This window comes from Pungitius pungitius, chromosome 14, assembly GCF_949316345.1.
Source record: "Pungitius pungitius chromosome 14, fPunPun2.1, whole genome shotgun sequence".
Classification (NCBI taxonomy): domain Eukaryota; kingdom Metazoa; phylum Chordata; class Actinopteri; order Perciformes; family Gasterosteidae; genus Pungitius; species Pungitius pungitius.
This window is the reverse complement of record NC_084913.1, coordinates 5,749,218-5,888,526: the sequence shown is the minus strand read 5'-3', so window position 1 is coordinate 5,888,526 and position 139,309 is coordinate 5,749,218. Positions and strand designations below refer to the sequence as shown.

General features: G+C 47.8%; 11 protein-coding genes across 18 annotated transcripts in view; 6 read left to right on the top strand and 5 right to left on the bottom strand.

The window, feature by feature from the left end:
* esrrb (estrogen-related receptor beta) overlaps positions 1-8,804 on the top strand; it is an 18,977-nt gene extending 10,173 nt beyond the window's left edge. For both annotated transcript variants that reach the window (XM_062557485.1, XM_062557484.1), the window contains exons 4-5: positions 4,624-4,893; positions 7,622-8,804. In XM_062557485.1, coding sequence (XP_062413469.1) covers positions 4,624-4,893; positions 7,622-7,866 — 515 coding nt within the window. In that variant the 3' untranslated portion in view covers positions 7,867-8,804. The remainder of the gene's footprint in view (positions 1-4,623; positions 4,894-7,621) is intronic.
* Positions 8,805-41,915: 33,111 nt separating this feature from the next.
* prox2 (prospero homeobox 2) lies at positions 41,916-48,496 on the bottom strand (the record flags this gene model as incomplete). The annotated part of the gene is made up of 4 exons (XM_037485750.2): positions 41,916-42,216; positions 43,616-43,810; positions 45,168-45,275; positions 46,991-48,496. Coding segments are annotated over 4 exons (1,977 nt in total), but the record flags the coding sequence as incomplete, so codon positions are not given.
* Positions 48,497-50,722: 2,226 nt separating this feature from the next.
* dlst (dihydrolipoamide S-succinyltransferase) lies at positions 50,723-58,271 on the top strand. The gene is made up of 15 exons (XM_037486481.2): positions 50,723-50,872; positions 51,844-51,877; positions 51,967-52,006; positions 53,288-53,349; positions 53,461-53,535; positions 53,614-53,669; positions 53,985-54,093; positions 54,198-54,356; positions 54,524-54,609; positions 54,737-54,834; positions 56,527-56,657; positions 56,994-57,067; positions 57,172-57,255; positions 57,341-57,508; positions 57,649-58,271. Exons 1-15 carry the CDS (start codon positions 50,810-50,812, stop codon positions 57,781-57,783), a joined length of 1,374 nt encoding a protein of 457 aa, XP_037342378.1. The 5' UTR covers positions 50,723-50,809; the 3' UTR covers positions 57,784-58,271.
* Positions 58,272-58,788: 517 nt separating this feature from the next.
* Positions 58,789-63,801, bottom strand: rps6kl1 (ribosomal protein S6 kinase-like 1). 4 transcript variants are annotated; one of them, XM_037486478.2, is made up of 13 exons: positions 63,690-63,779; positions 63,510-63,613; positions 63,060-63,198; positions 62,745-62,907; positions 62,352-62,476; positions 61,979-62,071; positions 61,839-61,886; positions 61,227-61,359; positions 59,738-61,138; positions 59,563-59,652; positions 59,329-59,411; positions 59,119-59,214; positions 58,789-58,998 (listed from the first exon to the last, which is right to left on the bottom strand). In XM_037486478.2, exons 3-13 carry the CDS (start codon positions 63,093-63,095, stop codon positions 58,888-58,890), a joined length of 2,379 nt encoding a protein of 792 aa, XP_037342375.2. In that variant the 5' UTR covers positions 63,096-63,198; positions 63,510-63,613; positions 63,690-63,779; the 3' UTR covers positions 58,789-58,887. The 4 variants fall into 4 exon arrangements, with proteins under 4 accessions (XP_037342375.2, XP_037342377.2, XP_037342373.2 ...); XM_037486480.2 differs by having other exon boundaries at positions 63,060-63,171; XM_037486476.2 differs by lacking the exon at positions 63,510-63,613 and having other exon boundaries at positions 63,060-63,171; positions 63,690-63,801.
* Positions 63,802-64,660: 859 nt separating this feature from the next.
* On the bottom strand, positions 64,661-68,364 carry LOC119227880 (leucine-rich repeat-containing protein 74A). The gene is made up of 13 exons (XM_037487067.2): positions 68,292-68,364; positions 67,916-68,091; positions 67,725-67,832; positions 67,527-67,620; positions 67,322-67,371; positions 67,097-67,178; positions 66,920-67,005; positions 66,652-66,846; positions 66,466-66,561; positions 65,945-66,088; positions 65,750-65,854; positions 65,422-65,507; positions 64,661-65,335 (listed from the first exon to the last, which is right to left on the bottom strand). Exons 1-13 carry the CDS (start codon positions 68,362-68,364, stop codon positions 64,771-64,773), a joined length of 1,860 nt encoding a protein of 619 aa, XP_037342964.2. The 3' UTR covers positions 64,661-64,770.
* A 424-nt stretch (positions 68,365-68,788) lies between these two features.
* angel1 (angel homolog 1 (Drosophila)) lies at positions 68,789-72,858 on the top strand. The gene is made up of 10 exons (XM_037487367.2): positions 68,789-68,940; positions 69,400-70,293; positions 70,421-70,644; positions 70,729-70,798; positions 70,893-71,335; positions 71,515-71,650; positions 71,774-71,884; positions 71,971-72,004; positions 72,105-72,268; positions 72,358-72,858. The coding sequence occupies exons 1-10, from the start codon at positions 68,874-68,876 to the stop codon at positions 72,513-72,515; spliced, it is 2,301 nt and encodes a 766-aa protein (XP_037343264.2). The 5' UTR covers positions 68,789-68,873; the 3' UTR covers positions 72,516-72,858.
* Positions 72,859-74,096: 1,238 nt separating this feature from the next.
* On the bottom strand, positions 74,097-78,541 carry vash1 (vasohibin 1). Its single transcript, XM_037487285.2, has 7 exons — positions 77,667-78,541; positions 77,364-77,452; positions 76,992-77,048; positions 76,734-76,808; positions 76,070-76,451; positions 75,461-75,570; positions 74,097-75,307 (listed from the first exon to the last, which is right to left on the bottom strand). The coding sequence occupies exons 1-7, from the start codon at positions 77,886-77,888 to the stop codon at positions 75,235-75,237; spliced, it is 1,008 nt and encodes a 335-aa protein (XP_037343182.1). The 5' UTR covers positions 77,889-78,541; the 3' UTR covers positions 74,097-75,234.
* A 3,408-nt stretch (positions 78,542-81,949) lies between these two features.
* LOC119228054 (S100P-binding protein-like) lies at positions 81,950-87,660 on the top strand. Of its 2 annotated transcripts, none has more exons than XR_005121416.2 (6): positions 81,950-82,927; positions 84,006-84,808; positions 84,948-85,122; positions 85,342-85,442; positions 85,566-85,662; positions 85,787-87,660. XR_005121416.2 is itself a non-coding variant. In XM_037487336.2 (6 exons), the coding sequence occupies exons 2-6, from the start codon at positions 84,008-84,010 to the stop codon at positions 85,914-85,916; spliced, it is 1,287 nt and encodes a 428-aa protein (XP_037343233.1). In that variant the 5' UTR covers positions 81,965-82,927; positions 84,006-84,007; the 3' UTR covers positions 85,917-87,660. The 2 variants fall into 2 exon arrangements, 1 of the variants encoding a protein (XP_037343233.1); XM_037487336.2 differs by having other exon boundaries at positions 81,965-82,927; positions 84,965-85,122.
* A 1,865-nt stretch (positions 87,661-89,525) lies between these two features.
* On the bottom strand, positions 89,526-102,565 carry fndc5a (fibronectin type III domain containing 5a). Of its 3 annotated transcripts, none has more exons than XM_037487410.2 (6): positions 102,142-102,242; positions 93,266-93,381; positions 92,812-93,010; positions 90,216-90,305; positions 89,976-90,109; positions 89,526-89,774 (listed from the first exon to the last, which is right to left on the bottom strand). In XM_037487410.2, exons 1-6 carry the CDS (start codon positions 102,194-102,196, stop codon positions 89,712-89,714), a joined length of 657 nt encoding a protein of 218 aa, XP_037343307.2. In that variant the 5' UTR covers positions 102,197-102,242; the 3' UTR covers positions 89,526-89,711. The 3 variants fall into 3 exon arrangements, with proteins under 3 accessions (XP_037343307.2, XP_037343305.2, XP_037343308.2); XM_037487408.2 differs by lacking the exon at positions 102,142-102,242 and adding an exon at positions 101,454-101,854 and having other exon boundaries at positions 89,527-89,774; XM_037487411.2 differs by lacking the exon at positions 102,142-102,242 and adding an exon at positions 102,547-102,565 and having other exon boundaries at positions 89,528-89,774.
* Positions 102,566-134,456: 31,891 nt separating this feature from the next.
* On the top strand, positions 134,457-135,739 carry olig4 (oligodendrocyte transcription factor 4). Its single transcript, XM_037487133.2, has one exon. The coding sequence runs from the start codon at positions 134,611-134,613 to the stop codon at positions 135,397-135,399; it is 789 nt and encodes a 262-aa protein (XP_037343030.1). The 5' UTR covers positions 134,457-134,610; the 3' UTR covers positions 135,400-135,739.
* A 2,755-nt stretch (positions 135,740-138,494) lies between these two features.
* Positions 138,495-139,309, top strand: part of bsdc1 (BSD domain containing 1) — a 6,062-nt gene continuing 5,247 nt past the window's right edge. The window contains exons 1-2 of the mRNA XM_037486848.2: positions 138,495-138,722; positions 139,272-139,309. The exon at positions 139,272-139,309 is cut by the window's right edge and continues 17 nt beyond it. Coding sequence (XP_037342745.2) covers positions 138,712-138,722; positions 139,272-139,309 — 49 coding nt within the window. The 5' untranslated portion in view covers positions 138,495-138,711. The remainder of the gene's footprint in view (positions 138,723-139,271) is intronic.

The window sequence follows — 139,309 nt, the reverse complement described above, 5'->3', positions numbered from 1 at the left end:
ATAGATTGAGCAATCAGGTGGATGCCGAGGCCTGGACACCCGGGCTTGGGAGCGGGAGGAAGGCGGGAGAAGTTGCGGGGGGGGGGAGTGAGATGGGGGCGTATCGGAGGCAGACAGGCCGTCAGGAGTATGCCGGGGCCGGGAAAGGGACATCTGCCAAGCAGGGTGGGGGGGGGGGGCTTTGTTTAGCTACTGTGACACATGAGCAGGTACGTCCAGCATACCGATTCGTGCGTGTGTGTTCATTTTTGTCACCGAGTTGAATCAAACCCGAAATTGTGTCATATATTATACATGTTTTGCAGGAGGTCTTATACGCCGATGTGCCTTTAAGCGATCGCCAGCAGAGCGCCATCCCTCATTAGGCAATGTTGCTCGATGGCAGCAGAGATAAATGATGTGTAATTATAGCGATGATTAAAGAGAGATTTGTGCCGGTCTTAACAGAGATATGTAACCTCAGTATTGGGCAGTGGGACCCTTGGGAGGGCTTAAGACTTCTTCTTTAGGGTCAGGGGGGGTCACAGGGTGCAGATTAAAACAAGAGGATTACTGTATTTAACGCTGCTCAACCTCACAACCGTTCACAGGCTACCGGTCAAATCACCCATTCCCCCAGCTACTTACAATGGGATAATGGGCTGGTTATCACGTTGACAGGAGGCAGATAGCGCTCTTCTGAAAAGTCGGCGCAGGCACTAAAAAAAAAAAAAAAAAAAAAAAAAAGAGAGGTGAAGGAGGGGGGAGGGATTCACCCTCTTTTTTGTTTTTTTTTACAGACTCAATTTAGTTTGTATTGACGTGATTTTGTCCAATAGAAAAAATAAAAAAGCAGCCTTGGTGTCATCGAGTCGAAAGCTCGCGGCAGACTGAGCTGTTTGTGTTGTACATGTGGCTTGGACGGCAGGTCAAATTATTTATGTCAAGCGCAGCAATTTATTACCAGGCTGCTATTGATTGGGTCCCCCCCCCCCCGACACCGGCATGTAAATTGAAGGAGAATCATGGTCGCTATGGCTGCAGACGCACACACATCCGCACAAACACACCACGTCTAACATGTAGTGTGTGTCAGAGGTGTCAGAGGTGCATTCATTTTTCACCCCCTTTGTCCTCTTTTTTTTGTTTTTCACATTAAATCATATCCAGTGACGTCTCTGATTCGGAGTAAGCTTACGGCAGCGTGAACATTCGGTTAAAAGAAAAGAAAAAAAGAGAAGAATATCTGCGTTGAACCTCTGGGGTCCAGTTAGGGGCCGCTTTACTCCCGACTGGAGCCCGGAGAGCACTTGACTTGGCTGAGGTGAGATTGCCGCTGGGCAGGAGTCTTCGGGGCCTGCTTGTCCTTCTGATAGCTAGCCGTGATAGATCAGCTGCTGTCTGGCCAGAATGACTCTCCTTCCTCTTTCTATCACTCTCCTCCTCTTCCCCTTGGCCCCCGGTCCCCCCTTTTTTTTTCTCGCATCCTGCTGCTGCTCCCTTTTCCCTTCTTTTTCTTATCTGCCTCCTTTCTGGCTCATATCTTCTCCTTTCTTTTATCCTTCATTCCTCTCTCTCTCCTATTTTTTCTTCTTTTCCCTCTGTCTGCTATGTTGTCTGATTGAGGGTGAGTTACGAGGGGGCTGCAGCTGGAGGGGGCCACCGTGCCTCGTAATTACATCTCTTTTTATTACCAGCGCTAATGGCCCTCGGGGAGAGGGAAACAATAATAAATTAATAGAATATGAACTCCAGCTCAACAGAAATCTACAGCATTTCATTTTGGGCCGTCCTGTGCTCTGGCAGATGAAACGGTGCTCTGATTAATCTCCGCGAGGGGGTTCGAAGCGGCCGTCTGTGGGTTTTGGGGCTGCCCCCCCCCCCCCCCCCCCCCCTCCTCCCCTGCCCACGGCCCAGTGCTTTTTGGGGAGATAAAGGGACAGGCTTCAGTAGCCTTGTTTTCACCCTCTGAGCTATGACGGACGGTGCTCTGATGCAGTTAGCTGTCCGTTCTGCTGCTCTTTTCTTTTCTTTTTTTATTCCTTTTTGTTTATTTAACTAAATTTCAGTCATGTCCCATGCAGGATCAATTGCCCCCCCCCCCCCCTCTGATCAGTTTGAAAGTGAGAATCACCTTTCGTGCCGTGTGATCGCCATGTGAGCGGCGTGCCTAAGTCGAAGGGAACAAAGGAGAGTGCTGCATTGTCATCACCTCCGCACACACACACACACACACACACACACACACAGAGACGGGGGGGGTCTGCTGGTGCACTCAGCACTGGAGTGGAAAAGGGCCCTTTCAAGCACGCAGACAGGCCTCTCCGATTTGGTCAATATTGTGTCATGTTTGGTCAAACCCCGCCAGGGCAGTGGGCTGGAAATGAAGATGTAAATATTGATATTTCATTAGAGGAAATCACCCACTCTGACGGCACTTAACCGGGCCACCTTCGGAGTGCGGGGCAAGGCCGGAGCGCCGCGTGACCCGCGGAGTCGGGAAGTCACTTCATTACCCGATTAAATTGAGTGGAAAAAAAAAAAAAAGCCGAGGCAACGACACGGGATCCCATTTGGAGCGATAATTTGGGCCCCCGAAGAGAGGGGATGGACGCAGGGGGGGGGGGAAAACACCACCTCTCCATCTCACAACACTGGATTAAATTCAAGGACTTTTAGCGTCAAAGGTAATTGTAGGCTGCCCGGGCGGCTCGCCTGTGCATGGTGGTTGAGAGCTGTCCGCTGCATCCGAAACGGCTCCAAAGCCTCTCCCGTAACGAGGCCTTCAAGTGCGGGGCTGTCACATTGTGGAGCAGCGCTTTAGTTCCGCTCCAGGCTCCCCCTTGGCATTAAAAGGCTAGACAAAGCCCCCGCCGGATGATTGTGATGCCAGCCAGCCTGATGCGGCAATCAAGACCCACGCGTCTTGCGCTCGCATGACAATTTCCCTCCGGCCAGTCCACCGCCTGTACGAGTTAATGGCCACGTATGCAGACAAGGAAATAGCACCGGGGAAGACTTCAAGATGCCGGGCTGGGATACGTGTAATGGCGCAGGCCTTTAGAAAATATTGCTTATTGCCTCGGCTGATAATGGCAAAGTGCTTTGAGTGCTTTCGGCAGTTTGCTTTGTTGGGTCTAATTTGGGCTCCTCAGACCTCTGACCAGTCCAGTCGAACACCGGGCACCTTTCTGTTAGCGCTCTATTCTTACTGACTATTGATTCCCCCTTCAAAATGTGAAGGCCCCTCACATTTTGATCACAATCTGTTAATTAATGTATCCTCCAGCTCTACCCCTGCAGCGGCCATCACCTCGATAAGGGAAATTGAACACATCAGGTGTTCACCCTGCTTTTCTCTCTGCCCGTCTCACTCTTTCCGTTCTTTTCTTTGCTTTCTCTCACGCGTCCTCGTCCTGTCTCTTGTTCTTGCACACGTGTGTGTGTGAGTGTGTGTGTGTGTGTGTGTCCTGGCAGGTGGAGATAACCATCAGACTGGTGGCCGCACCCCCAGAGAGATCATTTGTATTGAAGAGAAAATGTGGGGAAATGGGCGCGGCGAGCGGCCCCGGTCAATACTGTAATCTATCGCTTCTTAATCACGCAGCTAGCAGCGAAACTTGTAAAAAGCAATCGCATTAATCGGGGGGGCGGGGCCCGAAGAGCCTAATAGGGCGCCCGCAGGCACGCTCTGCAAACGGAGGGGACGGTGTGTGTGTGTGTGTGTGTGCGTGGGGGGACGAGGGGGGGGGCGGCAGGGTGTTGGTGCGGTTTATCGGCGGTAGAAAGGCTGTACGAAGGGAAAAGGAATGAGATGTCTAGCTGTTCCTCTCTCTCTCTCTCCTCCTTCCTCTATTGCTTTTAACCCTTTTTAATATGTTTGAGCTTCTCACAACTCATCCCCCCCCCCCCCCCCCCAGAGGAACTAGGAGTTTGTTTTATTTGACGTTCTATTCTGAGCGTCCGTAGAGGTGTTGAAAGAGAACCGACTCTTTCGGCTGCTGTCGGAGAAGGAGGCCCTGGCTTTAAGCAGGTCTTCGGGGCTGAGCTTGAACCATGTGACCCCCCCCCCCCCCCTCTCTTTCACTGTCTCTCTGTACCTTTTTCGTGCACGGATTCACGTGCACACGTCGGGCCTGCGGGTGTCACGGTCAGCATGTGCAGGCGCGTTCCCTGGCGGACACGTGCGGGTGTGGGCGCGTCACCTTCTCGGTGCATGTCATGTCCCCAAACCCCCCCCCCCCTCCAACGAAAATGTGTCTCAGTGCTAATCCCCCACACACCAAGCAGAGGTGTGACAGGATACAAGGGGTAACCACATGGCTTTGTGTGTCCCGGACCTTTGCACCGATTTACTGTCCTCGCTGGCGGCAAAGCCCCCTCGAGCGCTCTCTTGGCTTCAAAGGAGGACCTTCCGCCGCGCATTTTAAAATGAAACGCCGCTCGCTACACCGGCGCGCGCCTCTCTCGGGAATGCGTTCCGGGCCCCCCCCGCCGGAGAGCTCGCCCCCCCCCCGAGCCGGGTCGGGTTCACAGATCTGTTCTTGTAAGAGGAACAAATGAACAGATAAAGAAACAAGAACAAAGAGCGATGAACAAAAAGCATGTCCTCCTGTCCTCACCCAGTTGTCTCTGTCCCCTCAGGTTTTTCCTCCCTGTCTCTGGGAGATCAGATGAGCTTACTGCAGAGCGCCTGGATGGAGATCCTCATCCTCAGCATCGTGTTCCGCTCGCTGCCCTACGAGGACGAGCTGGTGTACGCCGAGGACTACATAATGGACGAGGAGCACTCGCGGCTGACGGGCCTCCTCGACCTCTACGTCTCCATCCTGCAGCTGGTCCGCAAGTACAAGAAGCTCAAAGTGGAGAAGGAAGAGTTCGTCACCCTGAAGGCCATCGCCCTCGCTAACTCAGGTGGGTTCGTCTGACACCGTGAACATCTACAACTACAAGAGCGAATTTAGCATCTGGTCATTTCAATAACCTCGACACAAAAAGGGTGATTATTTAATATACATATATGCAAATACTTCCACATAATTGTATTTTTTTTTACAACTTACAGTTACTTCAGGGGATCAAAGTTTTTCTTCCAAAATCCCATTGTTTAATTTCACAATGTAATTTATTTCTGTTTTAAAGTGTGGCCTTGATTTTTATTGTTCAATCAATGTTGTAAAACAATATTTCAGTAAGTGAAATATAAAAACAATTTTGTAGATTGGAGAAAAAAAATCAAAGCCTAAAATAAACGTATCTTTTGAACAATGTTCACCCGAAATAAGTATTGAAAATGCACAAAATATACAAGAAAACAACATTGAAGTTGTTCCATTATTGAAAGAAAAAAAAAAATCAAGACCCAATCAGAACATTCTTATTAGGCTTATCTCCCGTGGACCTCTGGGTAATAGATGCAGACACTGTGAATCTAGAACAGCGAGTTTTTGTCTGACACAATTTCAGAAAGGAGTTTTTTCAGCGTAACCTTTTGGTTTGGAGCGAGCGACGGAGAGAGAGAGAGAGAGAGAGAGATAAGGGCAGCGTGTGGGTGGAGGCGTGAGCTTTTTTAATTGTTGTGGTATTTTCTCGAGCACTCCCTCCGCTCCTCCATCTCCATAACAGAACGGAAGCCGCAGGGCACAGCAAGCCACGGGGGGGTGAGGGGGGGGGGGCTGTCAATGAAATGTGTTAAGTCGAACAGAACGAGTATCGGTGAAGTGATGGCCGTCTTTTGTCTCACCGCGATCGGCAGGGGAGCAGGACCCCCGTCCCGCTCTGATCGATGCCCGCCCGGGTCACTTGGCCGCATTCCCTTGTTTTCCATCCGGGGGGAGGAGGAGGGGAGGCGGAGGGGGGGGCGGAAAAATGAAAATGCTGATGGTGGGCCTTTGCTTCGGCAGGCGAGGCGGGGGCCGCGCAGGAGAAGAGAGGAGAGGAGAAGAGAGGAGAGATGGGGGTCGAGGAAGGGAAGAGGGGGGGGGGGGCGGGGGGGGGAGGAGGGTCTCCGGAATGTTAGAACAAGGTCTCTGGGAGATCGCTCTCCAGGGAGCCCCCCCCCACACCCCCCTCCCCTGCTCCGACAGCCGTGAAAATTCATAGCGATTGATTTTGTAATTAGCAGTTTATCAATCGGATCGACGGGGGCTCACTGGTGCATTGCGAGGAAATTGTTTCTTTAAAGTTGTTTTTTCAAGGCTACCCCCCCTCCTCCGTGGACTTTACTCGCCCTCTTTTCTGTTGGGATCTCTCAGACTTTTTGTTTCCAATTAAATTACAACAGCTTCAAACCGGGTTTGTTGCATGAAAACGAGGACAAATGAAAACTGCAGCTTTGTTGAATCCAACCTCTGTGAAAAGAACAAGAGATAATTATGTCACATCCTCATCTGACATTTTCTTATTTTATTTTTTGCCTTTTGTTCTTCCGTGCCCCCCCCCCCCCTCCCTCTCTCCCCTCTCTCCCCTCCCGCCCTCCCATCCCACATTCACTTCACTAAAAACGACCTACTTCATTTCACCTCTGTGGATTTGAAAGCCGTCAGGGTGAGACAAGTCTCAAGGTCTTGGGAATACAAGTTGTTCCAGTCAATGAATTTGGGGCGATGGCCTGAAATCTGTTTTGCCTTTTTATTGCCCCCGCGCGGTAAAAATATGCACCGCCAAGGTGAGACGAGTCGTGGCGCCCGATGACAAGGGGCCGGGCATCCGTTGGCGACCAGTGAGCGACCCCGGGCCGTCCCTGAGAACGAGAGAGAGAGAGAAAGAGGCGGGAAAATAAGCCTGGAATGAGGAGGAGGAGGAGGAGGAGGAGGAGGAGAGTGACGTGATGTACAACAGGACCAGTATATGAGCGGTGGCGGTGGGGTGGCGGAGAACACACCGCAGACTGAAACCAGCCGGAAGCCGTACGCTGCGCTCTGAAAAAACCGGCCTGTGGAAAGGGGCGAGATTTCAACGTAGAAGGATAAAAAAAACGTTCATTCATCGAGACACGTGACACAGAACATTTACAGCCCCGTCTTAACCGCTGTATTCCGATGATCGGCGAGCTGTAAAATAAACCCATTAGTATTTGTTTTTTCCTCCACTCTGATGGACAGAAACTCCTTGGAGGGAGAAAGAGGAGAATTAATTGAAAGGAAGTGTTGTATTCATCTCAAGCTTCCAATTCTCTAATGGAGGCCCTTTCTTTTCCTTGTTTTTTTTGTTGTTTTTTTTGTCCGTTAGCAATCTGTCCTTTGGAACAGTCAGGTGTTTAATGTGTACTCGCTCACGCGGGATTGGGTGCTATTCATGCTATTGTTACTGGAGGATAACATTGATTTTCAGTCTCGCTGGTCAAGGGGCCGTGTGAATATCCCACCAAAGGCTAAATAAATAATGAAATGAAAAAAAGCAGGGGTTTTTTTATGATCTATTCTTTATCCTGTCGGGGTGTGAGTTATACTGATAATGCGTTTGCTGCTTTACTGCTACTGACAGAGCGGTAGAGATCCATCATGAGATTTAATTTAATTTCTGTTATATTACCACTGTCTACACAAAGTTAATCTTTTCATTCTTGACCAAAATATATATATTTTTTAAAAAGCCCATCATCGATCTTTAAACCCCCTTGTCCCTGCTCCTGTCTTATCAGACTCCATGCACATAGAGGACATGGAGGCGGTCCAGAAGCTCCAGGACGCTCTCCACGAGGCCCTGCAGGACTACGAGGGCAGCCAGCACCAGGAGGACCCGCGGCGGGCGGGCAAGCTGCTCATGACCCTGCCTCTGCTGCGGCAGACGGCCACCAAGGCAGTGCAGCACTTTTACAGCATCAAGGTGCAGGGAAAGGTGCCCATGCACAAACTCTTCCTGGAGATGCTGGAGGCCAAGGTCTGATCGGAGGGTGGCTGATTGGCCGCGGCGACGGGGCCGAGGGCTGCGTTAGCGGGAAAAAAAAAAACAGGAAGTGACTTTAACCCGAGGCGGAGGGTACTCAGGAGGAGACCCCCCCCCCCCCTCTCCTTCCCACCACCACTGACTGTGCTAGGCAGGAGAGAGAATGACCTCTCCCGCTCTTCTCCTGGAGCCCTGGGAAACTAAATTAAAAAAGAACAAATTCAAACACTTGGTTATTAGTATAAATATAAAAATGCAGATTAATTTAAAATATATAAGAAATATTATGTACAGTAATCATTTTTTTTTTGTTTTGTTGTTTTGGTTAATTCTAAGTGGTCATGCTGTATATTTAAGAAGGACCCTTCTGCCCCTCAGCATCTTCAGAACAAGTAGTTGCCAGTTCTCGATGGCAAGATGAAGAGGTTTCTTATTTTCGGCGAACTCAAAAGTTCCGTAAATTTTGTTCTGAAGACAGCAGAGGCGTCGACGGCCACCAACAGACTCACGGGTCTCACGGTGCTTGTTTTTTTTTTCTTCTCCCTGAACTTGACCAGGACATGTATATATTTATTAATGGAAGACTGAGTGTACAGTTCAAAAAGTCTGGTGAACTTGGTGGCCATTTTCTCTTGTTCTCCTCCTGGAAAAAAAACAAAAAGAAAAGAAAAGAAAAAAGAACTAAAACTGTTACCTAAATCAGCTTAAATGTCCTTGGATATACCTCTCCAGAGCAGGAAGCCCGGCGGGAGACCCGCTGGTCCCATGTTAAAACCAAACTAGCATCGGGGCGGGTACGATTAGTCAGTCGTCTTATTCCGTAGTAACTCAGCAATAAAGGGAGCTGTGGGGAAGCCGGGCTTAAGCTCCAAATCTTTCATACGCTTTTTTTTCTCCGATGCTGCTGTTGCTAGAGGACCACGCCTGCGTATTTCGGGGGGGGGGGGGGAGGGGGGGGGGCGCTGCACCGCTGTCGCACACCAGTGTCCCTCCTCTCCTCTCCTCGTAGTGGTTTTTTTCTTTGTGGTCATGCAACCCATTGAACCCCCAAGTTTGGTCATTGTTTCTTAAGCCCGTGTAAATTACCACTTGGCATGCAAATAGATGACCCCCCCCCGATCCAGGCTAGGTGAAAGATGATCAGCGTGTTTGCCGTGGCGGTATCAAAGGATTTATGCCGAGTGGCAGAAGTCCAGGCCATTCCTCGTTTCAAACAATCAGAAGGCCCATATGTCAGCCGCTCTATTTCGGGCTCCCCCCCCCCCCCTTTTAAACCCGCGGCAGAGTCATCCCGCAAGGTGCCCAGCATCTGCTCTCACCATTTTAGACACCTCGGCGTCTTTAAATAGCGGCGCCGGCATTTATAGAGCTTCAACCAAACAGAGGTCAAAGGCAGGTGCAGAGAGGGATTGGTGTGCGGCCACTTCACACCGGGCTCTTATTTTTAACCCCGGGAGCAGGTTCGCCCGCTTGGGCCCCCCTCCAGGAGCAGGAGCAGGGCCGGACACGTGGAAACACTTCTTCTTCTCGCCCTCATGTTGACAGCGGCAGGCGTCTGCAAGGAGATCTCCGGGATGATGCCCCGAGCATTTAAACATGTGAATAGCTATGCAAGAAACAACGTGTCAGCACGCTCCTGAGGGGGGGGTAACGGCGACCCAGGCGGGGGGGGGGGGGGGGGGGTTAGCGGTACAAGGTGTGATCTGTGGTGGGAGAGAGAGAAAGAGAGAGAGAGAGAGAGAGAGAGAGAGATCCCTTGTTCCCATCTCCCGTGCGTTTTAGCTACATGTCCGTTTTTTGCCGGGTGTGAGTAACACTGTAGTCCAGTCCTCCTGTTGGAGGGAGAATGTGTTGGGAGGCTTACGCCACTGGAGGACTTCGTGTGACGTGACAAAATGTGGCGCCGTCACAATAATATGACACCGGGATCAAAGGAATCCCTGACATGGCAGTCGGGTAGAGTTGCCGCCGCGCTTTGCGACGTCGACGGCCAGCAACCGATCCAGTGGGGCCCGAGGCCTGGCCTTTTAATGCCGCCTCCTGATTGGTCACGGAAGGTAACAGGAGGATGGACTGCACCCACTCCAGCACCCACCCACTCGCCCACGACTTGAAAACCTGCCGCTGCCCAGTTAACAGGCTCCACTGTGGTGGAGTGTGGCAAACGTAAACTGGAGTTATTTGGCTGCTGTGCAATGGAACGGGGACCAATTCTGACTGGAAACATGCTAAAAGCATGCTTTTACTTAGACTTGGGAGAATTTGTATGCTGTTAGGTGACAAGTCCCTCGGATAGATGATGACTTTTTTTTTTTTTGCTTGTCTCTATAAAAGTGCAGTAAAAAAAAAAAAAAAAAAGAAACCTTTTGCAGGAAATCGTTGCAACTTTGGTGGCCCTAAGATGATCAGCCGTAAGAATCTCAATGATAAGGAGCGCTCTCATCTACCTTGCAATACGGAACTCTGCTAAGTGAAAGAGAACATGTCTTACAGTGCGAGTCCAAGTGTGTAAATATATCAGCGTCAACACAATAGGTTGCCGAAATACCATTGAAAATAAAGTACGCAGCGCCATGCTGACTACTACCTCATTATCATATTGTCAATATTCCACTGATCCAACACGCTCCGCTCTTCATCATCCTCACATGTCTGTGACCCAACTGAGCCGTCCATGTTTCTATCTAAACCCCCCCCCCCCCCCTCAGTGCTCCTGCCAAAATATTTGTAATTGTAGTTACTGATCTTCTCTTCCCACTCATTCTTCACGGACCTGTTTGTGAAGGTAAAGCATGCTTCATGTTGACCACATGACTTGGCCATCGGTGGGCGTGACCCCACATTTTGGTTACTAAGCGGGTATGTGTTTTTATCAACATCAATGTGTCAGAATTGGTCCCTTGATGATAAATTGCTGACGGGGGCAGGTAGCTGATTTCCTGCTTCTGTGCTATGAGTATTTATGGTGTGAAATATATCATTTGGCAATGGTGTACATTGATATCTCTGATCGTTGAATCACCAATATCTGTGTAACTTTTACGTTTTGATTTTCAAAAAGGTAAAAGATCAATGAATTAAATACTACCTGAACTCTGTGATTCTTTTGTGTTCGAATTAAAGCCGATGATGATGTTTAAAAGCTTGTACATGAAAATGAAACCTGATGAGAAAAGATATCGTATGACATTTTTGGAAGTATTGGCCCGTCTCGGACGGAGTAACCATCTGATCCTGGGGGGGAGACATGCCATGAGTAAAAATAATAATTACTGCAGTCGTAGTAAAGGTTAATAGAGGGAAAGAAAAGGCTATTTAACACACATTTACTCCTTCATAGTGTTTTATACTTTCACATTCGCCCTAGTGGAGCAACCCTTCCTTCTGCTCGGTGTATTTACCCCTTCTGCCCATGGCCAGCTACAAGCTCACACACACACACACACACACACACGGTGACTGGGCGTTCGGCACTGGGACAGAGAGCAGGTCAGACCTCCCAGCAGACCACAGATGGGGGGGGGGGAGGATTCACGCAGGCCACCCAACCATCCGGCCATCAACCGCAGCCTCCGCAGGGCCCGGGAGCCGCTGAAAATGGATCCGTCACGAGGAAACACGCAGACAGACACGCTAGGGCTGATGGAGGCGGGGTGGAGGGGGTGGAGGAGGGGGGGGGGGCGGGGGCTGCAGCTCCATTATTTCAGGAAGCTGATATTCCGGGGAGTGAAAGTATTCCCTTCTCTGTGTAATTATAAGAGCCAATTTCCCCTTTTTGAAATAATGTCTCGCTAACCAATTAAATTGTAATAATCCTCTTTGTGGAAACAAACGGCGTCACAAGAGCGGATGACAAAAAGGGGATCCGTCGCCCCCCCCCCCCGCAAGTTTATCATCCGGTTGGACCCAGATACGGACACAGTACAGCGAGGCCATGATTTGCCTCCAATGGCGGCTCGGAGCGTCACGAGGCCCTTCGCGCGCTGCCTTAAAGCGCGTTTCATTATATTCCCAGAGCAACGCTGACGACGGCGAAGGGGAAGGGTTCCGCGTCGGGGTGAGTGATTGGGTTTGAACAGAGCTGCTGCGTACACTTTGTATCACGCCAGGGCTCCCATTACACTTAGGTTGAAAACGGAGCACGCAAATGCCCAGGAGAGCTTGTGGCACAGAAATGAAGAGTGCGCCACCGTCTCTCTCTCTCTCTCTCTCTCTCCCTCTGTAATTCCCTCACACACACTTTTCATCTCTTCTCTTTGTCAAAATTTTCTTTTCGAGCCCCCCCCCCCCTCTCCCCTCGTCGCTCTGGCCTTCCTGTTTTTGAGGCACAACCATCCTTTTACGGGGCGTTCTTATTGTTCCGCCGGTTCCCTTATGTGCATTTATTGCTCCATTTGTGAAATTGGAGCCACCGGCCGACAAGCCCGTTACTATTCAATAACAGGAGCTGGGCATTTTCACAACCGGGGGGGGGGGGGGCATCGATGCCCCAGACAGAAGCGCTACGTCACATCAGACCTCAAACAACGGGGACGCAGTGCTATGTTGTCGTTGTGTATAATATTGGAGGCAAAATCCAGTGCCAGCAGTCAACAGATCTTCAACAAAGGGGGAAAACGGGTGTGTTTATTACCTGTCCGAGCCACGCCCCCCCTCACACCTGTGATTCTCTATTGGCTGATCAATAGGCTGTCAAAGTGCCTTGGCGGGCAAAAGGGGGGCAGGACTGGGTGGGGTGGGGGGGGGGGCATCTGAGATTTCACGCTCTCATTGTCCGTCTTTACCGCTTTAAGTGCATTCATCGGGTTACACGCCTGCTCTGCTCACCAGGGCCGTGAGCTGAGCTGCTATCCTCAGAAAGGACCTCGCGGGCCCCGTCAGCAACATTTGTGAAATCACTCCGGTTACATTTTTCATCAGCCGTTATGCAATAAGGCAACGAAAAAGCCAAAAAACGTTCCACATGAAGGCAGTTTAAAACATCCGTTTTCCCCTCAAATACCAATTCCCCCTGCAGACGTCAAACAAATAATTGCATAAAAGAATGAGTTGCGTTTCTCGGGGGCCAAAATTAAGCAAACGTCCCACCCGAGGGGGCAGAGAGAGACACTCCGCCTGCCCCGTTAGCACGAGACCACACTCCAGCTTTTTGCTTCGCTGGGACACAAGTGCAGGTCATACAACTGCACACACACACACACACACACATCGCATATTAAGGGTCTCCTCCCTTCATTTCAGATTTATTTGCCCAACTACATCTTTATCTGTACTGCTCACTGATATGAAGCTGTGGGGGGGAGCAGAAATATTTCCAACTATCTACTGAATGTATCTCCCTCCACCCAAGGAAAACACTGTTGAGATGTGTGTGTGTGTGTGTGTGTGTGTGTGGGGGGGGGGGGGGGGGGGGGGCTCTTCCACTGTTTTATTGCCTCTGCCATGTCTTCACGCGTTCTTATGGGCTTTTCCAATTTAACCACTGGTTTGGAAATAATGAAGGGAGATAAGGAACATTGATAAGCATGGATACGTCTATCAAAAGGAGAAAAACCCACCCAGGCTGCTGTGTGTGCTCACTTCACAGGCGTTTAACACAATTACCGTTATTACAGGAGGGTCGGGCCTGCGTCTTGAATCGTATTAAGACATTTGCTGTGTGACTGTTCATAATGTTCAGCACCCCTGGAATGCTTGAAAAGCAGGTATTGGAATTGATTCATTATTTGTATTTTTTTAGAGAACTATTTTACGGTTATAGTGTCCTAATAAACCATACCTTCATCCTGACACCTGACTGTAGCTTGTTGGTACCGTGAATCCCAGGATTTCCTGGAGTCCAAAAAAAAAGGAGTAGCGAGGAAATGGTCAGAATCAACTCCACGGGGAGGACACGGATGGACCTGACCTTTTCGGCATGTCAAGCAAAGGTTAGAAATCTCCACTGGCCTTAAAGCAAATGCACTTGTTTGCCCTAATGGAGGAGGCCCCTGCCTTCTTTCATCCAGAGACCAGGTCTGCTCCCGAGAGAGTTCCCTCTGATGGGATTCTCTGCACACACACACACACACACACACACACACACACACACACGCTCACACACACACACACACACACACACACACTCACACACACACACACACAGCATACTGTCTTTATTGCTACCTTCTTTGCCGTATTAAGTTTAAGAATCTGTCAGGCTTTCTTGTATCAGACAAACCAAAACTCTGACATGTTTTATTGCAATAAACCACATGAAGTATTTGAGGACATAAAATGCTCTGCATTATTTATTGTGATCAATCTTGTTTCCATTTTCGTGCTATTTGCATTTTGGAAAGAGATGAAAACGGAGTCAAACAGTCAACAGCATGAAGAGAGACTGCACGCCAGGTGAGAAATAGATTCGTGATCAACCACCTAAGACCCCAGCAAGGAACCCCCCCCCCCCTCCCTCCCCCCCATCCCGTATCCGCTTACGAGATAAACTGTAGAACTCTCATAAATATCGACAAGACACTCTTGTCTGGGGCCTATAGACATATTGTACATCATATAAAACATATGACCGCTCGTAATTCACACATTTATATTCATATACGTGATTTTGTATTTAAAATATGACTCATAAACCATGATATATGGAAATTGACAGATCATATGTGATTCCTGAATTAAATTTCATATAGATCACATGTTTTATGTCCTTTTCTCTCGTCCCCAAAGAAAGGAGCCTTGACCATGCAGGTAATTTACAGTGTTGTGTGATGAGTGCAAAACATGCTGTAAATAAATAAGAGTCGACCCATTTCATTTAAGGACAGAGGAAGGAGGGTGTGTGTGTGTGGGGGGGGGGTTGCCCCACCTCGCTGCCCCCCTTGAAACAGTGACGTCCCATCGATGGGTGCATCTGTATATCACCCGGAGAAGAGGGGACCGCAAATGGGGCAGCAAGCGACACTATGCAGTCCATTTGCTAATTTCAATATGGTGTCCGTCTGTGTGGGTATGGCCTTGGGCACAGTAGCAACCCCCCCCCCCGCCCCTTTTAGTTCAACCCTCCCTCACGCCCGCCCCCCCTCCTCTTCTTCCCCCCCGTCTCTCCACTGTGTCCCTTTGACCTTGCACTCAATCACAAACACACATACACACATATTGACTTCATACGGAGCCATACACAAATCACATCTGCTTTCCGGGCCCCTTGATATGCCTCAGTTTTTTACACCTCCCCCCTCAACCCCCCCCCCCCCCCCCCCCTCCCCCACACGCACACAGGAGAAGTCTCCAGGTCAATTTTATTTTACAACATCGCATAAATTCATTCATTTTAGTGTCTGGTCATCTCCCATTGAGGTGTCGCCTGTGGAAAATGCAGCCGCCCGAAAAATGCGTCTCTCAGGGTGAGTCCTCAGCGGACACAAAGGTCCCGTCGATGCCGGGCGAGAGCGTCGATACCTGGAGTGTGTGGAGCTGCAGGACTCCTCCTGTTTGTGCAGTGGAAGCTCAGGTATCGGCAGGCATTTTGGGACAGTTTCCGTTGGAATTAACACTGTCAATGAGCGCACTCAGAGCATGGATTATTTTGGAAATCCCAATAACGACGCCTTACGTGTGCCTGTGTGTGTGTGTGTGTGTGTGTGTGTGTGTGTGTGTGTTTCTGTATAGCCCCCCAGCAGCACTGAGAAACACCACATTTGAATTGATGCGATTTGCTCAATAACTCTCCACAGTGATACGGCAATGATTACTGCCCAGCTGTACACGGTAATGTCAAATGAGCTAATGAGGTGCTCTTTTGTTCTCATACTCACCTCCTGCACCCCCCTCCCCCCCTCCCTCCCCCCAACCAGCTTGACAGACCCCTCCCACAAACTATGAGGAACTATAAAAAATAAAAATAAAAATAATAATTTGAAAAAGCAAAGAAGAAGCAACTTTATTCTGTCTCCTGGCTGCAGTCTGGTCCCATAACGCTGTCATTGTTCCGTCCTCACTGCCCAGCAGCTCTGAGCGACTGCTGTTCAAATGTTTACTGCCCCGCGAATCGTGATTAAAACACATCCTGTGAAAATGATTTACGGTTTTGTTGCAGTTTGTGCCCATCCCCAACCCTCCCGTCTGCAAGTCCCCTCTCTCACTCCCTAATCATTCCATCTTTGTGTGTGTGGGTCTATGTGTGTGTGTGTGTGTGTGTGTGTGTGTGTGAGGGATAGGTGTTGGAGCAGGAGCATAGGGAATATTACACAATCCTCAGTGCATTATTGTAATTAGATTTCCCAGGACAGCTCAATTAAGTCACACTGCCCCCGGGAGCCGGTGGTTTGTGGTTTGACACTAGCTCACAGGGGCGGGGGGGGTCGGTGTGTTAAGTAAGACAGAGGAACACAAATAATACATTGGTCACTGTCCTCTTAAGACAAAGTTATAGATACACCTCTGCACCATGAGGCAGCGTGTCTGTGTTTTCCTCTGCTTACACTGAGGGCAGGTGGAGGTAGAGCCCGTACTGCAGCTGAGTTGACGAATGAAGGACAGCTCACCCGAGGACAACCTTGTAATGTAATGTAATGTAATGTACTGTATATTCTAATGAGAAGAGCTCCATCTATGGACCCACCTGTTGAACTGCATTCATTATAAAAATGGAAAGGAAAAAAAAAAAGAAAGAACTTTAATCCGGTTTGGAAAAAAAACTCGTTACCCCCAGCGTGTTAAAGGAAATTATTTTCGGGCTGGTAAATAACGCCATTTTTAGAAGCCATAATCTGAAACCGATGGACACTGAGTATCACTGCAGATATCAGCTTTTAAAGGCCCGCTCTGGTTGCCAGTGATTATTTATTTGTATGATTGGCAACAAAATGTGAATACGTGTGGAGGAATTGCGTGTCATGTCTGGTGACAAAGGAGATTCAGCACTTTTGATGATATGTGGTTACATTACTGCATTCAAGGCTGGCTCAGAGTTTGAATGCTTCAGTAACATTTCCTTTTATTTATACCCGCAGACCTTGGCTGAAATAAATGAGTTGAGACAAGTGCGAGGGTGCCGATGTTACGACAATTTCTTCCTGACGTCGGGGGGGGAGTGGGGGGGGGGAGGGGAACGACTGAGCGCGAGACATTCAACTCTTTCACTGCCAGTGGGCTGACAGGCCGCCCCCCCCCCGGGCGCGGCGGGCGGGACGGCCTCTTTAGAGAGATTCAATGTCGGCATCAACGTGAAAGTCGTCGCGTCGTTATCTTAAATCTTAACTATCCGGCGGGATGAAAATGTGAAAGACAACCCGCATCTGTCAGGGTTCGGACGGGAGGTGTTTTATCCTCTGTGTACAGTGAGGGGCCCCTCGCCACACGCCGAGGAAGTCACTCTGCGGCCGCCTTCAATTTACTGCCGCTTTTAATATTCCGTCACGGTTAAACATTTTATCGCCCGTCCTTTTTATGACCGCGTCGTATGTCACCTCCGCTTATGAACTTTTCTATGCAAATCATTCACTCGATATCAAAATGGAGTCCTGCGCTCTTTGTTTGAACACTTTTCCTTTGCTGCTGCATTGTTGCTACCGCAAACCCCCCCCCCCCCCCCCCGTTTCTCAGCGTGTGTGTGTGTGTGTGTGTGTGTGTGTGGGGGGTCCGCTGGATGGAAGGGCACAGCTGTCCAGACAAAGTCTCAGACACTTGGCATCCGAAATGACGTCAACTGAGCGGTGGAGGTTTCTCCGTGTGCGTAGGAGAGCGGGGTGAGAACAAACAGCTCAGCTGCGTGCAATGATCTCGTCTCGTGTGGGTTTTTTTTTTTCTTCTCTTTTCTCGCAGCGCTGCACATGGACCCATGGGGGACCAGTTTCTGTGAGCTCAACCCAGTTTCTGTGAGCTCAACATTTGTACTCGCTTCACCCCGCTGTATCTTCACACGGTCGTTCCTCCCCCCCCACCCCCCCCTGACGACCGCCCCCTTCTTGTTTTCTCGTCCCTCTGAGGCTCGACTGGGCCAGCGGGCGTCGGGCCGAGATACGAAAAAAAGAGAAGGAAGAAAGACAGAGGATAGGAGGACGGGGCCCCAGTCTGTATGGACCTGTGAATACGCCCTGCTGTACTGTGCGTTATAGGTCACAGAGCTCCATGCAAAGACACGGAGGGCCACGCCGCTGCAGATCATCCAGCTGGCTTGTGCGGAGTGAGGAGGGGGGGTGGTAAAGTGAGGCTGCTGGGAGACTGCTCAGTGGCCAGCAGGACTGGGCTATCGTCATGGTGACTGGGACCAATCAATATTACATTAGTATGATCGCCCCTGTATGGATACAGATATCTTGGCGACTGCGGCCCGTGAGCCTCACGCGACGCGCGGGCTTCAAACGATGGTTATTTGACCGATTAAAGGTGCGTCTCGGAAAGGGCAGAACAGACCGGGGTGATGTGTGGATGTGCGGGAGGGGGGGGGGGGGGGGGGGGGGGGGGGGGGGGCTCTAAGTACTCATGAATGGCCCTAATGAGGGTAGAAAATGGAGACATAAAGAGGGAATGGGTACACTTTTCACTTTGGTGTGGACACACCGTTGCTGCCCCTCGAAGCCCTTGAGGGGGCATTCGGAGAAGGTGCGACCATGCTTCAAATCCTCCTCCTCCTCTTTGGACTAATTGTTCAGGATATTGACCTTGGAAAGGAGGAGAGAACCAGGGGAGGGAGGGGAAATTGGGCAAAGGGGGTGAGGTGGCTCACAGTTCATGTCGGTTGTTTGACCTACAGAGAATTTATTCCTTCCTCTACGACCCCCCCCCCCACCCCCCCACCCCCCCCCCCCCCACACACACACACACACAGTTTACAGTCTAGATGTTGTTTGTGGCCATTGTTTGGAAGTGAGACAGATCGAAGAAGGGTAACGCAAATCAAAAGGCATCAATGGACGTGACATCATAACTTCCCCCCCTCCCCCCCCCCCATGTCATTGATCAGCAGCACACGCAGCACTGTTGGATCCATGCGGGAGAAAGCGGCGGTCTCACGCAGAAACGCACACAAACAAACACCCCCGTGGCGTGTTCCCTTTGCCCTGACCCCGATCCGCGCGTTGGACGAGTCCAGCGTCCCGTTGCTACTCAAGTCCCGGTCAATGGGCGTCGATACGCCGGACGACAGGCGCCGCGAGTGCAGTCGATGAGGGGCTGATAAGCAGCGAGAGGCTGCTTTGTTTTAGTAATGACGGCTTAAACGAACGCCCCCCCCCCCCACCCTCCCCTCCCCCTCCCCTCCCCCCTCCGGCCCTTCCGTTAACCCACAGCATCACGCCACACAACAAGCTTCCATCAATAAGCACAAACTACGGACACTGCACATCACAACCTCTTTGAAATTGTACGTTATCGTTAATGTTCGTCGCCTCAGATAAAAAAAAAAATCCAAGCACGCACCATGCTGTGGTGTCAACAACTTCCTTTGGTTTCCTCTCTGCAGCAAAGAGCGTTTTAAACCTTTAATTTTTAACCCATAATTTGACAGTATGTGGACCGGGTTTGCACACACACCGACACACCAGCACAATGTACATCACTACAGTATAAAAGGGAATAACTGTGATATATTTACAACATTAATGCGTGAGGTGGTTAGAAGTAAAAATGATGTTTTCAATGGCTCATTGCCCCTGTTAACATTCAGCATAAAGGCCGTTCCACCATTGCTCCGAGCGCTTGCTGTGTATGACTGCAAACAATTGCATTTTACTAGAAGGCCCTCCTCCTCTCCTATGACAGGCTTTTTATGGCGTGACAGTTGCACTGTACCTCCACAATTACTTTTCAATTAGCGCGATGAACATTTCCAACACTGCGGCGCAATTATTTTATAGCCCAGTGTCTTAGGCCCATTAATGGTGCTACCAACAGCACGGGGGAAGTGATAAACCATCTGGCCGGGCTCCCGAAGAGATAGCGCCCACTTAATGGAGTGAAAAAGTAAAAGCAATTAATGTCACATTAATATAATGATAATAATGCCTTCCCTTATGGCCTTGGCAGGCCCGAGCCGGGGACTGGGGACGGAGCTTCCACCAGCGCCGCCGAGCCCCGAGGGAAATGGAGCTCTGCTGGGACTCTGCGCGGCTCCCAAAAAACAAAAAGCTCACTGCTCCCGCAGTTGTGATGTGGATGTGGATGCAAATATTACTCCTGCCACTGAAGAAAAGGTCTGGACGGAGCATGGATGCGATACGGGCGCAAGTAGTCCATGGTGTCGGACGATAAGTGTGCATCGGGATCGGGATTTTAACGCCGATCATCAACCGATTTAAGTCCTACGAACAGGGATCATCACACAAAATTGACTTTTAAGATCCGCCATTGCCTTCAAGTGTAATTCTGACACAGATTAGCCCGCGGTGTGTGTTAGCGTGTGCGCCTGAACATCAATGTTTGCATCGTTGAAGTGTACAAATGAGTAATAGACAGTGCATGAGAAATGTCTGTATGGGCAAAATCTCAGAAAACACTGTCGTGGGCTTTGTTTCATCTGAGCCTGTGTGTGTGTGTGTGCGTGTGTGTGTGTTCGCGTGTGTGTGTGGCAGCGCCTGTCTCAGGAGTAGCTCCCCTGTCCTATCTCCTGACCCCTCTGTGTTCCCGCCGCCCTGCTCTGTTTGTGTTAATTCCTCTACATCTCCAGGGTGGCTTACATTAGAATATCTTAACCACTAGGCTGCATTAGCATAGCGTGATGGATGCCGCTGCATCTCCATGCCAGATAATGTCCACATTTTGCATTTTAAACTAAGCTACGCTATGGACGTGCTATCCATTTTCATAGGGGGAAATTAGGTCCTGGTGGGAGAGCGCCTGGCACTCTGTCATCCCAAGCAAAGCTCCCTGCCCGGGTTTTATGACACCTCTGGGGCACCATACAGAGACAGGTTGAGGGTCATTGTCTAGCACTGGTCAGCTGTGATGTCACATAAACACTTAGTAAACTTGGGTGTCAGTTTACTTTTTACTTACTTTTTTTTTTTAAAGCTCGCCAAAGTTGGGGACGCCTCCTGCGATATGCACGCAGCACACTGTGTACTGTCCACCTGTCCAGCCGCGTCAGATCGTGCATAATATCCATTTTAATCCACGCAGTCAGGCAGACTACTCGTATGCATATGTCTCGGTGCAGCCAGACTGCCTGTGCTGTGGGGGAGTGTTGATTTCCGTTACGAGGCTGTCGCGGGCCCCCGGCAGTTGATCAATAGGAATAAATCAGCGGGGCTCTTTTATGGGACATGAGATAGTTGTACATTTATAAGCCTCTTTATGAGATAAGATCTCAACACGCGAGCTCGTCGTCATACACACTGACACACACGCACACGCAGAGAGACAGGCCCTGGGTTCTTATTAAGCAGCAGAATAACATCATGGTCTTATACTTGGCCCGAGGTGGGATGTTCCTCAATAAATATCCACATCCAGATTATTATTTTATTTTTTTATCCTTATTGGCAGTAATAACAGTACTCGAATTACCGAGCGCAAACTCTTAAAATATGACAGTGTAGGAAAGAAACAGATATAAATTGCAATGCTGTTGTATATGTAAGCACTTTACTGTGTCACACTAAATCACCTGGAAGGTTTGCGGCATGTAAACTATCAATATATGTCAAATCCGAAGCTCATTGATTTGTCGTCTCCTTGCTTTCTCGTCATACAAGCATGAAAGGCATCGCTGTGGAGCACCAGTGATTCCGTAATGTTCTGCTAATTACGTTTGACTAATTATGATTCTTTTATGTGGCTATATAAGAAGGGAGTCCCCCCCCCCTTATTACGATATAGGCCCACTCGCTCGGCTCCATTGATCAGGATTTGAGAGCGAGTACTCCGTTTTCTGTTTATTTTCTAATTAAATATTAGCTTTAACCACTTTGGGTGCGAGATTAATTAAACTATCACACCACCCCTCCCCCCCAACCCATTGACCGCTCCCGAATGTGATCAAGTGAGACTCGAGCTTTAATTAGATGCTTGGACATTACTGGGCTTTTTTTTTTTTTTTCAGGTTAGGAAAACCAGGCAGGATGCTTTCAACACCAAGCGCATTGACTGAGCTCAAATTACATCCGCCTTTAAGTAGCGGATTGATTGGGTAAGAGGAGGCTGTCTTTACCAGCTAAGTGTTTCTGAATGGAGCGGTCGGGCGCATACCTCCTCTTCTGTCCTTCCACGGGCTCCATAAAGAGAGCTGCCCTGGAATGGAGTGTGCAGTATGTGAAAAACAGGAGGGGTAATTTAACAGCACACGTGTAGATGAAAAAAGGAGGGGGTGGGGGAGAGAGGGGGGGCAAAGACAGGATGTCTCAACAGAGAGGGAAAAAAAGAAAAGGAGTGTGCAGGGAAAGGTGAGTGCGTGTGTGTGTGTGTGTGGGTGTGGGTGTGGGGGGGTGAAAGCAAAAGCAAAGTGCCACTGCGCTCTTTTTCTCTTTCTCCACACATGATGGATAGCAACAGTGGGGAGAACAAAACCAAGCATTCCTCATGCTGTCACCACAATGAAACAGGGACATAACAGGATTTGGTCACAATGCGAGCGGAGCACTTCAGAGAGATGCCAGGCCATCATGCCACTTCGACTGGAAGTCAAAGACTCCATCCATCACCTGTAACGTCCCCTTAGCATTTGACTGGGGCCCGGCGCTGCTGTCTTCCCTGATGCAGCATACAACATGAATTCAGAAATAAGGCGAATCGGCAATGGTTTGATTGGTAAATACATAGTTTGACTTTACATACACATTTACAATAAACTTATTTTATTTATGGCTAAGAATTAGATGAAAAGATCAGTATCACTGCAATATTTTTCTGCTGAATATGTAAGTAAAGCAACGTGCTGGTTAGGTCAACATAAAGAGTGGAACCAGGGACGAAGCGTAATCTATTAGAACCTCGAAAGTTGCCTAATTATCATGTGGTATTTGTTTGTTTAATATAAAGAAAATAATAAAATATGTAAAAATCATAAACGTGTGGTTTAACATGTGTGTGTGTTTGGCTGTTTCTAAGCTAAGCTAACCAAAGCTAACAGGCTGAAGGTGATAACTAGTGCTATTGATCTTCTCATATGAATCTCCCACAGAAAGAACATTTATTTAAATCTGATCTGTCATTTGATTTCAGTGTAAAAAAGTATAAATAATCAGTAATTATTCTTAATACTCTCTTATCAAATTTGAATGAATATTGATTTGAGGCAGCACAGGTGAGGAACTTTCAAATAAAAAATGTTGTTTTGTCTTGTTTTGTTATTTCCCTCCGTGTCCGGAGCTGAAAGATCGCAGATCTATCGATAGTAGTGGGCCGGGCTCTTTAATGGGAAGCCCCCCCCCCAAGTCACACAACACAAAACGGCGACTAAGGGGGGAGGACAGCACGCACAATCAGGCTCCTGAATGGCTGGCACCAGGTGATTAACATGATTGTGTAATACTCCGCCAGGTGATAATATTGCGCTGTGAGCAGAGGGGGTGGGGTGGCTGTTTTTTAAGGTGTGTGTGTGTGTGGGGGGGGGGGGGGGGGAAGTTTGACTGGAAAATGAGGGATTGGAGGAGGAGAGTGTTGAAGGGGGAGTTGCATTCTCAAAATTAAAAGTTGTAGCCTATTAGTCTGTGTTTGGTAGCTGAGCACGCGCCCATGCCTAACACGGCTGCTAATAGGAAAAGATGTGTGGAAGTGTATGATTTATGGTTGCACGCAGGCAGGGGTGGAATAATTTGGTGCAGAACGGGTACTTACTGAACGGCAACAACTCGGCTACTTATCCGTACTTTCTGGTGATAAATTAGCTCTTGTTTAAAGTAGCCGGAGACCCATTTTTCATTTTGATTACTACACTTGATATCTCTTTCTTTCTTACTCTCTCTTTGTCAGCAGTGGTTCTTAGCATTTCTTGTGTATGGTTTGGATGCGTTTGTGTGTTTTCGGTCCCAGGCTTAACCCCTCAGTGGCTGGACACTGCGTCACCCTCCCATGTAAAAACAAGGTACCGCTGTTAATTGCGAGCGAGACCCGATACGGCCAGAGTGACATGGCTTTTCTCATTGACCGTGAGCTGTCCTGCTGCCAGCTGGATGTGGGGCTCCTGTCAATCAGCGGGCGACCCCTGCCGGGACCTTCCCCTGCTCAGACAAGGTTCCCATTGATCCCCCTCCCCCCCCCTCCTCACCCCTCTGACAGGAAGCAGCCTCAGTGGGGGAAATAAGCAGGTGAAATATTAAGTTATAAGTCAGCTTCCAATCAATAAACAGAGCCCGGAGCGGGAAGGGGCAGGGCCAAATCCCCACAGCGGGAGCCTCACCAGCCGGGGGCGGGGGGGGATTTTGGGCTCGGGGGGGGGGTGGTAATGCGATTGAGGTCTGTGGATCGCCCCGAGGACCCGCAGGCAGAGCCGAACCCATCTTTCCGGATCCCTGACTGGGATCATCGCGCGCAGCTCGCTGCCAAGTCCTGCAGCACACTCGCTGGCTCCGGCTCTCATTGTCCTCTTCTTGGCACTGCGTCCCGTGCCACTGGGCCGGGGCAGAGCTGGACACTCTACAGACGGCATAAATAAAACATATGAAAGCCGTAATGAGCAAAGAGCTGCGGGGGCCAACGGAGCCAGAGAGCACCGCTCGTTGGTATACGTACACAGGTAGACAGTTGAAAATAAATAAATAAAATAAAACAGCCCCACCCGAGCTGCAGCGTGACATTGATCACACGTCCGCATGCGTCTCGACTCCATTGTCCGGAGTAGTTTGCTTGAATTGAGTCTCTGGCCCCGGGGTGGGAGAGCTTGGCAGGTGTCAGCGCTTATCTTGGCCTGTCTTCCGTGGGACGGGACGACTGAGGTGGTGGTGCCGAGCCCCCTGTCAGTCCCCCCTCCCTGTTAGTCCTGGAAGGGCCAGGGGCGTGGGGGCAGAGGGGGAGGAGGGGAGGGGAGGGGGGGGGGGGCGGTGCAGCAGGGCAACTTGGAGAAGCCCTTTTTTTTTTTCCTTCGGGGCTGCATCTCCGGGGCCTGATTCTCCAGCCAACCCCCCCCCCCCCCCCCCCCACCACCACCACCCTCTCCCCTCCACACTCATGCTGCTGACTGACAGCTATCTTCCAGCTGCGGGACACGCGCCCCACCAACCCACCGCTGATAAAATGTTAATGTAATTAACAGATAATGGCTGTTGTTTTTAGCTGTCAATACTCGGACTGGGAAGGGATAAAGGATTGGAGCCGCACAAAGTCACATTCAGATATCTGCCAGCCATTGTAGAATTCAATTATTTCAGCAACGCTACCCCCCCCCCCCCCCACCTGTCTTCAGCTACTAACCTCCACGCCACCATCAAAGCCCCCCCCGTTCACTTCCCTTTATTGCATGGAAGCACACGTCTGATTGTCTTCATGGGATATTGACAGCACTTGACTGGCGTACTGTTTTGTGGGCCAGGTGTGGAGTGAAGACACACTCGCCCTCAGGCCAGTTTTGGTGAACTTTTTTTTTTTTGCATTCAACCACGTCTTTTCCCCGCTCGCCGCTTTAAAGATCATAAATCATGTGACCGAGGCGAGGCAGCCCGGGCGCTCCTCTCAACCTCGGACAGCGCGTCGGACAAAGAAGCAGCCCCCGGCCGGCCGGGCCCACCTGCCCGCCACAAGACAAATGTATTTATGTGTGTAACCAAAAAAAAAAAAACTGACGCCTATCAGGGCATGGCCAGTGCTGCTATGGACATCGGCTGCCTGACTATTCTGGTATTTTAATAAGTATCAAAGCCCAAACAAGATTAGACGCCTCCAGTTTACAAAATGTCAGTGAAGGCAGCGCTATCACTCATAATAAATGGGTTTATGCAAACACTGGGGTTTTTTTTGCCATGCATAAGAGCTTGTTTGGTGCGCACCGCGGCGATGCTGTATGCTGATATGCAATTATTCTAAAGAGTATCAAAGTTCACTTGTGGACTACCATCTTGTTGTAGCGGCGGGGGGATGCTGTGAGCAACTCCAGATTACCACAGGCATATTCCATGAATAAAGAGGGGAGAAAAAAAAAAAAAACTTGGACGATAAGGGGAGAGCCTGAGAAAATGATAAAATACATCCCATAATGGATGGTTCTCTGGGTATTCGCGTTTTGTTTTTGGTCCAGCTCTAAAGCTGATGTGACTGATTATTCTGTAGCCCCATCCTCAGCTGGATTTGGGCTTAACGACGTCAGACTGGAACTTTGATCAGTCCGTCTCAAGTGTTTGTGCTCCTGCTCCCTAATTAACCCAGTTTGTATGTGCTAATGACATCTAATTATCATTTGTGTAACAAGATTGCTCTCGTTGCCGTAATGAGAAAAACTCCTTCGAATGTTGCGCCGCTTACAAAGCGCGTTTCTGCAGTTATTAGCAGAGTGTTTATGCAATCACATCTAATTGTAGTGTTAATTAAATTAGGAATACCATTTTGCTAAACAAAGACGCTAAGTGGTGGGAGTTTTGCTAAAAAACCCAACACCCCCTTCCATAGCAGCCATCACTGTAGGTACCCTTCAATTCCCCCCCCCCCCCCCTCAAGCAGCAGCCACACCAGAGGAAGAAGAGCCAATCAGAGCTGATTGGGTCTTTGACTGGTTAGTCAAATCAGGCCCCTCCCTCCCACTGCTTCAATGCTAATTGCTATGCACAAGAAGGTGGGAGGGCCGCTGGCTCTTGACCTTGTCCACCCGTCAATATTCACACAGCTCTGGACGGGGGGCAATCTCTGGTGACCAGATACGCACAGGACAAAGGGCATCATCAGCAGTCGGCAGGCGGAGAGGACACACTGCAAGACGTTCCGTTTTCAGTGTAGTCGATTGACAGGTGGGGATAATGTTCATTGTGCACATTGTGACCTCCTCGCTCCGCAAATAGGCTTTTGCCTTCATTTTTTTTGCCTTGTAGCTTGACTTTTGCGCTTTTATCAACTGTAACCACTGTACGATCAGTGCAGGGCAAAGCGGTGGCCATGAGCTACTGGCGTGCACTAGAAGGCAGGCGATGTAAATAAAACACGGTGAAGCTCAGATCAAAACAACACACAGATGGAGAGTGACTTCAGGTAGTATGTTGCTCCACTACTTCCTGACGTAGCAAAGCGTTGTTTGCCGCTATGTTCTCATTGTTTCACTGTCATGCCAGCGTACACTCCAGCTAAATTGCCAGTTGGACTGGTGTGTTCGGTGGGCGACTCTTGAGAGGCACTCGACAAACAGAGCTGGTGGCCATGGGGGAAAAAAGGGGTTGGAAAGGTCCACAGTGAAAAGGCACTTATACAATGTATTTCAATGTTTTTCCGTAGTCTACTCGCTACTTTATTTAGTACAACGCAGAACCTGAACCTCAAAAGAATATATAAGAAATGGGCAATGATATTTCATCTCTTTCAATGAGGGTGTGCAAAACGAAATGATCAATTCACATAATTAAATCTTGATCTATTTGTCAAAAGATAAGTCTGAATGCCACGGAAATCAACCCAAATAAATCTACAGATGTTGTGGGTGTCTCGCACTGAGCTTGTGAATTATCTTTATTTTTTTCCAATTCATTCGTAAATTTCAACGTTTAGTGAACTTTTCAATCAGGTATTGACTTAATCTCTTGCAACCACTAATTCTGATGCTCCAGGGAAATCAAATGAAGAGGCAATGCTTTGTCTCCAACACCCCGTATGTCCGCACAATATATTTAAAAAAACCCCAGAGTAATTCAGTAAGTGTTGAAGCTACATCCGTAGCTCCGTCTGCATACGGCGCTCTCGCCTTTCTCTGCCACAGTAGGATGATCAATTTCTCTCCTCTGTCTTTACGTTCCTTTCCTCCTCCTCCTCCTCCTCTCAATCTCATTTCATACCCCAGTCATTATGTCTTCTCCCCCCCCCCTTCTCCTATTCTGCTGCTGAACAGGACCCATTGGCCCTGATTAATCTGCTGCATTTGACTTAATGAGAGGTCATTCACATATCTGATCACAATGGCTACAGGAATCAATGATAGATGGCCACTTGGCAGAAATACTGAGGTGCTTTACAAAAAAAAAACGGAATCTCTGTAGACTTTATTAGATATTCTTCCTCTGCACTGTACCCGAGTGTGTTGTATTACCGCGTGTAAAATTTATATTTCAAAACCTTTTAAAAGGGCTCTGGGATTGCTTCTTTTCATTTTCGGCATTCCTTCAACTCAGCTGTGCTATTTGGGATTTTCCCGTCCGCCTCCCTGTTGTGACTGGAAAGTGTGGCGAGGCTCGATACGCAATAGGTCGTCCAATAACGTGGCATCATGATACACACATGTAGGAGAGGACGGGGGTATGGCGAGTACGCACGCACACAGAAAAACCTTCAGTTAGGAGATTATGAATTGATTTTTCCGCCCTATAAAGCCCATGTCTTCCTCGCTGAATGCAGTAATGTGTCCACTTGACCTTTTCTCGGCGGGCTCGTTTCTGGTGAATTGACTTCTAAGTGTTTGGTCCTGGCCTTTTCAGCGCCGCGGGGTATCCTTTGTCCGACCGGCGTGGTCCGGCTGGCAGGACATCGTGAGCGCATCACGCTCGCCGTACAAATGCGTATAAATGCACTTTCTCTCTCTCTCTCTCTCTCTCTCTCGCTCCACTGCAGAGACATGACAGCGAACGCCTCAATGCAGGACAGAGTAGCCATTGCAGGCTGCACGGCATTGCATGCAGGCGATGGAAAAAGACGAGGTTGCAAGAGGAGCGCCTCGTGACGTTCTACTCGGTTGACCCACGCCTTGTATGCAGCCGACTCAACGGCACTCCGGGGGTAGTTCTACAACAGCACACTAGCCCGTCGCTGATCCATTCCGCCTCATTATGCAGAGGGAGACACGTGTATGGGGTGTGTGCTGCCGGTGAATTTCCTGGTCTTTGTCCAAGTGCCATCTCCGGTCCGTGGAGTGCCGGAGGGGGGGGGGGGGATAAATGAGACTGGTCAGTGACACCGAGGTCTCGGGCATCTGAACTAGCATCTGTTGCAGACGGGAGCGGCACAGCGGCCGCCCTGTCCTCGCCGTTGGCCCCCGACACCGTCCTGCACCATCCACTGTCTGTCACACCCGGCGCCCCGCGGAAGCTAATTGTGAACTAGAGTGGCGCGTTGGGGGCCCCTCTCGCTTAAGCAGCCCCCTAATGACAGGCGGGGAGAGACAGCTACACATGTTCGCCGGCTCTCCCTCTGGAGGAGGCTACAGATAGCGCTCCGGCGAAAGACACCGGCCTGTCACAGAGCTGTCAGCGGCCAGCCTGTCAGCCGTGCAGCCCAGCACGCCGCCCGGGCCTTTCCCAGGTGCTCGGCTGACAATCTCCACGCCCCGTTCTGTCGGCTGCTCTGCCGAGCCTGCTGCCTCTCGGATCCATCAGGGCTTTGTTCAAAAAGCGGCCCTCGGGCCACCTCGTCATGAACACGCCGTGCGAGCGCTCGGGACAGAAAGTCACAACGGCACTTTTTTTTTTTTTTTTTTTTCTTGCTGTCCGGAGTCCTGCGGGGTGGATGTTGTTCAGTCATCTTGTGCTCTGGTGTTTCATTTCCAGGAAGGCTCTCGCTGGCCTGTTCCACTCGGTCACCCCGGGGTTAGGAGACTCCTGAGGTGTGCGTTTTGTGTTTATGGAGGATTCTCCCTGGTAGTTTAATGGAGCTCAGCGCAGACGTATGGAACACATGTGCTAATATCTCCTCATAGGAGGCCAAATGAGCCATTACAGGAGCTAATCTGACAGGCATACTGCATTCAGTCCCCCATCTGCCAGCCTTGGTGCTGAGAGCCCCATCGTGTTCCTCCTGAATGCCGAGCCGGGATGGATGGGCCAGATGGAAAACACCCTACTTTAGAGGCAAACCACTGACCATGGACGCAGAGAGATGCCGGGGAGGAAGAGGACAACTGCGAGCGTGGTTACACCACGGATAATTCACCCGGTGAAAGCGAGAACAACATCCAATTTCGGCAATTTAGTCTTTTGTGAAAACCTTTTTTTTTCTAAGCACCGGGCCGTATCTACAGCGGCATGCTGGCCCCCGTGCCGCTTCCCGCTTCCACGCCGTTCCCTCCGCCCCTCTCAACCACGCGGAGAGCAAGAGGGACAATCGCGCACGGGCGGAGGGGGGGGGGAACAAAAGGCCAATATACTGCAGGCCGCCACCTACCTCTTGGGGAAGAAGACATATAACATTAATGGTATCCGTTAACATCTCCTTAACCCCAATCCCCCTCGCTCGCCGAGCACCTCTCATCCCCTTCTCTTTTCCCCCTGCAGCCAACCGCAACCCACTCACAACCCCAACCCCCCCCCCCCCCCCCACCCCCCACTACCTCCACCCCCCTCCGGCTCTGCTCCCTGGGGGCCTGTTTGTTTCCCTGCCAGGGGCACAGGCGGCGGAACACTGATGAGGTGCTCAGGCCACCGTGAAATGCGCCATAACCTGCCAGCGCGGGGGCCTGGTGAGATTGCCGTATTTACTTTTTAATCTGGCCGCCTTAATACATGTGATAAAAACTTTGTCACATTAGATGGTGACAGATGGGCCCGGAGATGTTATTACTGGGCGGGGGGGGGCAGAGGAGGAGAGAGGCTGCTGGGAGGAACGGGTGTTGGGGGGGGGGGGGGGGGGGGGCGGGGAGCACGGGGCGAGCGAGGCAATGCCCCCAATCACGATAATTTTTCATCACCCCAATTACATTGTTGAGTGCGTCTCGGCGGAGGCATGTGCGCACAGCGGTCCTGCTGCTGGGCAAAGAGCAAGGCAGAGAGACATAAATAAAGATAAAATGAGGTGCCCTGGGTCTTCTGTCCCGCTGACTACTCCTCTGCCATCTCTCCAAACCGATGGAGCCCCCCCCCCCCCCCCCCCCGTTTAAATGAAGGGTAAATCTTATTTAGATAAGAGAACCCAACTGCTGCCCGGGAACGAGAGCGTCATTGTTTGTTACTGATGGCTGCAGAGAGCCCGCAGAGGGGAGGGGGCAGGGAGTGTGTGTGTGGGGGGGGCTACTGTCTGTGCATGTTCTTATGCTGTATGAGAGATTGATTGTTGTTGGTGGGTTTGCAGGGACGCGGGCGCACAGACCACATGCAGAGGACATCTGTCACTATACAGACGGACAGGTACGGGTAGGGATGTGTAAGTGCACATTTGTGAACTGAGTCCCCTGGTAATAAAATCTCGTTGTAGTATATCCATCCTAACGCCGTTTTCCTATCTCTGAGCTCTTTGCACGCGTATTGCGTGGATCACAATATCAAAAAATATGGCCTATTGTTTATGCTGTCTCTTTACAGCTGAACATTCAGTCTGAGCACACGGCGCTCAGGCTGCCTCAAAGCAGCACAAGTTTAGCAACTGTTTCCCTTTTTTAATTGTTGTGGAAATTAAATAAGAGTGTTTGTGACATCAGCGTTGCAGGTAATGGGAGCCAGAGAGCAGCTGGGAGGCTACGGTCCTGCGTATGCATCATTAGGGACTCAGAGGCTCCCGGGCTCCACGCTAGCGTAAGCCGCTAATGAAAAGAATGTAGTCACAGATCTCATTTTTCAGGCAATTCTTGTGTAAACTGGAGATTTTCCAGTGTATGCACAGTGGAACAGGGGCCCCCCACATAAATCACACAGGCTGGCTGCCTCCAGTGAAAGAGAGAGGGGGCTCCCTGCGCACCCTAACCACACAGACATATGCTGCAGGGAAACTGGAAATCTGCAGTGGCACAGCTCGAGGGACAGCACCTACACCTGTCTACACCCCTCCCCGGCCCTTCTAGCTCTCCATCCATCTCCGACAGCCCAGACCCCCCCACCCCCCCCGCCCCCTCTCTCTCCAACACCCACATCCTACCCGCAGGCGAACCAACCAGCAGCGCCTGCATGCAAGCCATTGAAATGGGTCACTTTATAATTAAATACAATATTAATTACTGCGAGCATCATTACCGATATGTGAGATTTGACTAATTAGTGTAATAGTTTTGGAGTCACGCTCATTAAATATGAAAATTACAGCAGTAGAAAAGATTGGTTCCGCGATCAATCTTGTGTGGACGGAGAGGAAATGATTTAGAGAATAGCTTTTATTGTACAATTAACTCCATTACAACCTGCCAGACAAGAATAAAGAGAGCAGGGAATTTGGTCGGTGTGGAGAGTTTCGCACAAGTGCTGCCTTTTCGGCTGCCGGGCTCCCCCTCACTTCAAATGCAATCTTTTAGCCTGTAACTAGATGAGACACTTGCCAAAGCATACAATGCCCTCCAGAGGAGCCGTAGCCTCATCCCCCGCTCAATTAGGACAGCTGCCTAATGGAGGACTTGTTGATCCCTTTCTATCTGACACCCCGAGAGCTCGTTGCGCTTTAGTTTGGCAGCTCAGCTCAGACAGGAAAAGCGGGTCGTCGTCAAATTTGAGGGGGGCCAAAGCTGTTTTTGAGCTTCATGTTGGAGCCACTCGAGCAGTGATCTTTTACCACTCCGAAGAAGAAGAAAGACACAGGTCATCACGTTGCTTGTACGAACAGTCCTCGTGATAGAAACAGAGTGTGGACGTTCTCCGACTCTGTGCCCCCCCCTGCTCCCCCCCATGTTGTTTGCGCGTGTCAGAGTTTCTCTCCAGTGCTCCGGGGGAAAAAAAACACATTGCATAGGACCCCGGCCAGAGCGCAAGAGCTGAACAGAGCTCCTCTGTGTCCTCACCGCGCGTGGCGACTAAACACCGGAGCGGCAGCAATTGGCCCCTTTTGCCGGAGTGGGGTTTTGTGTGTTTAGCACATCAAAGCTGTGAAAATAACCCTGTTTGCGTTTCCTGTCCTCTTTCCAGGTGGCCTGTCATATCTGGGTCCTCAGGACCGGATGGCACCGACGGAGTGTTGATCATCATGGCGTCTGGGTGAGGAGGGGGTGGGGGGGGGGAGAACACCCCTGGCTGGCACCGCAAGTGCGTGTGCGTTTCAATACGAGTGATGGCAGCCTCTGAGAAAGCAAACGCGGCGCCAAAGGGGTTTTATACAAATGGGGGGGGAAAAGAGTGACAGACAGACAGCCAGCAGGTACAGTGCCGAGCCTGCCCTTTCATTTCATTTCATTCATTCCTAGATCAACGATCCGTTAATTATTGAAATATTTTTGTAATGCGCTGATCCCTCCTCGTCGATACCACTCATATCGGGTCGTCATTTAAATGAATTGACTGTTTATAATGATCAGAATGCTTGAGTGTTCTAAAGCGTTTGTGATAATTAAAACCTCCACTGCTCGTGACCTTGGCTCTTGAATGTCTTTGTGGACCTCTGCTTGTATACCTACGCACCATAAACATTTCCCCCCCTCTTTGAATATATGCAATAATCCTATCTCCAGCCACATGAATACTGGCCCTCCGTATTATTGTAATGCTAACCTCCAGACTGCATGCCTGATAGCCAATACTTTATCACAGCTTTGCCTTTTTTATGGCTCTGGTGTCTCTTTAAAATGATTGCCCCTGTTTTGATCTGATTAATTTTGTGTGAGCACAAACAATTACTTTTCATCTTTATCTGCTCAAGGAATCACCCCCTTTTATGGGTATCATTTATTACAGGTGGACAGCTACTTGTTTATTAGAATTTCAAGCAGCCTATCACAGTGGAGATCTCCCACGGTCTATATTTACATTTCAACTTCAGCTAAACGGACATGACAAACACACACAGGAGAAGGGCCAGCCTGCAGCCACACTTCATTTTCATAGGACTGGAGGACTGGACTTACCGCAACAGTTCCTGACATGGTGGCAGGAGGGTGAAGAGGAAGAATAGAAACTGAGTGAGCAAGAGAGAGAGAGAGAGAGAGAGAGAGAGAGAAGGGGAAGTGGATGGGGAGAGCAGGTTGACTAAGTATGTATTTGAGCTTTCAGGTGAGTGTCCATCATTCAGCGAAAGAGGATGGGTTCATGGCCTCTGAAATCCATCCATGGCAAGGGGGTCTTCACAGTGAATATAAATATATGTCTGTGTGTGTGTGTGTGTGTGTGTGTGTGTGTGTGTGCCACGGCCAGGGCCACTCTTGACAAGCCAACAGCTGTTAATTATGAATTGGCCTGCAGAGAGGGAGACAGGCCGGTAAATATGTAGAGCTAAAGAAGCGCGCGGAGCCCGTGCAACACAAGTGTCAGACCCCCATTGCACCCGGGGTGTCAGCGGTTGACCTGGGTGTCAATCACTGGCACCGGCCAAGCAACAGGACAGGGATTTGCTTGGAATTGACCCAAAAAACTGCAGTTTGACTCACATAGAAATTAACTTTTCATTTTTGATGGTAGCGCAAGAGAGTTAAGTGTCATCTTTTCCTGAAAAATATTGGGATTTGGGAAGTAATATTACAAGGCAACATCAAGGGAATTTAGAATTATAGTTTTTATTTACTTTAGTTACCTTATGTGTAACCCACCGGCCAATCAACAATTGATGACTACATGCAGGCAGGTTAATGAAGTATATAATACATACAGTATATATATATATGAATATATGTATGTGTATATTTAAACGAGACTCAGTAATAAAAAAACAACATCAAAATTAAACATCGAGGAGAGTAAGGTTATTTTGTTGAGGACTGCTCACCTGTTAAGTAAATCTGTTCCAGGTTTAACTTAACTCTGAAGGCCTCGTTTACCGTCGACGCGTAATCTACGCGGCCCACTCGGCGCCTCCGTCCCAGCACGCTCCTCTGGGCCGTTGGGTTGTTTTGTGCTCAAGGAGGAAGGTACAGACCGAGCATTGCAACGTTTGGCACGTCAGCCAGAACAAGCAGGCACCTGTTGGATGTGTTTGATTTGGATCACTTAGGGATCATAAGCTGCTATTAACTAAAGAATACACATATATATATAGATATAAAAATCTTGACTTGTGTTCTGATTTTGATCGGAATATAAAATATTAAAGAGAAAAAAAACTAGTCTAATAATTCATGAAGCTTATTTCATCATTTATTTCATTATTTTCATCACTTAAAGCCCCATATATCTCCCTGCTGCCACTGTAGAGAGTCCATGTGTCCACACAAGAGCCATTCACAGCAGGACCAGGGTGAACAGGGCCTGTGCCTTTAATGACAGGGATTTCTCCAGGAATTTTAATTAATTTCCCACTCTTACCAGCTGAATATGCGTTAATTTCCCCCTGAAGGACTTTTATAAATTTCATCATTAATAAAATCAGACATTCAATTAGTCCCAAAATCCAGATTGCCAACTGTTTCATAACAGTCCCGGTCTGATTTCCCCTTTTTCTATTAGGTTTAGTGAAAAAAAGTTAAAACTAATTTCATTAATCTAATTGTCATAACTTTGAACCATCTCTTAATTAGTTCAAATTAATATGATTAATCACAATAATGACAAAAACTCATTCAATTACAGGTTTTCAATGGCAAGTGGATGTGTTGGGGGTGATAGGGGCATAAAGGATGAGGGCGGGAAGCAGAGCTGGCTGCGAGAGACGGGATTGGTCGTGATTATTCCAATGACTGGCAGGTTATCAATCATGCCGCACTTTTAATAAAGGCTGCTGGAACTTGAGCAGAAGGCCCCGCTCAGTTGCCTTCTCCCTTGTTTTATTTCTTCTAAATCCTTTGGAACTCTCCTCATTCCTCCATGAAATATGATCCTTCGTCGAATGACTCGAGCTGCACATTTTAATGAAGAAACCGGTGTGCATAAAAACAAAAAATGGACTCATCCATATGTAAATAAAATGATCGCAGTGCACATGCCCATCTCCACTACCCCATTATAGCAGTAAAATTGCATACGTTTATGCGCTGGAGTGATATCACTTCATTTTCATTTGTCTGAGCGTTTGCTAAAGCTGCGGATGAGGCCGTCCCTTCTCCCCCCCCCCCGTCGCTGTCCCTCCGTCCCCTCCGCAGACATATGGATCCGAGGGACGCCTGCTGCGCTGCTTTCAATCAGGGGCCACCAATCGCACAAAGCAGGGGAGCAGAAGCATGTCACCATTTGTCACATGCCACTGGGCACAAGCCGAGCAGCAGGCACACCCTCGGGTGTGTTGGGCCAGGAGGGAGTGCTGCAGCTGCCCGTCTCGAGCAGGTTCCCCTCTTGTCCCGACCCCCCCCGTGCAGTCCCCTCCCCCCCCCTGGGACCGGCCACCCAAATGTCCCCCCCGCTCAGTTGTCTGGGACGATTTGACCTGTGATCCGCCCATCTGGATGGAAGGCGCGCATGCATCGAGAGGGCTGCTTAGCTTCCATCACCCTGAGGAAGGAGGCTGACTATCGGGAGGCCCATCTGGGGGATAGACCCCCCCACCCCCTCCCACCCCACCCCTGGCGAGGCTGAACCTCGGAGTCCCGAAGACGTCCCCCCCCCCCCCCCCCCACGTACTTCAACCACAGCGTTGATCCTCTCAGTCCCGAGCTGCAGCGATTCCACCTGCCACCCCAGGTGAAGCCGACCTAAGCTTTGCCGGAGCGTTTAGGCAAAGCTTGGCATAGGTACATATGTTATGTCTCGTTGACAGTGCTTATCATGCAGCTCAAGGGCTCCAATCCTTTACCCATCGGTCATATCTCACACGCGGCATTGGATCCACGTCCGATGCGTATCTTGGCTGACGGGCGCGGTTTTTGGAAGCCGGCAGCGTGGCAGACACGTAAAAGTCTGATGCCCGAGTGAGACGAGGATCGTACTGTGCGGCTTCTAAATTCCAACGCTGGGCCCCCCCCCCCCCCCCCCCCACGTGGCACGCGTTTGTGGAGCCTGGCGGTCGGTGGCTTTTGGAAGTGGCGCGGGAATCCGACGGCTGAGCCGCGCCATGCTTTCGGGATGCTGTGGCCACGTGGGGCGGCATACGGAGCTATTTCCTCTTCTCTCTCCAGGACGTTTTAGACATGTCAGTTGGGCCTTAATCATGCATTTTTCTGCATGAGGGGAGAACTGGAGTATCTGTGCCGAGCTGGCTTCTGCGCCCCGAGGCTCTCCACCAACACAGTCAATCAATAGCCGGGCCAGCTCCACTGTGTGTGTGTGTGTGTGTGCACAGCGCGCGCGCACGCACACAAAGCGCGCATCACAAAGGCCGAAACAAAGAGTTTTAACCTGAGTCCCATTTAGGAGCATGTGCTCCACGTGATTCCGCCCAATTATTCAGGCCGACGTGCTTTCCGATCATTCCCTTGTTGTGCTCGGGAATTGGAGGAGAGTGGAAGCAGGCGGATGGGGGGAGCGTACCTTTAATAGTTCAGCCATCCAGAGACTCAGGGACAAAAGGGGCATTTTTCAAGGACTAAGCCCGCCCTCCCCTCAAATGAACCGCCATCTCTCAGTCCCCCGGCCACCCTTGAGAGGATAAGCGCAGACTTCCATGTGCATAAAGTTGAAATAAACTGCAGTCTGTATTTTCATTGGGGAAAGTGAACCCAATTTACACGCTGCTCGGTTGGAGAGGAGCACTCTAGCGTACCCTGGCTGGTAATCTCGCCCCAGATTCCCCCTTTTTGTCCTGCATTATTGTTGAAATAAATAACCTTTCTCCGCAATCAGTGTGGGGATCTTCACTTAAATTATCACCCCACAGATAGCTCACTCATGATCTGCTTCTATATCCATTAACTATCCGGGAAAGTGATTTATTGGTGAAGGGTAAAAAAAAAAAAAAGAATGAAGAGGAAAGCAAAAGGAGTCCGTTTGGTTAGACAATAGTGCCCTCTGCTGTTTGCAGAGAGGACGGCTTTGAAAGGCCGCGGATGCTGGCCCGAGGAAGTCACGTCTTCCACCTTTAAAGCCAGTTCACGTGAGCCTTTAACTGCCCCCTTTAATTACAATGACCAAACCAAAGGGAGGGGCTTTAGGAACAATTAAAGGGCCCGGCTTAGGCAAACAACAAAGAAATACAGACAAGAAGAGAAAGTCCCCCAAAACACGTCAGATGGATGTATTGCCATGGACAGTATGCCCTTTCTCTCTAGCAACCCCCCCCCCCCCCCCCCCACCATCACTCCACCCCATCCTCCTTAGCCCCCCCCCCTCCCCCCCTCTTCCCTACACTCCTGTGATGTGTCGTTACACGCTCGGCTGGCCCCTCTTCCATGACAGACTGTTACTTCCTGGAGCGGAAACGCATTTGATTGTTAACATCTGGGCCATTACAATTGCAAACTAGGGCTCTGTACATCAATCAGGAAGTGATTTCAAAACAAAGAGACCGTCCTCCAATCAATCTATTGGGAAGCGGGGGCATTACATGCTCCTGTAATCCCGGCTAATTAGCGGGATAATGGGAATGAGATTTATGAATCTGCTGAGATGAGAGGAGGTGAGGGGGCACACTCAAATTAGCAGGGATGCACGCCAGCCAGGGCTGCAATAAGGAGGGTGTGCTGTTGGTTTTTATCAACTTCTTGCTTGCCTGGGGGGGGGGGGGGGGCGGGCACCTTTGGCTCAGTGTCGCTGTGGAGGGAGCACGCTTCTGCTAAAACATTCAAATCGGAAATCGAAATCACAGCAGGTGTGAAAGTTTAGCCTGAACACAATCTCCTTCAACACCGAGGAGCCCCTTCTCTTCATCCATTCATACAAACCTGCAAAATCAAGGCTACAAATATGGACTGAACTCAGTACCAAGGGCAGTAATATTTGGGACGTTCTGAATCCCCCAGAATAGACAGTATAGCTGCGTTACTCCAAGTTGTTGGTTTTGGGAATCGATGAGGAGGAGACTGAATCTGAATCTTGTCTCTTTTATTTTTTCCAAGCATGCCGCAGTTCGCCAGCCACAGACGGTGCAGCTGATTGGTGATTATGGATGCACTCTTGGTTTGTCCCTTACGGTGCGCCAGGGCGTCATTGCACCCATTTCATAAACCGCTGCCATGTCAGTCAGCGTTGGTTTGAAGGTATCATGATTTTGAACGCCATGCGGTATTGTCTTGGCTCGCGGTGCAATTTGTGTGATGAAACATGAAGCTTTGAGTCATTTCATCCTCCGTCTGTTTTCCCTGAACTTTCCCATCATCCTCGAGGAAAAAGGGGGGGCGGGGGGGGGGCAAAAGGAAAAAGGAATCCGACAAGGACCCCCACACTCCTCCACTGAAAGTTCTCCCAGGATGATTTGAAGACTGTGTGAGTGAGGCAGAGCTTACACTGACTTACACTGTGTCCCTGGAGGCGGCTGCTGCTGTGCCACCCGGAAGCCTCTTCCTCCCCGGCGGCCCCCCGGGCCTGACCTTGCCCGCCGGTGGTGGGTGGGGGGGGGGGGGGGGGGGGGACATCTCCCATTAAAGGAGCGCATTGTGATAAGGCCATTTCTTTTCCTTCAGCATCCCTTTAATGTCATCCCTGAAATATGAAGTCATTAAGCGATATTAAAACAGTGCTGACAAACTAATTAACAGAAGACATTATACGGGATGGGCTCGATTAATCCGCTTTAATTGCTCTTTTAAATGGGGGCTCCAATTAAAATTAATAAAGATTTACTGGTGATCACACCAAACTACACCAAGAAGTGATTGTCTGAAGGGCAGCCTAAAGTCAGCGGCCTCCGTTCTCAAGTTGCACTCCCTGCTGCTCCCTGTCCCCCCCCCCCACCCGGAGTGAGCCATGAGTAGGAGATTAAACCAGAGGAACCGTCCCAATGCCCCCAGTTCCCCACCCCTGGCTGCTTTTGTCTGCAGCTCAGGGGTGTTTGATCCTGCCTCCGTCCCTCCAGGACCCTGCTAAGGAGACGCTTTTTTTAAGACCTCAAATGTATGAAAATACGCTGTTGACAATTATGAAATAATTTCACGCTGTCCGATTCCCTGAAGTCCTGGCTGGGGGGGGGGGGGGGGGGGGTAAGAAACTAGTTCCCTTTCTGCACAGGGACAAGTGCACCTCTCCGTGGAGACTCCTGAATCTGACGGTACTTAATAACACTTGATTGAACGGTGCCAGGAGGCCAGTGATTGGCTCTGTGAGCGCTGGGGCCGGCTGAGCCGCGTGTACTACAGCGGAGATTCACTAGATGATGCTGTTACTCCTCTGTTTAACTACCAGAACTAAGCCGATTGATGTCAATTCATTTGCTCTGCAACAACAACAAAAACTAAAGCTTCCTTTAAAATCTATTTAATTGGAATGTTCATTTTAAAGATGTCAAAAGCTCGACACGACACATCTGTTCCGACGCAGTGTTTGTTTGATTTTTTTTTTTGACGTCCCGTTGCCTTTCACTTTTCATTTCATCTTCATTACTGCGTTTTATCTTTGACCGCACAGAACATAATTTTCATATTGCCCGTTTGAGTTGAAGCCTGATCAGCCTGGAGGCAGTGGAACAGACTGAAGTATTTCAGTTGTTTCCTTTCATTATATCAGAGGTTACCAAGTCTTGTTCCGAATATGTTACACAACAAATTAATTTGAGCAAAGCACTTTGGTTCTACCAGAGGCATTTTTAATTGAGTTAGAGAATGTAAATCAATTTACTGAAGAAGACAGATCTAATTGAAAAGAAATATCTATTAAAAGATTAGTGGGGTTTATTGTCTCCAGTCTTTGTCATCAACCAATTCAACTATTGTTTTAATTTCCTTAATGTTATCATTTCTGATGTAATTGGTGCTTGGGTGCCTAATTGCTTTTCCTATTAAATGTTTGGTTTTGGCGCACAGACAATGCAGTGTAGTGATAAGAAACAAGGTACGTTTGTAAAAACTTTGTTGTTTGTGTTGCGTTCCCTGCCCGTATTCTCATTCTTTCCAAAAAGGCGCCTTGTTGCTTTTGTTGAAATGACCTGCAAAACACAAAATGACTGCGTTTCAAAGGCGCTAGAAACGTCCACGCGGCTCATTCACAGCAAAACGTGCCGTTTACATTGGATTTGAATTCCTCGTTTTTTTTTTTTTTTTTAATTCCGCTGCTGTGATTTTGTGGGTTCGTCATTAGGCCCAAGGCATCCAAAATAGCCCGTGTGTGAGGTGCTTTTTTTTTTTTTCTTCTGACATCCGCTTGCTTTCGGGCCCTGTTTGCCACCGGCGTGCAGCTTTGAGCTGACGCCGGACGAGCCGACTGACAAGAAAGAGAAGGAAGAGTCAACGGGTTTGTGGAATTTTGCTTCGGTGGCACAAACTGTGATATGAGGTCACCTCGGGCGTTAGTCACGAGGAGGGAATGCATTGTGGCTGTTTTCAAGACATGGCAGTTGTCCGCATCCGCACAATGAATGCAGGCCTTAGAAAGTTGACTTGAATTGGCTTCGGTGAACAATGTGAACGGCATAGTTTGGGGGGGGGGGGGGGGGCATTTAACTGCCGGCTGCTGGACGTGGATTAGAGGCACCTTAGGGGGCTGTGGCTCACCGTATTTTCACAGGGAGAGTTAAGCCCTTACAAACCAAAAACAAAAGCATTTATTTTCTGTGTGTGTGTCTTCTTTAAATGTCCAAACGTGTGAAAGCACTGTCAAAGGAAACTATAACGCACAGTTTGTGTATTATAATTTAGTGCATATTTAATTTTAATAGTCATCCAGTGTCAATGAACAAAACATCGGAAAATAATTGTACCTTTTGAACTTTTATACAAGATAATAAAACCCACAACAGTCACTTGCATTATTTCCACATGCACATTTTACAACATGATTATAGAGTTATAGAACTATGCAACATTAAAACATCAGCACGTGTACAGAACACACAGCTCTGAAATAAAAATGAGTCAAAAGCAAACTTGTACTGATGGTAATTGCCCCAAAAAAAAACCTTCTTCCATTTCAGCTCAATCAGGCTACGCTAGCTTCATGATAATACATTTTTACACACCTACAAACCCAGCAACTCTCTAAATGCGTTGAGGCAGATTATACAAGTAAACACTTAACCATAGAATTAACCACAGGAGCATTAATGTTTTACAGCAATTGATTGTTTGTAAAAGTAGAACGTACAGCATTTTAAAATGTATTAATATTAAAAACAATGTGTATGTGTGTGTGTGTGTGTTTTTACAAATAAAAAAAAAGATTAATTATCCAACATCTACAGCTCACCTCACTACAATGCACTACAAGAAAGGAGGAAATAATTCTGGAATTGTTAGTGGCTAACTCCCATTCCTTGTTATGTTCTAAGTATCCACCCGTCCTCCTATAAATAGGAAGATGTCTTGAACTCCTCCGGGACGTCGCTGTCCAGTTTACAGATCACCTTGTATATGGCCTTCTTCCAAGAGGGGTCGGAATCTTTGGCTGCAGAAATGGCAGTGTAAAACTCATGCAGGGTGACCTCAGAGACCTCCAGGAATCTGTCTGGAACCTGGAAACAAGAAGGGAAAAGAAGGAAAAAAGGGTGCGAACCCATTAAGTGAATCAATCCCCTTGTGATGCCGTGTTGCGAGCATACTAATCAATCCATCTTGAAGACCTGTGGCACGGTTTTCAAAAACACTCAAATTGATGAAAGGGAGTTTGTGTCTTTGTTCTCTGCACACGTGCAATAAATGCAATGCTGTAATCATTAGCTTTCCTTTGGACGTCTCTTTGATTGGCGAGTCTTGTTTTCTGGAACCCAAGCTAACTACCGTGAGCTTTCTTTTTGAGGGACGCGTCAACTAAGCATCAATGTGAATCCCGTCGGGAATACAGGAGATTTAAATAACTTTAGTTTTAATACGATTAGGTATAAACTTGTATATTAGGGCCTGTAACTACAGCGGGGTCCATAAGAACCCATCAGACGGGAGGGATGCTGGGAGAAAACCTCGATTCCCATCCGCTGACCAGTTAACACAGCAGTGGTTGGCACAAGTTATTGTTCTCCCCCCACCCCCCCCCCCCCCCCACCCCCCTCACCTCCTGCCACAAAAGCATGCCCTGGGAAAGGAATGTCTTGGTCCCAAGGTAAAGAAAACGCTCCCATCCCATTCCCACCGAACGGCCTTCTCCCTCGGAATCCACAGCGTCTTTCTCAGCATTCCGCATCAGTAGCAATCTCAGTCTCGCTCAGGCGTACCGGTCCTCTAATCTGAGTTGTTTCAGTGGGATTTCGCGGCTTCCTCTTCCCACAGTGTGATAAAGCGTCACTCCGGAGTTTAGATAATGGCCGCAGAGGCCGGGCCAGCCGCAGGTGCAGCGTGACAACACAGGTCAGTGCTGACAGGAGGACGTACTCCGGCATAGCGGAAGAGTTGGAGGTTTTATAAAATACACTCTCTTGTGTCTCTCACTATGCACCTCCGGAGCCCCCCCCCCCGATTAAAAAGGTTTATATCTCAATTTGGATTTGAAGAGGAAACCAAGAATTCAACATGTTTTCACAAAATAAAACGCAATGAATTGCATGACAATGGAAAGTTTTAGAGGAGCTGGATTTAGTTGCCCTCGGCTAGCTGTTTCCCCCCGCTTCCAGTCTTTATGCTAAGCTAAGCTCATCAGCTTGTGGCTGTTGCTTCACATTAAACTGACGCCAATGAGAATTCTTTGAGAAAAATAAGCAATGTTTTGTTTAAAAATATAACAACGAGTCGGACAAATGTTTCCCAATATTTAAATTTGTGGTGGATGAAGAATAAAAGTTCAAACATGTTCCTTTAGTTTTAAGCAAACCTGGTCCATCCGTTGCACATTGCACACGCAGAATGAAAGCAGTCGAGAATCAACTCGACAAAAGCCAACACACAACCTGCCACGTGGAAGCGGGGTGACTAAACACTTACGTGGAAGTCATTGGCTTTGTTGTAGTGCATGTTCAGTGCCCGGAACAGCTCTGAGTCCCTGCTGACCGTCATGTCTTTGACGTCACTGACGCCGTCAACGATGGCCTGCCGGGCAAACTTCTCCATCTGGATGTAGTAGAACTCCCTGAAGTTGCTGAACCACTTGATCAGCTGTGAGGTGATGCAGCGGTTGAACTAGAGAGAGAGAGAGAGAGAGAAAAAACATATAACATCTACAAATGTTACCTTAAAGCTCTCTGTGAATAAGGGAAATGAAAAGGGGGATCTTCCTTTTTAAGATTAAAAAAATACGCAATTCAATTTCAGACATCAATTAGATACAATTTCAAAAAATCGGAATGCTTTTCATTTACAAAATAATTATCCATCCCCCCCCCCTTCCATAATTGACTGAACCCCATCATTTGTGCCCGTAGGGCCAAATGGCACCAAATGGTCTGTCACTCTACGCGACATTAATTGCTCTGAGCTTTTCCCACCAATGTCGGGGGGGTGAAAAAACATCTGTCGGGGCTCTGTATTTCTAAACTCAGTCTTGGTATTAGTCTTGTTATTCTATCTCCTCATCCAGAAAGACAGAAAAAAATGCCTAAGGGCTGGGGCCGGCATCAAAGACGCTTCTTCCCTGTGTGGTGTGGTGGGTGAGAGAGGACAGAAGGAAGCTTCCCTCTCGGTGACTCGGGCTGATAGGATGGAATCAGACACTGGGATTAGGCGCTCTTTTGTTCGGTGCCACTTCCCACCGCGGGATTGGAAGCAAGGAGGAGACGTTCGCAGAGCTGCAGCAACAGCATCCTCCCCCCCCCCCCCCGATGACCCCAGGGGGGGGGGGGGTCAGAGCAGACCGAGAGGCAGGGGGCCCGCACTGGCTCCCGAGATCCAGGGCCCGCCGGTGGAAGGAGAGGAGATGGAACGGGGGTGGGGGGGATGGAAGAGACGCACTCGGACGGAGAGTGGGAGTTTGGAACGCGTTTTTGGGGAAAAAGACTAAAAAGCGAAAAAGGGAAGCGGAGATGAATCTGCTGAATGAGAGGAGCTAACCCCACGGGGAGGCAGCAGGATAGGGAGACAGGAGAGACGACAAAAAGAGGAGACAGAGGAGCCCAAGGCCAAAATACACAGGATGTGGTGTTTAGGGCCGGCTCAACGCCGCCTGGTTGCTGCCGCACAAGTCTAATACCAACTCTCTGTTGACACTCAATAGCAAGGCCTTGCCTACAGAGTCCTTTGTCACTCCATTTGCTGACTGGAGTGGCTTTTTTTTTTTTTTGAGAGAGAGAGAGAATGCCTCTGTATCTCCCTCTGCCCCCAGGACATACTAGCAGCTCAGTGGCTTTGTTATTTAAACCCTCTGCCTTTTTTTGTTTCTCTCCACCGACACACTGCTGATTTTTTTTTTCCCCGTCCCGAGCGCACTGTGACAAGTCGATACCGGGGGGGGGGGGGGGGGGGGGGGGTTAGACACGGGACAAACGATCCCGCAGGTTGTTTGACCTGGTAAAATTAAAAAGGGAAAATGTAGAGAAATTACCTTGACGTCTGGGAAGAAGGTTTTCAGCACGTTGGAGCTGGGGTAGCGGGTGTAGAAGAACATCAGCTTTGCCTTCTTCAGATGGCTCGGGGTGAGGCCCTCCTGGATGTTCACATTGAAGTTAAGGCAACAAGGAAAAAAAAAAAAGAAAAAAACGACAACTAAATACTACACGCGGCGTCAAGTTCTGCGCCCAGTGGTAGCAGACCGGAGTATTGTGTTGCCTCAATCTTCAGCTAAATTGAATTTCCCCAAAGAACAGCTCGGCATTAACCGGGGAGTCAATAATGACCCTAACATGTGCTTATTGGCAAAACAGAATTACGAATTAGATTAGGGATTTTTAATTAGAGCGCGAAGCACTTCATGCCTGGCAGTTAAGGCAGCTTGTTTTGAAATGTTTTTGGAAAAAAAAAGGAGTCAATTTTCTGATATAATTAAGTTGATTTAAAGAAGACACATGTCGCTGTATTTCCATTTTTCCTCAGAAATTTGGAATTCTTGTAAAAAAGTGAAAGGTAACAGATTCGCAGTTATTGTTATTTTTACCAAAACAAATGCTGTACATTTTCAACATGTACATATATTTCCTCAAGAATCGACAGTATTCTTAATTTCAATACCTTCTCTCTATAGCAACGGTGATGCCCAGGAGCATTTCCTCTGTAGTCCACCACCCGGGCCTGAGGTCATAACACAGTATTTCCCCATCAGGTCACCACGTCATACATTTATTAGGGGATCCTACCTTTGAAATACGGAAAGTCGGGATGAAAGATTCATGTGGTATTGTTCAAAGAGAAGCGGTAAAGATAAAGCGATTCCGAGAGGCACCGCGTAATAGTTTCATCGAACGCGTCGCGGCAACTTGAGGATCGTTTACCCGCCAGAGACCGATGGTTGGTGGAATTACTTATTTCAATTAATCTAGACGACGAATGATGAGATGCAAAAAATGATCTGATACGAACGTCAGCGAACGCATGCTAAAAAAGAAATAACATTCTGGCCCCGAATAGAACAACTTCTCCCAGAGGGATTTTCTTGTAGGCTTAAAAACTGTTATCTTGCACTCTGATTCAATCATACATTCTGACAAAGGTATCCAACAACAAATGCTCAAGACAAGAGCTCAAGTGTTATGGTTGGGAGGCACTATTGGTTTCCACCAGCACTCAGATGTGACCTTTTAGATGCACCCCTATCACTCTGATGATGGAGAAATAGATCCTGCACCTTTTCAAGTCTGAAAAAAACGACGCTTCTTGAAACAGAAACCGATGCTTTCTCTGCCTTTGAAAAATTGGCTTTTGTTCCTGGCAATTCTTATCAAAGCCTTGTATTCCTTTTTATTTGTCTTTTTCTAAACTTAAAGTCATTACTCTGCTCAGATTAAAGAAGACGCTATAATTTTCTATGGGGTTAGCTAGATCAAAGAAAGAATTCTCCTTGAAGTTGGTGCAACTGGCCGTGCTGCAATAAACCTCAACCAGCCATTGTTTGAATAGGAGAGCTGGAATATAAGGGTTTTGTATATAATAAAAAGAAAAAATATAGGATTATCAAACAAACCACGCAGTAGAATATTACGATTGGCCAATTTGTGCAAGTGGATTTTTTGATAACGAATCTAAATAAATGTATATAAAATGTAATCATTACATTTTCACAGTTTCATCTTTTGTTTTTCAAGCCATTGCATTTTCAACCTACATATTAGAAGAAAACAGAAGTATTTTTTAATAGAATTATTAACAATAACAATATAGTTCCTGCATAAATCCTGCATTGAGAAAAGTCAGAAGCTAAAGGTGAAAGGATATGTTGAGGGACATGTAGGGGTTCCGCTCCGCCATGCTCTGCAGCTCGCCGCACTCGATCTTGACGTGGGGGAGGCACAGGTTGTCGACCGCCACCGCCCCCATGGCCGAGGCGCGGGGGTGGTGGCCGAGGTGGCCGGATGCCACCTTGGACCTCATGGCCATGGTGTCCCAGGGCAGGTCCGCCGAGTCCGGGGACGTCCTGTCCATTGACGGGGGCATGCAAGGGAGGACCCCAAAGTTGGAGTGGGGCCCGTACTTGAGGAGATGCTCTAGGATCTGACTGTCGTGCAGAGGGGTGCTGTAGTTGAACTGAAACGGTGTCTGGTGCACGGCATAGGGCCTCTTCACAGCCGGGGTGACCGAGCTCAGAGGGGTCACGGCCGGCTTGCGGACCACCAGCGACAGCGCCTCCGTCTGGTCCTGTGGGCTTTGGGCCTCGGAGCTTTCGTAGTACTCCAAAGGGCGGGGTTTCGCCGCCTCTTCGTCCCGCGGCTGCTCCTGCGTGGCCGCGGCCTGCTGGCTCTTCCTGTCTGCGCCGACCTCGGGAGACGAGCACACGCGCTGCTGGGGGGACCGATCCGGCCCTGCGGAGGACACCTTCTTGAACACCCTGTCCACGCAGTCGTTCACAGCCCTGGAGAGCTCCTTCTTCAGGGCTTCCTGCAGGTTGGGGCTTTCCCTCTGGGCTACTTTCATTCGCTCCTTGCCCTCTGCGGCCGCTCTGCCGTTCTTCCCGTCGAACCCGCCTTCGGGGCTTCCGTAGCGCGACTGCGGGCTTTCCCCCGGCCCGTCGCGGTCTGCCTCGTCCCCGCCGTTGTGTTCGGGGTCTTCTTGGTTGTAGACGTGAAGGAACTTCTCCTGGAGCTGACGCAGGAGCCTTTGCATGCTGTGGAGCTGCTCCTTCAGCTTGTGACACTCATCGTCCTTGGTGCTGCAGTTGTCACTGCTGCTGCTTCCGGGTCTTCTGTTTGCCGGTCCCGCCGCGCCGTGTTCCTGGTGCTGGGGCAACCGCTGTTTGCGCTTGTTCTCCCTGTACGCCTCTCTGGCGTCTCTGGCGTCTCTGGCGTCTCGGGCGTCTCTGGCGTCCGTGTCAGACCTCTCGCTGTCTCCATGCTGCCTGCTGTTGGGAGAGCCCGCCATGACCCGGATAATGTTCTCCACTCTGGCCCTCTTGGCCTGCAGGTGGTCCGGCACGGGATGCTCCCCCTCCGCGCCGGCTCCGGCAGCAACGTGCGCACCGGGAGAGGGGGCCTCCGCCGCGCTGTCCTTCGAGGAGACGCTGCACTGGTCCTCCTGACCGGAGTCTGCGGCGGTGGAGCTGGAAAGGTAGAAGTGGCTCTCATCGAGGGCCCTCTTGGTGTGGATCGTCTTGCGGAGTTGGGAGATGATGGATCCGTTGGAGTACAGGGCGAGAGGCTCCTCGTACATGTTTCTGCGGAAGCAGGGCAACATGACGTCGGGCTTGTCGTCGTCCAGGCAGCCTTCACTGGGGTTGTGCATGTTCTCGCTCAGTGGGGAAGTCTCGCTTTCTGCTACACACGTTGCACAGACAGTCAGCGTGATGTAATGCAATAATCTGAAAAAACAGACATCAGCAACACGATTAAGGTGATGCATAGAAATGTTTTTTATATGCTCTACCACTTAATTGTTTTTAATTTCTGTATGTGTATTTTTTTAATTGTTTCTTTAATGTTTGAATGTTAGTTTGATTAGTCTATATGCCTATTTTTGAACAGTGGCATTTAAACAGGTGATGTAAGATCATGTAATGTCTCTTTATGCTGTAGTGAAAAATAAATACATTCGTCATTTGAATAATGATCAGATTAATCTAATAGATATTTTTTTAGAAAACCTGACATCACACTTTGCCTTAACAAGCAAAAGCAGAATTAATTTTACATGTAGAAAGAATACTACATTATTTGTTGAGCTCTTGAAAAAAAAAAGAGAGAAAAATGGAATCCTCAATCTTATGCAATCAGGGAGTGTGCTCTTTCGTATTATTTCATCTTGGGTTGTAATAATGGATAACACAAAGGATAAAAGAACCACTGTTATAATGCACAAAGGGTAAATTACAGCTTCTGAAAGCAATAGATCACCGCGCACAAGAAATGGCTGTGTGTACATTATTTACAGGGGAATGATGAAAAGCTTTTTTTCTGCGAGGCATCTTGAGGAATTATCTAAAAATAAAAATGATCTTAGTAAAAAAAAAAGTTGAAAGCAGCTATGGTCACTGATTTCAATTGTATTCCTTTTATTTGTTTTTAGCTATATGTTCAAATTATTTGATGAAGGTAGTTGAAATGATCAAAATATTTCTCTATATACAAATGAAAAAGATGAAGCAGAAAAAGACCGTATTCAATTTGTATTTCTACGTCAGTGAATTCTACATCAATGAACTTATGCTATACTTTGGCTTTAATTAAAAATTATTTCATATGATAATGATAATGACTTATCCCACAAGGCAAAGTTTAAATTGCCCTACTAACTGTGAACAGTATTGTATGTATTCTTTACTCTTCTTCACAGTTTCAAAATGTCCTGCAAATATAACAGGCAGTGGACCTAACTGGTTGTGGATAAATGTTTAATAAGCGGATGTTCACTGAAGAACATAACATTTACAATATATATATATATATATATATATATATTTTTTTTTTAATTTATTTTATTTTAAAACTAATTTATAAACTATAAAACAACTGAACAATCCAATAAACACTTGTAAATAAAAACAACTCACCAAACATTAGACTGTAGTTGTCAGCTGTAGGCTGCTTGTCAAAAAAAAACACGCGTGGGAGTTTCACAAAACACCTCTCCTGAAAAACCACAACGCCAAAGTGATGAATTTGTGGTGTGAGCTCCTTGCATGCACGTATCATCACCCCGGCACACACAGACGGAGGAGGGGGGGGGGGGGGGAGGAGGGGTGGTGACGGCACCTTACCTGTTGCGCCTCAACGTGGTGCCGAGCTGACGGCCTGCGCGGACTGCGGGACGCACCGCGGGGAGCGGGGGGGGGGGGAGTCGGAGGCATCGGACGGAGCCGACGGGGCGTGGTCACGTGAACGCAACGAGGTGGACGCGCGTCTCCTCACACGCGGTGTGTCAAGAGGAGGAACATGTCCGTCAAGCTGTTGCGAGTGAAAGACTAAACTCACAGTAGTTGAAAGGGGGGGGGGGGGGGCTTTTAAAAACGGACAGAAACAAACTGAAATAACAACGGAAAATAACAATCGAGGTGATTAGGAATAATGAATAGGTCAATAGTTCTGGTTGTGCATGCGGGATAGGCTTACATAAATCAATATGTTACAATCCTTGAATCAGTAAGTTTTAGTGGCCCTGGAGTGAAACACACAGCACAACTCATTTAAACACAACTAAAATAATCACGTTAAAATGGAAAAAAAAATCATGTTAAGGATTTATCATTTGTACCCTCGGGTACATCTTTGAAATGAATGGCATAAAACTTCCGAAAAATTAGCGTTGTCATTTAAAACTCATTTTATTCCTTTCTATTGAGTTTGTGTATCCCTCAATACACCTAAATCTGTACTAATCTCTCTCTGCAGCCTGTTAGAGGTGGTTGAAGTTTTTAAGGATTCTTTCAGTGTGCACTGTTCAGACGGGACCATAATGACCACCACCCCCCCCCCCCTTCCACCGGCCCCCCCTCCGCACCCTCATCTCGGAGCACTTGGTTTATCCCACGATACTTCCCCGCTTCTTCCGGCTCGTCGCTGTGACCCGAGATCCTTTCCGCTGACAGGCTGCTGTCACACAGCCACCATGTTATCCCGTTCCCGGTGTCTCACCAAAAATTTCGGGCGTTCCCTCTCCGCCATCCGTCAGGTAGGCGACATGCAAGTAAATGGCGGTCCCTCGCGACAACGACAAGCCGCCCCCCCCCCCCCCCCGCGTCCTTCGGCTGCCCGAAGAGGCGTAGCTATGTGCACGGCTCTATCAGCGCTAGCATTAGCATTAGCCGTAGGCCACGGTCGGGCCGTAACGTTTTAAGCCAAGGACAGTATGACTCTTCCCCTTCACGAGTGCTGGTGCTGTCAGTGGGGTAGTTAAAAAGCTATGTCGCTTTTTGGGGGCACTGGTCTCACTTAATGACATGAAAGTTAAAGGTGTTTGACTCCAAGCAGAAAGTATTTTGTCCATTTTCAGTTAAAAACAAACCTACACAGTTAGCCGGCTAGCAGGTGCTAACTAGTAAGCTAAACGAACGGGCAGCTTAGCTAGGAGCGCTTAGCTTTCATGTTGAGGTCATGTTGTGGTAATTCGGAAAATAAACACGGAACATTTTAGCAAACCTCATACAGAAGTCCTATGTTTACGTATTTTTCGTTTAGGGTGCAGTAAAGTGTTAGTAAAGGTGAGATTTTTAAATTAAGTTAGTTGTCCACTTGTCAGTCAGATTAACGTTAAAGTTGGGAGGAATAGTATGTAACGTTATGTCACGCAGCTGTTTATCTGACGTTTTCTGAAACGTTGACGTTATTTAGAAATCATGATATATTTTCTCGTACTGTTTTGCTGCAAAACCACAAAAACCCGTGTGTGACGGACAAATATATTGATCCTGACTAAAGTCGTATTTGAGCTCGTAGAAGTGACCTTTGACCCCGAGCACTAAATTATCGCCCTCGTTTTTTACTCCCATTGCTTTTCATGCAAATAGGATTATTTCCTACAACGGTTCGATGTAATTAATTGACATTGATGTCAGTGTTCCAGACATTCAGCTATTTTTCTGCATTTACTTCATATTTTAAAGTCTAAGACGTTTTGTAATCCTTTACTGTATCTTGTCACAGGGGAATAATGCGTTCGCTCGTCAGGCCACGGCAGGTATGTGTTGTCACTGTTTATGTCTAAAGTATATCATCTCAATCTGTGCCTCAAGAATTTAACTTGATGTCCATGCATTTGTCTTACAGCTCTATCAGCTAGCCATGTTATAACTTTAAACAACAATGTGTAAGTATATTAACCCATTAAAAAAACAATTTAAAGTGACAAGCATAGCAGAGTCAGAATCTTAACTTTGGATTTGGAGAAGGTTATGGAAGGTCTTCAGTTCCTCAGCCGCCAACACTGACTTTCAAAGGGTCATAACTTTGCGTCCCATGACTTGCAAATGTATCAACCATCCGTGCTGGTTTTGCTAGTTGTTGCATCTCAACCTGGATTTATATATTTGTTGGTGTAGTGAGAAAAATAATGAAAAGTGTGCATATTACCTTCCTCAGTCACATTCTTATTTTGAACAAGTCCGCATGTGTGCAATGCCAAGTGATCCCTGTATATGTACACTCCTGTTCTGTAAGGGGCTGTAACACCACTTAGCAAGCAGCACCATGAAGACCAAGGAGCCTTCAAAACAGGTGTACAGCTATGCTCTGCAGTAAGGTTTAGGGTTGGGTTATATAAAATCTGAACCACAGCGTACCACTGAGTTTTAAAAAATGAGTATATAATATGACACCACAACAAACCTGCTAAGAGAGGGTAACCCACCAAATGTATGTATGTATGTAATAAAACAAAGAAAGCCAATGCTTAAAGATGAGAAAAGGAATGTCCTTCTAGTGATGTCCAAATGGGTTCTTCTCTGTATCTGTATTCTGTGGTGACTTTTTCTTTGCTCCCATTTTGTAATAAGTGATTTAATGACCCTTTGTTGGATGTAAAATGTATCAGCCATTTTTTCATAACCCAACCCTGGTTTGAAATTCCCCCGAATGTTTGTGACCTATTTGGAGAGCACCTTCATGTTGCTGCTTAGTGGTTTAACAGGTGATTGTGGTTGCATGTGTGTATTTGAATGTCCACATAAAATCCATCAAAGTGGCACACACGTATGTGGACTTTATTTGACTAGTGATGTGACTGTTTAAGGTGATTGGTAGCATTTAGAGACCTCAAAGCAATAGGGGTAGTAATACATATGCACACCTAATTTCTTTTCACAGTAAAAATAAATATGATCATTTTACTTCATTATTTTCCACTCTCTATGTGTAGGTCCATTACATAAAATCCATTTAGATGACCAGTTGTAATGCAACACAATAGAATAAACCCAGGGAAATGATGCATTTCAATGGTGTTCTGGGTATATGTCCAGAGGTCCCATTCACACAGCCAGATCTGACTCAGTCAATACGTTTTTAGACTCTTGGATTGTATATTTAGTTTCTTTGAGGACTATTGTTTCTTGTCTTACTCAATTTTCATCTTTTTTTTTTTTTTCTTCAGAAAATCTGATCCCCGGTCCAGCGTCTTCCAAATCCAGTACTTTAGGACGACTGCAGCCTACAGTATGTTTTAGCCCTGCTGCCGTTCATACCTGCACTTATCTGAATATAAAGCACGATCACTGGTGTGAGGAGTGACGCGATAGATATCATTTGACTTTTGTGTCTTTTCAGGAGATGAACTTGTCACAGTAAGGACCCCGGCGTTTGCAGAATCGGTCACAGAGGGGGACGTGAGGTGGGAGAAAGGTAACTCTTTTTACTATAAGCTGATCACAAGGTTGTCAGTTTGCTCTCAGACAATAAAATAAAGCTTTCTACTTGCAGCTGTTGGAGACACCGTCTCTGAAGATGAGGTGGTGTGTGAAATCGAAACTGATAAGGTAATAATATAAAAATTAAATCTGATACAAATTCACCATGTTTAGGGTAATTGTTCACCCGAATAGCAATCCTCTTTACCTGGTAGAAATGTATGTTTGCCGTTGCTTGTGTGACTGAGAAAAGGTGCAAGTCAATGCTGAAGTGTCATTTAAAAAAAAAAAAAAATTGATTTTAACAAAGACTTGAACTTGAGATTATATTATGTTTACGCATAAATCAATCAATGCTGTCATTCAATATTTAGGCACTTGGCAAATTTAGAAAAGTATCCTATAAATATTGACTTATTTTATTTACTCTTTTTCTGCCTTTAGACCTCAGTGCAGGTTCCCTCTCCCGTTGCCGGGGTGATCGAGGAGCTTTTGGTCCCTGATGGAGGGAAGGTTGAGAGCGGGACTGCGCTCTTTACGCTTCGGAAAGGAGGTCTTAAATATATCTTTTTTTTTTTCTTTTTTTTTTTACGATGTTGATTAAGATGATACTGTAAAGTATCGCCGTGTCCTTACTGTTCGCCTCCGTGCCTGCAGCCGGTGCTCCCAAAGCCCCGAAAGCCGAGGCCCCGGCCGCTGCACCCTCTCCGCCACCTTCTGCTACTCCCGCTCCCCCCCCCTCATCTGTGGGCCCCATTCCCACCGCCATGCCCCCTGTGCCACCTGTGCCAGCACATGCTATGGACACCAAACCAGGTTAGTTGTCACGAGACAGACGGTCTGTGTCATGTGAGAACTGTTTTGCGTGACATCTGTGCTCTTGACCTCCAGCTTACGTGATTAATCATTTTAGGCAAAGGCTTTCACCGGTCCCACCGAACTGAAGTCGAGAGGTACTAACCGCTTCTTTGTCTTTCTCGTAGTTTCAGCCATCAAGCCCACTGCCGCTCCGGCTGCACCAGCGGCTCAAGCTCAGGGAGGGGCTAAAGGAGCCAGGACGGAGAGCAGGGTATAGTGCAAAAATCCCCACAACACCCAAATAACGTTAAATAAGAGTTTCTGACGACTGTTAAAGTTTTTTTTTTTTAAGTTGGAAGCTGTTGACTGAATCTGATCATTTTAGTTTTTTGTTTTAGGTTAAGATGAACCGCATGAGGCTTAGAATTGCCCAGAGACTGAAGGAAGCCCAGAACACCTGCGCCATGTTGACGACGTTTAATGAGGTCGATATGAGGTAGGAAATTCTAAATTTGTTGACCTACATTATTGAGCCCTCAATGCTATTTTAGATAACACATATGAAACATACTCCACTCTAATAACATACTGATTGGAGCCATCGAAAGACAAAATAGACCAAAGGTCCAAATCTTAAGTACTTATGAATATGTTTGTAAGCAATATGTATACACTTTACATAGTGTACGTTAAAGGCCGGAGCAACACTTGCACAAATGGTTATAGATTGGAACCTGACAAATAGGAAAAGCTTTTTGAAACCGGATATCCTCTTAAACACTAGAATGTAAATATTTGGTCGTAATGCCATCTAAAACGAAGATAAGAATTGTTAAAACGGGTTTTATTAATTTACAAGGAAATGTTATTGTCCGCTCTTGCCCCCTGTGCTGAAGAGGACACTTTGAGGATTTCTTTTCCCCGCAAATGTGTGGTGTCGGCTTTCGGCTATTCAGGGTTTTCTATGTATCCTAATTAGATTGACATTGACGGTCTGGAGCAAGACTTCCCATGCTAGGGCTCATCTGGAGCCGAAGGAGCTCGTCAGAGCAGGAGGCTGGAGCATCTGTAGGGGCCCACAGAGACCTGCGCTCTGAGTGGAAGAGCTGCCTCAACCGATATGGGCTTTTATGACAGGCCAATAAGATTTACAGGCTCTAGAAAGTGAAGATTTTTATCGCTTCTTCTCTCCTTTCTCGGCGAGTCTGTGTCTTGGGAGGGGCTAATTATGTTAGCGGAGAAACCCTAGAGCTTCAACAGGGTTAGAGACAGGAAAACAAACAATTAAAAAAAAAGAGATACACGAGAAAAATGAGCAATGATGAAACGATTAGAGGCCAATTTCAATAGCTTTAATTCACCACGATCTGTAACAGCATTCTTTTATGCCATTAAAAATACGTGCCGTTTTGAGATTTTAGATTGTGACCTGGATCTTTCATAACATGGTTATGACACAGATGCACCTATTTTCATGGAGTTAATAATTGCCATAGATAGTTTTCACTGATAATTCATGAAAACATTTGTTTTTGCAACGCGGCGACCAGCTACATTCATCTCTCTATTGTCAGAAATTATTCTCCTGTTTAATTTGTATGAATGTGTAATACAATCCTCAAATACTGCAAGTCTTTGCAATTTTTCAATAAAACTAGTTCGAGAGAAGAGAATGATTTGTTTCTGGGTTCATCTAATAAAACAGAATCTTCATGAATGATCAAAGTTGCAAAAAAGTCCATTTATTGCTTGCAAGCAGGAGGTCAAATAACAATATACGTATTACGATGCTCTGTGGAGACGGCGTCTTCGAGCGATCAACACACTGAGCTTTTATGCACACACATGAAGGCCATCCTCAGTGGCAGGTATAAAATATTGCAAACCAAGTTGAGATAAGAACCAAAGTTAAGACGGGAGAAACAGTTCCTTTGTTTGAGCATTTGTGAGAAAGCGTCCTCCTTTACACAGCTGCAAAAGACAACTTTTGAATGATTTCAATGCAGACAATAATCACTATTTTAGAATAAGACTGTTATAACATATTTTACCATTACAGTCTTCAAAGCCCAGATTTTTCTTTTTAAATACCCTGATTTGTCCTAACTACCATAATCAAAATGCAGTGTTTGATATCCTACATTTGATCAATCTGTGTGTTTCTTCTGTTTGTTTGATTTCATTGCAGCAACATCACAGAGATGAGGAAGACTTACAAAGATGCCTTCCTGAAAAAACACAACATCAAGTTGGGCTTCATGTCTGCGTTTGTGAAAGCTGCTGCCCACGCTCTCGCTGACCAACCTGCTGTCAATGCTGGTACAGACCTCCACACACTGAGAAACGTTACTTTGTGGTGGCACTTTGACTTTTTCTTTGCACGAATGGGTACAAGTCTCTGCAAGAGTCTGTGGTGAAAAAAAAGATGTTAGTTTCAGTTTTACTGCCAGACCTCAAAACCAACACTAACTTATTTACTTCTTTTAGACCACCCTGACCTATATATTTAGACCTCAATGAGGGGGGGTGGGTTCTGCTACATGCAGAAAACGGCACACATGAAAAGGAAATTAATCTCTGTGGAAATAGTGATTTACATTTATGAGCTGCATACGTAATTATTCTGTGTTCAATGTATACACTTATTTTTTTCAGTTATTGATGACACAACCAAAGAGATTGTGTACAGGGACTACGTCGACATCAGTGTTGCCGTGGCAACGCCAAAGGTGAGACGAGTGCATTATGTTTGCGATGCTAAACGCAAGTGCTTGTTAGCCCACTTGTCCCTAATGTGAAGGGCAAAACATTCAGTCATCAACTTCTCTCCCAGGGTCTGGTGGTTCCTGTAATCCGGAGCGTGGATGGAATGAATTTTACTGATATCGAGAAGGCCATCAATTTGTTGGGAGAAAAGGTAACACTCTTCAGCGTGTGTGTGGTCACTTTGCTAAACTTCAGATGTGCTCTTATCTTGACTTTTCCTCGTTACGTCTTCGTAGGCCCGTAAGAATGAGCTGGCTGTTGAGGACATGGACGGAGGAACTTTCACCATCAGTAATGGCGGCGTGTTTGGGTCCATGTTCGGCACGCCTATAATCAATCCACCGCAGTCTGCTATTCTAGGCATGCATGGAATCTTCGACAGGCCTGTAGCAGTTGGTGGCAAGGTTTGTTAAAACGTGCAAATACATACAATAGACAAAATAATGTCGTATTTAGCAAAAAAGTAGGTCTTTCATACTCTGCTAATCAACCGTTAGGTAACCTGTGTGTGTCTTTTATTTCATTGTGTCTTTCATTTTCATAGGTGGAGATCCGTCCCATGATGTACGTCGCCCTGACGTACGACCATCGACTGATCGATGGAAGAGAGGCTGTGCTTTTCCTGCGCAAGATCAAGTCTGTGGTGGAGGACCCCAGGGTGCTGCTCCTTGACATGTAAATGCTTGTTGCCCCTCTAGGCCCAAACAAACAAACCCTCCCACTCAAACGGTGTCTGTACCCCGGCTGATGAACATGTAACTGCAGTTGTTGTATTGGTTAACTAGGAAAACAAGATGAGTTGTGCGTCGGAGATTTGTAAGGCTGGCAGGGAGATAACTGGGTTGGTGCTGCTGTGGGATGATGTCGGGCTCTGGTTCTGGTCTGCAGATCAAAAATGATATTCTATTACTCGTATGCGCCATGGTCATTTTATACAATCTCAACTTATTGTGAGATGAATGACCATCATGAAGATAAACTACGCCAGATCATCTGATAATTTCGGTTGAGAAGATCAATGAAAACACGTCTGGCCTGAAACCAAGAAACACAATGTTTTAAAATGTCCAAAGTGAAATCTTTCACAAAAATAAGAAATTCTCTTCATGTTGTGTAAGAAAGATTATTTAACAAAAAAAGTTTTGAACAATAAAAACTGCAATACTCGCCTGTAGTTTTTATTTGTGATTTTTTTATTGTTCTTTTAAGTTTGATCGTTTAGCTAAATGTTTGTCAGCATTTGACGGGAGCACACGTTGTTTGAAATGCAGTTATTTGACTTGCGTATAATTCCAGATACTTAAAATAACCACCATTCTGTAGTTAAGCCTTACTAAGGTGTTAGTAGGTGATGTGAAATGCTCATCATTCAGTGCGCTTAAAATGAGATTCAGGTTTTTTTCTTTAAAGTTTTTACGTGTCTTAGTTGTGTAATATTGTTTGATAAGTATTTCTACCGTGAATAGAATTCCTTACAAAGATAAATCTAAACTGGTCATTGTCCTTAATGAGTATTTGCACACAAAAACGACTGAATTAATGAATTATTGCTCATTATTTATAGTATTTAATGGCTGACACTCAAACATGTCAAAATGTAGTCTAATGTCAACGTCTATGCATGGTGATAATATGCATAATTACTAAAAATAGGTACTATTTTTTTAAAAATCACAAGAGTCTCTGAAGTGATGATCCGTTTTTATTGTGCTGCTTCTTTGGGCAAACGAGGGGAACAATGTGCTGTCCTTCAGGACCACGTGAGGGGGTCCTCGTGGTCCTGCTAGCAGCTCAAAGCCTTCCAGGAGACGCTGCTGAAGAACGGATGACACTTGATGTCACTCACGCCTCCGCCTCCGGACCCCAAGCGATAGCCGGCATCGAACTGGAGCAACTGTGAAGCAGCACAAGGTAGAGTGTGAGATTTAAGATCACACCGTGTGTGTGTGTGTGTGTGTGGTGACAATTAAACGATCCCTGAGTGTAATAATGTGATAATTAAAATGAGGTAAACCTCCGTCAGAAGAGACGCAGCTGCCGCGCTCAGGTGGTTGGGGATGATCAGCTGGGTGTGCGAATGGATCCCTGCTGGATGGAGCTGCCACAGCGGCTGTTGGCACAGTGAGCACAAGGTGTGACGACCCTCGACCCGATGCCGCAAATGTGCAGGAATGGTGCAAAAAAAAATAATTGAAAAAGTTGCACACTAAACGCCTTCCCTTACCATTCCTGTTAAGAGTTCAAACAACAAAGCGCCGAGGCTCCACCAATCACAAGCCTCCGTCACCCTGGATACGCCTCCGATTTCTGTCCACATGCAATAAACTGAGTTTAGTTTATTGTGATGCCTCCGTATATTCCTCGGTGTAAAGTGGTTTGAGCCTGATCTCACCACCAGGGGGCAGCATACAGCATGCAACACCCACTGGGTTCAGTTTACAGTAATGCATATCTTTACCAGGAGCACAGTACATCTCTTCCATGGCTTTGGAGCTGATCTCTGACTGGACCTCACTCCACTGCCCGAAGAACGTCAAGCACACCTTTCCTGTGAAAACATTAGCATTTTAAACAAAAACTCAAGCGCTGCAGTTTTCCACATGAAATCATTTGGAGGTATTTGACGAACTCACCGTTGCTGGTGAGCAGAACGTTTTTCGGGTTGAGGTCCCGGCAAAGGACGCCCTGCTGATGCAGACTCTCCAAGGCCAGCAGAATCTGAGCCGCCCAGACGCGCACCTCCGCCTCCGGAAGCCCCCAGCAGGTCGCCGCGCTTTTACCCGCGGGCCCGGAGGACTTCACGGGGACCCGAGGCAGGTGGCACCAGCCGTCCACCTCTATGACCTGGTCATCTCCCTGCCCCTCCGATCCCTCCGATTTGAGGAAACCGCCCACGTTCTCACTCCCCACGCGGTGCGAGGCTCCGTTGGGGCCAGACCAGCCCGCAAATGATCGCTCTTTCCCCGGCGCCACCTGATCCCCGGGACACAGCAATTCGCGGGCCTCCTCTACACCCTCCCTTGTCCCGCCGGAATGTGTTTCCCCTGTGAACCTCGACCCCGAGAGGCCCCCCCGCCGACCTGCGACGCCGCGGCAGAGGGACCCGGCGAAAGGGCCGGAGCTTTCTGAGGTGTCTGTGTGGTCAGAAAAGACTGCCCTGTCCGTGCTCCTGATGACCACCATGCCATTCCTCTCCTCCGTGGTGGGACTGTTGCCGTCTCTCTTTGAGTCCGTCACCTGATCCGCCGAGTACCCGGTCGGAGCGGGTCCTAGGTGTGCGCCATTGGTATCCCACGATGCCCTGCCGCGTATCTGGGTCTGGCAATGGAGAGGAAGGTGCAAAATGGCAGGGGATGAACTCAAAACATCGGTCCCGCTTTTTGGTGATCCCGCTTTTACAAATAAGGTCTGAGTCGTGCGAGGTGGTGTTTGTCCGGCGTAGGGGTTGCTTTGCACGCCGTTATGCACCGGGTCCGCAACCTTCCAAGCCACTTCAAACTCCGAGCTGCACTCCGTCAGTCCCAACGCAGCTCTGTTTTTGTGGAGTTCCGACATGACATCGAGGGCGTGGCTCACGCGGGAGCAAGACAGAGGGAGAGCGGGCCGTTCCCGAGGCTCACCGGAGAGCAGGCGCAGGCTCGGGGCCGGTGGGTGGATGCGCGGGTCGACCTGCGTCCTCGCCGGCGGGCCAGAAGTCAGAGTTAGCCGATCGAGCTGGCCACGAAAGGACGCTGCGGAACGCGTGTTCTGCAGGCAACCCGTCTCCTCGATGTAGGTGTGAGTCCCGCAGCTCTCCAGCCGCTGCTGGGTCTCGTCCCACGAGGTGGGGAAGTCGTCGCCGGGGCTCTCGTCGCATGGTTTCTCTGGGAGGCCGCCGGCGCTCGCTCCGCTGCTGCGCTGGTAGTCCGCGCTGATCGTGGGTGAGGTGTAGCTGGTCTTCAGCTTGATGCTGGGTTGGCCAGAAGTGATGCATTCCGGGTGCTCCTTGGCCTTCTCGTTCCTCAGCTTGTGCAGCTTGGAGAAGAGCCTCCCGCCTACGGGACAAGAGGAGGAGAAACACCAGGTGAGACCATGGACTAAATCGGCTTCTTAAAGAGGACAGAGCAGCTGTGAGCTGCTCACCTTTGACATGCTCAAGATGCAGGTACACAGCGTCCTCGCTGACATAATATCTTAGCAGCTTAACCATATATGGAACCCCCTGAGGAATGATGGTTGGCAGATCTCTGCTCTCCCAGCTGGACTTGACCAGACTCTGCAAGAACACACACACACACACATATGCACAAACACGTAATGACTGGTCTTTTCAGAAAATACACAGGGGACTCAAAAACAGAAAATGAAGCGCGGACCGGCGCTTTCGAGAGATTATTGCCTGTCTGTTCCCACGTCTCTCTCTGGTCGCTGAAATTTGAGGTGCACTTGCACTGGCTAAAAGGGGGAAAGCTTTCAGGCGGATCAATGCTGGATGATACTCAGGGAGACAGGATGCACCGAGCTGCTGTCAACCGGTCTGCCCGGGGATATAAGTACTGGCTTTCTGCCCGGCAACAACCCCCCGAAACATCTCCGCCTTTTAGTGGATCGGCTATATGTAGACATATGGCCCTGTCTTTGATTTAGATGCATTAGAACACAGAGGAAAACACCGTGATTGTTTGTTTCTGAGGAATGCACCTGGGATTTCCATCAATGTGGGACTCTACCTGTGGAAGGAAACTCAATACTCACCTTGACAACAAACGTCTCCTTGTTGACCATACTCTGAACAATCAGGACCTAACAGAATTAAAAACACATTGTAACGTCAACGAGAGTCAATACACAAAGCCAACACGGCAAGAGAAGGGTAGCTAGTGTTACAGTCTCACCTTATCAGCCACTCCCACCACCTTACACATCTCCAGATCCTCCACAGGTGAGCTCAGGTGTCTGATCGGACGGAATCTCAGGCTGCTGTAACCCTGGTGAAGAAAACCGTGAGGGACGCGTGAGGGACAAAGCAACCGAGACATTTTCCTCACAGCGTTTGAATATCTTTCATTGAATGTAAGAAACATCGAAGGACGTTCTCTCTTGTGTTCATCCGTCTCCAAGGGTACACGCTAGGATTCAACCAACCTCAGACTCATGTGAACACTAGAAATGCCTCAGCCCTACACTGGATTTGCATCTGACTCACAGTCAGAGCGAATAAAAGACATTAAGATGTTTTCTTTGTAAAGGGGTGATAGATTGTCTTACCCCTAAATGAGAGCTTCCCTTCCCCAAGTTGTCCTGCAGATGTGTAATAAAGATTTCTTCAGCCCTCTTCAGATACTGGGTTGTCTTCCTCTTCACGGCCTCCCGACGTTCCTTGTTTGGATCCACTGTAAAACAGTTTGTGTTAGAGAAGAACAACACTGCAGCTGTGGTAAGTTAATAAACCGATAAACAGTTAGTTGCACACAGCTTGATATTCAAGCTCGGAAATGTGTATTTATTCTCTAGTTTTCCACTTCCTGTTTTTTTTTTTTTATTTCTGTCCACATGTTCCCATCACATGACTAGCGCAAACGTGCCTATTCATTTCCCCCATTCCCCAAGTATCACATGCCTTTAACACTCATGTGAAAAGACCAACTGTTGTCCACTTACGCTGAACCCCATTCAGCAGCAGGTCCACCCCGTTCTTATAGTAACTGAAGGACGCCTCGTAGTCCTCATTGACCTCGCTGTCCAAAGCCATGCGGATCTGCTTGGCCGCCTCCACCAGGTAATCCCTCTTTGCCATCGCTGCCTTGCCTTGGACCAGGTGGGCCTGAGCGCGGCGTAGAGAGTTACACATGACTGCTGGTTAAGATGGACCTCTATTCAGACGTGGTAGGTACAGACAAGCCGTCTCGTTGAATTAGAAACTGAAAGTGCACCGCAGGTCGCTGTGAGCCGTGAGCGGTTGCTCTCTGTACTCACCTCTGCTCCCCAGTCTTTATAAACAACAGGAAACATCTCCGCCCGTCGTCTCTCGGCTCGGTGTGCGTCTGCCCCGAGCGGCACCGAGGCCCGGGAGGAAGAGCATCGTCAGCTGGGCCGGTGGAAACAAAGAGTTAACCTGCAGCACAGGAAGTGAGAACGAGCTTGTTCCTACTTCTTCTGATGGATGGAAAGAGGCTGAGTTGCAAACGTCCGAGATGACGATGAGGTGACTCAATGAGCAATGAGGCGCATTGTGGTGTGTCTCAGATAATGATGTAGTATTGTATCTCTTGGAGAATGGTGGCAACATAAAGATTAAACCCAAATGTCAATGTATTATCCAAAAAATGCCATCTGCACCGTAAATAAACTGATGTGGTCAAAGAAGACAACCCACACATTGACTATTACACAAATTCAATTATTTATAGCAGAAACAACACGCACCTCATCCTGGCTACAGTCATGGAGGCGACATCATTTAAGGATTGTTATGAAACACACAAAGCCATCTTCAGTCTCCTGCATCACCATCTTCTCAACATGCACTTCTACAGAAAAAGATTATGCAATCACACTGACAAATACATGGACGAATAGCTTGGTTAAAAAGACACAGATACACACATGCTGTACTTGACGTGAGGCGAGCTAGCCCTGGACCCTCCACCCGCAGCAGCATCAGCAACGACCTGTCTCCAGCAGCCCGAACCCACTCCTCTCACGAGCAGGGGAGGAGCACGGACCTGAGGCGAGGCTGCCGATTGGCTGGGCGTGATGTCACTTTAGGGTACCATTTCACTTCCCCCCTCTCATCCTGACAGATTCTGGTGGATTTAAAGAGACAGTACTGTTTTTCGTGGCCACTGACTCAAGCCTTGACTCCTTCCCAAATGGATTGTGTTTTTGTGTTTTAGTCTTTTAGCGTTGACTGTCGACAAATATATGTATATATTTCGCTCAATTTATAAACACATTAGTAATTAAAGTATTTCTTTGATGTCTCCCATCCACTATGACTCGCAGGATCACCCTGCACAGAATCCATGATGTGCTGGTGCCCAGTGCCAGATGGAGCCAGTCACAGCACAAAGGAGAGTCCTTTCCCCCCCCCCCCCCCCCCCACCCCCAGGGAGGGCCCATTTACAGAAGGGGGTGCGTGCTCCAGGATGTTAGGAGAGAAGGGGGGAGGCGGCGGAGATGTATCAGTGGCTGCATACTTATCCAAAAAGAAGTCAGGAAGGGCTCTGTTGTAGTTTAGTCTAAAATGTTTCATTCAGTCCCACTTTACCTTAAAACCATGAATAAGAGGCATCATTCTTGGTTGTAGCTCACAGCGCAGCGTGCGTAATGGCCGTTGTTGTACACGCAAGGCCTCCTGATCAGTGGGATTGTTGTGCAGGTTGACACACGGCTCTTGTGTCTTACCTCTCCAGTATGAGTAATAGATCTTCTTTTTTTAATAGTGTGGTGCAAAAGACAAACAAAAGCGTTAGGGATTTTAAATGTTCTTGTTGTTGATGTTTTATTGCTCAAACTGGTTTCTACACAGCAATGAGCCGTTACCGAGTGTTTCCACCCGATAGTCTGCATGTTCAATATACTCCCCACATTGGTCATTTCTTGACAATGTATCTTTATTTACTAATTATGTGTTACAAAGTAGTAAACAGTCATTTTATATATTCAGCTTTACAATCCCGCGTCTTTAATCCCTCCGTTTGGTGGATTTCTTTTTCCTAACTCTCTTGGACTTGGCTTTCACCGCTGGCTGCTCGGCACCCAGAGCGGACCGGGACCTGGTCAGGGGCAACGCGCTGGGACTCGGCTTGCTGTAGGCCACCTCCGGATCAGAGTGCGCGCCCTGTGCGGAGGCCGGATTCCCCGGAGAGGAGCGGGCCGAGTCCCCCAGCAGGTTGGGCTGGGAGTAGGAGCGCAGGGCCGAGGAGCCGGCGGGACGCAGCGGCGACGCCGGCAGGCGGCCGAGCTCGTTGCTCAGGTTGCTGACGGAGTAGCGGCTGCCGTTGGACACGACCATGTGGTGCCAGGAACTCAGAGGCGTGGCGGAGAAGTGCCGAGGGCCACTGGAACCCTCTCTGGCCCCTCCGGGGGATATGACGATCGAGCCGTGCGGCGTCGCGGCCTCCACGGCGCTCTGGAAGGTCTTGAGTATGCGGTCGCTCTTCTGCTTCTCCTTTTTCTGACGGGACTCGACCTTCCTCAGCTGGCGGCGGTGATCCCTCATCATCTGTTTCCTTGTGTCCGCCAGTCCCCTGCAACGACACATCAGATAGCGTCACGACTTCACGGGCGCCATCTCTACCCGGGAGGACCATCGCACATTAGGGGACGCGCTCGCCTGTAGTCTACGATGCCCGTCCTGTCGCGATCGAGTCTCTGAATCAGCTCCTCGATCTGGTACCGATCCAACGGAATACTCGATTGCTGTCGGGGGGGGTTTCACAGGACAGAAAGAAGCATCACTTACACAGGTGCTTATTTTGGGCCATTGCCCTGTCCTTCCCTGACAGTTTGCTCTTACTGATTCACCAACTGGAGATGAAGGATCAGCATCAGAAAGGATTCGAGTAAAGTAGAACAATAATCATGCGTGTTTTCAAAAGGTCAATTTTCAAGGTGCTCTCTCCTGCAAATGTCACAGTTCGAAACAACATCTCTTTGGAAACCTGCACGGCCTTCCGGAAGTCAGCAACAGGGACTCGCATTGTGCCGTCCTTGTCAATGTTCCTAAAGAAATCCCACAGGCGAAGCTTGCGTTGATCCAAATAGTCCTTCAAAAAACATGGGGAAACGATGAAATAGATGTAGAAGCACCAAGGAATTTAATTCAACACTGTTCTCATTACGTGACCAAAACCCACTTGGATGACTTTCATCGGATCAACGCGTTTTGGTGGCTTTTTGGCAATGAAGCCTCCTACTCCCCCAAACTGCACATCCAGACCGGGATGCTCCTGACACGTGACCTCCAACAGATGCACGAAGGTCTCATTCACCCGCACGTTCTGTTCAAAAGGTAAAACAAAAAGATGGCGCTCACGGGACAGACTCACTCCGCGTCATTTGATTTGTAAAAGGTGGATTTATTTGACCCTTTGATTAATACATTACATCACATGTCATTTAGCTGACACTTTTATCCAAAGCGACTTACATTGAATTTGAACTCATGGCTTACATTTTGCCCGGGGAAGCAATTAGGGGTCAGGTGTCTTGCTCTGGGACACTTCGACGTGGCACATGGAGCAGCCCGGGATTTGGACCACCAACCTTGCAGTTCCCAGCGCACCACGCCACTCCATGCGCCACCGACGCCATCGTCGTACCATGTGATCGCGCGGCATGACAGGAGAGTCAGACGACGTTTCCACCCGTTACTCACACATATGTTGATCTCTTCCAGGGCAGTTCTAGGTGTGTTCTTCACCACATTGACCAGGGACAGGGCTCCCTCTACCGTTAAAGTGTTGTAAGCCAGCTAAGGGAGGGTAAAAAAAACAAAAAAAAAACACCTTAAAGCTATTTACTGACGATACACGTTAGCGTCACGCAACCTTCGCCAACCCACCAGTAGGACCTGGAGCGTGTCATTGAACTCAAGACCCCTGCACAGCATGCCGACGCCCTCGTTGGTGACGCGGTTGTTGTTGAGATTGAGGTGGACCAGAGTGTTGTTGAATTTGAGGGCCTCTCCCATGGCCAGAGCGCCCTCGTTACCGAAACCGTTCCACGATAAGTCGAGGTGCGTCAACGTCATGTTCACCTACACGCGGAGGATGGGGGTCAGATGTCGGATGCCGAGTCGGAGACTAAGAGGGTCTCGCGTTTGGCCGTACCTTGAGTCCAGCACAAAGAGCCACAGCCCCTTTCATCCTAAAATGGTTCCAGCTAAGATTCAGCACCTCCAGACCCTCGTTGTTTGCTGTAGAAATGGGAGATTTGTGTGGTTATTTCTCTCTGTAGATTACGGCATCGAGGAATTTGGTCACATCAGCAAAGACATTTTACGGTACCCAACAACTGTCCCAACTGTTCCCCTCCTTTTCCACAAAACTCATTGTGGCTCAGGTCCAGCTCCTTAATTCTGGAATTGGTCTACAGGTAAACATATAGGCAAAATAATAATTGCAAAAAGGATCAAATAGTCTACCACTACTTAACATCAAAACAGCTAAAATGCCATTTGTCATGTAAAGCATAAAGGTGAGAGTTGGAATAACTGATTATTAATCACTTACCAGCAGGGCATCTGCAAAATATTTTGCATCATCATCAGTAAAACCATTTCCTGATGGGACAAAATATGAAAAGTATGAATAAACCGAATAGATTCACAAATAAAAACACACACAGTTGTCTGATCCACATTTTGTCATGTCTGATCTGGTACCACACCACTGTTCTGTCAACACAGTTAAAGCTAATAATGTCACCTGAAATTACCTGAAAGTTTGACGGATTTTAGTGAAATGTTGTTCAGCAACACATTAGTTACGTGCTCAGCTCCTGCAGACCTCAGATAGTTGTTGGACAAATCCTGAAATCGGATGTTCGTACAGTATTATGCTGCTTAGTTAAAGAAGAACAAGCCACCTGTAAAGCTCGCCTGCCCTCTAGTGGTATGTTTGCAGTGTGGCATACCAGGCGCTTTATGGTGAAATTAGACCTCAGCATCTCTGCGAGGTATTTGGCTCCCTCTGCTTGAATGTGATTATCTCCCAGTTCCAGAGAGTTGATGTTCATGTCAGACTGAATACAAAGAAATTATGAGAAATGTTCCATTTAAAAAATAAAAAAAGCTTTTCACTAAGTTGCAATAATTTAAATTTTACCACTAAAGCAATAGCAAGCGCCTTGCACCCCAAAGGCCCCAGCCCGTGGTGTGTGAGGTCCATGGCTGTAGAGTCATAGTTTCGTAAAAAGTAGGAGACTGGCACTACGCCCACCAGCTTGCAGGCCTGGAGGTACACGTCAGGTACAGACACCTCCAGGTGGCTCTCCTCGTTTTCTGGAAGTTAGTAAGGCCTAATAATTGAGGGGCTGTATAATTCACTTGTCAAAACAAGCATTTATTTGCACTGTTTTTGGATATGAAGAATTCACCACACGATTATGAATAAACAGTACAAACTTTATTATTACACTATAAACAGCCAAGTGGCTTGTATGCTCGCTACAATGAAAACAAGACTGAGCTGATGTACTCACCGTCCGACTCCAAGTCTGTGTCAAAATCCTCCTCCTCTTTTAAGCAAAGGGACTCAAAAGACAGTGTTGACATTGCTGAATGCTGTCCGGCGCCTATATACCGTTTGAAACCACTTCACAGATCTAAAGGGAGCACAGCCTTCTGGTTATTTGTTCATTTGTTCCCCGTGTGTTCTGTGCAGCACCGGGAAAATGAAAGAGGCCCGAGCTATCTAGCGGGTAATTCTACCCCTCAGGTTAAGGTTTCATGCGTCAACATCAACAATTTATGCTCCAGTGTGGATACAACGTTGCGTAAGCAAAACTGTCAATGGGCTTCTGTGGCGTGATATGGTGTTAAATCATAAGGGTTAGAATTTAAGTTTAGAATTTAAAGTAAAATTTCATTTTATAGGCTTTTGTGAATTGTTATATTATCTTATTTAAAAAAATAAAAAAAACGTTCACATTAATTAACAAACACGTCCACGAGGAAACCACCACCACAGCGACAATTGAATTGCGACCCCTGACCTTTCTACGTCACGACCAACTTCAGAACGCGCATGCGCCGAAGAGGCATGAAGAAGGAACCACAGAAACATGATTAGCAGTCTGTTGTATTATGTCCTCTACCCGGTAGCACGGTACATGACAAGCCGACACTCAGGTAGGTCTCTGTAGCGCGTTTTCGCGTAAGCGTCCATGTTCAGAGGTGCCAGTGTCACTAAACGCATTTCAGCCGAGCAGCTGATAGCAGCTGCCGGTTGCTCACGGTCAGTTTATATTTAACGTAATTAACGTCAGCTGCTGTCCGAGCACTTCGTCTCGACGTTTATTTTGGTGACTGAAATACAAACAAGGTGTGGCAGTTTTTTTTCTCGCTGGTGTGAGCTACTAGTTCGTCCTTCGTGAAAACGGACTCGTAAGGAACATTATCTCATTGCATTTCGGACAACTTTTCCAAGCTTTGCGCCTGCCTCCCTCGTGACGTCACAACGTCATCACGTATTGTAGTCGTTTGGGTTCAGTAAAATGCATTTAACAGGGTTTCTTTTTTCTTTGCTGGGCACAAAGCGTACTATGACTGCATAACAGTTTCTGACTACTTTCTGATCCCGTATTCTAGAGTCCTCGCAGAAGGGTCCTCCTCCTGCACAGGTTCATGGCAAAGCGGCGTGGGATGGTGGCGCTGCCGCAACCAGAAGCTTCACCCAGTGTCCGAGCACCCTGCTGGCCCGGGGGCCCAGCCCAAGCCTCGGGACGGAGGGTGCGACAAAGGAAGGGATGACAGAACCCAGCCCAGAGAAGCAGGATGACACGAGGCCCGTGGCAGAGGAAGAGCACCTCGGGCCTGTCCCGCACAAGGAAACGGAGAGCGCCGCGGCTTCGGCTGCGGGCGGGGACACGTCCACATTGACGGAGAAAGAAGCAGAGACAAGGAATGCACCGCGGCGAGACGACGCGGAAGCTCCCAAACAAAGGGCCGGGGAACTGACTATTCCCGGCGAGGCGCTCCATCGGATGCAGAACGCCGAGGACGGAATTATTTCTCCAGCCGTGGACTTTGGTGAAGAAAAGGCTGTCGGGGCGCAGTTAGGCTGCCTGCAGAAGGAAGACGGCTCCTTGGAAGTCAGCGGTCCAGGGCAGGAAAAAACAAAGATGCCAAGCTTGGAAGAGTTTTTATCTCCAGCTGAGCAAAGCGCACCAGAAACCACCCGCGTAGTGAAGCAACAAATTCCCATGCCCAGCGCTGACGAGTCGACGACCACGGAGTGCTGGGACGAATACGTGACTCTGACCGCCGACGAGGTGGTTGTTGGGGAAAGAGGATCCGAGCTGGCATTTCCCTGCCTTCTCTCTAACACTCAAAGCCCCCTTAACCTCCGTGGGAAGCACAACACACAGACTGGCTGGCACTTTCCTGCAGGACCCGGCCTGGCAGAAGAGGTGCACTGCCCACAGTGGCAATTCCCCGCCTCAAGCTATTACCCTCCAGCAGAGCCCCCTCTGCATTTTGAAGGTGACACTAATCTCCCCCTTTACTGTAACACCTTCATTTTTTTTGGTCTTCTCTCAACTCTCCAGTAGTTGACCATCCTGCTGTTTTATTTACACTTTTGTTTTTTTTAAATTTATTTTCCAACCAGTGAATTGGAGAGTATGGGAGGAGACGGATGGGAGTGCCACTGCAGCCGAGGCGTCCCCGTTCACCACGGCCTCCATGGACTTCACAGTCATGTCCTACAACGTCCTGGCTCAGGACCTACTCGAGGCCAACGGGGAGCTGTACACGCACTGCCCCCTGGAGGTGCTCGACTGGAGCTACCGCTGCCGCCTGCTCCTGGAGGAAATACAGAAATGGATGCCAGATGTGAGTCAAGTGCCGGCTGATTTTTTTGTGTCATGATTGCGTTCCGAATGTTTTTTTTGTTTTTTTTTTGTCTTTGGTGTTTAGATTCTGTGTCTCCAAGAAGTTCAGGAGAACCACTACCACGAACAACTGCATCCAGTCCTGTCTGGTATCGGTGAGTCGTCTGGGAAAACCCGGTGTAACGGTGTATGGTGTTGGTTGCCATTACGGCCCACGTCACGCGTTGTCTGTTCATGTCGTCGCTCCAGGCTACACCTGCGTGTTCAAGCGGCGCACGGGGACCAAGACGGACGGCTGCGCTACGTGCTTTCGCAGCAGCGGCTTCTCTGCAGTGTCTGTCGCCCCGCTGGAGTTCTTCAGGCCGGAGGTGGCGCCGCTGGACCGGCACAACGTGGCCATTGTCCTGTTGCTCCGGCCAGTGTTCATCAAGGGGTCGGAGGTCAAGGCCCGGGGCCTTCCCCTGTGCGTGGCCAACACCCACCTGCTCTTCAACCCCAGGCGGGGCGATGTGAAGCTGGCTCAGCTGGCCGTGATGCTGGCCGAGATTGACCGAGTCGTCAAGTCCTGTAAAGCCAAAGGCGAGGACTGTAACATTATAATGTGTGGGGACTTTAACTCGGTCCCCCAAATGCCTCTTTACCAGCTGATCACCACCGGCGAGCTCTACTTCCAGGGACTACCGGCATGGATGGTGAGACTTCAACGCCGCAAAGAATAACTGAGTTTAATTCCCAGAAAATGTGTCTGTGCTGCTGCCGCACTTAATTGGACTGGTCTTATCAGTTTATTTCATGTTTTTCAATATTTCCATCCATAGTGCTGACAGGATTGACCTCTATAACCATGTATGGTTTTTAACATGTCCGACAGATATCGGGTCAAGAGGACCTGTCGGAGAAAAGCCATTGTCGCAGACTGTATGCCCCCTTGTGGCCCAGCTCACTAGGAGTCACTGATGGCTGCCAGTACACTACATTCGAGGACACGTGGAAGAGTCGGAAATCAGGTCTTTAGCCTGAAGTTGTGGCATTTTCTTATAACCTCATTGTACTTTTCCTTATCTTTTGTTTTCGTTTCAACTCGCTTCATCACAATCCCTTCCTGTCCTGTTTTTGTTGTTCTTGTTTAGGAAAATATCAGTACAGCCACGACTTCCTGCTGCAGCTGCGCTTCTGTCCAGCCGCGTGCCTCCGGCCGCTGGACTTGGAGGCCATCGCAGGAGTGACGGACAACACACCAGGTACAGACTCCCAACGCAGACGCCTCGACATCAGGCCTTACCGTAACGGTTTGAATAACTGGGTCTTCTCTCTTTTTGAAATTCAGATGCTTTAAGGGGAAATCCACCTTGTGAACCAAAGTGAGTTTACGTTGTGTCGTGTGATTAAAAAGGGAGGGAGAGCAGAGGCCCGGCGAGGTGATATTGGAGTGTACTCTTACACGTAGGTTTTATGTCGCAGGTTTGGACACGCCATCAGTCACCAGTTTGACCTGGAGTCTGTCTACAAACACATTCTTCCCGGCTTTGGCAATCCAGAAGTCACGACCCTGCACTCTGAAGGGGCAGCCACCGTCGACTACATCTTCTACACCCCGAAACGCGCCTCCGCCCGTGACCAAAACCGTACGTGAACGTGACACAGCGGGCCGCGTTGCAGCTCTGAATGGATTTGCCACTGTCGATGACTTGTTGGTTTCTCGCTGTTTCCTCAGCTGGTGACTTTGTGAGTGCAGGCCTGGAGCTGATTGGTTCTCTCTCCCTCCTATCGGAAGACGTCATATGGTCATTGAGGGGGCTGCCCAATCACATGTTCCCCTCCGACCATCTCAGTCTTCTGGCCAAGTTCCGGCTGGACCTGAGCGCTGCATGATGGGAAAGAGTGGGTGGTGTCAGAGCATGAGCATGTTTACGTTGAACTGGTTCTGAAGTTGCTCTGTTCTGCTATTTTTGTTTTGAATAGATGTCAACGATGAGTCTCGTTCTCCGTGGTTTTCATCAGATAAACGGCGGAGAGCAATTACTTTGAAATGACAAATCTAATTATGCTGCAATAGTTCCTTTTACAAAAATACAGGCAGTGCTTGCTTTAAGTCCTACTGCTGTGACAATGCACTGACCTGCTCAGCTGATCTTTCTTTTACTCATTTTAAACCTGATTTTCAGTCGCTCATACTTTTGTTGGATGGTAATTATAGAATAAATATTTTCCATTATCTTGTAGCTCCATGGTGTTCCTGCCTCCAGTCATGTGTTTTTCCCCACATGTATGCATGAAATGGCCCAGTAGGCTGTCAATAGTGCCCTGAATGTTGACTCGGCCCCTCCCGTTACACTTTGGTGCCCCTTCGGTTTGCAGGGGGGAGGATGTCTGGCTGCTGCATGATTGAATAATTCATTTAGAAAGTTGAGTGTTTTCATGCATGACGGTGCTCGGGGAGAGCTTTGTGTGGGCTGTAAAATGTCTGCTGAGGTGATTACCATCAGTAGGACGTCTTTCACCGAGCCCTCAATCGTTCTTGTCAATGTAAACATTTGCCGTACACGGTGTTCTGATAATCCATTGAAAGCGGTGACACTAACCTACAGAGGATTATGATCTTTCTTTTCCAGTGTGGCATCAAATGCCCCCACATATGCACTAAAGAAAACCAGTTAGTGGTTTATCTCATGTGTCATCATGCCTTCAGTTTGTCTTACAAACACTGGCTAACGAGGTGTTTGACATTTTGAAAGGGGTGGGGTGGGGTGGGGGGCTCATCTTCATTGGGACTTCTCGCATAATTCAACAACTGCTACATCAGCAGATGCTTGTTTTAAGGAACAAATCTCACCGCAGCAGCATGCAGTGGTTTTAAAGTGGCACTTTGTTCCATGACAGTACTTTCCCTCAATCGAGACCTTTTGACTTGCGTTATTGGCCGAGGCGAGAGAGTGGTTCCTTGCTAACTGGGTTTACTTTAATGTAGCTGCCATTAATGCTCCTTATCCAATTGCTGTGCTTTGGGAGTGGGACTTACTGTACATCCGTACCCTCTGGGATCCATTAGGCAGCAGGATGCACAGCCTTCTACAGCTGTTACCTGATATGACTGCAGCCGCACATCAGCAACGAAACGGATGCTGCGATAAAGGATTTACTTTTGTTTACATGGTTTGAAACGTATTCTCGGATCTAGGAGGCGAACACACTGTCCCACTTGTTCTGACTTTAGTGTTCGTCAGATTGAAGCGTCCCTTTAGGGAGGTGTTGGCGTTTTAGAAATCTCATTTGCATCGGTGCCAAAAGCTGCCCATCAATGAGGACATTGTGCCCAGTTTGAACTGTCAGCACAAAACTGGCACCGGTTCCTTTCTCACAACTGATTACAGCTCACTTACTGGTTAATCAAGACCAACGCTGCTTAAAGAAGGGAAAGGTTAAGAAATACAAGAAAAACTCACTAACAGAACATTACATTGTGTTGTCACAGTCCATGTGACCCTTTATTGTTTTGACCCTTTGAATGAACAGTCTTTTGGTACAAACTTATTATTTTACATTAAAGCACTGAAATGATAATGGACAACACCTACTGTACACATAAACATGTTGGCTGTGGCAACATATTCCCAAGTGTGTGTGGTACATTTTGGTCTACAGGTGCACACAGAAGGAAGTATAAAATGACACAATTTACAATAAAAAATACAAAATGCAGATAAAATTGCTGTAAACAAACTTCTTTACACCGTGGCCTAAATGGACGTCACCCCACTTGAGGCGAGTGGAATATCAAATAAAGTTGCTACAAATAAACGTTAGAAACTGTGTGTATATATATATAAAGCAGTTACACATCGACTTTACTGCTAACTTTACATCTAAAGGAAGTGTGGTAGAGGTCAGTCAGCTGCTGTGAGTCACCTCGGTGTGAAAGGTTCGTAGTACTCTCTCATGTCATCACGCTGCAGACGACACGACCCTAAATATACTCCTGTACACCGCGCGTTCAATCCCATGTTCAGTCCTTATGCGGTGAATAGCATGCTTAATCGTGCTAGCATTTGGGTACCAGATCAAAAACGGTCTCACGTACACATTGGCTGTTAACATTTTGGGAAGAGAGCAGAGATGACCCTGCTGTGTGTTTAGTTTAGTTGAATAATGAGAATAAAGGGGGTGGATATGAAAAGTCCTCTCTTTGAGTTTTCGTACAAAGGCACAAGGGTAGTTTTTCACACTGGTCACTACACAAGCAGCCGCTGCCCAGTGGTTTTAAAATGACATTACAGGAATTCGCACACTTACAGTACGACGATGCCGACAGCAGAAGAGTTTTTTAACATGTGTTAGGTTCTTAACTCCAACGTTTACAACGTGCTGCACTCTTGGCCCCTTTTTTATCATTTGGGAACGTTGCCTAATGACTAACTTCTCCAGAAAAAAAAAAGCCTCTTGACCACGTGGATGGAGGGACGCTGAATGAGGCTTTTGTTTCTGAGCGGGACGGTTGCTGGTGAACGTGGCATCCCGTGAGGAGAGAATGCCCACGAAGAAATGAGCCTCACAGAGTGTGTGGTACCTCGAAACTTTACAAGCAAGCTGAAGTTCAGACTCGGATCTGGTATCCATTAATGTCCGTGGAGGACTTCTGCTCCAAAACCTTCTTCTCTCCGGAGGGACTGCAACAGAAAGAGACACGAAACATGCGAGACATTAACTGTTATTCATGTCAGAAATAAACAACATCTGTTGTTGGATGAATTTCCAGTAGAACAGAACATTCCATTTGTTAATAATAAAAAGTGTTATCCGGATCACATGATGGAGCATACCGCCTCTCGCCGCGGCTGATGCGGCGTACGGGGCTGCTCGGCCCTCGGAGGGGGGAACCCATGCTGTTTCTCCGATCTTTGGTGGGGGAGGGCGGTGCGGGCTTTCCTATCTGCCAACACACAAAGAGACGTCTTCATCGCAACCATTCAAAACTCCCCCCCGCGCTGCCTGAAACCGCTAACGTGATTGTGCACAGCGCGCACACACACACACACACACACACGCGCTGTAAAAGATCGGCCTTGGGTGGACTGGGGGCCGGCCCAGCCGTGCGGAGTCAAGCCATCACATTAGTTTTATTACACAAAGCTCAGCATCAAGGCGGCCTTCATTATGGCGATGAGAGAGCACCGCTTGAGAGGAGTCGCTCCTCGAATAGCCGGGTCCACGCGATGTGTCGATGACGCGGCGCATCAACAGGAATCGAATAAGCCGCCAAAGAACGACGGCTCCTTCCGTGAAGGGGGGGTGGTGGGGGGGATACATTGAATTCACCACCACTGTCCCTCGTCCTGCCGGGGCTCCTCCAGCTGGTACAGGTGTCACGACACTCTCACGGTGCCACATACAGATGCCACCGCGTCCCCCCCCCCCCCCCCCCCCCTCACCTTCAGCCTCATGTCTCGGGTGTGTCTCTCCAGCTCCTTCCGCAGCTCCTCCTTGGTCAGCTTGTCCACGTCGAGCACGGAGTGCTTCCATTCGATCTGCTCCACGCTGTGAGGGTCGTGGGACACGTACTGGCCGATGCGGACCTTGCTCAGGGTGTGCCAGTAGCTCCGGTAGGCTCCCTCGAACTCCTGCACCAGGTCCATCAGCGTCCGGAACTCCAGGGGCTTGAACATGAGGTCCTCCCTCCGGCTGATGCCCAGCGCTCCGAAGCGGCCCCCGCTGTGGACGCCCAGCACGATGTGGTGGAAGTGGTTCCCTGAGAAGTGCGACTGGAAGCTGAGGGGGAAGCGCTCCACACCGGGCATGTTGTTGGTGAGGTAACTGCCGGGGGGGGGAGGAGGGTCAAGGAAACGGAGAAAAAAGGACGCTCGGAGAGAGACAGCGTACAGCAAGTCTAAATCCTGCCCCGTTTAGAAGCCGTTCATCGCCACATATGTTACACATAGAGGAATTTGACTTGAACAGGTGCAATTTACAAACCACGTCTGGTCCAAATACATACTAAAAAAAAAAGCGGAAAGTGTCTAGGGTTGAAGAAGCACAGTCAGAAGATATCATGGCAGATCTAGTGGCACGCAACATGACCTGCTGAAGTAAAGATACATCCCCAGGATCACCGCCTCCAGGCATTTGATCGGCAGAGCCTCCCGCGTCATCTCTTTAGCAATGTCAATCAACCTGTGCAGAACAACGGTCATCTGTGATACAACACCCCACTGAGGGCACTACCAAATGACATGCACACTGTTACTGAAGAAAAACAAAAAACAGCACAGGCTAAACATGTACAATGAAATAAAATCTGCTATCTGCTATCATGAACTCCTGTGTGAAGGGTTAAGAGAGAAATATGCTCCTCACGCGGTAAGAGGCCGGCTCTTCTTAATTTCAAAAAACTGTGTTCCGGTGTGATTATACCTGAAAGACACAGTTAAGGAAAAATAAAATGATATAATATTAAAACAACTTTGGGTAGAAAACCACTCATTGTGTTTTGTGACATTCATGGGTTGTTAGTTAATTATGAATGAATGTTGTCTTGAGTCAAGCTCAATAGAGAATAGACTGGTGGCCTAGTTGCCTGTGTTAAAGCATGACAAAACAGTTAGTCAGTGGGATTAATGTAATTTAGTTTGGACAAATATGTGCAATCTTTTGACAATACATGATTACATACACGTGTATGTACTGTGGTACTAACCAGCCAGTTATACCAACTTAGTCAAAGGATACTGCAGTTCCCTGATGTATTTCTGTATGGCTTCCAGGCGCTGTGGGATGGTGGCGGTAGGTTGGTACGTAGGCACGCTCGGCATCGGAATCTGTGGGACAGAGCATCCGAACAACTGCCTCATCGTTGCGTAATCCCCAAAACTCACTGGAGTGTGTAGTCACATGACCACGGTGCCTTTTCTCCACCAAGCAAGAGCCTCCTTCTTGCTCTTTAACTACTCTCAGGACGAATTACGGAAAAGCAATTGCTCCTCTGCGTCCAAATCATCCGTGGCACGCAAGGACGGGCAGCGAACACCTTACCTTGGGATGGTCAGTGTTCCCCCGGATCTCCTTCCCCAGAGCTTCTCCGTTGGGGTGTATTCGAGCCACGTGGCGCCACATCCTCTCCCAGGTGTCCTCGTCCACCGGGAGGCCTCCTCTGTTCACGTAGAAAGGCACCCCTCCATCCCTCAGCTCCTCTTCGCCCTCCTCCTCCGGCTCCTCGTCTCTCTGCTCCAGTGAGCCCACCACGGGCCTCAGCATCCCTCCTCCGGCAGGGGGGGGGGGGGGGGGGCGAGGCACAGAGATGTCCGTACCGATGAACCTTGAACCTCTCACTGGTTAATCGGCTTGCAGGTCCAAGAAGGTTTCCACCACAGATGGCCAGCTCATGGCATCAAGCGGCTCGCGCCACCATTGTGAACAAAAATAATGAAAAAATAATAACAAAGAAGGACTTTGCTGTAACTATTCAGCTCTTTGGTAAAATGCGGTTAACTGTAATCCATTCAATGATCAGATATTCATGTAAAGGAGATACATTTGCTGTCACCCTATTTTGAATGGCAATACTGTGAAAGCTCAACACTAAGCGAATGTAACGCTAACGTTGACTCTGCGGACAACAAAGTATTAGAAAAGACTAATTCCCTGTACCGTTAGAGGTCATTCACACCACGGATACCCAGCTAAATCTGTGCAGGCGAAGAACCGACACCCCCCCCCCCCCCCTATCTCCCCTCCTCCCCCCCGCCTCGACACTCCTCGGACGTCCAGTTCATCTCCGTTTGGCCAAAAATCATGTCCTCCTCTGGCCAGCCGCTGCTCACCGGCTCATTGTTCACCGGGGCTGCGGGTTGGGTTCCCTCGCCGAGAGCCGCTCAGACACTCCCAGCCCCGCGTCTGCTGCGCATGCGCAGCGCTCAGCAGGACGCGCTCAGACCCGTCACAACATGCTGCGTTCACGCTCCGCCCGAAAAGTGTTGATCGGAGAGCCGCCCTGAGCGTTTATTCACGCTATTCGAGTGATTTGGGCTGTCAACGCGGCGGGAAACGCAGCAATAGCAGGGGAATGCTGACATTAAAGACAATTTCTTGATTGGAATTTATTTTGTTCTCCAAACATGAACAGAATATGTCTTCTTGAAAGCGTTTCCATCTCTAACAGTAATATAACACTGTTCACCACGTATAACACCATCATCCGAACACTTTCTTCCGGGTTCCTCCATGACAGCGTCAAAAAAACTGTTTTCTTCCCAAACATCAACACCTGTAGCCAATAATGCTCCTGATTACTGTATATGGACCCTGGGCCTAATTGAAACAGTGCCCTACGCCCCTAAGTGGTGAGAAGTTAACAAACTAAAAAAAAATGGCTCTCACAATTATTAATATTCTGTACGCTTCATTTTTCTTAAAAACATATTTCTTCTTGAGAGGTTCATACAATTTGGTATGCGAGGATTTTTTTTTTTTTAAGTACAGAAAAAAATGACTTTGCTTACCTAAATGCGTGCAAAGAAAGATGTTTGGAGAGCTAAAATGGAATTACAATAGATTTCAAATTGTACTTGTAGGTGGAGTTTCACTAATACTGCAGTGCATTATATGAGCTTGCTCTAGAGCCAGGTTGTAATGAAAAGTGATTGATTTGACTTGAAGTTTTTTTGTATTTAATGTATTTCTCTAAGGGTTTTTACATTTGTTTTTACATATGAATGAATAGAGTCTGCAATTTCTCCTGGACTCTTTCTACTTTTAATCCTTCAGGAGTGATTTTCAGAGTTTCCTGCAGATATTCATAAACACACACACGGATTGGTTTTCCAATCATGTTTTGACATTTTTCTGAAAACCTTTTTTGAACACAATATTATTTGACTAAAATATTTAAGGTCAAAATAAAATCTCCAAAAACATTTTTATTATTTATTATACCGGTATATTTATTTATTATTTTTCTTTCTAATATTCTTTTTCCTTGACATTTGTCGACTTAATATTTTATTTATTTCCTGACTTTTTTTTACATAACATAGTTTGACATATTTATTAAAACTGTTGAACTGTTTTATCTTTTGACCTAATGTGTTTTGACTTTTTTTCCAAAACATTTTTGATCCAAAGCTTTTGCCACTAAAAAAATGTATCTAACATTTTTCCACCTTACAGGTTTTTTCCAAAGATTATCCATCTATTATGTTTTGACTTCTTTTCCAAAACCCTTTTCAACCCATTGTCTGACTTTTTTCTCAAAAGATTTTTTCCACCTAATATCATTTTTGACTTATTTTTCAAAAAAGAAATATACATGAAATAAGTATTGAACACCTCACCATTTTTCTCAGTAAACATATTTCCAAAGGAGTTATTGACTTGACATTTTCACCAGATGTTGGTAACAACCCAAGTAATACATAAATACAAGAAACCATAACAAAGAAGTTCTGGTAGATTTATTCGTCAGATCACAGGTCAAGTATGAGCGCTGCGTTTGCGAAGACAGGAGCAATCCTGCGGGCCCGCAGGCCGGAAGAACACTAACTAACATCAGGAAGAACATCAAAGACAAAGAAAAAGATTTCTATTGGCCCTAAGCTGGCGTAGGGGAGGGTCTTCCTCCCCCCGCATCTAAAGATCCGGTCACATTCAATGTCCAGAACTCCTAGCCTAACGTAAACAACGAACAGAGTGTGGATGTTGGATCGTGTGCTGTGAATTTCAAACCCCCCTAATCTGGCACATCTGCTGGTTGCTTACCTTGCTTCCTCAGTCAGGACAGAAACCGTTCTTCTTATCAATACCCACAGAGAAGTTTCTGTTTGTCCATGTGAGTCCCAACTCTTTCAATCATGTCCAGACAGCGAACCCCCATCCTGCCAGACCGTCTCGGCTTTGCTCGGCACATCCTGCTTGGTCCCTGACTTTGAAACCTTCAGCAGAACATGGCAACAATTTTCTAACTCAGCACAAAGAAAAAGCTATTGATTATCAATTTCCCCTTTTTACATAATTCACTATGTAAACCAAAAAATCAAAAGAAACTTCCAATCTAAACACAAAAAATCTATACCAGTGAGTACGGGTGAATGCAGCAAGCATGGAAATCCTCTAAACAGTACAAAAAATACAAAAAAATCCATATCATACAACAGACACAGAATACATCCTAGCCTAAAAGTATCACCCCACCTACGTGTATGCATCCACTATATATGATGTGTGCGACAGTTAGCAGATCATGTATTCAGGGACGTTGACCCTAACGGGGTTTCTTCTTCAGGTCCATCGAAGTCGGTTCTCACAATATCAATCTCCTCCATTCTCCTCCAGCCCTAACGATTGGATCCTTTCATGTAACAAAACGTCTCTCGCTTACGTATGTAACCTTCGTTCCCTGAAGGGAACGAGACGCTGCGTAAAGACGCTGTGGGAACGCCCCTGCGTGACCGCGTCATGAAGCGTGAGTCACTGCCCGTAATAAAACGGGTGCAAGGGGGGACACACTGGACAATACCGCTCAGCCATTTACTAGGTGGAAAAACGTTTAGATTTTACATGTGCTTCATGACGCGGTCACGCAGGGGCGTTCCCACAGCGTCTTTACGCAGGGAACCATCTTGTATGGCAGGAGCATTTTAGCATCTACTGCAGTGGTAATGCATCGAAGACATACAGTATATGTCTGTTACAGGGATCTAGCATCCCAACCCAGTCTCCAAAAAAAGCGTGAAATGGCTACGTTGGTCCACCGTAATAAATGTAGTCATGTTACGTTTTCCCCCAAAATAACGTTACTATGTTACGTTTCTTTTGGCCCATTCATTTACATTGCTTTGCAAATAGGTCACGTGACTATCAAGTTTTCTGTTAGCGAAATGAAAAACATGGCGGACGGTCAGCATATTATCTGTGATAACACAAATGCTCTCTTCATAGAGCATTTGTTATGTTAGCCTAGTGTGTGGACAGTATACCTGTAAAGGTTTTACTTTGTTTGAGTAAAGCAGAACAAATAAAGAGAGACTTTAGTGGAGGCCTCACAGCCACTTCACGCACTGGGCGGGCAATGCAGCTCATATCTCACCGTTGCCGGCAAAATTATAAGTCCCGCCTCTCTATGGAATCGTCAGAGCCAATGGAATCGAGCCAGACCCACGTGGGATAGATCGCCCGTTTTCCTGGCCAGTAAAAGCAGGACACGTGTGGAGCGAGAAATGACGTTCCGCTCTGAGGGTGAAGCCCCGCCCCCCTTTCCCATGTAAACAAGACGTAATGTTTTGAAAGAGAGTTTAACAACAATCTAAAACTGTAATATTATTGACAACAAAGACCTGCCTCGGGTACATTATTGCTTTTATAATGCGGTTGCCAGTGACTTAGTTAAGCAACGAGGTACGAGAGGCAGTACTTTATCATCCAATAATGTAACAGTTCGAGGGTAGTGTTGGGCCTAACACTACTGCCTCAAGTGCCTTAATTGCGGCTACCAGGGAAATTATAAATAGTAAATAACTGCCTTTCAGCACAAAATAGTTGTAGCCACAAATTGTTGACGATCGCATTTCAGTAGCCTAGAGAAAAATAGTCCCTGTAAGTGCATGTAAATCGCATTGGGTCAGCTTGCAAGATCTTGCACCGTCTCATGCATCCACATCGCTCAAGGCGTCCACCTTAATTGATCCTGTTGTGAAAAGCTAAAACCTGAAATGACAACTAACCGTGACACAAAATCAAACTGTTATTGTGATGTCTAATTATCTAATTAAACCTGAGTGGGAACGAAGTAGTATGAAATGTGAACCGAGATAAACCCCAAACTTTTTTATAGTCGAGCAAAAGAAAATGAATTGATATAGTGTGTGTGAGGTATCTTGTTATTGCGGTGGGAGGTGCTGCACTGTGGAATTGTAGTAGACCACTGAATTGCCTGTTAATTTTTGCATACAGTCTTTCTGTCTTAATAAACTGAGGCATGTTCTCCTTGGATCAGTTCCAGACAAGGATGACCTCTCTAACTACTAAAGAAAAATTGATTTCTTCCATTTTTCATGGACCCTTTTAGGTTGTGATTTTGTCAATTCAGAGGTGGATCATTAAGAGCCGAACTTCACCAAATGAATTGACAAAAATGCAGCAGGACTTTGGATGGAACTTTGAACTTGGACGGCGCAACGTCCGAACTAACGCCTGCGTGCGCGTTCAGGATTCAAACACCCGTGCGCGTGGCCGACAGCACGAAATGCCTGTCATGAGCAGCAAATAGTTTGATTCTGCGGTTGGCGGATTTTCAATAGCAGGTGAGTTATGTTTCGGTAGTACACGTGTTTGCGCTGCATTAATGCAAAATATGATACTTTAGCTTTACATGCCCCTTACATTTTTCTATGTAATACGCCGATTTGTTGGTGACCGTTTTGGGCGGCGCGCTATCCTAACGCGAGCTTAGGTTAAATGAAGCTATTGCTGCTAGCTAGCCTGCTAGCTAATGCCCGCCGAGAAGTTAAGGTACTTCCCTGCTCGGAATTACCTTCAATGTCGGTTTTATTTTACATGAACAAAAGGATGAAGTTGAAGATTAAGCGAAATATGCAAATTGCCAACTTCACTAGGTTTAACGTGTTTCCTTCCATCGTGTAAACCCAATGCTAAATAATCAGCCCATAAGCCCACATGCTAGCAACATTTGTTGATCACTATTGATTGAAACATTAGTCTGTGACATTTTGGCCTTTGTTCCATACCAATTGAGACATGTGTGTCCTCAATTTATCATGAGGTGCAAATTGTTTATAACCATTAGCTGCTAACATTAGTAATATAGCTAACGTTAGCTAACTTTAGTTGCATTGTAGGTCTTGACTTTAATGAAAGCTTATGCTATTGCTAGGCGAAATTTGTATTCTATAAATATGTCTAATTATATTAATAGACGTCTGTCATTTACGATGTCAAATTAATAATAAATAAATATACCAAATGTGCGAACTGTTACCCGGACTAAATTGGCGTCTTTGGCAACGATTTGCTCTTTGTTTATGTTTAAATCGTGTAGTGTTTCGATCGATGGAAATCGAGCCGCAGGCCTTTAGAAGAATTCAGTTGTGTGTGGAGCTATTACTGATTTAGTGTCTATTGGATTTCAGGCAAGACCTAATTTAAGTCATTCACTTGTTATTGCTTCTTTCTATGTAGGATGAGGAATGCAATGAAAAGTATTTATTTAATATTCAATCTCGAGCTAATATTGAGGTAAAATATTTTAATTCATGATGAAAGTTTAGTCTGATTTAACATGCATATGTTTGCCTTTTTTAAATAATGATCTGAAGGTAGTTAACTGACAGCCTCGTTTTACTTTTGTCTCCTTTTCAACAGACATGGACAAAATAACAGCATTGGCAACTAACCGTTCCAATAGGTTTGATCGACCGAAGCCCTTGAGACCTCTCTCCATATATTCTAGGATGGTCTTGCGTAAGCAGGAGGCCAGTCTACAACAGAGAGAGTCCTCAAATCCTTTCATGAATTATACAGTCGACGTGGTAAACAACAGTGCCAAAAAAAGAAAATTACAGAATTTGAGTTCCGATGATGGCTATGAGACTCCAGCGAAAAAACTGTGTAGTCCAAAGGATTTGTCCCCAGACCTTGGGTGTTTCATGGACTACAACAGCCCTCCTGCAACAGATGACTCTCTGTCACCGTTAGCCGTCCCCACGCCTGCTCTGTTAAATGAGCCACAAACTATTAAGATTGAGATTAAAGAACGTGCATGTTCCCGGGTACACTCTCCACATTTGGCGTGTGGGTCCTCCACACGGCGAGGGGTTGATGAGGGATCTGTACCACACAGTTTGAGGTGTGACAATGTCCCCTTAAATCTTGCATCTGCTTTTGACTGCAATACTGAAGACCTCTTGTGTCTCGATGCCTTTGGCAACGCAGAAAGCAGCGAAAGTCAGACTAGCGACGCACTGCAAAACAATGTGTCTCATGCTGTAAGTGTGCCGGTGTTGGAGGCTCAAAACCTTCATGTGGAGACTTTGGAAGGTGATGCTGAAGAGTCATGGAATATTGGTCGCCCCCTATTTGAGTCGTCCCTTTTTCACGTGATGCTGGGTGGAGAGGAAGACTCTTTAGACACAAGTTACGAGACTACGTTACCCCTCCAAGTTAAGGTAAGTAGTCCACCGGAAGCTGCTAATGACATGCTCCTGCCATCATTGCAACTAATTCATGTTTTTATATTGACCTTTATTTTACTGAGCTCGCTTGGTACAAATCCCAGTGTGCCTACAGTATGTTCACGCACACAAGGTGTGCACTTTTTCAAGGTGAAATCGGTGGTTGTGGCTCCCGGTCAGCAGACCTCCAGCAGTAAAGCGGCAGCCCCGCCTGTGAAAGAGCGGCCCGCTCAGCCCAATGAGCCCAGCCCACACGAGAAGAGGCACTTTGAGACTGCCAGGTCTTGCGCCGCTGCTGGGAACATAAGGTACTGTAGCAGCGTCTGCCACTGGGGGGAGCTGCATGACCGCGTCCATGTTCAGGCTTTGGCTTGATTTGTAAGGACAACCATGTCGGCAGCTGATACACTATCTGCCTTTCTGCGTCTACGTGTCAGTACGTGTGCATTGTTTTTTTTGTTCACTACAGTCCTTGATTGGTGTCTGAACCACGAGATGCCCTGTGTGGCTGAATTGGTCTCTTTCAGGCCGGTGATCTTTGACCGGGAGAGGGACTTGGAGCACCAGAAGAATCTGTATGTCCATTCGGTCACCAGACACATGAAAGAGCATCAAGGATCGAATCAAGGTATAACTGCTTGTATTGGCATTTTTCTATAGCAATGCATTAATGCACTTTTAAAGCTTTAATGTAAATGAAATGTATATCCAAATAAACACTGGATGAAAAGCCTATCTATGTTTTATGAAGTCATGACTGAGCTGGTGAACCTGATGAACCATGTAGCCGACCAGAGACCAGTAACTCGTGGAAGAGGGTGGCAGCATCCCTCTGACCTCACGCGCAGGTACGTCGTACATCGTTTCTTTGTAGTTATGGAGAGGTGTAGATTTTAGTAGTAGTAGTAGTAATCTTAATTCAGACCTGTTTTAGCCAACATCCAATATGTGGCTCTGGATTTGTGCTTGTAGGAACTACCAAGAACGGTTTGGAAACGTGATTCCAAAAATGACCCTCCGTGAATGGTACTCCCAGAAAAATCCACAAAAAAAGCGCTTTGCAAAGATCCCAGCATTTTTTCAAAGGAGTCAGTTTCCCTAAATTAGGAGCGGACTGTTGGCACTAAAGCTCTTGAAACCGTATCTAATATGTGTAGCAGTTACCCCTCTGTCAATGTTTGCTCTCTTCTCCTTTCTTCGTTGTATCTGTGCTTTGTCACTTGTGTGTCATGTGTAAGCAAATTAATGCATGTTTTTGATGTTATGGCAATTATGATTGGGAACAAGCAAGGGTTTATAAGCATGTTTAATGCCTTGCATTTTTACTCAATTTGAAAATATGCATGTTTTAATATGTATTTAAAAGTTTTTTTTTTTTTTGTTGCTAGTTCAAATGTATTCCATTCATGTTCCCTGTGTGATTAGAACCGTCCATGCACTGACAGGTTTATTACCTGTTCCTGTTGTTTTTCTTGTGCCCTTCTCATTGGCACAGTGTTGCTTGAAAGTTTTGTTTTGTTTTTAAGGTCAATTGACCCTTAAACATGTTTCAAGCAGAAGCAAAAGGTTCTAACTATCTTGATAGTCCACAGACCTCTGGACACTTAACTACTTGTATAATGTGTTTTAATAAACTGTCCACGCAGAGGTCTGATTTACACTAAACCATAAACCCTTTGAGCTCTTTTTAGAACGGCACTTCTAAGAACCACAGAAACAATTTCCGTTTGCCTCTCAGATTATTTGAGAACCTTAGCAAGAAGCTAAACGTGACCTCCAGAGGTTACGCTGTAAAATGTTAGTGAATTAACCTGTGTGTGTTCTGCACTGACGGTGTCGTTGAACCCTGACAATAGAATTACAAAAAAATGTGGCAACGCCTCTAGAATACAACGTGTGTGTGTGTGTGTGTGTGTTCTATCCACAATAAAGCCGTGTTCAACACCACAGTCGTCATCGTAGTTCTGACCACAGCGCCCAGGTACAGGCAGACAGAGGGGCACCTGAGGGACCCAAATGCACAGAACTTATCAGCACAGGTCTCGTTGGTTGAATAATGCATGCTGTCCGTCCGGAAAGGCACAGGAGTGCCGTGTCAGACTCCAGGGCAGTGCCGCTTTGCCCTCCCAATTCATTAGGCTTTCGGGTGTGACATCATCGGGACGGGAGACCCGCTGCCTCTTGTCGACGTGCTCAGCCAAGCAATCGAGCTTAATGGTGCGTCGATTAATAGTCACATAATCTGATGAGGGACTTGCGTACAATTCAAATGGTTTGAAAAAAGTCCATTCCTACCCAGAAGGCACTTTGGACAGTTTGTGGGTGTGTGTTTTTTTTTGATGGAGAAGACTCTTGACAGCCTGAGGTCGACATGTATTATTCACTAAGCAAAAGCTCTCCAAAAAAAATGTTACCACCCTGACAGGTCGGCCCATCTCATGTTTTAGTTAACATAGACTAGTGGAAAATATTAAGATTGATTTTATTTCATTGAAGCAGACACAAGTAAACACCTCATACTCTTCATAATGTGGAGCTTCGTAACCTTGTGCATAAGTTGAACCATGCTAGCCCTCATTAAGCAGTGACCTGTGTACGCTTCATGCATATCGACACGATGGCACTGACCAAGCAGGTCTTCCTCCCACACCGCGCTGCTTTTCCAATCACGTTCCTACATTTTAAGGAACCCCAAATGTTTCCAGCCGTCTTTATAAACCGATAGAAAATATACGCAGTGTTAAGTTGTGATTGGGCTGAAAGTCCCCCGTGGAATGTTGAATTCTTACTGTGGTCACCGAGAGCTCTTCGTATCCGTGGTTGACGGGTAGAATTCTTCTGCTCCTCCAGCAGACAGCGCCTCGATGTCCTCACACCTGTGTAACTTTTACTCTGTGTGGTGATTTGAAAAGATCCAAACCCTTATTAAGCATCAGACTGAGGCTGGGGGGGCGACTCGCATCTTTTTCTTTTTATGTGCTGACAACCGGGTGAGGAAACACGGGACGTTCCCTGCTCTCTCTTCCCCTCCTTCGTTCTCCTCAGGGTGACGCAACGTAATAGAAATCTAACGGTAGGAGAGTGCTATAAAAAAGGACTTTTAACAGCAGTGTATTAACAAAGACAGGTTGCCTACATTTCCAACAACGGCAGAACCCGTTTCCATTAGGATTCAATGCATTTTCCACATTAGTCATACTTTGTGAAAAGCTTTTTCTACGCCACCAAAACAAGAATGGAATATACAAAATCTATTTACACACCAATGTCCAGATTAAATCTGCTTGTTCTACAGGTCGTCCGCGTTGTCTCTTTTGACTTTGCACACACATTATGACAACATGACAGAATGCGATACGCGGGGCGTTCCACCTTATCTGGTAAACTAGAATATAGAATTATTTTAAGGCAGTACATGTCATTTGCTTTCATAAAACACATTTGCTAACGGGATACAGTGAACAGTACCGTATGGCCACATTCATCCTCCTTATTCCCCTCCGCTTGCACTTTGACCTCAAACGCTGCCCTTTGGATTTGTGGAAAAAGTCTCAATAGAAGCCCTTCTGTCTCTGTGATGTCACGAGGAAGCGTCCGGGCGGATTGTTGGGCCCCATGCAAAGTGGTTCCTTGTTTGGTTCATGCCATCAGTTCACACAACGGACTTTCCAAGGCCGCCTTGAGCGTTCCGTCCCCTGCGGGCGAGGCCGCGGATGCGATCTGCTCGACGCGCGTCCGTCTGGGAGGGCGACGCTCTGCCCGAGTCTTGAGTCCTCGCTTCCTGTTATTGCTGATGTAAGGGATCTCTGTCAGAGGCCGCGTCCCCATACAGGTCCGTAGAGTCCGCTGTCACGTTGCGCTTTGAAACACACTCAAAGAGAAAAGACACGAGGAAATACTAAAGGGCCGACGTGGAATGTTAACAGTTCACGGATCTATAATAAGAGCACGAGGGGAGCTGGGGGGCTGGAAGCAGATGGGACACGAGATGATGGTCCCTGTGTGGATGCGCCTTTTATTCATGCGTTGCGTCCTTTCTGGCTGACTGGGTGACTCAGCTCTAGCGTCATCGCTGCACATTCTGTGAAATGGCTCCCGTAAACGAGCCAGGTGGCGTCTGGGTACTCGGGGGAGGAGGGGGGGCGAAATCGGTGCGCTAGGATTAAAACATTTCCCACGGGAGAACTTGCCCGAAGGGAGGGGGATTTTGAAAAAAATATATATATATAAAACTGGATGCCATAATAAACCCCAGGACTGCTCTGGCACGTTATTAGATTTGAAGAAAAATTCAATCATTCACTTGAGTGATCTCGAGTGTTTATGTTTAATTGTGAAAGTGTAGAAAACAGAATATAATGTCTGTGGGAAACAAGGTGTGGAAGATTTAGATTGAAGTACAGGAGACACCTCAGAGCCACCCGGTAACGGGACATACTGTGGTTGTGTTGATAGCGTGCTGAAAAGAAGGTGAGAAGAGAGAGGTGACGGGGGAGTGAGGATGGGGGGGGGGGAGGAGAGGATGAAAAGGCCTCTGGCTCAGTTCGTAGGCTTTGGTCCAATTCCCGTCCCGTCTGCGGCCTCCGCGCCGATCCGCAGCCTGACCTCTGACCTCCGACGTCACGGAGCACGGCGCGCCCTCTGAAACCTCTCGCCGCCGACTCCGCCCTCACGGACGCCCACCCCCCCGCCCCCCCAACCGGGTCGCCCCCACCGGACCATCCCGGTCGGGCCCTGCGGCAAAGCGGAGCGAGCGGTCGTGGAGAGAGAGAGAGAGAGAGAGAGGGGTGGTGGTGGTGGGGGGGCGTGAGTCCCAGGAGGCTTCAAAACGGGGGCCCGCTTTGTTTGGTGAGAACACAAGGACTTTGGGGTAAAGAGAAGAAGGCGTTCTTGGCAGTCACACCTCAATGATGTTGACGGATGGCATTCGGTTGTTGTTGTTGTTGTTGTTCTTGGGGAACTGCAGGAGGAGAGGAGAGGAAGATAACAGGTCTGAGAGGGGGGGGCGGGAAAGGAGCGCAAGGGGGACACCTCTGAACGGACACGGCGGTGTACTAAAAACACTAAGTGTGTTTATCTGAATCTGACTGTGCATGAAGTGTCAGTGGAAAATGAATACGTTGCTTTGTGTGTGTGAGTGGGGGGGGGGGGGGGGTTATACCTTACTGCGCAACAGCCCCCCCGTCGGATGCTCAGGAGTGCTGCACTCTGAGGAGTTTTTGGCTTTGTCCTTGTTGTTGTTGGGCTCGTTGTCTTTGATTATGTCGTACTGGCGACAGAAGAGAGCGATCACACCTGGGGGCGGGGGGGGGGAGAGGAAAGTTTACTTTTGAGGCGAGGTCACAGCAGACACGTGTGTGTGTGTGTGTGATGCTGGTTCAATGAGCGGTTCGGTCCTCACCTGCCCACATGATGAGCACCACCACAATGATGATGAGCTCGCCCGCCCTCAGCTGGGTGGTCTGACCCACTTCTTCCATCGTCACTTCGTCTGGAGGAGTCAAGAGGGCGACAGGTTTAACTTGATGCTGTTTGGGGGGGGGTGGTGGTTATGATTTGACCATCGGTCGTGATCGTAACCCGGTGGAGAAGCGAGCACCATCCTCTCTCGTTTGAACGATCTGCTCCCCTCGCGCTTGTTGTTCATATTTAACGCTCCTTCATCAGTCTCAGCAGCAACAATCTATAGCTAAATGGGCTCTTGGTGTTGCCGACGTGACCTGAAGTTTTGATACGCAGTGGCAGCCTGTTCTTTTCTGCATCGAGTTGCCAGTGTTTCCTCGTCTTGAGGCAAGTCTCTAATTGTGATTCTAGCGCAGCCTAATGAAGTCATTTCCCCTGCTAGCTCTGTATCGTAGTTTCATTGGAAACTGTGAGAGGGCTACTTCATTACGCTGAAGAGCGCGACCCTCAAGGGCAGGTGTCGCCGTCCCACAGCCGCTCGTTCCCCCCCGAATGCTCAGATCTCAGTCTGGACAGTTGACACATCCATAAGGAACATGGCCTCTCTTATGCCAGCTGGTCTTCATCCGTCCGCTATTGCGTCTTCAAATGCAGGAACGTGCACGCCGGGGTGAAAGTGAGACTTCAGACCGCTGGGCATCTTGACACACAGGCAGCCTATCGAGACGTGATCGCTCAGGAGGACGGGTTTCTGTGGGGGGGGGGGGGCCTCGGAGGCAGAAGATGAAGGGAACGGACGAGTCTTCATCCGGTTGACGCTGGAGGTCATTCGCACTAGAGGGCGATGGAGAGATAAAGGGCAACCAGAAGACCTTGAGGAGGTGATCGGACGCCTGGAGGAGGCGGCAGGAAAAGGCTTGTCGGGTTAATGGATAGTTTTTCCAAATTTGACAGGGTAGAACTTATATTATTATTCTTCTGCCTGGTGGCCAACGCATGCTTTGAATTTAAGCAGAATGTGGCATTTTGGAAGGGCCAGTGTGGCAGGACCTGCTCGCTCCAGTAGATTCGAGCAACCAGCCTTACTGCGGATCGATTGACCTCTGTGTTGAGATTAGCTAATCAAAGGGCAACAGCCCGAGCCGCCCGGCACTTTTAAGATTGACGCGAGAGACGATGTTTCGATGTTTCTCAAAACTGAAGCTCCTACAGAGATCACCGTAACCATGAATGGACCTATTCTGTGTCCTTTAATGTCCTTGGATTAATCAATGGGACTTTAGCCACAGTTTGTTGTGACCTCCATGTCGTGCATATTTTAAATGAGCTGGTTCTGGCAAGTGTGGGGCTTGCTTTTTTATAACATAAATAATAAATGCATTTCTTTAATGTTCTTTGGCTCATTTTAATACGTTCAAAGATGTTAGCGTCCGTCTTTTGATATGCCACATTTCGAATGGCAATACATACACTGCACTTCGGGTCTCTTCATTCCCCAAAAAACAGGACACCGAGGACATGACGTCCGTTTGTTCTGCGGTAGCTACAGTAAGACCCTGCTGGTGTCTGCAGTCTTCATGCTGAGCTCGGCTACACATGTCCTGACTGATCGCGGATTGCTAACTCCAGAAACGGAAACTGAGCGTATTCCTCCCGGTCGCTCGTGTGGAGCTTCTTATTTCAGTGAAAATGAACTTTTCCTCAATCCCTGTTTTTGGGGGGAGCTTTCCTGTTGGGGGGGGGGGGGGGGGTAGGATAGTTCTCTGTTTGATCTGATCTGAGATCTTCATCATTCTATGGAAGAACAGTCGAGCGAGGATAAAGGCATAAAAGCCCAACATATCGAGTGAGTTGGAGGTGCTGTTGTGTCTTTGGGGCTTTGGAAAGCTGCAGGAGAGCGAATCACAGATGCACACAAGCGTGTGCATGTACAGATAAGGAATAATTCGGGGGAAACAAACACCCCTCATTGTTCATCAGCATGCTGTACGGTTATGGATTTCACTAGTCGCCCTCTCGCAGAACAACACTGCCCGTGCTAATTGGGCCTCGGCGGTGGGAGGGGCATCTCTTCAGTGCTCCGCAGCGGTTGCGTTCATGTTCTTCACGTCTCTGTGCTGGCCGGAAGTTCCCTCCTGCTCCGCCCCCCCACCCCCCGAGCATGAAAGACGAGTGCAAATGAGGGGAGGAATAGATGGAGCGGGGCTTCAGCCAAGAGCACATCGATTCTCAGCCTCTCTCAGGCGGCCTCCTCCCCGTCCGATGAAAGCCTCTCGTTATTTTGGTTTACCGTGCGGTTGCGCTGGGTGCAAGGATCCCCCCCCCCCCCCTCCCTCGCACCCTTCAGTTTTATTCCACTGGATAACGTTCTGCGGGGGGGGGGGGCGTGCTTGAGGAGCACTCTGTGAAATTTCATTTCATGCTTTGGGTGTCTATTGATTTCGGGTTGGTCTTTAGACGAAATCAGTCAAGAGGTTGTCAAAAGGCCAAGTCCTCTCTGCGCTCGCCGTCTCCAACGGGACAGAAACCGGGTGAGGAAGTGTGGACATTGTGGATGACTGAGCATCTGTGTATGTGTGTGTGTGTCACTTTACCTTTACTCTTAGAGGCCTGAGTCTCTGCCTCCTTTGGCGTCCTGAAGCGCAGGGGTTCGCTCTGCGGGCTCGTCCCAAACATGCTGATGGACTGGACATGCACGATGTAGTCCGTCTCCTCCTCCAAGTCCCATAATGCACAGGAGCGCGTCGTGGTGTTGACTTCCTGGATGAATCGCAGCATGCGCACGTCCTTCTTCTGTGGGGAATGTGAGACGGGAGAGGGGCGGGTTGGAAGCTCAAAGTTCAAGGTTAATGCAAACCTAGGAGTTAAATAAGCTGCACCATCAGCAACAATCACAACAGGTGCAGATTCATTCTGATGCTAAAGTTGCTCCTCTGGAGAGAGCACAGCGACGGGTGTCGTTTTCTACCTTCAGAACATCAAACCCCCCCCCCCCCCCCCCCCCCTCAATCACGCCAGCCCCCGTCCACCCGTGTCTGCGCCGCTCACCTGCTGTGTGATGGCAAAGCCAATAACGGGGTCTCCCTCGGGGATGTCCCATGTCACCACGGCAGAGTTTGCTTTCACCGCTCTGATGGTCACATTGACGGGAGGCGACAAGCCATCTGCGAACGGGGGGGGGGGGGGGGGGAGGGAGAGAAACAAAAAGCCTGTTGTGTCTCCTGCGATATGAGGCAAATGAGAAGTTCTGTCTGTGGGAGAAATTGCCTCAGGTATGGCAGGAAGGTAAAAATGTGCAAAACCTGAAAAGTTGAAATTCAGTCTTAGTTTAAATTCGTTGTGGAGATCGATCGAATGGATTGATGTGTGTCCACGGCCCTGTTTCAAGACTTTGGAGTTCTGCACCAGGGTGGGAACGCGAGCGCGATTCAATGCAAGCGGAGGGCACAAATTCATCATTCATCCACCGCGAAACGATGAAGTCGGCGTGCGAGCCACAGTGGAACGCGGGCGCTTTATTGAGATCGTGACCTTGCCGCACAGGTGAGACGAGCCGCAAACGGCGTGACACCGAGAAATTAGAGCGCGTGGGCCGCGGCGGTGGAGACGGGTCAGAACATGCAAACTCAGAAGCCGACTCTCGGCCTTGGTTCAGACGAGCTGATTAAACGTCATTTACACTGCGTGCGAGCAGAGGTCTGCTATTTGTCAAATAAAAGCCCCAATGTGTTTTTCTTGAGTTCATCAAATAAAACTGAAAAATGAGGTGCCCGACGAGACATACAGGGTTTGTTTTATATCTCATAAAAATGAGCACATTCTCAGTTAGACATTTGTCAGCATTCGGTTTTATGGTTTTAATTTGATATACAAGGTTTTATTAAAAAAAAAAAGGTTATGTAGGCACCCGAAATGATCTTTCTTTCTTTGGAATGGCGAGGGACAGAAGGACGCCGGGGGCCTTTGAGTGAGACATGAAGTGAGCGTTGGCGAGCTTTACAGGTGCTGGTTGGGGGGGCGGGACCGCAGACGTCAAGTCTTCCGTATCACCCATTTGGAGCAGAACCCGGAGACGAATGGGGACGGAGAGAAAGGAGTCGCTCTCAACGGTGCCGCTCCTCTGACCTCCTACGGGATTTTAAATCTAATTCACCCCCCCCCCCCTCCCCCACCCCCACCCCCCAAAAGCAGCCAATGGGTTATTGAGTGGATTAACGCTCGCTTGCCCTGCGACGGGGACAAATCACACAGCTGGTAATTACAGGAAAAAGGGGGTGGGGGGGGGGGGGGGCGCTGAAGCACTTGCACGCACTCGGGCCCTGTACAGTACATCCAGAGGGCCCCCCCCCCTCCATAATTCAACATGATAGGCAAGTGTCTCATGCCTGAGATCGGGCCCCCGGGGGCTCGACGAATGCTCCAGAAAGCTCCTGCAGAGCCACAGAAGACATGTTCACTGATCTGTAGAGTGAGTCCTGAAAGGGATTCGGCGGGCTGTGAGGACAAAGATGTGCTGTGAGGAGAAAGATGCGCTGAGGGAAATGGGGGGGAGGGGAGGGGAGTCTGATTTTGAATGTTTACTACAAGAGCTGTCGACAACACAAACGTGGGATGTAGAACCAGGATGGTGTCTTCAGTGAATCTTACCTCACTATTCAATTTTGATTCTCAAATCACGATCCAAGATTGTTTGTGTATTGTTAGGCTCCGTAGGTGTGTGTGAGCACAAGTCATCTTTGTATGAGAAAATGATTTAAAAAAAAATCTCAAATGGCAATGTGAGTGACAGCTAGTTGACCAGCCCATGCTGAGGAGTGTCAGGTGCTGACAGCTCCTTAATATCCTTGTTCATTATGAAACGCACCGGGAGGGACTGTGTAAAGTCAAGGAGACACAGACACACAGACACACACGCACACGCACACAAAGAAAACAGTCCTGGTCCGTGATAGCCTTTGGTTATTTAATAAAGGTTCCCCTCTCTGACCTCCGAAAGACAGGACCCCGCCCTCCTTCTCCTCCTCCTCCTCCTTCTCCTCCTCCAGGCCTACTGTTATCTTTCCCTCCTGCTTTTATACATGGGGAGAAAATTGTATGTGATGTGGAGACCATGCGGCGTCCCAGATTCGGTGTAGAGACGTCCCTTTTTTGAAGAGCATACAACTCCATCATTTTGTCCTGAGCCGACACACTGTGCTCCGGTGCAGCAGGTGTACACCAGGTTGGCCACGTTCAGTTCAGAATGTCTTTTGATTGGCGCTTATTCAACGATGGTAGTTTTAAAGAGGCTGTTGTCAAATGGTTTGATGGCTGGAGTAAATGTCGCTTCTCCGACTCTTTAACAGTCCAAAGCTGTCGATTTTTGTCATGTTGAACCCCTGGGCTTTTCTTACTTTTTGTGCCAGTCAAATCACCTGCTGTGTAAAGACCCCACCATCCGCCCCTGTGGGCCATTGGCACCATCCTAATACAGCTATAATCATACTTGGAGATGCATTTCTCAGAGTCGGGCCTCCGGGCCGGCTCTGCTCCCCCGGGACGCTCATTCCGATGATGGACGCTATCTGGCGCTTCAGAAGCGCAAGGCCTCTGGCGTTCATTACTTCCTGCTCCTCTTTTTGCTCCTTCCTTCTACACAGCTAGCAATTCGCGTTTAAGCGCCCGAAACCACTTTAGCTCGTTTCATGGGGTAACGCCTAGTAAACAGTCACTTTGTGTTGAAGGTGTAATATGTAGCAGGGGGGCGCGAGGCCACGGGGGAAATCACCCAGCATAAATCACGGCGATGTAATACCGCGGCGCTAACGGAAGACTTTCTGCGGTGCTCTCTGGGGCACGTTTAGCCGTCACCTAGTAGGTTAATGCGCAATGATGCAACGTGGCGTCGTCCTCGTCGACACACACACACACACACATTCGTGTACAGGGGTTACACCAACACCAGGCGCTAATGTGTCTCATTAGCAGGCGAAAGTATCTGGGGAGTAAAACGTGCTAATTCGTGTTCACGCGTCTGTAGCGCTGTGTAACGTTTGAATGGCTTTTTCCATCATGACTTTTTCATTGGAGGCCGCATAACCCTTTGCTCTGTGACTGTATTCCTTTTTGTCCCTCTGTTTGTTTCACACAATAGCTTTAATCTCCACCTCCTTATCAGAGGACATCCACCCTTTTTTCATCCTCTATTGTGGGTCTATTTTCAGACTGTAATGGACACTCTGTATTAAAGCTCCTTATCTGTTTTTGTTTCACTTTCTTTCCATCTCTGTCAGACTCCAACGCTCTTTGCTCCATTTCCGCACAGCAGCTCTCGAGCCGGGCTCTTGAGCAGCTCCTCCATAGCCCGGTGCGTCTGGGCTGTCTGCTTGCAAATGACGCTTCAATGCAAAAATCTGGACGGAAAGGCGGCTGAATAGCGGGGGGGGGAGGGGGGGGGAGGCTGTGAGTCACTCATCTGATTTTCTGCTATTGATCAGCCTAATGTTGCACCCGTACCGCCTGCTGGTCAGCTGGCTCACGGTGGCGGGCAGAGCTTGAAAACGCTTGGGGGGCCAGAATGAATTGTGTTGTGCGTTGATACACGACGCCTACCTGCAACACGGGGGCCTGTGAAGCCGGTGTAGTTTAATGTGGTTGCGTTCAACCTGACGCTGTCAGACGATGGCGCCGAAGAGAAATTAGTTATTAACTGTTTGCAAAATTAATTTTCCAGGCCCGCTGGCCACAAGAAATGCTGATGTGGGAAGGCCAAACAGAATCTCCCTCCCCTCCATTTCCATCAGAAGGACACACACACACACACACATACTTTTCTCTAATTAAATGTCAAAAGGCAGGGTATGAAATCAATGCGGCATTGTGTGCAGGCCAGCTACTGCAAAAAAGCAAAAGATCCGGGATGTTGATTATTTGAGGAGCAGGCAGCTTAAAAAAAGGTCTCTCTGTCTCCTTTTTTTCCTGGGGGATCGGGGGGGGGGGGTGTAGGATTTGGTATTTTCTGGCTATGACACGCCTCGTCATCTGATTAATACCAATCTACTTCAAAAATCCCTCTGCAACGCTCCCCCTGCCGTTCAAACCAGAGTCACTGGACAGACGACAGACTGCGTCAGCGAGCTCGCGACCGGCCTCCTGGCGTCGTCATCTCTCTCTCTCTCTCTCTCTCTCTCTCTCTCTCTCTCTCTCTCTCTCTCTCTCTCTTCCCCCCCCCCCCCCCCCCCAGGGGCCCAGATGATCGCAGCAATCTGTGCTCCAGCGGCGGTTTTTTCGTTCCGTCACCGGGCCAAAATTAGGCCCGGTTGCATTGATACAGGTCGTGACAGTTTGAGTTTCTTACTCCTCGTGTTGATCTGAAAAGCTTGAGGAGCCCTGCAGACGATGGCGAGCGGATGAATCCTGGAAGCGCCCCCGAGGACGGATCAGTTGTCGACAGTAAACATCGTTGTAAAATTGCACAAATCTCTAAATGCAGCTGGTCAGGTGACAATAAAAATGTGGCAGGGTGAAGAAGAAGATTATTGGGGAGCGTTGACACGGATGAAGTGTTAAAGGTGAAGATAGTAAGTTAGTTCTGGCTTTTAGAACTTGTTCTGCATGTAAACACGGATCTTGACCAAATACCGTGTGGATGCAGTTTGCTCCAGTTTGAAAATAGAAACTGTTTAATAATCAAACGGTATGTCCTAATGTATTCTGAGTCGCACCGCTGTGAACTGATATATTCCTCCTTTTTTCGAAGGATAAATAAAAAGATGTTCAGATCGTGTGATTTGGAAAGTGAATCAGCTCGATTTTGTCTGGTACAAACTGGGATTATTCAAGTGTCCATTTCCCATAGAGTGGCTGGAAGTTTACTAACTTGGTCTGAAAAGAGGCCGAGAGGATGTTTTATCACAGCGCATGTTCTTTCAGTGATTTGTGGATATTTTTCAAATGAACGTGAAGGTCAGAAAATCAGATCTTTTAAAAGTTCATTCCCATCTTGTTTTGTTTTTAATATGTGTAATCAGCCCTTTGGATCTGGCTTGTATGACGCTGCGGCATCTCCAGTCACCACACGCTCTGGACTTAACCCCAACCCTGCGAAAAGCCCCCAAATCTTACTGACTGATCTGACTACGAGCTACAGTGGGATAAACAAAAAACAAAAAACAAAAAAGCGGACAACTACGTTTAAAAAAATAACCGACAAACAGGACTACAAATGGCTAATAATTGCAAACAGCTGATGGTGTTTGCACAGTTGGCTGGAGGGGAAACTAATGAACAGATAATCACATGCTCGCTTCATCCTCTCACACACACACACACACACACACACACACACTTTGCATCCTTTCGTCGCCCTGTTTAAGTGCCCATTCAGAGGGAACACTAATGATTCCCTCTGATCAGTAGGCTGCCCCAGGTCTGAAGAACCTCCATTTGAATAAAATCAGTGCAGCAGCAACACATCCAGAGGATTAGAAATACACCAGGAGACTCCAGTGAAGGGCCTAATGGCCACAGCAAAGCTAACGACATCATTGTTTGTGTCTGGCAGCCAACTTTAGATTTTTTGTGATAGGAGACCGGTTTAGATTAAGTAAATGTGGCGTATAGTTGTCTCTTCCTGGTTTTTAAGGCTCCTTCACAGCAAAGCGCTCCATCACTTGACTTAACGCGGTTAGTCGTTGAATCCACATCGCTGAATGTGAATTAGCTGTGCAATCCCGACATAGATATCAGATTTGATTTTCTGTTCTACCGTTTGGGGATTCTGTGTTCAATAACACAAATAAACTGAGAACTCCAACATCACAGACTTGATGCTGTTTTTGCTGCTTTTTTGTTGAATAATGCACCACGTTGCATCTCACAAATAATCCTTGAGGCACAATAATGTACTTTTTAATGTGTCTGATGAAAAGCTGCATCGGCATCTCTAGTAATAATAATTTTTGGTCATAAAACTTTGCCTCCAAGTACTCTCTAACGGAGGCTAAATGATAAACAATGGTAACCCCAGCTAATGCATTACCTTGCAGGTTGGTGCCAATGTTCCCGCATTTCCTTTTTTGCTTTACATCCCACTGTAAAATATTAGCTCTGAGCTCTGCAAATACTTGCAATTCCCTCTCTCTCATTACAAGTGTCTGCCAAACAGCCCCGAGCCCTTCCCCCTTTTGCATCTCTATTCAGTTCGACGATTGATTCATTGTTTTCATATTTTTTTTTTTTCAAACTCCGATCTGTTAGAGCCTGAGGAAATCTGCCTTGGATGATTGATGGGCTTATTTATACGAACGTGTCGCAGGCGATTAACATTTTAAATGGGAAACATTCCCTTCCCTTTTCACCTTGGATCAACTGGACTGTTTATGAGCCACTTTAAACACAGACGCAGTAAAGACGCCATCGTTGTGGACATTTTACGGCAGTCCTCTCTGCTCAGTCCTTTTATTTCACACACGGCACTTGAAGGACTTTTTTTTTTTTTTTTAAATCCTTTTGAGAAACAAATGAAACGGACCAATGTCTTGATGTCTTCATCAGTTCAAAGGGACAAAGGCTTAATGGGATAATAGTGATAATTTGACCACCTTTTAGCCACCTAAAAGAGGCTCACCGTAAAAGATTGAAAACATTTGAAGTGTGTATAGATTTAGTTAACTAAATAATTGTCCTTGCCATTTCTTGTCTAGACCACTCTCCTGCGTTTGCTTGAGGAAGATCTTTTATTTGAGCGGAAGCTGCAGAGTGCACCTTTTCAGGCGAGGTCCTTGTTGACATTTAAACACCTGATAAATCGGTGAGCGCGTAACGGCTGATGTAACCTTTGTATTCTGAGCTGAAGCGAGTTCCTTCACTTCCGAGCTGTCGTTGACTGTAGTGGCAAATCATATTTGTTGTTTTAACCTTTTTGGGTTTTTGCTACTTTGCCGTTCTTGTAAAATTGTTCAAATCAATGATTAAGTGATATGCTACTTTGTTTTAAGACTGTTTATAAGCAGTATATTAATGGTTTAACACACTAATGTACGCTGACATTTTCAGTTTAGGTTTAATAATAATAATTGTACTTCTACAAATAATACCCGCTGTATAAACAGATTATACATGCTCAATAACATCGCTGGAATTAAGTAAATTAATCAGTTTTCACATGTCAACTTGTAGTAATGTATATGTGCTATCTTCAGATCAGTGGATTTCTAACTATTACAGGGTAATCAAGCATTTTTATCGAGATATTTCATCATAAGGCTAACAAACACAGTAAAAGATTTTACCAATGGTAAAACCTAAAGGTGCCAACATGTTATTCACACCTATTGAAAACGAGACGGTTTATTTGGTTTGCAAAAAGATTCTATTCTAGTTATTTTGTTTGTGTGTGTGAGAGACAGAGGGGCAGCACAGTGATCCATCGCCATGTGGGAGGATGCATTTTTGATGGCAGGAGTGAAGTGAGGCCCGCCTTCAGTGAGTAGTCAAAGTGTGTGTGTGTGTGTGTGTGTTGTAAAAAGTCTTTGTAGATCCATTTATACACTGTTGGACGTCAGCTCGCGCCCGCACTCACGCACGCACACGGACACACGCGCGGTCGGGCACGGCACGCATCCATGACGTTTCCATTGATCCACGTGAGAGGAGCAAGTGAACTTCTCGTTATGATTTGTGCTCAACACACGTTTCTACAATATTCAATTACTGCCATTGGCAGACAAGTTGAGATCCACGTTGAGCTCTCAAACGTGTGTGTTTATGTGCAGCAGATCATAAGGGCCTGCGTGAAATGAGATTCAAAGGTCAGCTTGGTTTACATCAAACACACGCACGCACACACTGCTCTTGCTTTGAGGCAGACAATAACAGGTTTTGTTACAGGTCATTTTCAGCCGCACTCACTCGTGCAAATCACCTGACCGCCATCTGTGCTGCCACGTATATCTCCCCCAGGTGTGACTCGCTCGAATTAGATTTTGTTTCCTTTTCGATGACACACACACACACGCGCGCGCACGCACACGGAAATGCCTGCAAACACAGACAGCACAAAGACGTCTCAGAACAATCCGGTTGCGATCTAAAGCTTGTCCAAAAAACCCAGTCGGCATTTCCGCACACTCTCCGATCCCCGCGTGCTTATCTCTTTTTTTTTTTTTTACAACAACAAAAAACCCACTCGGTGAGCCGCCGTTCCAAAATGCACAGAAAACACCGGCCGTCTAAAGACAAATGCACAGAAACTTACCCGCTGTGACTCGAGACACGCAGAGACAGCTGAGCACGACCAGGGGGACAAATCTCTCCATCTTTCTACCGCTCGCACGACGGGTGGTCCCATTTACTCCGGCCGGGGACGCTGCGTTAACCGCCGGTGTGCCGCTGTGGCGCCGCTCGGCATTCTCGTCGGTACTTGCGTATATCGTCCGTCTCGACTGTGGTGGTGGCGTGGAGGAAGGGAAGGGAAGGGAGGGGAGAGGAGAGGAAAGGGGGGGGGGGGAAGCGACCTGTCTGTCAGGCGGCTTTTCAGCACCTCGGACAGCGCTCCGGTGGTGACACCTCCGCTCGATGCACAGCAAACTGTCAACTATTCCCGAGCTTATCCGCGGTTCACACGCGTCGGTCCTCCAGCTGAGTTCCCACTCCTCCCAACCACCCCACCCCCCTCCTCCCTCCAAATCCCTCCCCAAAAAAACCCTCCCCAATCGGGTGTTGATGGTGGCGGTGTTGCTGAGGCTGGTGCTCACCGCTGCAGACCCAGAGAAACGGGAGCGTCTGGACTGCCCCTGACTGCAAGTCTGATTCGTGCGTGCCTTCAGGGTGATGGAAGAGAGAGAGAGAGAGAGAGACTGCAGGACATCAACCGCCCTCAATAGTTTGAAGATAAATGTCGAAAAGATCGGGATACATTGGGAAACGTTGAGGGGTTTACTTACAGGCCTGCACACCTGATCCCGATGTTTGATAGTTATATCCACACAGGCCAGCCATCAGAAACCAAACCAGCCGACCCAGCTGGTCCAATGCAAACTTCTCACCATACCACACACACACACACACACCCCCTCTCCCACCCCACTCGCTTGATGTAACACTGACTCTTTCTCTCTCATCTTTCAAACTCACCCACTCTGAATTATTTCTTCCCACTCATCCGTTAAATATGCATACACCGGCCCACGCAAAGTCTCTGTGGCTCTGCTTGCAATTGCCCCCCCCCTCCCCCCCGTGCTAAAAAACAAACGCGTGCACTTCACAGCTGAGTTGACCCCCAATCTATAATCACGCTGTTTCAGAATCAGAGAGGATGAGAGGAAGTGGATAAAGTCGGCATACAGTACCTGATGGTTTCCCAGCAGCGCGCTGAGCCCTTGAAGGAATATTGTGTGTGTGTGTGTGGAGGGAGGGTGGTTGTGTGTGTGTGTGTGTGTGTCCTGGTTGAGGAGAGCCCCACACTGTGTCCCCAAGAAGTGTTTGCTTCGCCCTGCTGTGCGCCTCTATTGCCTGATGCCTCTGACGCGCTTCTCAGGAACACTGGTGGTGGCTGAAGGACTATTGGGCTGCTTTGTCTTTTGCATCCATCGTTCTGCTGAAGGCTGCTGCTGCTGCTCCGTGTGTGTGTGTGGGTTAGGGTTTGGGTGGGTGAAGGTGAGAGAGTGACAATAGGCAGAATTGAATTCAGTTGCTCAAACCAGTCGCTCACTCCATATATTGATAGTCTGACCCTGTTTTTTTATGTGGGTCAAGCCAGCAATATTGTTGTTTATTATTGGTGTTTTTTAGACATGCATTTAAAGGACACTGAAACAGAGAATGTGCTGCATGGAAGAGGAGCCTCACACGACTGCAAATCTGCTCCAATCATTTCAAACCCATGCAGGCCGCACGAAAGACATCTCACCGATCAGCAGTCTCCAGAAGAACTCTGAGTGATCTCTGGGCTGACACAACATCAATATATGCTAACACGCTGCACACAGCAAACAAATTGAGGGCTGTGCAAGTAATTTGCTTCTGGGAAATTGGCCTCGCTGATACTTTACAGTTTGCTACATTAAACGGCATAAATCTGATGTCTTTGGGCATTCTTGTTCATCTTTGTGCCCAGACGTGTTTCTTGGCGTGTTGGTCAGGTAAAAGGATCTGCACGGTCCCTGTAATCACTTCTCCAGAAGGAGAGGTTTACGCTTCTACCTCCTCAGAAAACATTTACATGAAAAGAGGGGCCCCTTTATATTTAGTAATGAATAACCAGTTGAATGAAGTATTTCAGATTTGTAGTTGATACATTGACCTAATTTCTTTACTGCCATTATGCACCATATACATCTATACGTTTTAGGTGGATATCTTTGCAGGTGGCATTAATCCAATTTATTTTGGGACAATTCCGATATTCTGTTATGCATTTAATTTGAAATTGCTGAGGCATGAAGCTCTGGCATAATGACTTATTGTCACAAAGAACTCTGTATGACCAAGCACCACGGCCACAGAGGATTAAAAAAAAGCCCGAACAGTTGTAAACATTCCCAATCTGATACAGAATGTTTTTTTGCTGAAATACAGAACGAAGCAGCAACTGGAACACGCCGGTATGAATATTTTACACGCCACATCGGAGTTTACCGGGACTTTTCTGCCTTACAAATTGAGTTTGGATTATAAGCTCTGGGGGGGTCACTCGGAGGTAAAGACAGGACCAGAGAGGAGATCTTTTTTTTTTTCTTCTAGCAGGTAGAAGCAGGAACGGAGGGAGCAGGAAGCGAGGGGGTCTTTGCTCCTGCTTCGACCCGATAGGATTGGGACGGAGGCCCGGAGGGACGAGACACAACAGATTCCGGCTGCAGGGGAAGGTGTGATTAAACCCGGCCGAGGAAGACGAGAAGCATAATTCACACAAGTAATAAAAAACTAAAAAAAAAGATTTGGATTGACACCCACCGCTGACACACTTGGGAGGAGCGGATGTCGGGTTTTGCTCACACGTGGAGTGACCGGCGCTCTCGCTGTGATTGAGTTCCGGCTCATAATCCCGTGGCAGCGCTCACAGATCCGGAGTTCATTCGGAGCTTTGTGGGAAGACAAAATGGGGGGAATCTGACCTGGCGACAGCTAACCGGCTCAAAGCTTCTTATAGAAGAACAAGGCCGTTGAGCCTTTTTAAAAGGAGCCAAAAATGAAACTAAATGAATTTCCCCGGTGGCAGTGAACTCCTCCCATGGGAGAAAAAAAAAAGTGAACGCCTCTCGCCGGCAACGTGCTTTCTCCTGCAGTAAATTAGTTTGTAGCTTTAGCAATTCTGACTATTTGATGGGGAGCAATCTGTCAACACGCTTCGTTGAGACGTGAGACAGAGCGCGCCTGTTTGATTGCACAGAGTCTGCCAGTGATTGCTACACTGCAGCTTTTTTTCTTATTTCCCTCTTTGGCTGCATTTGTCGGCTGTGAGGACTGGGACCTGCTGCAGTAAATGGTTCACCTGACCATGCAACCTTTCTAACCGCTTCCCCTGAAGTGTGCTGTCCTCTGCAGGCCCGTGAGGTCCAATCAAACAAAAGGGCTAGTTTAGTTTTCGGTGCTCCCCTTGACTATTTTTGAAAACCATGCAGTATTACCTGGGATTTGGCAAATTGAATCTGCTGCTGTTGCCAATTAAAAAGCATCACATTTCTTTGACTAGCAACAGTAACTAAGGGGTGGGGCTTAAAGGGTCAATGGAGTGGTTGGGATTAGAGCTTGAACAATACCTGTTGTTGAAGTTGATACTAATATATCTAAAGGCAATTACAATTATTTAATTATATATATCATACAGTATGAATATATATTTATTTTTAGTATGTTTTAAGGTCTGTGACAGTTGTAATAACAAATAGATCTGTGATGAAAATGAAAAACAGCAATAAAGCCATTTTAATTGTTTTAAGAATGAATAATATTATGGGTGAAAAACAAAATATTCTAAAACTCCTGATTCCTTTTTGCTTAGCAGCCAACGTTCTTGCCAATGCCAGCTTATTTTTACAACACTATTGTTCAGCCAAAGCCGGGATTTGGCTCCCATCGCGCTCACAAAGTGTGCGTGCCTTCTCTGAAGCAGATTGTTTTAAACACAGCAGTGTAAATGCCCGTAACTGCTTCCCCACGCCGGCTGCTATGGGCTCGTCTGAACGAGGTCGAACGCCCAGAAGAGACCAAACCCGGCTCTCTCTGGGACAGATAAGTCGGGTCAGGGATGCAATTACGGTCCTTGGCCTCCCCTCAGCCCGCTGCCCCCTCCTCCCCTCCCCAACCTCCACTTCCTGTGCGTTGGACTGAGTCCAGGCTCATTAACGGCATTCGGTCTCTACCCTTGACCCCAAGAATATCTCATCTCTGACTTTTATTTAGGTTTCTTCCACTATACTCGTCCCTGCGTTTATTCTCTCTTCCTTCATCTTTGCCTTTTGCCACGGTTCAATCCATCTATTTCCAGTTCCAATTTCCCCTTTTCTGTTTTGTAATCTTTTTTTAAATGGCTTTCCGATGCCATCTTGGAGCGTTTAAGTGTTTGCTTAAATGAGCCGGTGAGATTTAAGGCGGGTCTGCGGGTCGGGGCTGCTCACACAGGCGACCAGGCCGGGTCCGCTCGAATAACGACCGCCGTGAATCAACCCCCGGGTGAACGAGACAGCCTTTGGATTCAGCACCACGGTCAGCAGCACTCCTGCTTCAACGACACCCTGCGAGTGGACGATAAAAAGCGGAGTGGAGGGCTGTGTGTGTGTGTGTGTGTTGGAAATGAATGTCACAGGCGATAGTTCTGTAACACTTTGCTGCAACATCTATTCATCAAAACTGTGGTCTTTACTTTAATGGGTAATGGTTTATTTTTACTTTGTGAAGTGCGGGAAACCACCACCCTGCAATGAAACCATTCCTTTTTTATTCAGTGTTGTCTGCAATGGTGGCTGTGAACATTTCCCTGGTACTGAAGCTCAGAGGGAGTGAAAGTCTGAATACACAAGTAGGAGTATCATACTTTCCAGTGTGCTCAAATTAATTGATTGAAGTCCCCCTTGAATAATCATTAGAAGAGCAGAAAAATGGAGCAGCTTAGGTAACTCTCTGTGGGCGTGTGATTCACAGCCCGGTGAGTAAAAACCATCCACTTTCTGGGGAGAACCGTATTCTAGTCACACTCCCCACCGACGACGGTCTAACATCGACAAACAAAATAAAAAGGAATCGGCATTCGCAAATCCCCCCTCTAGTGCTCCTCAAAGCTGCACCGGACTCTTCCAAAAAGCTCAAATGTGAGAAGTTCGTCTTAGATGAAACGTCAGCGATGGATCGATGGAAATCCCATAAGCTGCTCCTGCATCCGGCCTCTCCAACTTTTGATGTGAATGTCGCTGAGGTTCCTGCACTCAGGAAAACTACTGTGGCTGCTCGAAAAGAAGAAACTTTCATAATGTATTTATTGGTTAGTTTTTTAGTTAGTTTAGTTAAAAATTCCACTCTCATATTTGTTGGGTCTCCTTCTCATTGTCAGTTTTGGCTGTTTTCTCTAAATTGATGCACGGGGCGTCAGATGATTGTCCTACATGTGGATAAACCCAGAGACAATAGAATCAGATTCAGAATCTTAAGATTAAGCTCCTGAAAAAAAGGTCTTCGGTTTGTTGTCCCGTTCAGGCGATGAAAAAACTGACATTCTAAACCTCCAAAATGATACAAATAATAATCAAATAACTAAATAATCAAGCAAAACTGACAGCTTGATTACAACCTGTCGATCCCCTTTAGCTTCTCCTGACTTTTTTTTTTTTTTCTCGAGCAATTAACCTGGCAGGTAAAATAAAATGACTAATGATATACACGCACACGCAAAGAAGCAGAGTGTTTGCAAATGGAATGAGGGTGTGAAACAAGCAATGGCACACTGAGGATAGAACAGCACCCTCCGCGCTGCACTGTGTGTGGGCGGACTCACTGGTTCGAGGAACACAATTACTGGCGCACCGCTGCGCTCATTTGCCTCCTGAAATAGTGCGTCGGCGGTATCGCTCTGCAGTGCCTCTCTCTTGAAATCAGGCTTTGTCGTCCTGCTGATCTGATGTACTTTCCCCCCCCCCCCCCAAAAAAAAACAAAACAAGAAACTAATGACACACGTCGACGTCACTGTGTTGTCGCGTAAATGGATGCTCGCGCGCAAACGAACAAACGTGTTACGTTTTATTACTTTATTTTCTTGCAACCTGCCAAATTAATTTCAAAGACAGTGAGTACCAACATCTTTTGCATGATGGGCTCATTGGACTTAAATAAAAAAAAAAAACCACACTACACAGAAAAGGAGCAAGGAGAGCAGCCGCTGACTCTGCATTTTCCGGCCTGGTCAGTAAACTCAGTGAATCTGCACACCCGGCCTCGCTCACCTGTCAATCAAAGGCCTCGCTCAATTAAAAAGACCACTAAGCACCGGTGGGGCAAGAGGGGCCAAACACAAACACATGTTTGTGTGGCTTTTCCGTCTTCGTGTACGACAAACTGGCGAGCTGAGTGTGACCCTGTTCGGGTAGACGTGATGCAAAAGACGGCTGCCACCGCGACTTTGAATCTTTGTGAGATCAATCAAAACGAGAACAGAGTCGAGGACCCCGAAATGAAAGTCGTCTCGGACGCGATGGAACGTGATTCATCTCCTTACGTTGCCACCAGTGCCTTTTCATCTTCCATACTCCACTCCTCGCTTTCCTCCTTCCGTTGCACACCAGCAGAACCAGCATGTGTTTATTTGTTGTGTGTGTGTGTAGTAGTAGTAGTAGTGTAGTAGTGTTATGGAGGAAGGACTTTCGCCTACGTAAGGAAGCCAGCCCGCAGCGGGCAGAGCACCGCGGTGTTGGCTTCAGAGTGAGTTGATCGCTGGGCCTGTAACCGAGAGGGTCACTTTCACCCACCGTCTCCCCCCCGACGCCCCAGTTATTTTCATCCTTCATTGAACTGGTGCAGTAGTCACAACCGGTAACTAGCAGTAGTATGTGTACCAGCTATTCCTGTGGGTGTTTTGTTTTGATTTTAAGAATGTGTGTGCGTTTTTTTTTCACAACCCGTTGAGGCTGCGGCGGGACCCGATGTAGTAGTGGGAGAATAATAGGTGAGTCAGACGTTATCTCACATAGCGTTCTCCAAAAGCAGAACTGTGACCGGCCTTTTTGTACATGATTTATGAATTCCTCCCAAGGTCTCGGCTCACGGCCTCAAACGCTCACAGACCGTGACAATTGTAAAAAGCAGAATTATTAAACGCCTGCAAACAAGCACAACTCTTTTGAGCAAAGGTACCGACTCACATCTGAACTGGAGGGACACGGTGATTATTTTACTAGAAATCAGAAAAGTTATTAGATTATTTATTGTTAATAATGTATCCAGTGATATATTTTAATTTGACTTTAGTTTGATGCATCAGTTAGTTGTTACATGCGGATGTTGACACAACTTTTACGCTCCTATAACTTAAACTGGACTAAGTCATCGCCCAAGTTGCACATTACTGTGATGTTTAGGACCTTTGCACAAGGACATGGTCTCAAACTGGCCCTCGTTGATGTTGCATCCTCAACCACCTAAACTCCCACTTTTATACTTTGTGTTTTGTACTTTTATACTCCTGCTGCACTGTAAACCCAAACCATCCCCTCTCACTTGGTCCTTCTGTCTCCCGAGGTTATTCCTATTGGACGTTGTTCAGCGTGGGGCTGACAAAGACCTTCCTGCTGCATGCTGATAGAGCCACGGAGCGCTGCTGCTGCAGCTTCTCCTCTCTGATGTCATGCCACGCATACACACACACACACACACACACACAGCAAAATCTGTTTGTGTTTAGAACGCTAAGCCGTGTGTGTGTGTGTGTGTGTCAAAACCGAGTAAGGCGTTAACAATTGAATGTTTTCCTTTGCTTGGCCGTAGAACAAAGAGCGATCCTCCAAAAGGAGGACGGCGCTGCGTTTGCAGGGAGACGGAAGAAGGGCCTCGGACAGCGACGGATGGATGCATGCGGATGGTGGGCGACGGTGAAAAATGAGAGGATGGTAACTGTTCCATGAAATGTCACATTTCCACACAGGTCAGGAAGGAGGGCGAAAAAAGGGGTGTGTGAGATCAACCCGACTGGTGGGGTTCAACGAAGGCAGAGTCACTCTGTGGTGAGCACAGGCGACCCGTTCACATGCAGTGGAGCCGCGATGCGGTTTAGCAATATGTGGTGAAGAGGGAAATTGAAAGGATGTGCAGATGATGTGGATTTTAGAGAATCAAAGTGAAAAGAAGGCGTAAATGTTTTGTCGGCTGTGCTGGCGTGCGAAGCAATGAATGCATTAGACAACCCCGAGAAGGTAGTTGTATAAGAGCTAATGGATTTTTTAGGTCTGCTCAGTTCACTCAGGGAAGTGAAGAGAGGCACCTGCAGTCCTTTCATATTGCATGAAGAACGACATAACATCTGCCAGATGTGCTTCAGATGGAGCACCTTGACGCTTGGGCAGAGCTTTCTGGCTGGAAGAGAGACAGTAATGTTCCACTGTTTATGTTACCTTTTTAATGCTTATTTCACTTCTTTGGTTTGGTTGGATTTGTGATAAGCTCCACATGTGAAAGTACTATGAAGCCCTCGGTGGCTCCACAGAGAGCTGTGAGACGTCTGAGGCATTTCATGCAATGGGTTTGATGTTTTATAAGGAAAAAACCATCCATGCGTCAGAGGTCAATCACTCGTATTCTCATCTCGTTTTCCACCAACTTGATTTGGACTTGAGATCAAAGTCATCCCCAGTTATCAGTTATTATGATTAAGTGCATGATTAAGGTGAAGAGCAATCTTTGTTAAACATGAATTCATCTTGTGGCTCACCCAGGGCTTTGGGATTCATCCTTTGGTATTTCATGACAAGAAATCCAATGACGGTCCACCAACTTGAATCTCCAATATGACGGTGAATTTGTCTAACACAGGCATTTATGTTATATAAGTTTCTATCAAAGTATAACCGTGAAATTAAGGATGTTTTTCCTCCATACCACCTTGTAAAATATTCATGGCGCGGAAAATTAAAGTGAGACAAATGTATTTTCAGGATAAGATTATGCCTGGAGTCCCATGTGTGACATGTTTGAGGAAGTACATATATAAGGGTAGTGGAGCATAGATGCATTCAAATGTGGTTTTATATCAAAGTATAAACAGAGAGGGGGGAAAAGTGTTCAGAAAGCCAGTCAGAAATCAGCTCCAGCAACAACACACCTGATTACTTACAGGCCGCAGAGTGTGAGACGTGCGTGTGGCTGTAACCTCACAGACAAACATGTCTTGAATAAAACCTGTGTGATAGTTTTGTGCCTTTTAATTAAACACCTGCAGCTCCGATACACTTGAACCCCGTTTGGGCCATAAACGTACTTCTCTGCACGCTCCCTCTACATTCGGTAGAAAAAAATCCCATGTAAATAAGTGCGAGGCGTGCCCGAGCACTTAAGAAAGTGAAGTATCTTGGTGTGATCAGATCGATCGGAGCGCAGATGAAGTGCTTCTTCTTTAATGTGTCCGAGCTCAATGAAGCACTCATTAGCGGGGCGATGGATACCGAGCGCCGCATTAGCCGTCACAAAGTACATCTTTGTCGAATATGCAGCAATAACCAACGCGGGGCTCTGACGCGACATCCATCAGGCGCGCGATCAATCAGCCCCTCGCACCGAGCCGCCCCCGCCCCCCCCCCCGAAGGAGGAGTAAGAGGCCTGAAATGGTCTGCCGGACCGTCAGCCTGTCAGCGCCTGTGCCAGCGCACGCCGCCGTGCACTCTGACTACTGTGGGAATGATGAAGAGCACCATCACAGAGCGGGATTTTGGCAGCCGGAAAAAGCGCCTGACCCCGCCTGACCTTCCTCTCTCTCCCGGCTCTGAGGGCCACCCGAGAGAGAGAGAGAGAGAGGGGGGGTAGGGGGGCTGCCAGGTCATTAACAGGAAACGATGTGGCATCGGTTCAGTGCTGCCCTGCAGGTTAGATGCACCTGAGGGGGGGGGCTTTTCGTTTGTTGTCTTCACGGCAAAGAGGAGCTGTGAAAAGCCTTAAGGACCCGCTGAGTGTAATGAGGGTGTCTCGGCGTCTTCTTTTGATGTCTGGTGGTCCTGTCTTCTGACAGCTGCATCAAAGCCAGGCGTTGGTTTCGGTCGTTTCGGTTTTTCCTCGCTTGATCTGACGTGATTCCGCCAGGGTGGTTTCAAAGAAGTTCAACTGTTCACTCCATGTTGTTCACCTGGGGGGGGGGGGGGCGAAAAAACAAATGATTGCACTTAATTCTAAAGAAGAAGAAAACAAGCGACGCTGGGTCAGGTCGGCCGTTTTTCGATTTGAGGACCTCCTTCTGCCCCCCCCGTGGTGGCATCGTGTCACCGCTCAGATCGGCCGCTTTGCCTCTAATGAACCAGAGGATGGAGGGCAGCGAGAAGGGAGGAGAGGCAACTAACAGCAGAGGCCCCTTTTGTTCTAACACAGAGGCTCTTTCCATAATGAAAGTGGCTCTTTTGTTCCATACTGAGCACGCTCGCAGGAACCCGACTCGGCACGTTCGGCTCTGTGATGAACGGTCAAGCCGTGAACTATTTCCCCCTTTTTTTGGGGGGGGGGGGGGGGGGGGGGTTTCTCCTCTGATATGCCGGCTCTGAATAAAGCTCTCGTTTTAACTGATTGGCTCCGTTGTGCTTCGGGGTTCACGAGCCACAGTTGGGGTCTCTCGTCTAATTTGTGCAAAATGTATACATTTGTTGGCTTTGCACCGACTGGGGGAAAGTGGCGTTAATTCAATATGAGAGAAGGGGCCGTGGGCCTCCAAAGAGTTTTATGCGTCTATAGTATTATTCGTGTTTTTAATCCCGTTCCGAAAGGTCTCTTTTTAGAATCCCAAAATGAGAAGTGGCCTTAAAGAATATCACTTGCAGCACAGTTTCAGTGTTGTGATCGTGCATATTAATAATTGATATAACCCCGGCCCACCGTGTGTCCTGCACAACCTCCTACCAGATTGAGTCTCTAAAAATAGAGCCTGCTGTTCACTCTCTTCTCCTCACACACACGCACACACACACACACACACACACACACACACACACACACTCACACTCAGCAACAGTGTAAGACTTGAGCTCCCTGTAGATAACTGGACAGATGCCAAAAGGAAGCCAGTCAGAATTTGGCAAAACCCAGCTGTGTGTGGGCTGACGCGGTGTGTGCGTGAGGTGTGCGGATAACGGGGTTTTTCATCCTGAACATCAACACTCGAGCGCGTCGGTTCGATGCATCGCAGATAGAAATCTTTGCTTCGCTCCAAAATCCGTCCACCGTGTCGGGCGGAACGAACCCGGCGATCAATACGTTGGGTAAAAAAAAAAAAAAACACTTGCGCGAGAGTGTTCGGGGAGGTTGAAATTAAGTTCATCGCACAAAGTGCCACTTTCAAAAGTTTCCCCGTCCACGTAGCATCTGCCCGTGTCTTCTGGACTTCTCTGCACTCATTAGCAGGCAGACCGGTACGGTACTTGGTCCATCTGGTGGCCCTCGAGCGGCGCACGCTGCGCCATCGGGCTCGGCACCGAGCGCCCACCAGCGCGCGTGCGCGCAGCGTTTGGAGAGCAAGGACGAACAGGCACGGCTCTCCTAAACGGACGAGTCGGCAAGCGGCTCACACGGCCTCGCCCTGCAGATTCGTGCACTTTGTCTTTGCAGTTGAAGTCCTACGTGCAGCAGAGACTCCCATCAAAGTTAGCGCTGACAAACACCAGCATGAACGGGTACAACAACAACAACAACAGCCTGAACCGTGTTTTCCTCGGGCTCTTCTGGGAATTCCAACTCTCCGATGAGCCACATGTTCAAGCAAAACTCTTCTTTAACTATTCTTTAAAAGTGTGACAGTCTGTTAAATGTGTAAATTGTGAAGTGATGCGTCATCAGTGTCATCAGTGTATGAATGGGTGAATGATGACACGTGACGTTTGATGGGTTGGAAGGCTGGCATACTTGTGCAGTCCAGACATGTTCACTTCTCACAACCAAAATCAACCCGTCTAATGAGGTGTGCTTCACTTGACTGTAAAACAGCAGAAATTTGACATCCTGAAAACTTCTAAATGAGCAACATCAACATTGTGTGGGTTTCCCTCTTAAATGAACTGCAACTTGACTTTTTTTTGTGATTATAATAATGCTAAAGTACAACCAGAACAAAAATGATTTTTAGTGTGATTGATGCCCCCCCACTAACCCTCACAGAGGTAATGGCTTACTTTACATGATTGAACATTGTGCCATTATGTGTTTTTCACTTGTAAATTAGAAATGGGGGGGTGGGGGGGGGGGGGGGGGTATGGAGTAATGCAGGCATTCCTGCTTTGCTTAATGGGCCTCAGCCCCCACTTTGTACGGAGCAGAGTGAGTTATCTGCAATCTGAATGCTGTCCAAAGGGCTGACAGTTTGTGACTGAAGTTCCAATTCCCCCATGAGGAGGAGTAATTAGCATTGCTGCCCAAACCAAAGTCTGTCACTCCTTCCCCTCCCCTGCATCACACAGAGGATCAACAGTGGATTTCTGGTCCTGAAATTACTGGACGGTATATTTCAGGAAAAAATTGGAAGTCAGAAGAAGAGATACAAATGACCTAATGTGCCCGAAACGGCTACATTGCCCCGACCCTACGGGCTGTAAGTAATTCAGTGCAAATTTATTTATACCACCGGTGTCGCACCCACACAAACTGGATGAGACACACAGACCTGTGGCTTGTGACGGATTCCCCATGCGATCCGAGTGGCGCAATGGCAGGATCATTGCTATTCCATCCCCTGAAAGGATTACACGGGGGGCGGTGGCCGGCACAGAGTATATCTGTCTATGCATGAGGAAAAAAAGAGGGCCATTAATATGCAGCTGCAATTACAAACTGAAATGTAATTTTCCTTTCTATAAATAACAATGACAAGATTGTTTTCAGGTGACACCTCCTTTTTCGGGTTCTTTGTCTAAGGCACGTATGGACACTTGAGATGACAGCGACGCGTTTCGTCGTTGATGGACGAGCCTCCTCGAGCCAAAACGACAGATCAGCAATCAGAGGAAGGCCGGTTTAATGATTTCATCAGGGGCTCATGGATCTGTAGTCCGGAGGAAGGTTTTGGCGGTTTGGCCACTGACCGAATGAAAATGTTGCTTCCGATGAAAGTCACACACACACACACACACACACACACAGAGGCGTTTCCAGAGAAAATTAAATTGTGTTCGCTCACAGTGCCGATCAATGAACGGGAGTGGAGCCCGTCTGTGAGTTTAACCGATTCACCAAAGGGGCGATTCGATGAAATGAACCATGGCGGTTGTTGATAAATGTGCTCGTGTGTATGTGATTTCTAGAGGGCACCTTTCACCGCGTTCAATACGTCCCGATGAGTTCATGTGCACATCGAATGTGGCTGGAGCCGTTGGTTGATTTACGCACTCACAAAGGCATGCGTGTCATCGACTCATGTTGGAATATAACATGTCAAATTCAAATTTTCCAAACTTGTAACAAGCATTTTGAACTAAAAGCTGCACAAAAGGGCAACTTGGGGTGGTGTTAAAAGTTAGGTTTGTTTCAGTTTTGGTCTACGTAAGCAGCCAGTTGTTACTTAACCCGCTTGCTCTTTACTTTGTGTGTCTTTTTTTTTCTGCTGAGCAGATGGTGTCCATTGGGTTTTTAGAACTTCTTTGCTTCAATAAACAGTGGTTCAATATAACGCCATGAGGACGTTCATCAAAACCATGAAACTGCGAGCTGAGAAACCAACGTTAAATAAAACCACAGTAGGAGCATTTTAACCCAAGGAAAGCAATGAAAATAGAGGGACGATGAAGCTGGCCCAAGTCCCAGAACCTTCTGTCAGCTAATGTTGTCCTTCCTTCCATCGTTTACCTCTCCAATCAGCACAGGAGTACTAACGGGACCCGGGCTATTGGGAGGACTTCCAAGTGGACGCCCCCCCCCCCCAAAATATCAACGGGCTCGCAGCAGCTCTGTGTACCAGCACACTCACCCGCGCAGCATCAGGACCACGCTGTCAGCCACTCTGGCCTCCCCCCCCCAGCGCAGCATAGTGAGGCGCTGTAGATCATTTCGGTGGCCATTTATCCAGGAAAAGATAAAGATCCTAATCCGGTGCTGCTGCCGTGGGAGCGATGAACACGCCGTGCTGCTGCAATTCAAATCCATCGATCTGAGCGAAGGAACCGCAGGTTCGAGGTGGAAAACAGAATAAGTCGTTTTTACCCCGCTGGCACATTATCAACCAGGAATGTTTGGTGCTCTTCATACTTAACGAGGGAGGAAATTACTCACAGAAAATAGACAACAGTGTGAAGAGGATCAAAAAGGATCCACCATAAAAGGTGGAATGGGGAAATAAATCCTGTTTCATTTATTTACTCCCTCTCTAGTTATTCATGCTCCAGCCTTAATTACTTTGCACAACAGGACACAGAGAAGCTTTTTAAACACGGTAGTTTTTTGGAGCATAATTAATGGACGGGACAAACTATGAATAGCAATGCGGCGAATTTGTCTTTTCTTTTTCTTTTTTTACCAACTACTGGTTCCCTTTCTTTTCGGGGAGGACGTCGCGCTGTTTGTCGGGCGAGGGTGATTGAACAAACATATCTGAGCGTGTGTTTAATCATGAGGCCCGTGTAAAAGTCTGAGCAGGTTGGGGTTCAACGGACTCGTCGCTCCGCTTAATCCTAAACCGACCGAGAGGCCCCACTGACCCCGACGATGTGCTGCCTGAGGCACAAAAGCCGGTGGATGTCCAGACGTTGCCTGATTAAAAAACCTACGCAATTGCCTTTTGCCAGATTCAAATCTTCCCTCGTTGCCTGCAGTGATTCAGAGCTACTGGCCTCGGGTGGCCTTTTTTTTTTCAGCAGGCCCAGGGCAAAGTGTTGGTGTTATTCGTGTCTGACACAGTCGCGTCGGATAAATTCCTCGGGCCTTTCGTCATTGTGGTGGAAGGTTTTTGCACATCGTTATATAAGAATAAAGGCTCTGAGTCAAATATGTCCTTCTCTATTTATTTCCTTGCAAGGGAAGAAAGGTCAGAGCAGCTACGTGCTCTGCAGACTGGCGAGAACCTTCCCCCTTCACATCAGGGCCAGGCCCTTCTTATACCTTACTCTGGTCATCCAATGAAGCATTTAGAAGAGTTACATATATTTTTGCGGGGTCTGAATCATCCGGCCTGCGATGGCTTCGCCCTCGTTGCGTTTGACGCAGAGGAAGCGGACCCCGTCGTCGCCTACAATCCCACAATCCCACGATCCATGAGGCGTCCCTCCATCGGCCGCTGGCTGCACATTTGCATCATTTACCTTGGTTGTTCAGGATGGAAAATGGCTCCTGTGCATTGATGATGTGCTCTTGACGCCGAGCCCTGTGATTCCACTAAGTGTTCGGCTACGCATCAGCGCAAAGCCTTTCGTCCCGTTCGTCGCGCCTCGCTGCGAGAACAACCTTTTTTTTCTTCTGCCTCTGCAGCCCACACGATGCGCGGCGGCCATGGCTTTGAGTCGACGATTTTAAGCATCGGCGTTTAATCACACTCATTCATCTTTAACCACAACCTCTGAATTGGTGCTTGGGGAACAAACTGGAGGCTTCACGGCGAGGCCCACTGCCCCGTCACGCACACGGAGTCGGTGACCTGCATGTCAGTCACTGAAGAGCGCACGGTTCGGATGGACCAGGACACGAGGCCCTGCAGGTGGATTCAGAACCAATTGCCTTTCCGTCTCTCTCCCGTTCGGTCAGTTCAGTACCCCAGAGGGACCGTAATGGTGGGACGGTTCTTTGGCAGTGGGTTGTAAGCCTGCCTTCCCTATGCTGATGGATGTTCTCTATGAGGGGCTCTGTGAAAGAGCTGAATGGGAAGAATATAGGGTATAATAAAAAAAGAAATTCAATTTTTATAGCTGCGCACCCAAAAGAAATAACGACGAGCCATTATTTTTGACGCGTTCCTTTCTTCTCTCAAAGTGAGTCCAATCGGGACAACTGGAATCCTGTGATATAAAATACCGCTGCCCCACAAGACCAGCAGAGGGTTCTTTGGGTGTGATTTTTGGCCCCGGAGACCAGAAACAAATGTCTGGAGGCAGAAGTATGTTGTTTCTGGGTTACTGTAGAAACACAGTGGCTGGCTTTGATATAACATGACAATTCATATTATATAATATTATTCATTTGAAGCCAATAGATCTCCCTACGTGTTGCACACTGTTGGTTTAGTTAAAATGTAAGATGCACTCCCTAAAGACTCATTGAAAGTAATAGTATTTATTTGATCGTTACATTCACACAAAACAGACAAAGTAATTATCTTCCCGGACTCGTATTCAATTTGTGTGTCGCTGAAGCTCCCAGCAGAGACAAATGCTTTAAATGTTCATGGCTCATAACAACGAATAACATTAGCTGCACGGAGGAAAGCGCGTTTTCGTTTGTCACACGACGACGTCAACCCCAAGAAACAGGCGCGCATGTGGTTCGCGGGCGTCGCCTCTTTCATTCCCGGAGCGAGTCGGTCAGAGTGGCCTCCGCGGGGGGGGGGGGCGCGCCTCTGCAGATGGCTCATTAGACCGGCGTTTGATACGCCCCGCTGTCATCCCTCTTTCATCCGTCTTAACACTCTGCCAGCTGCTCACATCCAACAATCACGAGAGTTCAGACCCCGGGAACCAAGGGCAGAGGAGTGAAGGGACTCCCACCACTGCTGATATGCTGAATGTTGTTGTTGCGACTGTTATTGAGTGTTGAGAGGTATGAACACGAGGAATCAAACGTATGCTAATTCCTACCAATAGTTATTTTTCTGCTGGTGTTGTTTGAGGCGGTGAATGTGAAACGTGTCGGTGGAACACGGCTCCACAAAGCGACGTACCCGTGGTTTACAGAAATGTGCAATGCCAGTCACGACGGGGATGTGAAGAGGGGGGAGAAGAGTACAGAGCAACAATTTTATGATGTGTACGTTTGAAGTAAACAGTGTTTTAGTTTTAATACGTCTCCGCTTTTCTCAAGCAATTACTGAAATGGACACATTTATTTGTGTCCACACGAGTGACCTCAAATCCACAACTCATCACGTAAAAAAAATGCTCCACAGCCCCCGGTGGACGCAAATGTTTGTTATACGCAGTGCAAAGATTTATTGTCTTATTGCTAAATGCGGTGCCAAACATTTAATCAAACGGCTGAACGACTGTCTCTTTGGACACTTTCATCGTCCCAAAGTGTGTATCCCTGAAGTTTATTGGACCCTCTTTTATACGGCTGTGAGGCTAAAGACGGCATGCTGATGAGCTACTGGCGTGTGTCGAGTGTGTAACTGTGCCGCGGGCAGCGTGTTCCGTCTTTGTTCAGGTCGTTACGTGAGTGTGTGAATGTGTCACTGATTAAATGGGACTGATTTTGAGAATGCGGCGCCAGCGGGCGAGCTTAACCCTCAAAGGTCAGCGACTACATAGAGGCCTTTTGGTAACAGCCACCATCGTTTAACACCCCGGTCGCACGCTCACACCTTTTGCAACTGTGCAGCGTGAGCCCTTGAGGGAAATGTCAACATGACCTACAGTGAGTGGGATGCGAGCACAATATTGCATCAACGGCTGAACTGCGCCGGAGAATTTCAGTGCTCGAAAGGGAAATTAAAGTATCTATTGAGGAAAAAACACAACCCGAAGGCATATGAGTGAAGATCAACGGCATGCATAATGCAGGCAAATAGCAGGACGTTTCCATCAATATTTAACAGGGGCGTACCGGCTGACCTACTGGGGGGCAAGAGAGACAGGGACAGAGAGACTTTTTTAAAAACATGATGGTCCTGATCATTCTCCACCCTCTCTCCCCCTGCGTTTCTTTTTTCATCATTTGGATGCAGGAGCCGGTGAGCCTCTGCTGAAGTCTCCTCGTGCAGCGGCGGCTGCAGCCCACTGATTGCTTCTAAAAAGCGGCGTCGGTTGCGTGGAGTTTGCATCTGGAGCGGCTCTGGAATGAAAGCTTCCTTTTTTTTAGCCTTTGAGTCGGGCTCACCTCATCCATCACCAGTAGCCCATCACTGGGAGAGCCTGCGGGACTCCTCCCATCCCCATCTCCGTAAACGGGAGGACCTCGTTGTTTTCTTGGGTGTAGTTCAACGCCGTGGGAACCACTCCTGTTATCACACAGGCCTTGAGCCGTTGCATTATTGAACGCTGCACGCTGCAGAGAACGGCTGCCTGGTTCTTCGCTCTCTGCCTCCTGAGTCCAGTCAGGTCCTGCTTTGACAAAGAGAGACAGAGCGAGCTGGAGATGGAAGGAGGTTGCACGGATCCTCGGTGGAGCATGGCGGCCGCTAATAAACCACCGACTGGCCTGACCTCTCCGAGCTCCAGAGAGTGTTACACAGCAGCCAATTTGACCCGACTCGGACCCCGAGACACACAAGATAACAAAGGAGCAGCGACAGGGCCACTATTAAGTGTGAGTGTGTGGGTGTGTGTGGGTGTGTGGGGGTTAGGATCAGCTTTGTTTTTATCGTTTTGTGAGCTGCTCGGTTCTTGCAACAGTCCTTTAATAAACTTTACCGGTTACCAGAAGTCATTCTGTATTACAGCTCAAAGTATCTATTGAGTTTGAGCATCTGACACCTTTTCCATGGCAACACAACACATATCAGGATGTTTAGCGCTTGTGAACATGGCAAACTATTTCACAGCTAAAAGATGCATATATTGCCCCCAGGAGAACAAAACCGATTATGATGCACGTTATAATGTGATGAGATGTTAATGGTGTTGCTGCAATGGCAGCAAGTTGCCAAAAATGAATTAAAAACTGGAATAACTTAAAGGATGTAATGACTGCATCCGCCCGGTGATTCAGATTCACTTCAAATTGAATCGCAGCTTTTTTAGCCCGTGCCACCTTTTTTCCATTATCCCGACGAGCGTACAGGCAAACAAACCAAACCCAGAAAAAATAACCTCCACCGAGGAAGTTAATTAACTCAGAAACTCTAACAAATCCAAGAAATTGTAAAAAAAAAAAAGACATTAGAACAAATGTGTTAGTGCAAGTGTACTTAGCTTCAGGACGGCAGTGATCTGTCTCAGCCTGCCTGCAACTGTCGTGCATGATGTCACCACTTGATGGCTTCAGTGCCTCTCGTGGGGTTGATGACTGTGTGTTCATCCTGCAAAGACCAGTGAAGCGTGAAATGGTATTTCATGTTTATCATTAAAGGTATGAGAATGTTAGGAAGGCGGTAAGCGCCGCTTGTTTTTTCAACCTGTTCCTTTTTGTTTTTTGTTTTTAATTTCGCTCGGTGTCGGCACATTACGCTCAACTTCGCCTCCTCCACAACGCTCCCTTCGGGATCCAATCGCGCCCACGGCCTTTTGTGGGCACCGCAATTCTCCCTCTCATCACCTTGGAGACCCAGCGGGACAGTTTGCTGCAGGCTGATAAAGGCTCGCGGCACAAATCGACCAGTGAGGTGCTGTTGTCACCAATAGAGCCTGTTTAGCTGGTTTGTGTTCCCTGACAAATACCTCAACCATTCCCAGGTGAATTGTTCCTTGTCCAGATGCCATTCACTTGGTAAATCCATCAATTAAGGGTTAACATCCTTTCCCCTCCCTTTCATTTATGAATCTGTGTTATAACAGTGAAATAGAAATGAAATATTAAAGAGGAGGGACTATTTCGGCCTTTAATGCGGATTGAAAATGACACAATCTCGTGCGATTCTGCTGTTCATCTATACCTTTTTATAGATTTCCCCAAAGTAACAGGACGGTGCCCCTCATATTTTCTAACAAAAAGGTTGGTTTCTGTGCCAGAAGCCCCTTGCAGCAGATTGGACTGATTCCCACCTGAACCAAACGCTTAGCTGCCCCCAGGAGCTTCGTTTCTTGCATTAGAGGAAATAAAACCCATTCTTTTAAATCATCAAAGACCAACACGTGTTCCTTTGGCAGCCTGCAAGCTCAGTGTTGTTCGACAAATCCGCGTGTATTTTAGTAATTCCCAGTAATCTTCTATCACGGACTATTTCGGCTCCGCTGCCTTGATCCGGGACACATATCACATTCTCTGCACAGCCTCCGTGCTTAAAATCACACATTCAAGCGAACTTACGCCGGGGAAAACATTACCTCGAAGGACTATTACCCTTCTTGATCTACCCTGTACGAGGGTATTTTAGCTCCATTGAAGGGCAAGGCCTTCAGCAATTTAGTATGTTACTTGTACTTGTCCTACATGAAATGCCCGTTAGGCTCAAAGCCTTCCTGAGGAGGCGCTGCTGTGTCATGCTGCAGGTGCTGGTTGATTTATTTTACAATGTAAAATAAATCATTTTACAATGTAAAATGAATCAATCAATAAATTACGCTCTTTCAGGTACAAAAAAATCTCTTGCGCTCCATCTTTTCCTCCCTGGAGAAGTCGTCTGGTTTTGTCCACGTGCATCTTAGTGCGTGGACTGATGTGTTTCATACGCACAATGTCTCGCAACAATCCGAGAACAACACATTGAGATCCCAGAGACACGCTGTTCAGCTTTGATATGAGCACTAGCAACTCGTTGTATTCAAAGCCCGGGGCTCATTCACTGCGATCTGATCGTTTGGACATCAGTCAAAAGATGTTGTCATGTGACACGGAGAGAACAAACGGTCTACCGCTTAAACTGTCAAAATGCCCGTGATGTTTAGTTTAGGGTTTCCACAGTCCTATGTAGAGAATGGTGGAGAGATACTGAGCCAATGAGGTGGAAGATGAAAGCAGAACAGTGTTCCTCTAGAAGCAGTACATGGCCACCCGACTCACACCCGACTGCTCCATCTCCCCTCCTTTCTCCGGTGATTCCACGAAAAACTCTTTGATTTCCAACACTCCTCCCTGTCGCTCCTTTCACCCTGAAGTGAGCAATTTTTCTGTGATGTCGTGTGTTGGATTTAAATTGGTTTCAACCAACATGTTCCCGCTGTGGTCTTTAAAGAGTTCTGATGGTGCACCGGAGGAGTAAAAGACCATAAGCCGTATAAAGTGGAGTGAAAGTGAGGGGTCTTTTTATGTGTGTCCCGGTGTTCCTCACACCAGGGAGGCTGAACCCCCTTTAAGGCATTTCTGTGCTGGACTTCAAGCTCAATAGGAAGCTAATAAAGCCTAATTCAGCCTTCACTCATAGCAATGCAGGGTTGAAAAGCTGATACCTCAACATCACTTCAAGCCATCATCATTTTGGGAAATACTAGAAATCTTTTTGGCTTTGTTGTTCTAAGTTATTCCCCCTGCATACAGCCTCAATGCTAAGCTAGGCTAACCTGCCTTGATTTAACGTGCAGAGTGTAAGATTAGGTGGCCTGTGGCAGGTTGCAGAAAGCATCCAACTGATTTAACATACAGACAAGAGGTTGCTATTTCTTATTTATCTTATTAACTAAAGCTGTCTTCTGCATGCGTCTCGGACCAAATTATTGACTTTTCCCCGTGTTCCTTTTGTGTCCTTATCCTGAAATTCACGACAAAGCTTAGAAAAGAAGACATAAATATGCTTCTTTTCCTGCTTTTTTTAAACCCTGTTTGGAAACACGGTGTCGTCACGGTTACTGAAAACCTTTTTTCTTTCGTACACACATACTGTGCCATGCCTTCGGTTCTCACAAGGATGCTGACGACTCCCCCTCCTCCCCCTCTGTGACACACACTGCAGGTGAAACAGCCCCCCCCCCTCCCCCCCCCCCCCCCCCCCCACAGGGAGACGCTTGGTATCAACATTGTCTTCCTGGGAAGGAGGTCCACAGCTCCCCCTGTCAGTGCAAGATCCATCTTCCTCATGTGCTTTATCGCATGTTAGCCTTGAACAAGTCTGTATGTTGACAAGACACACACACACACACACACACACACACACACACAAGATGCAATTACTCTTGTGAAGTCCAATTAACTCTCTCAGGCGCTGTACGTCACCTCCAACCTCTCTCTCTCTCTCTCTCTCTCTCTCTCTTTCTCCAGTCCAGCAGCTTGAGGTCATTGAAAGCAGCGTGTAACGTTTGTTGGCCTGTAAACGCACCATAAAATAGGGGACGCCGGGGTAGGAGGGAGCTTCTGCAAAGTCACGGTGACATTGCTTAGCGGGGCGATGGGGGCACACGACTGTACATGAGATGAACACTGGAGAAGAAAAATGACACAACAAATGAATCAGGAACTTTTCCCGTCGGGCCTTTTTCAAGGCGGCCCCCGGCCGGTGACCTATGCTAGAAAACGTGTGTGTGTGTGTGTGTGTGGTATACTTTTGATAATATGCCTTGCTGCTGATGGACTATGAAGTCAAATCTATATCCCTGTGCATTTAAAGCATTCTTCATTTAGTATGAAAGGCGGGAAAAGGAAGGACAGCGTTAACACAACCGTGAGCCCCTGGAGCTCTTCTTCTTCATCATGTCTTCTATTCACTCGATAAAGTGCCAGCAGAATTAAGTGACTTTTCAGAGAGCGAGAGAGAGTGTGTGTGTGTGTGTGAGTGTGTGTGTGTGTGTGTGGTGTTCTTCCTCCAACCCCATGATGTTGAGTTGGGGAGCTTTAGAGCGGCAGGTTTAGAGAGCTATGATAAGGTGACGGACAGTCTGTGAGGAAAATACAAGTGGGATTTCTTAATCCCTAACGGCCCAATTAATGCTGTGTGATTTGTCTCAACATTTTATTTAAGTGGAAGGAAAACTGAATTGGATCTTTCAGCCGCAGAATGATATTTTATTTGCAGTTTTCTCCCATCGTTCCTCCACAAACCAGCCGGGATGGGCCGGGGGCTTGTCAGGTATCCAGAGGCCACACCGCTCTCATGTAACCACGCGCCTGCCTCTCAACTTGACAACCAAATGTGCCTCATCAGCTTTCTCCACCGCATAGTTCATCAAAACAATGGAAACGGGTTCATCGAATGCTCTCCACAGACACTAGTGGGCGCAATGACTCCCTAAAAATGTGTTCCTTCTCAACCCGAGGGGCTTGATCGTGAGGATTGCCTCTGGAAGACGTGTTTTAATGAGCGGAGAATAACAGATGTGCACAGAGCCTAAAGAGTGAAAGGGGCGGGAACAGTAGAATATGACACTCAAGAGGCTCACCTTAACGTAGAATCATCAGAGGTGCTGTACCTTCATTTACTGTAGATGCAGCTTTTTCAAGATCTCTCACCTCAATTTCTCCCTCTTCTCGACTGCCAACCTTATTATCTGGTGAGAAAATTCTTCTAAGCTGATTTAAATCTGTGGTTTTTTGGTTTTCAAATGATGTGGTCATAGGAACAGACTGAGGAGTGTACGCAGCAGAACTCAACTAACTAAGGAAGTACATTTCAAATATGTGGAACATGAAGACCAATCCACGTAAAGTGGTTATATGTGTGCAGTTATTCTCTCTCTTAACTCCTATACTGACCTCCATCAGGACACACTGTGAGAAGGTCTTCTCTTCCCGAGAAGGACTTAACTGCTGCGACGCCACAGCACGCGCAGAGGAGCTCAAGCAACACACGGCCGCAGCGCCGGCACCGATCTGGGGTTCTGATCCCTTATCCGTCCTGCCTTTCGACGTTGTTTTAACTGCGAGATTCACTTGTGATATCGAGGTCCTGTCTCTCGGTGGCTGGGGTGGGTGGGGGGGGGGGGGGGGGGGGGGGGCGAGCCGAGTGGATCAGCAGAGCAAAACCAGCCAAACCATGCATCATGTGACCAACCGGTGACTGAGGGTGTGCTGTGTTTGTTTTTAGATCTCGCCCCTCTCTCCCCGTGCTCCCTGCGTGTGACCTTTGCCCCCCCCCCCCCCGGGCCCCACCCAACACCACGTACATTTTCTTTGGGGTGGACAAAGGCACGTCTCCTAAATCCCGCAGTGCCTGGCAGTGGTCTGGTCCCAGGGCCGCGCCACACGGAGCCCCCTCGGAGGCCCACGTCCCGGAGGCCCCCGGCATCAAAGGGACCCCCGGGTTCAAGGGGCCGAGTAGAACCTGGTTTAACCCTCCCGTGCCCTTTGCATCACAATGTCCCTGGTACGTTCCCAGTCTTTTAACCCTCACTTTCCCCGCGGTATGCGTATCTCCACCACGCCCCCACCATCACCACCATCACCACCACCACCACCTCCCTAACAACTTGGTGTAGCCCTCCCACTGCTGACTGACACACAGGTCACACTCTGAGGTGGCTATCGCTGTACAGGTTAAAAACCCGACCTTGATAGAGAGCACGTTTCCCTTGATGATTGAGAGTAAATTTACTAGAGCTGAAATGGTTAATGTCACTGTTGTCGTCCGAAATCAGATTTAATTACTCTTGAGTACTCGATGTTTCTTCGTTTCTAGATTGAGTGTGTTAACACGCACTTTGTGTCTTTATCGAGCATCCGGTAAACGGAAATAACGCCATCTCGTCATGCATCACTCGCGCAGGATGACAGTCCACATCGTAGGAAGTAACACCAAATTACACCATGAAGACCATGAAGAAGTCGAGGCATCACAAATCCCCCGATCTCAACGCCGTTTCCCACTGATTATCCAGACTTGCCATTCAAAGTTAATGGGATTATTATTATTTTATTATGCCTTTAAACAGGGTTATGCAGGGGGGGCCGGGGGGGGGGGGGGACTTTGCTTGTCCTGCTCCATTTCTCAAGACACAATGACTCCACATTCAGGAAGTGTGGAAGATCTATTTAGGCGCCTTTACAATCGCTAGCACCCATGGTTATTCAAATAGCTGCTGCTGAAGTTAGGTTTTCGGGGGGGGGGGGGGGGACCATAAATAAACAATAAAACAGTTTCCACTGGAAGTGAGGCACAGATTCCAAGCGGGAAAGTGAAATGGCACTGAAGGCATCCCTTCTGGCCAGTTTAGCATAACATTCAATGCATTATGAGTCGGCTCCTCCGTGGCCCAGCAGAGGGGTGAATGGTTTCGGAGGGACGACAGACTTGGTTAACTAGAATGTGGGGAGGAGGAGTGGGGGGGCAAAGGGCAAAATCTTACATGAGTTCCTTCTTTCTCTGATGCCCAATAAAGTTGTGAAAGGGCCGGAGTTGAATGGCAGCGACGGGGTCACCGAGAGGCACAATGGTTACTGAGGGGAGAGGAAATCTAATCAGCTTGGAGATGCTAATTTTATGGAGCACCAATTAAAGAGAGTTTTTTATGACACTTTTTTTTTTTGGAGAAAAACAAAACAACCCTGGTCGAGTGGCCCTTTGCACTAGTGAGATGCCCCCCCCCCCCTCCCTGCCATATACCGCCCGCTCCATCAGCATTGAGCCCAGGCTCTAATGGGATGGCGCCTCCTTTCGGCCTGCCCTCGCCCACATTGGGTAAATGAGGCCGTGTCCGTTTGTTGTTCTGGAAGGCCGTGCGTCCCGTTTGTCACTGTCACACTCAGAGACGCACAGGAGGAGGATTGAAAGGGGGGGTGGGGGAGTGGGCCGGTAAGGACGCTGTGCTGTCCAATCTGTCCCGCTTTGGGCTTTACGGCCCCACGTGGCGTGTACCCCACCCTGGAGCCATACATCTCCATCTCTGCCTTTCGGGCACCGACAGGCTTTTGTGTCGGCCCACTCCTGCTGCCAAGATATGCGTCTGCGATGCTAACGGGGGCCCGGGGTGGAAGTGCTAACTAGACAATGACGGGGGACCCCGAGACGGCCAATGTTTAACCAGCGAGCGGCCCACTCGCGGCCCCGCCTGGCGCTCACGGCCCCTTTGCCTTTTGAGGGCTCGGGGGTTAATCTTTTAAAGGCCCACGGTCCCCCGCCCCCCCCCACCCCCCCATCGGCAAATATACTGCCGAGCAGTCACTAGAGCTGTACTTTTACGGGAGGTTTTGTTTGAGATGATGCGGTCCCTGCCTCCACAGCGCTACATTACTGTGGGACCTTTAAAAGGTTTTTAGGATTTAACAAATCATGAATAATAGATTACTTGGAAAATGAAGCAAAGGGAAGAAAAAGAAAAAGGATGCTCTGTACTCTTCAGCGCTAGTGCACATTGCCAACCATAAATTAAGTCATTAGTTAAGGCTGAAAATGAAAGATGTAGGTTCTAAAAGTCCACATGGTGGAAGTTGTCAGACAGAATCCCAACCAGCAACAGCTGCAAACAGCTGCTTTTTTCTGCCTTTTCGCTTGCCCTTTCTCCACCGCCCCACTTTCCATCTCAGTTTTCTCTTTCAGAGTCTCTTCCCTGTACCGAGTATTTATTGGCCCTCGTAAACATGTATTGATATTTAATGCCGCCCTCAGCAGGCCCAAGCCTCTCGGAGACACGAAAAGTGAGACAAAGAATGATATCAATGACAAAGGTGCTCAGAGAGGCCCTTCGGACTGAGGAGCACCATGCGAGAGCCTGACCGAGTGCACTTTCCCTTTCACGGTCCAGTAGTCTGCGCTCCCTTCTTATGAAGAACTGGTTATTATTACTAAACACTGGGTGTCAGTGTTTAGATTCACTCATTCAGGTGTTGTGATGCACTAAAGGACTGAAGTAGAACCATCCCGAGGAATCATATGAAATGGAACTTTTACTGGTCTTTCATTATTTGTGTCCGTTTGTGTTTATTTGTTGACATTTTATGACATTTTTAAACTGTTCCCATGCCTCATACAAATCCCCCTGAATAACCTCTGTGTTTGAAAGGTAGAAGAAAGATTGGCTGAGCAATTTATTACATTATGCAACTGAATTGCATATTAGCAGCCTAGACATCATTTAGATTTAAATAATAAAAGAGTAATGATGGCAGTTATACAACTAAAGTGCTTTTCAGTACACAGTTGTGTAGTTTATATAGCTACACAACTGTTCTGATAAAAGTGTCACAAAGTGCTTTTAAGAGCCTCTGCGAAACAACGAAGTGGAAAAGATAAATAATAATCTAATGACAATGCGTGTTCAAGTTTGAAATGTTAACAGAACAAGCAAAGCTAATAATTCAAAACTCACTAAGTTAACAATTTGTCAAGATGCCTTAAAACAAACAAGACGTTTTGAGGGACTTACTGTAGTTCATCCCCCTGTTCACACAGATCCATGTTAATTGTTATTCCAATGGGTGCCATCTGAAGAATGATGCTATGAAATAAGGCTGAATGTTTCACATCGCAACACAAAGACAGAATAAATCCACAAACAAAAACACAGACTCTTTTGAGCATCTTACTGAAGTCTCCTGATATTAACTCTCAAACGTTTGGGGATGCTGCATTTCTGCGGAGAGGGAACTCACCGCGGCACCTAAACGTGACGGCGAGACCTGCAGCAGCCGCATCATGATGATGATGTGCCACAGGAGCAGATCTCCTCATCAGTATTCAGATCCAGCCATATGTGAATTAAGGTTTAATGTGTGTCCATAATCGCCCACCTGAGCCCCGGACTGGTGTGTGTACGTGTGTGTGTGTGTGTGTAAGTGTGTGTGTGTGTGTGTGTGTGTCTGTAATGAAAGAAAGAAAGAGGCAGGGGGGTGAAGTGAGGAAAAAGAGCAAGACACAAGTAAATTAGATGAAAATGACGGAAGCGATATTGTAGAATTTCAGGTGGTTGTTCTCAAATTAAAAGTTTCTGCACTTAGACTTTAGTCAAATCAGATACAGTAAAAAATGGAATATCCTGGCAATAAACCCCACTGTCACAGTTTTCTAATGTCCAAAACAAGGAGCGTGCCCATTGCATCAAGCCAAAAACCCAGGAAGTTAATTGCGTGTCACTAACAAGTCTGGTGCCTTTTTAAAAGAGCATCACTTAAAAAAAAAAAACAGACACGCTTGATTCAAAGGGCCTTCGGCGGCTGAATGGAGCCCGAACACATGTGGGCACGCACACACACTCTCACCGACCATCGATCAGCTCGTCAATCAATGGCCAATGAGGACAGCCAGTGGCCACCAACGCGCAGGTCATTGTGCGCGGTGACCCTCGGGGTCGCCGGCAAGTAGCCGAGGACTGAGCCCCACACAAAAGACCACGGCATCATGTACCGTCCGCATACAGTGGCGTTGCCGCCGGCACCTTCGTGAATTGGACACATGGCAGGCCTACCCACAGATGGGATGGAGACACGGGAGGAGGGGGAGATGGTGTGTGTGTGTGTGTGTGTGTGTGTGTGTGTGTGTGTGTGTGTGTGTGTGTGTGTGTGTGTTGCCGTGGCGAAGGAGCACATGTGGAGGTAACAGACTGAAACAATGGTGCTGATGAAAGGCAGGAGTCGTGCCTGTGTTTCACGGAGGGAGATTATTGGGCGAGCAGGTCCCCCCCGTTTTATCGGGCTGGATGACACGGAGACGAGGGGGGTGGAGGAGACGGGGTGGGGGTGAGGGGGTGAGGGGGTGAGGGGGGGCGGGGGGGTCGGCAGAGCGACAGGCCTCCGACACAAAAGCACCCCCATGCACCAGTAAGCGGCCAACTGTTCAAAAGTGTGACCGGCACAATGCTGAACAGATACACTGTGTGTGTGTGTGTGTGTGTGTGTGTGTGTGTGTGTGTGTGTGTGTGCGTCTGTGAAGGCCTGTTTGTGCAAATAAATAACTGTTTTTTTATCCTTTTCCTATTCAGCAGATTCCTACACTCTTCCCCGATGTACAAAAAGTCGCTCTGAACACGGAATAATGTGAATTAGGCAGACAACATTGTTTCTGGTAACTTCTTTTTGCCTTCATTATATTGAGGAGCAGGGAGAGATGTCAAAACATGCGACAATTAACACAAAAACTACATTTGTGGATGTAAATAATTCAGCTGAACCTGATTTTAATGCAGAAATCATTGTCTATTGTATGCAGTACAATATACCTTTCCTAAGCACATACGACATGTTAAATTGCAAGAGAATAAGAAAAGGTCAGCCATCTGAATGATATCTGTTCACAGTACTAGCATGAATAACGTGAGCTAGCGTTAGCCACAATAAGCTCCTAGTCACACCGAGCCAAACAAAGCTGAAGCAAAAAGCAGTGTCCTGAATACAGAACCTCATTTCATTTCCTTCTCCGGGGAAGACGTGTTATTTCAAGATTCTGTGAGATGTCAATCTCTGCGATTTGGTAGTGACAGTCTTCAGGAGGCTACCATCCCGGCAACCTGAAGGCCAACATCTGGACCCGGGCATTGCACCTCCTGATGAAGGTCTGCTCGGCAACCGGTTCTGCTTTTTTTTTTTTCTCCCTTTCACTACCCCCCCCCCACCCCCCCCACCCCTCGCCTGTCTTTCCTCTCTCTGTGTCCCCCCGGGGTAATTGTGGGGTAATTTATGAAGTTCTAGCAGCATGGAGCAGGCCAGTGTATGGGACGGCCTGCTGACCGAGCCCCATTCAGAAAGGGCCAGGACTCCTTTTATCCCGGCCATAATCAGCATCTCTCGGCCGGGCCTGTATCCCCCTCGTGACTCCCCTCGCCCCGCGGCCCGACACAGCATGCGACCCGGCGTGGCCGCTTAAAGATGAAGGGGAAAGTTATTGGACTCTTTAGTGACTCATAAACATCCTAGGGGATTTTCATAGTGCCTTTGTGCCTCTTTTTTTGTGTGTGTGTGTGTGTGTGCGTTGCGCCCGAGATAATGCAATTGTTTCAAGCAGTGTAAATGTATAAATCACCGAGCGGTTTGTCCCAGCGGTGAGAGGTAACAAAGGGCAGCACTCCTTGTTCTCAGAAACACTTGTCGGCCCGTTCGGACACTTTGTGAAACAGTTTTATATCGCTCTCCCCGAAACGTTTGGATCCCTAGATGGACCCTCTCCCGCTGACCACTCCTCCTGCTGTGATCTTGATTTCAGAGGCCCGAGCGTAATCTGAGCGACAATCGAGGGAGAAAAAAATGTCTGTAAACAAAGGCTGCTGCGCGTCCTCTTACGGGGTCTGTTCCTGACCACATGGCCAGTTAAGATCCCAGTGCGTGTAGCGAATATCTCGCCGCTCATCCTGTTGAACAATGACCAGCAGGGAGAGATGGGAGCCGCACGGTACACAGCACAGGTTTGTGCTTCAGCTTAATGCTTTATTGAGCTATGATAGGTCCCTAATCTGGCCTGATCCTCTGTTGCTACAAGCATACGACTGTGATAATGCCCTCATTTTCTGGTCACCTGAGCGCTTTCATTGGAGTGCACCCAGTGAGGGGCCAGGAAGGGGGTCCCTAAAGCCTAGAAAAATAAAGAAGAAGGCTCTTGAATTGAATGAAGGGTCCGGGGAGGTGGCATCCAGAGAAGAAAGTCAAACACTGATGTGGGGTTAAAAATTGAAGGATTATGTGGAAACATGGAGGGTGGCTACGCTTTCATTTGTAAAATGCAAAGCTCGAAGATCCCCATGTCTCTCTGTGTGGCCCGTTGCCTCTGCAAACACATGAATAAGAATAAGAAAAGAGCAGCAGAATGGGATTTATCTAGCTCATGCATATAGTAATGGAGCAGGAGAAGGACTGAGTACAATCCCTTCACTCAGCTAGAGCCCCTTTACAATGCTCCTTATGTGTGTTCATAGAGATTGTTCTTTTACTAACACACAACGGCCCTTAGCTGATTCTCATTGATGTGCTGTATCATGTTAGTGACAGTCTCCGTAATCAACCTTTGTGTACAGTTAGCCTTGGCCCACTTCCATGTTTTCTTTCTAGATAACTCATTAAGAACATTAGGTCAACATTATGAATTGTTTTCTTGTCTTTTGAGTGTGCAGAGCATCGTGAAAGCCGTGGCACAGAACCAGCTACTAAAAGCTATGAAAGAACAGGGGGAAAAGAATGAAATCTGGACTCTTTGTGTCCAACGTAGTTAATTAGGATCTGACCCAATTAGCAGAGGAGAGTCCAGCAGCCACGTTGGCTCGGAGCCTAACGATATGAAAATCCATATGCTCCATATAAATGGCCGTTGTTGGCTCTCAAGATCCCCAATTATAGTATCACTAAATGTTGGCAGAGCCAACGGACCCTGCAGGGCCCCCCGACGGAGCTGCAGTGGGGGGTCCTGAGGGCCCTCCTGATCCACACTCCTAACTTTCTTCGCCTCCGTGTGTGAGAAGAATTTGCTTACTTTGACAAACATAACGAGGCAGACCAGTGAGAGCTTTAATACAAGTTAGTTTAAATTTCAACATGCGATTTGGAAATCCTAAATGTTGGGTTTGTGCATGATACGACACTATTAAGCAAATGTGTCTACTTATACATGTCCATGTGGCAAAGGATGTGTAGGGCTTGTGGCATTCAAAGGGCCAAAAATAACCCATTCATAAATCATGAGCCGGTTACTCGAGGTAATTCCCAGAATGTCATGTAGCAAACTCATTTAGGAACTATTTAGACTATGTATATATATAAAGATTTTCCTTTTCGGGTGAACTGGCCACTTAAACCTGAAAGAGTGCTTCATTTCTAAAATGAGTGCTTGAATAACAATTTTTATTTATGTTGCGATTTCCTATCTTGGTAACTTCTCTAAAAACATAAAGTGATGGAAGGGATTTGAGTAGTAGTAGTGTTTTTAAAAAAGGGGCTTCAAAAATACAGAAGTGTGTAATTATACTGCTATTTCGGATTACTGATAATGTGGTTTTGTATATGTGGCATTTAAGGGGATTCCTAAGTCACATGACCCTAAAAAGGCTAAATGTGTAACGTTTAATTTTGAGTATGAAAACGAGTACAACGGTCATTTCAAATATACCCCACAAAACAATTGATGATGCTGCAGAAAAGACGCCCACGACTGGAGACGTCTGCTGCTGTTGGGTAAATATAAACCAGGGCGGCCTGCTGTGCAACAAGAAGGGAAGAGCAAACCTTCTCTGAGATGATGGAAACACGTCATCACGCCTCCAAAATGACCCGGCCATTTGAACCGAATCCAACCACGCCGGATTATTTCTTGCCGATCCAATTCATTTTCGCTGCCATGGGCTGTTGAAACTTGAGGATTCTTTTATTTGGCCCTCCGACGCTGCCTGACTGGAGGCTTTTCTTGGCGGACGGTGGCAGGAAATTCCTGAGCCCGAGGCGGGCGAAATCCACAGAAAACCACAGAAGAGGGAGCTGCTGCAAAAGTCAGCCTGATGCGGCCCCACCATCGAACAACACGCTTCACCTCCTCCACCTGGGGATTTGTGTGTCATGAACGTGCATATCTCTATCTGACATGCGCTGCCTTTGGAGAGCATCTTGTTTTTACTGACAGCCGCTGTTTGCTTCAGCGAGAGAAAGGGAAAGACACACACCGTCCAAACCTGAGAAAGTGCTAGTAGCTTTACGGTTGAATTAGGACGAGACAAAGCCTGGCCCACTCTTTAGTATCTTTTTAACTACCTCCTCCCCATCTGAAGGACCCCCTTCCAGTGATAGTGATGTGATTTCGCAGACTGTTTGGGGAGCCAAGTCAAATTTATCTGACCTCTTTTGTTTTGGGCTCCCGGTTGAATTGTACCTAGTCTGCCATTAACGCTGCTCTTTATGTGTTTAAGCGCCTCATATGGTGCTTCATACCTTTCCCCGCGGTGTCTCGTGGATACCATATGCAAATTAGGCCTCGGGGGCGTCATATATCTGGTGTTATGGAACAGGGCAGAAATCTCTGATCTCTGGTTCCCACTCTCGCTTTCACTCCACTTTGAATATCTGTCTCTGTGAATCCCATTAGTATTATTGCAGCTTAGGGGAAGCACACTTCCATTCATTCCATAATAGGATGATTATTAACCCTGCCTGCATTATTATAACAACAAGACATCCACTGCATCAATTTGTTGCGCTGTGCAACACTCACCCCTGTTTTTAATGTAGAGGTTTTAACACAGTGGTTAACTCCCGGGTGCACAACTTAACACCCAACTGGTTTGGTTAATGTGTAGAGGGGCTCCTCGGGGTTCGGGGGGAGTAAAAAACGTGGGTGTGGGAAGGTGAAGTGGGGGCTGCAGGCAGGAGGTGTGAGAGGTGTGGGGTGGAGGGGGGGGGGGGGGGTGAAAGTGTGTCCCCTCTGCAATTGGCTGCGGCTCTAAGTGTCTCATTATGCAGCTTTATTGTTCCTTTGTTATGACGGGGGTATAAATACACCCCAGCGGGCCCAGAGGGTGACAGTTTAGACGGACTCACTCCTGTGGACAGACTGGTTGTCAGACTGAGCGGTGACACTGGAACAGCTCGCCACGCAGACAACTGGGAAGTAGAATTTAAAACTCGAGCTCCCAGCATTCCGGCTCGTGTTTTCCTACCATTTGGTCGGCCGCCGCGTTAGTCTGCTCCCAGCGAGATGGATTCGGACTCTGGCTCCGTCTGCAGCCGCTCCTCATCCCCGGACCTGGTGGTGGACGACTCCGCCGGGAGCTTCTTCTCCAACAAGATGTTCCAGACGTACTGCCGAGAAAACAGAGCGGACGACGAGGACGACGCCGGCCAGGGGCGGACGGAGCGCTGCGGCGGGGGGGGCGGCAAGAACAAGACCAGGACCGAGCCTAACAAGAGCGAGGGACAGGACCTGCGACTGAAGGTCAACAGCCGTGAGAGGAAGAGGATGCACGATCTGAACCAGGCGATGGACAGCCTGAGAGAGGTCATGCCCTACGCCCAGGGGCCGTCCGTCCGCAAGCTTTCCAAAATCTCCACCTTGCTGCTGGCTCGCAACTACATCCTCATGCTGTCCAGCTCCTTGGAGGAGATGAAGAAGCTGGTGGGGGACGTTTACGGAGGCGGCGGCGCCGGCGTCCAGGGCCGCGGCGCTGCCCACTCGGCTATTAGCCCCGCGGCTCCTGCGGCCCACCTCCCCATGCATCCTTTGGCCCAGTCTCTGCACTCGCTGGTGGGCAGCACACCCTCGGGCCTGCAGCACCACCCACCGTGTCCCGCTGCGGCCCAGGCCCTGCACTCTCCTCCATCCGCCAGCTTCCTGGGGTTTCACGCTTCGGTCCAGGGCCTCCTGAAGGACCCACTCCACCTGGCCAGCTCCTACAGGCACTTCCCGGGCATGCCCTGTCCCTGCTCGCTGTGCCAGCCTCTGCCCATCCCCACCTCCACGTTACACAGCCTGTCCATGACCAAGTGAGCAGGGCTCCCCCTAAAAACTGACCCTCTGCTGTTTGGATCGACGCAATGAGCCAAGCAGCTCGCAGAAGAATGTTTGAACGAACTGCTGAAACGATGGCTGGTGCCAGAGCCTGTACATATTTAAAATATATCTCCTGTCATGCAAACTGCTGCTATTTTTCACTGCATTGTTAATACAAAAATATTCTAAAGACATTCAGGATTTTACCAGAGTAGCAATTACTGTAATTTAATCTCTGTCAACTGTCTGTGGTAATGAAACAGTCAGAAATGGAACTGGTGTGCCCCTATTACATGATTTCTATTTTCCTAAATTAAAATGTTGTTATAATAAGAAATGTTTGCCTTCTTCTTTTTGTGAATATTTCATTACATCTCGCTTGGTTTGGATACTTTCCTGGAAGTGTTTGTTTTTTTACACATACTGACAAATACACATATGATAACAACACAGCTGCATTTTCTTTAAATAAACAGAAGGGGGGGGTTTGTATTGGCGCTTGAGAAGACAAGAGAAGAAGATATTTAGGAGTGGGTGTCATTGGTTGCTAACCAGGTTTGGACAGACTAAGCCCTAAAGAGGTAAAGGGGGACAGAAGGACGAGACAATGCACCAGCACAGAGGCTGAATGTGGGGTTCTTGAGGCAGGGGACCATCCATCTTCACCTCAACAGGGAGCAGGAGATGAAAGGACGACACAGGCGCCAGGAAGGCGCGTCACTTTTGTCTGCGCAGGCGAGGGACATAGACATGTCCTTTGCCTCATAACAACACGGTTATAGGCACACAAACAGGCAATTTAAAGTTGAGGACCTAATTAGGTACAAAAAATAATGTTTATAAAAAAAAAACTGGATTTTTCTCTAACTTCTAGGAAATATTTTCACATATTTTAAAGATGTATTTGCAGTCAAATGATGCCCTGTTTGTGTTAAAAATCATGCAGCTGATTCATAAGAATGATGAATCCGCTGAAAGTATTATTCACACTGACTGCCGTGAACATGATTTAGTCAAACAACCTGACAATGGCCGGCCCTCACTTAGCAACAAATCAAGCGTGTAAAATACATGCTTATCCTCCCACGGCTGACAGACGAGTTGGAGATTAGGGCAGAGATGAAGAGATGTAACTCATTCTCACCCACCTCCCTCCTACCCCGCCTCCTCTGGCCCTGAGAACCGCTGAATGGGTTTGAACAATGGCCATGCGTGGGACACAAAGGCCGGGGGAGTCCAAGCTCTCGTGCCTGAGACACAGACCCCTCCATTCAATCTACATTTCATCACGGTAACAAGCGCTGTCGGGCCAAAAGGCCTGACACCCTCTCTCGCCACAAAGGCGGTTAGCTCTAATATATGAGGCTATTGACACTGAAAAGAGCCCCTGTCACTACTTGGGGATTGTCAGCTGTGGGATGTCTCAGTGGGGGGAGGCAGCTGCCAGCCAAACCAAGCGGCAGAGCTTCTGTCGTTGGGACCGGGGCGCTGCGGCGTCACCTGGTCCCAGGTCCCTTGACAGGGTGACCCCGGGTCCTCCCACGAGGCCCCTACCCCTTTACTTGGGCACAGGTGGGAATGGGAAGCAGAACACATTGTGGAGATTAGAGGGGATCGGCCTTGCTTTGCTCTAGGTAGATAATTAGAGACACTGACTTGTGCAAAACTGGTGTTTCCTGATCAGCACCAGATGGCGTTAACCCACGGTGTGGCATCAGCGGTGTGGAGCATGTGTGGGTGTGATGTGTGTGTGGTGTTTAATGGATATGCTTCTTAAATCATACAATATGGACAGGTCCTCTGTGTGCCATTATGGTCGGCCACTGCTGTCACCATGGTGCTCTTTAGCATACGCTAACCAGCAGTGAAAGCTCTGGTTTAAGTCACATGTTGTGCACTATTACCTTTGATAATACAAAGCAATACAGAAAGTTCTAAGCAGGCAGGTCAAGTAGAATACTAGAATTCTGAAACAATAACTATTGTAGAAAATACAAAGTGCATTTGTATTAAAAATGGCTCAATATTTGCAATGCTGGCAGATTTTTCAAACTTTCCATGAGACGAATGTTTTTCAATTTAATTTACTTAACTGCTTATCGGCTGAAGAGGAAAAGTAATATACACAGAACTTTACAACAACACAAAGGATGATACTAAAAAATATCCCCTTTTGTGCAATAAATGTCATGCAAAAACCACACACACACATGCACACCAGGGCCAGCTGGGTAATTTAACTGCTTCAGATACTGTTCAATAGAGGAGTGCTTGTCCCAACTTGGCTCAGCAAAACCTGCATTGACAGAGTTAATTAGAGGACTGAAAGACCCAATTAAGAGGATTGAGCGGCTGGACGGGGGAGACATATTGAGGGACATACGCACGCATTGTGCAGCGTCTGTTTAAGGGGGGACTTCAATTAAGGGAGAACACACTTCCAGGGGCTTGTTGCCTGTTATTTTTCATTTGTGCTCAGTAAAGCTTACAACCCCCCTTTCACCCAGAATACTGATGAGGGGCAAAGCACAGATGCTGGGAGTCAACCCAACCGTATGCATCGTGCATGTGTGGAAATACGCACACATGCAGAGATGCTGAGAGCAGAGGGATTGATGAGGGGGTTCATGTTGGAATAGCTAAACACTGATTAGCCAAAGTAGTGGCTAGAGGAGGAGAGGTTTGGTCTGGATTCATTTGTTTGGTTTTGTGTGCAGCTTCTTGGTTAAAAGATGTTTAATTAAAAGAAAACGACTCGCATGTGCTTAAATTATTAACCCCCCCCCCCCCCCTCCCTTGCAGTACTAATGCACTGCTGGTTGTCCTTTGTTTTTAATACACTTCTATACACCGGGTAAAGGTGGCTCCTGGTGCGTTTACTGATTTGTGTTTTCACACAGTTCTCTTTTCTTCAAAAGAATCGAGGCTTTCAGATCATTAAAGTTCCTACACTGAGTGGAAATTGATGTTGTTTTTTAAAGAACATTAAAATGACTGAGTCATCTCATTGTTTCTACATCCATGTAGCCACACCGTGCTTCCCAAACTACCGTCTTGCCTTCTATTTTTTGGTCCTCTGCAGCCACCGTAGATGTCGCAGAAACTTAACGTTAACTTAATTTTGTGGATACAGACTGTACACAGATCGAAAAGTCAAAACAGTGAATTCATTTTGATTAATTTCCGTGTATGTAAATGTGACTATCCGGACGTCGCAGGAGGGAAGTCATTCTGCATCACGTGTATTTGTTCAAAACCTTGCAACACGGGTCGGAGTTCAGTAAATACTGATGATGTCATCGCCTGAAGATGGCTGAAGGGTGAGAGTGAACTCGCAAATTACTTGTTTGTTTTTTAAAAATAATACAGGAGAGAGCACAGTCACCGTGTGCACGTTGTGTTCGTTAACGTGTTACGTGTCGAATGGGGTTTTGTATCGTGCGGTCGTTTGCAGACTGTTCTTTAAAACTCACGGAATCGGATTAGAAAGCCCGTTTGTTTACCAAAACACAGCCTAGCTAGCGTTAGCACAGCCTGGTTAGCATTTTACCAACGACAAGCAGCCACATAAAGCCGACTTTATGTGTGTAACGCAATGTGTGTATCGTGTTTGTTTACAGCTAACAGTTATGTTCTCCCTTACCAATTGCAATCGTGGCCTCCTTTGACCGATTACGTACCATGTCGCTGCTAGCTGACATGAGCTAACTCGCTTAGCTTGTTTGCCAGGTAACTAACGTTACGTGTTAGCTCGAGTCAGCCAGAAATTGTGAAGTAAGTTAGTTGATACGCTGTGTCGAACATTTGGGAAATGAGAAGGTCTGCTCTGGTGTTTTGTAGCCCGTTTCTAAATGTCTGCGTGTCTACAGAGAAGGCTGGTGGGGAGGCTGGCTTCAGCAGAGCTACC

What these genes read in the sequence shown, in the direction of transcription:
- LOC119228054 (XM_037487336.2), top strand. Translation starts at nt 84,008, where the DNA reads ATGGACAAAATAACAGCATTGGCAACTAACCGTTCCAATAGGTTTGAT. An exon ending in CGTTACCCCTCCAAGTTAAG is followed by an intron (nt 84,809 to 84,964) that starts GTAAGTAGTCCA and finishes CACTTTTTCAAG; the next exon opens with GTGAAATCGGTGGTTGTGGC. An exon ending in GCCGCTGCTGGGAACATAAG is followed by an intron (nt 85,123 to 85,341) that starts GTACTGTAGCAG and finishes GGTCTCTTTCAG; the next exon opens with GCCGGTGATCTTTGACCGGG.
- fndc5a (XM_037487408.2), bottom strand. Translation starts at nt 101,514, where the DNA reads ATGGAGAGATTTGTCCCCCTGGTCGTGCTCAGCTGTCTCTGCGTGTCT. An exon ending in TCAGGCCTCTAAGAGTAAAG is followed by an intron (nt 90,306 to 92,811) that starts GTAAAGTGACAC and finishes TGACTCCTCCAG; the next exon opens with ACGAAGTGACGATGGAAGAA. An exon ending in GGTGCTCATCATGTGGGCAG is followed by an intron (nt 90,110 to 90,215) that starts GTGAGGACCGAA and finishes CCCCGCCCCCAG; the next exon opens with GTGTGATCGCTCTCTTCTGT.
- angel1 (XM_037487367.2), top strand. Translation starts at nt 68,874, where the DNA reads ATGATTAGCAGTCTGTTGTATTATGTCCTCTACCCGGTAGCACGGTAC. An exon ending in CATGACAAGCCGACACTCAG is followed by an intron (nt 68,941 to 69,399) that starts GTAGGTCTCTGT and finishes CCCGTATTCTAG; the next exon opens with AGTCCTCGCAGAAGGGTCCT. An exon ending in TCCAGTCCTGTCTGGTATCG is followed by an intron (nt 70,799 to 70,892) that starts GTGAGTCGTCTG and finishes TCGTCGCTCCAG; the next exon opens with GCTACACCTGCGTGTTCAAG.
- LOC119227880 (XM_037487067.2), bottom strand. Translation starts at nt 68,364, where the DNA reads ATGTCAACACTGTCTTTTGAGTCCCTTTGCTTAAAAGAGGAGGAGGAT. An exon ending in ATTTCACCATAAAGCGCCTG is followed by an intron (nt 67,621 to 67,724) that starts GTATGCCACACT and finishes ATCCGATTTCAG; the next exon opens with GATTTGTCCAACAACTATCT. An exon ending in CTCTTTGTGCTGGACTCAAG is followed by an intron (nt 66,847 to 66,919) that starts GTACGGCCAAAC and finishes CTCCGCGTGTAG; the next exon opens with GTGAACATGACGTTGACGCA.
- dlst (XM_037486481.2), top strand. Translation starts at nt 50,810, where the DNA reads ATGTTATCCCGTTCCCGGTGTCTCACCAAAAATTTCGGGCGTTCCCTC. An exon ending in CGCTCGTCAGGCCACGGCAG is followed by an intron (nt 51,878 to 51,966) that starts GTATGTGTTGTC and finishes TTTGTCTTACAG; the next exon opens with CTCTATCAGCTAGCCATGTT. An exon ending in TTTAATGAGGTCGATATGAG is followed by an intron (nt 54,835 to 56,526) that starts GTAGGAAATTCT and finishes ATTTCATTGCAG; the next exon opens with CAACATCACAGAGATGAGGA.
- rps6kl1 (XM_037486476.2), bottom strand. Translation starts at nt 63,095, where the DNA reads ATGTTTCCTGTTGTTTATAAAGACTGGGGAGCAGAG. An exon ending in AGGGAAGCTCTCATTTAGGG is followed by an intron (nt 62,072 to 62,351) that starts GTAAGACAATCT and finishes TTTCTTCACCAG; the next exon opens with GGTTACAGCAGCCTGAGATT. An exon ending in AGGAGACGTTTGTTGTCAAG is followed by an intron (nt 61,360 to 61,838) that starts GTGAGTATTGAG and finishes GTGTTCTTGCAG; the next exon opens with AGTCTGGTCAAGTCCAGCTG.
- olig4 (XM_037487133.2), top strand. Translation starts at nt 134,611, where the DNA reads ATGGATTCGGACTCTGGCTCCGTCTGCAGCCGCTCCTCATCCCCGGAC.
- vash1 (XM_037487285.2), bottom strand. Translation starts at nt 77,888, where the DNA reads ATGCTGAGGCCCGTGGTGGGCTCACTGGAGCAGAGAGACGAGGAGCCG. An exon ending in AAATACATCAGGGAACTGCA is followed by an intron (nt 77,049 to 77,363) that starts GTATCCTTTGAC and finishes TGTGTCTTTCAG; the next exon opens with GTATAATCACACCGGAACAC. An exon ending in ATCAGCCGCGGCGAGAGGCG is followed by an intron (nt 75,308 to 75,460) that starts GTATGCTCCATC and finishes TTTCTGTTGCAG; the next exon opens with TCCCTCCGGAGAGAAGAAGG.